This window comes from Chrysoperla carnea, chromosome 4, assembly GCF_905475395.1.
Source record: "Chrysoperla carnea chromosome 4, inChrCarn1.1, whole genome shotgun sequence".
NCBI lineage: Eukaryota > Metazoa > Arthropoda > Insecta > Neuroptera > Chrysopidae > Chrysoperla > Chrysoperla carnea.
Genome location: NC_058340.1, coordinates 5,931,533 through 6,075,711, shown reverse-complemented (window position 1 = coordinate 6,075,711; position 144,179 = coordinate 5,931,533). Strand labels below are relative to the sequence as shown.

The 144,179-nt window shown below is 28.6% G+C and overlaps 3 protein-coding genes across 4 annotated transcripts; 2 read left to right on the top strand and 1 right to left on the bottom strand.

Annotated features, from left to right (window-relative positions):
- Positions 1-5,187: 5,187 nt before the first annotated feature.
- LOC123298373 (protein spaetzle 3-like) lies at positions 5,188-6,974 on the top strand. Its single transcript, XM_044880361.1, has 3 exons — positions 5,188-5,244; positions 5,873-6,190; positions 6,575-6,974. Exons 1-3 carry the CDS (start codon positions 5,239-5,241, stop codon positions 6,941-6,943), a joined length of 693 nt encoding a protein of 230 aa, XP_044736296.1. The 5' UTR covers positions 5,188-5,238; the 3' UTR covers positions 6,944-6,974.
- Positions 6,975-30,919: 23,945 nt separating this feature from the next.
- LOC123297601 (paired box protein Pax-6-like) lies at positions 30,920-141,540 on the top strand. 2 transcript variants are annotated; one of them, XM_044879341.1, is made up of 9 exons: positions 30,920-30,948; positions 37,674-37,931; positions 57,401-57,566; positions 57,658-57,838; positions 81,619-81,904; positions 139,210-139,383; positions 139,908-140,262; positions 140,476-140,783; positions 141,359-141,540. In XM_044879341.1, exons 2-9 carry the CDS (start codon positions 37,910-37,912, stop codon positions 141,445-141,447), a joined length of 1,581 nt encoding a protein of 526 aa, XP_044735276.1. In that variant the 5' UTR covers positions 30,920-30,948; positions 37,674-37,909; the 3' UTR covers positions 141,448-141,540. The 2 variants fall into 2 exon arrangements, with proteins under 2 accessions (XP_044735276.1, XP_044735275.1); XM_044879340.1 differs by having other exon boundaries at positions 139,896-140,262.
- Positions 105,472-107,704, bottom strand: LOC123297602 (putative mediator of RNA polymerase II transcription subunit 21). The gene is made up of 3 exons (XM_044879342.1): positions 107,626-107,704; positions 106,235-106,618; positions 105,472-105,804 (listed from the first exon to the last, which is right to left on the bottom strand). The coding sequence occupies exons 1-3, from the start codon at positions 107,629-107,631 to the stop codon at positions 105,526-105,528; spliced, it is 669 nt and encodes a 222-aa protein (XP_044735277.1). The 5' UTR covers positions 107,632-107,704; the 3' UTR covers positions 105,472-105,525.
- Positions 141,541-144,179: the final 2,639 nt, after the last annotated feature.

Here is a 144,179-nt window from a genome sequence, read left to right as displayed (position 1 = left end):
AATGGTATTTATATGTTACAATTAAAATTTTCTGCTTTATCAAAAAGCTTATATTTTCAAAATTTAAAAAAAATTGTTTATTCAATTAGAAGTTTTGATACATCCAATAAATATAAATTATTGAATACTAAATTAAGACTGTGCTATATTTTTTAATAATTCTCATGCATATCAATATTATCTTTCAAAATTTTATAATATGACATGTTTTACGAAACGAAATTCACTTATGTTTCATCTAAAAATCTGTTATACAACAAGCCATATCAATTTTCTAAATCGTTGTAGGTGGTATAATTTTTTTCAATAATTTATTCTCACGAAGGATCAATATAATATGTAATATACCAACTATATGTATGGATTGCAGAACAGATATACGGGTGATTTTATTCTTTATGTTTTAAAGCTAAGCGGTAGTCATTATAAAGTATAACAAGTCGTGAGGTGGGCCGGGTATGACTCTTGAGGTCTACACGAATTACAAATTTCAAAAAGTAAAAATTTCACTTGCTGCTAAAATATCATGATCGAAGAAGTCTAGACGAAAAGATTAAGCTCCAAAAAACCACTTTACCATAATCTCTCGACCAAGAGGAAAGTTTGGACAAAAAGTGTCTTTTTTCGAAAAAATGTGATATTTCGAAAAATTTTCAAAATTTTTTTGTTAAATAAAAACTTAAGATTTGTGAACTTATTACTTATTACTTCACAGAATATCAACTTTAAAATCGAAGGAAAATTTATAAACAAAAACGACTATTTTCGCTCATTTTTTCAAGTTTTCTCGGCAGCTTCGCAACCAAACTGGATTTGCCAGACGTCAATCGATAAGTTTTTTGAGATCTAGAACATTCCTATTTAATTTTTTTTGCATATTACGTCAACTTTTTTTATCGCAAGAAAACCGATTTTTTTACTTTTGTGAATATTTTTGGTTAATCTTACCTTAACCATTGATAAGCTGTAAACAAAAAAGCTATGTTTCTTGGCTTGTTTTCTTCTGTAAGAAAACCTGCTATTTCTTTTAACTTTCAGTTTTCCTTGATTGGCTGGGTGAGCGTCATTGGTATGTTAACATTAAGGTTGAAATACATTTGGATCGCAGTTTATGAGTTATTAAATATTTATATGTCTAGTATAAAGATCGCCTATATTTATTTATATATATAAGCAAATACAAACACTGCACATATATACACCTATAAATCTGATAGAGATGTATATATGGATCAAAATAATAATGCATGGATAGAAATAACGAGTGGAATGCCTCTCTCTGATGACAACAGGAAATGAGAACCGATCGACACCAGGCTGGTAACGCATCATTCGAGTAACAGCCGGCAAACATAAACTTTCCTCATCATTACTATGAACTGTAAATGGTATTTCATGTACATTGAAAAATATTATATTGGATTACAGTGAAATATCTTTTGTAGCTTTTTTAAGTGTGTAGCTTCAAAATAAAAGTGGATAAATATGTACTTAACTGGTATTTGTCATCGTCTACATACCAGGTGTGTCCCCAAACAGAATACTGGCAAAATTGTGTGTTTAAAACAATATCCAGAGTTGCTTGAAGATAGTACAAGCGCCAAGGAAATTTTAGATTTTAGGTAGAAATTTTGTACCCGATGTTCAACTTTAAAAAATAGGAATCCATCGTTTGAGAAAAAAGAATTGGGAATACTGGTCCAAAGGCAACAGTCACCCAGACTAATAAATATAACCCGTAAACCCGTTACGAATATAAACTTAACATATATACATATAGGTATTATATCTACATATCGTTAGTTTGTTGTTGTTATACTTTAACTCTGTCCTCTGATGATATAGTGTTGTATTATATAGTATGTAGTAATATAGTAACAACGTTTATCTCTCCTAGTGTTACCATGACAACATACCGCCAATCAAGCGGAATTAACTGTGTGCGAAAAGATAACTTTGCATCCAATCAGGTTTTCAAGCTGTCATCATCATCATAGTCATCTCATCTAACTATATATATGTATACGTGTACAAAAATACATGTGTGTACGATAGATATTACATTCCTAGTATCGTATATTATTTTTTTTATTTTTTTATTTTTTTTTTATATAAAATATTATTTTTCATATTATCTCTAAAACATACCACTTTAAACTTTTTGTGTTTTATAGATAAAAATTTAATACCATGAACAAAAATTATCCAAAGAATATTTAACCATTGAATATATTTTTTAAATTGAGCAGTGACAAGAAAACATGAAGATATACAAGGGTGGTAGAAGAAAAAAAAGTTGTGGACTTTTTTTTAGACAATCGTATCAATCATAAATTTTTTTAAACCAGGTGGCCTATAGAATCCAAGAACAATTTTTATCTGTAGAAAATGGTTTTTTGTCAACAGTCCATGTGGTTGGTCATCGAATGAGTTGTTACCATAATGCCAATCATATTATTTGGGTAAATGGTGTGTCTTTCGAATTTTTCAATTTTGCAAGTGATCAAGTTGCTGAAGAAATTTCAATAAAGAAAGAAACGAAACGTTCAGCGAATGATTAAAGATTGATTTTAATTCTTTTTTGTCCATTGCCTTGTGACTTATTCATATTATTATTTTTCTGGGCGTAATTACGTTTTAATACACATAACATTGTTTTAATTTTTAAATGAAAGTAGCCAGATATAATAGAATTTAATATTGTTTAAAATGAAAAGAAAACCATTCCCCCAAAACAATCGGAACCCCCCCCCCTCCTAAATTACGTTCTTATGTTCTATATATACTAGAGAGATGGGGTTTTCACCAACGACCTACGACCTAAAATAAAGTATTTTGTTAATTTGACTTTATTTTTAGTCGTTTGGTGAAAATCAAACCTTTCTAGCATGTATAGAACAGAAAAACGTAATTTTGGAGGGTTTTTCCGATTTTTAGGGAGTCTGTGATGTGGTTAATAAAATTTTTCAATGTTTTCTGTTAACTTGACTTAAATTCAGTTCTATTAGTGAAAATTTCACCTTTATAGCATGTATAGAACTGAAAAACGTAATTTTTGGTGGTTTTTCCAATTTACTAGGTGGGTTGCAATGAAAAAGATGAACTTCGAAGTTTCCCGTAGGTTTTAAGCAATTCTACGACGAAAGCCAAAAATCAACAACCCAAAGTCGATAACATTTTTTGTTCCAAAAAAACGCAGGCTTGATGTTTCTTGGGCTCGCTGGCTTTAAAACCAAGACGGTTTTAGGTAATATTTTAGTTAATTTTTATACTATTGAAATTGAAACTATATTTGTACAATAAAAAACTTTCGATAGTTGTCAACTAAAACATGAATTATTGTTGTCTGTTATAAGCCATTTATTATTTCATATACATAATGAATACAATATGAATGATCAATGAATGCATTTCTCACTCATTAAATTCAAATGTTCATCACGTATCAATATTTTTATTTTTGTGTCTATAAATATCAAATATTAAAACAGATTCTTTGTAAAACGATACTGGTCTGAAATGGGCAATGATTGGTAAAAAAAAGATTCAGTGGAGACGTCACGCTACATCTATATGAAACTATTTACAAAAACTAGCAAAGGCAAGTTTAGACTGGTGGCAGAAATTATTTGTACCTTATTTTCAACATTGATGACGAATTTTAGTACATTATGATTGTAGACAAAAAATAAAAATATAATTTTTCTGTGCAGCAATATCTGTGCTGTCTCTGAGTTGGGTTGAACTAATATGGAATGATTTAACCCGGGCTGGGATTTGTCCATTCCTTTTTTTTGAAAAAGCAATTATTATGTTGTTAGTCGAATAATAAATAATCTGACTAAAATTAGAATCTGTAGTTAGAAATATGTTATACAATTGTAAAATTAACAAAAGTTTTAGTAAATGTTAAACTCGTACAACTTTCGAAACCAAACACAAACTCTCTTTACACACTTCAGTTTAGTTTATATATAGAGGTAAATAAATGTTTATACAATCTTTATCTATCTACGGATTCATTTCAATGTCATGCATTAAAATGTTACATAATAATATCGTAACTATGTGACTTCCAGTTTATGGAAAATGCACAAAATGTTGATTGCTATATTTATGAACTTCTCAAACTGCTGAGAACAGATTATTTTTCTATCTACAGTTAAGATGATGAAAGTGAGAATAAGAAAACACATTTCTGATTAAAAATATGGTTCGTTCCCTCCTTTCTTTTTAAGGAATTGTAAAGATACCTTTTAGCTTAGTAAATTTACCACGAAACAATTATTTGTTTGCTTAGTCACTTAAAAATTATTAAAGATGTACCCAAACCATTGGACCAAGCAGAAACTATTAATTTGTTATGAATTTCTAAGGCTTCGTATTATTATTTTTAATTTTAAAAAATTTCTCGATTAATACTACGGAAATATCAATCATTCTTCATAATAAATTTTAGGGCCTAGTATATCTTCCAAGTTAGTGCGATCCTACTGTTTAATTCCTTCTGATTGTTATTCTTGCAAGATAATAACTGTCCCAAATAAACAAAGTCTTCAATCCACTCTATACTCTTTCCGCCTAGTATTAGATCATCCTTTAAGTTTTTTGTCATTTTTCTGGTTTTGATAAGGTTTATGGATAGCTTAGCCTTTTCGCCTTCTCGTTTTATACCTTCAATCATTGTTTTGAGTTGTGGCATCGTTGTTGATATTAGGGTTACGTCATTGACGAAACTCATATTTGTTAGTGGCAGTCCATTTATTTTTAATCCATATTTTTTGTTTTTATGTGCCTAAGATAAAATTTGGTAATATTGTACCAATATTCGAGAATACTTGTCAATACCTGGCCCTTGCCTGGTTTCACAAGGTAGCCCAGTAAAATTGAATGGTAGTATATCTTCTTGTTCGATTCGAAACTTTTAATTACTTTTCTGAAATGGTATATGGATCTTGCTAATGCGAAATTAATATAAGCATGTGACTTTTGAATTTGTTTAATTTGTATGCTAAAAATTACAATTAATATTTCGTAAGATTATTAAGATCATCTTTAATGGTTAATGAAGGTCTCTGCACAAAATAATATCTTTATCAAAGTAAAAAACCACCCACTACTAATTAAACATTTTGTATAAATACCGACCACTTCTTTATCATTAGCATTAATTACAGTAATCATTAATTAACAATCAATTGTGTGTGTGCATTTTGTCAAAAATTAAACATTATTACAATGAAGGTACAGCAATTCTGATAAATTTATAAATAAGTAATCGACTGAGTGACCGAGTGAGTAAAGGCGTAACCTCCTTTAACCGTTTGACTACTGACAGGGAGGTTGTGGGTTCGAATCCAAGCAGCGGCAGTCTGATCAAATATAATTAATAGGGCACTAAATCGCTTGGAAAATTATAAAAATTGTATATTCGGAAGATTAGAAAATAATGATGTGGGTGGCTTCTGTTTTAGATGGATGTCTGAAAAACGGAAGTTAAAACTCCATTATTATTATAATTAATGCTGCATGAATTTCTACATGCAGAACGTATGACTAAAACTTATGGATTAAACAAAATGGATATTACGCAAGTAAGCCATTGGGAAACGTGCTACTAGTGCCCTAATCGAGTGTTGAATTTCTGAAATGGAGCTTTTGAACTGCTTTGTATTTCTATACTATTAATTTGGCGTACGAACACTATTAAATTCGTAACTCGAAAATTTCGATTGAACTTTCCTTGGTCCAATGGTACATACCCTCAATCATTAATCAAAATCAATAAAATAATAAAAATTTTATGACAATTTGTGTTTTAAGCGACTGGTCTAAAACCAACGGTACAAGTTTAAACCTTTTTTTATTGCAGATAATTTACGGTACTATTATAGCAGCAGTTTTGCTTGCTATTCCTTCAAATGCTGAGCCACCACGACAAAGGCAGAATCAAAGGCAGAATAATTTCTTTCAACGTCAATTAACACCACCAGCTGCATTTACACCTTCTGGATGGCAACCGCAAAGAAATTCTTTTAGTTTTCCATCAGTAGGACAACGACAACAGCAACAGCCACAACCCCAACAACCACCACAAAATTATGGTCCACCACCCACTGCATATGGTCCTCCTTCTCCACAACCCGAAACTACCACAGATAATCAAGATTATACCAATATTAACAGTGAGGTATGGAAAATTTTACTATTGATAATTATTTTCAATAAAAGTAAAAGGATTTATACGTTTTTTAAAATCATCCTTTTATACATCTTTTGTGAAAAATTCATATCGAGTCTCTGTACGGTTTTGGAGAAATTAACTATAAAAGTCAGTGTTTTTACCAAAAAAAATTTTTTAATCTTTAGGCACTGTTCTTAATTTTAGTATGATTTTAAAGCTTGAAACTTGAGGAATATTGATAAAAGTTTTTTATGTAAATAGTAATATATTTTTAAAAGCACTGAAAACTGAAATTGTTCACATTATCAAAGACCAGCCTCCAGCAAACTATGAGCATTTAAAAAAAAAAATAATCCATTTAAATTTTCATATTAATTTTATCTTTTGCAGGTTGAAAGTATTCAAAGTGGTAACAAGAAAAATGAAAAACAAATCGATAGCTCATTATTTAAAAACACTGATCGTGGATTTTACTACGTCTACTTACCAGATGGACGTCTTCAACGAGTGGTTTATATGACTTCAGCCGATTTACAAAATATGGCATACACAGCACGTGTACAATACGAAGATGTTGATCCTGTTGCTGCACCTATTTATTCCGCTGTAAATAGAGTACCAGTATTACCAGGAGAACGACTAATTGTTCAAGAAATAAACAAAGTACCAGTTTTACCAACAGAACGACTAATTGTTCAAGAAATAAATGAAGTACCAGTATTACCAGCAAAACGACTAATTGTTCAAGATATTAAATAAAACACTTGTAAATTCAATCTTATAATTACAAAAATACTAGAATAAATTAATAATGTTTTGCATATGCTAATTTTTCTTTTCTTTCTGAATTACAATTGTATGACCTAATTTCGAAGTAAAAAAGTTCATTCCTACACAATTACTTCAGTAGAAAATAATTGGTTCTTTACCAATTATTTAATTGCTCACTACCTATACATATATCATTATGGTTTATAATTTGATTATTAATAGAAGAAAACAATTCAATATAATAGTACAGAAAGCATATTTATAGCCCTGAAGCCATTTTAAAATAGAATTCAAGTAACTGAACACCAAATTGTTTATGTAAAACATACTTCAGACTACAGAGAATTTTTTTCTGCATTAAATTACAAGAGTTATTTTTTTATTTAAATAGGTTCAATATCACGTACTGAATTTAAATGCACAAAATTCTTACAAAAATAGGCGGGGGAAGTGCCTGTATTTGAAGGAAAACCATTTTGGGCTATTTCTCCATAACTGTGCACTATGGACCAAAATTGGTAACAGTCTTTGTAGATAGTTAAATTTCCTGTCTTTTTTATTAAATATTTTGTTGGTATCACTAACCGTTTATTACTTAAACGACGATTACGATTTACTTATTTTACTATTTTATGACTATTTACTTATTTACGACTATTTACTTACGATTTACTTATACGATTTACTATACGATTTACTTATTTACGACTATTTGACCGATATCTCTTCTAATATTTGTTTCAATAATAAAGTGCCAATAACTTAACTTTTAAATCTGTAAATTTTCTCAAACTTTTACGTTAAACTTTTCTTTCTTCGTTCAATATTACTTTAAAAAATAGGTTTATTATCACGTACTGAATGTGTATACACAAAATCCTTGCCAGTTTGGAGGAGGTAAGTGTTGCCATTTTCAGAAAAACTATTACGGCCTGTAATCCTGTAACCGTGCACTTTAAGCGAAAAATTGCAATAACCTTTTTAAATGTATCCAAAGTTTAAATGTAAAAAAAAATGTAAAAACTATAAAATATTAAATGTAAATAAAATAATAAAAAACTTTTGTTTGAAGCATTTTTTTCGTAAACGTAAAAGTTTAGTGTCCATTTTCTCCAAAACTATAAAACTAGTAGTTGATAGGAAAAACAAAGCAAACAGTGGCATTTAACACTTTCTATACAGGGCATTTCAATAATTACGCCCGTCAATTGTGTGTTTTCACATGTTAAAATATGTCTGTAGTAACACAATCATAATTTTAATTTGAATATTATCCAATCAATTAATATTCCATACATTAAACACCTACATACCATTACAACAAGATTCACTTACACTTATTGTAGGTATAGGTAATGTACATGATATATACGGTGTACATGTCGCAAGTGGATATATACTTTGTCATATTATATGTCTAGACAATTCATGAAACAGTGGAAACACATTTTTATCTAAGAGCCAGTCTAACGAAAGTATTGCTTGTATTTCCATCCGCAGCCATTTTGACGGTACAAATAGATTAATGTTGAACTAAGAACAAAACAAAGCAATGATTTACCTTAGCTTTTCACTTATTTGCAGCCTGTGTTGTGTTATAAATTTTTTTTCCCTAAAAAAATATAAAACCAAAATATTGATATCTTCAGCCAAAATCGGGAAAAACGGCCAAATATATACATTTATATGCTAATTAACAATACCTTGAAACTAGTTCATTTTTTTTTTAAATTTTATAAAAAAAAAAATTGAATGCACATTTTCGATATCTTTAGCCATTTTCAAAACGATCAATTATATACATATTTCTCCTTAATTAATTATCCAATCATTATCATCGAATTTTATGTAAAAAGCTCTGAATTTTGTTACTCGGGGGTTTTTCGGGTCTCTGATTGCTAATATGACGATAAAAAGGAGCCATAGCACATCTGGAGGTCGGTACGCCCTGGTTTCGACGTCGTCTATAGGAATTACTACACGATCTTTGGCAAGTGTAAAATTTAGGCTCCTTCATCTAGTTATATACATCATCGAATATCGTGGAGTACCCATATGTTCTGTATCATCAAGTTGAAGGATTTGTCAAAATTTCTCTTTTTTCTCAGTGTTAAATATTTCATTCATAACTTTGGAAAGGAAAGTTATGGAATAAATTTTATGCAACACCTTTTCTTTTCATTTAAAATTTATAATTAAAACATTTTTTTATAATTTAATACAAATTATCTTCTTATTATTATATTTGGCCGTTTTTTTCGATTTTCGGGGAAAAGGCTGAATATATCAAAATTTTTGATTTTTCATTTTTTTAGGGAAAAAAATTTTCAACTTTTTTTTTTGAAACTATTTTTATAAAGTAGATGGCTTTCGATATATTGGCCAAAAATCGTTTTTTTTTTTATACATAGCGTTAATTAGTAGGGTCTTAAACTAGATGTTGAAACTAAATCCTTTTTTTTTTTTTTGTTTCTTTTTGCTGTCTTTGAATAAATTCTCGCAAAAACATTATTTTGAGCGGGCCATCGATTTTAATTTTACTTTCAAATTTTGTCATGTTATCAAGTCTAGTTTTACATTTGTATGGGTAATATGGCAAATTTGACATCAAGATTATCACCTAAACTTATAAATATTTCTGTGAGGTGCTTGTATGTAAGTTCTGAGCTAAGCGAAAAAGCATTTGTATTATTTTTTTATCTATTTTTATGGAGTTTCGAATGTAGCAGTATATCAAGGTAACCCAAATTCTTCGACTAGCCCTCTAAACGGACATAATATATAAAATAATGATTTATAGACTGGTTTTTAAAATTCTTTATTGAATAAACGAATGTATGAATGAGTTACATAGATAGATCGGTTGATTATCTTCATGATAAATGACCATCGAAATAGCCATTAAAATTGTTGTGTAGTCCTATATACATACTACCAATAAAATGAGCAAACCAAGGCAATAAGTATAAGTAGTATATGATGTACACTACTTTAAATCGAACATACAAACTAGAAGGACGAAAGCTTGTTGAATTTTGCATGCACTAATAGTTTGGATGACAATGCTTGGTAAGTTTTCCCATCGCTTCCACCATATTTGATATATATATTTCTTACAAGCTTTTTTTAGTCTTCAATCAAAAATTTTAATAAAAGAATACTTTTTAAAGGGCAAGCTTTTATTGTACTAAAAAGTAGAAACTCATTTTTTCTATGAGTCAATCATACACGACTAATTGTAAGGCGCTGAATATCAAGAATGAATTGAAAAATAAGTAGGTATGTGGAGTGGATAAAGCTCTCCGATTTATTCTGGATATTTTAAAATGAGCTTTACGAATAGTCTTGAGTTTCTACTTTTTATTACAATAAAAGCTTGTCCCTTTAAAATTATTTTCGATTAAAACTTTTAATAATGTGAATATTCAAAATTTCCTTTCAGGATTAATTTACGAATGAAGTATATTAAGTTAAGGTAGTGCGTATGTAAACTCACTTTTCTGTAAAATAACATTTTAATTAGTTGCTCAAAATAACTATTGAAATAACCGATGAAAATTGCAAAATCAAAAAAACGATATTCGGTATCATATAATTGAAACTGTGAATTGAACACTTCGCTAAAGTATTATTTTCCTACATTACTAAGAGCAGAATGATAGAACATCGAATATCCCAGAAAATGATAGGTTTTAGGAAAATATACATTCCACATACAAGCGTGGGTAAGTAGGTTATGTTCGTAACGCTTTATTACATATATTGTATACAGCACGATTCGATTCTCTAAGTTCCAAAAAATGAAATAATCAGGCTGACATAATTTCGACCAGTATGTTGTGGTTTGTTTTAGGATATTTATAAGATATTAACTAGAAATAATTTGTATTATTTTAGCTTCCTTAGAAGCAAAAAAAGAAGCCTGGGATCAGCAAAAGCAAAAATTGAAATAATTTTTTGCTTTATAAATAATTACTTCTTTACAAATCATGGGTATTAATAAACTAAAAAATTCGTAGCGCATTAGCTGCGTTTGCTAAACGAATTCCCTCAGAGATTGAAAATTTTTCTTAAAATCGATCATAATGTATTTTTAATTTTTGAAGAATTTTTATTTCGAATACTAAGCGTCTAAATAAAAAAATCACAAGATAACTTTTATGTTTAAAATTGGACAAAAAATACAAAAATTTTTATTTTGAAAAAATTCAAAATTTTGTACTTACATGGAGTCTTAGAAAATATTCGTACTGCGACCAGTTTAATCATCCTACCTCATTGCCTCAAAGGAGCTCCAGAAACCCTATAGCTTTAATAAACTCTTCACCTTAAAAATTTCCTGCTCTGCACTTTATTTATTTCACACAGAATTTGTACTTCAATTTCTTCGTCCTCATAACAATTTTGCAGATATCGTTCCCTGTTAGATTGATTTTATATATATGCTTATTGAGTTTACAATGGCCAGAATTTTTTCCAGTTCCAAACAATTCAAAGCTTTTACCATAAAAAGTCGGTAATGAGGTTTTTTGCATTATTTTAGCTATAAATATTTGCGGCTGGACGAAAAATACCGGATCAATAGTGCTTGAACTCAAGTTTTTCATTTCTATAGTTTTTTATTGTGTTTTTTGAGGCCCCATGAAATGGGTCTTGCCAGCCTATTTGTTCCCACCGATTTTTTAGTTTACGAGCACCGAGTCAATAATAGCTATTGGTACTCTAGGCGAGTACTTTGATGGATCGAAACAATAAAGTAGTATATACAATTGCCAGAAAGTGGTTAACGCCACGCGTGAGAGTTATTTTGACTCACGACATGTATCTACAAGCAAATCCAACGTTCTCGATATTATAGCAAAATCAGAAATGCTTTTTTTTCGCACTTTATTATTTATTCCTCGTCTCAGAGAAACTATTTTGTAGAAAAATTATCAAAAATGTTTCATGATATTTCATCCTGTAACAATACAGTAGCCTTTTATTAAGGGTAAATAACTATAAAGTTTGGTATGTGTGTTATTTCACACTATATCTATCGCTATAGTCGTTAAATATATATCACCACATAGTACACTGTACAGACAAGTAGTTTATATACCATGATTTGTAGTATACCGTATATAATAAGTTAGTATGTTTACTATGTAACATATAACACCACGAATACAACATATACACATATAATACAACAATACCAACATATTATCTTTGTTAAAATAACAAACAATACCTACCATTGTCAAGTATCATTGTGATATATGGTGTTACACTTAACTAAGTGTTGAATATAATATACTTGACTTTATATATGTATATATATATAACAAAAACAATTTTATACATATATCTTAATTTTAAAAGTTTTCATGTTACAAATTAATAATAATAACCATTGGTAAAATTAATAATGTGTTTTATTAATATCGTTTTTGGAAATGCATTAACATATTGAACGAAATTAATTTACAAGTGAAATTTACAAAATTCAAAAAATCCCTGACAAATTTTTCAGGTACAAAACCCTAAACTCGCACTTGAAACATATTTAAGAACACTATTCATTCCATTATGTTTTTCCTTAAAGCCTTCTCCAAACTGAGCTGATTTTGAAGATCACCGACTCTTTTTTAGTTCTTTCTGGTACGGAACTCTGAACTCGCACTTGAAACATAGCTAAGAACACTCTTCTATAAATTACCTTTCAAACGAGAGTAAAAATCGTTCGTTTAGGCGCTACGATGTCACAGACAGACAGATAGGCAACAGCCACATACACATAGTGGTTAAACTTATAACACCCCTTTTTTGGTTTGGGGGTTCAAAATAGAAATTTGGCGAAAAATTTGTGTAAATGCTACCCTCGCACGTATTGATTAGCTTCTAAATTTCACATAAGAAACGAAAACCAAAAAAAAAAATTGCCAAAAGTTTTGAAATGTTTTTTTTTTTATCTTTTCAATTGATTTTTCCGACTAAAATAAGAACTATTATTACATGAGCCAGTACCGATAAAATATTTTAAGCTATGGCGATCACATATTTTTGTGTAAAGTTAAAATTTCAACAAAGGGGATGGTTAAAAATCCTTCACTATATCATAAAAATGGTTAAGCTTAGATATATCCAAAAGATAAATCCGGAACGGTTGTTTTAGTATCGGTTTAATCGCACAATGGCACAATTAGTGTTATTAACACTTAATAGAAAATGGAAATGCTAAAATATGGCATGCTTAGAGATTTGATTGTAATAACATTCGTTTTTCTCAAAATTGTGGTTATATATCGGGCTAAAATTTACCATACTTTTTTATGACCATAAGTTACACCTTTTTCCGAATTTCACCTTTTAAGAGGTTACTGCGGTTTTTTAGAGATTTTGGAGTCAACAGGAGGCAAGGTCGATGCAAAAATTTATTTATTTATTTATTCGCTTCAATTCGATCAATTAAAGCACATATATTCAAGAAAACGTCACAAAGAAAACAATGTAGAGATAAGTGTTTCAAAATAGCGTGTCAGAAAAGGTTTACTTTTTTTAAGTTCTTGATTTCTGGAACCAAAAGGGAGGTTTATGTATTTATTTTGAAAATTTTATATATCGACGTTAAACAACGCTTGTAGACATTTGCGAACTTCCAGTTATACTAATAATGGAATGACAGCCTTTTGATTTAGATTTTGAGACATTTTCTACGGTTTCCCAAGCAAAGCATTAATTGAGATCTTAATTTTAAACCATTCGATTTTCCGAAATAACAATAAGAGCAAAAATTACAACACCTGAAACAAATCCCCATTCATAAATAAATTTGAATTGTTATGTTATTAAAAGAGTACTTACAACTACAGAACAAGTATTATTAATGCTTTATGTAATAAAACCGAAAAATATTAAAATACATCTTACTTACCGAGTGAGTATTCTCGAGAGGCGATGCTATTTTTCAAAAAGTGTATATTTTTCAATTAGTTCCAGTAATAATATATGTTAACACATTTTGTTATGCATTCTATACAAATTCAAAGAACTGTATCAAATCGTAATTATAAACCGTAACTTATGTATGTCTTTTTTTTGTTGCTATGCTTTCACAATAGAAAATCTGAATCATTTAATAACTCAATTAATATGTCAAAAATATTATTAATATGACCCTATGTAAGTACATTTATTTATACACAATTGTAAGTTATACAGATATGTTTATATGGGATATTTTATAAAGATCATATATTATTTTATTATGTCTATACTTAGTTTTGTTAAATACATGTTTAATATTTAATTTAATGTTAAATTGCATATTTCAAACAAAAAAAATCTTACACTTTGCTGATTCTTCATCATTTGTCTCATTATACATTAATCGTATATAACAGTATCAAATATTAATCATGTTGATTCTACTTATATAAACAAAAACCATGGTCAAGATGGTTGTGTCGAATTTAGCCCTAAGAAGTCACACAACTAAATTTCTAATAATGTTAATTACATTATTCATAGATAAATTACAGTAAAAGTTTCGTACAACTTTGTTTTGATAAATATTCTAATTTTAAAACCTCATTCTGATTCCTAACTGACAAACATTAGATGAACACTTTAAATTAGAAAGTGGTTCTTCATAAATAAGCAAACATTTTTTATTGGAGACATTTTTTTTGTAAATGGAATAGTTTAGACATTAATTGATAGCAAAATAATAGTTAAGATAGTTATTCGTGTAAATGGTCTTTTTCGAAAAACAAACCACTTTTATAGGATTTATTGCAGAATTTTTTTCGAAGAGTGCCTAGATTTCGCAGAAACAATTATACGAAATAACAATTTTCTTACGAAAACAACTTTGGGTAAAACTTTTCAGTCCGTTTTTGACAAACTGTACCGTTTGCGACAAAATGTTACGAACAAAAAATGTTACTTTTTTTACCAATAACAACTTTCTAATTTAAGTTATCAAACTTCACAAAGTAGAAGAACGTTTCGAAGACGATTTGCAGTCGATATATGAAAATCTTAGTAGAATGTTACCATAAATTCTATTTAATAAGATAAATTTCGAAAAGAATGCATTATGATTTTTATGGGACCGAAACGAACACGTTACCTGTTAAAAGTCAGCCCAACAATCGTTAACACTTTCTTATTATCGATCTTTCGAGCGAATTATATGTTTTTCCGGTGATATTTTTTCACAAATGTTTCCTTGCGATGTGTTGTTCCTAAGGATCTGTAGTACCGACACCAAGGTCAATTAAACAAACGACACTCAGCTACTTTTTTTTTAAAGGAAGAGTGATAAATTCTTATTGTAACAGAAGAAAATGCATGAATAAAAAAAAATTACCTGGATTTTATGTATACAAAGCCTACACACAAAGTCTCTGATACAATATGTATTCGTAGTTTTTTTAGTTACACAGTTAGTATAGTTAGAATAGTATGAGACAACATGGGAATGTTGAAAATCGTGTCGTTTTCCTAGTAGAAATCGCTAAGCTTGACTAGTATCAAGATAGGGATAGTATTGAGTAATCTAGACTTGTAATTAGAGTCACCCAAGCCCCAAAAAATCAAATGAACCTGGTTCTAACGAACTCATCAAGTCTTGGTTGTCAGACTTTTTTTTCCTGTTATGGTAATAGTGGGAAACTTTAGAGAGGAAAGATATCTAAACCTTTTGCTCTCCCTTATATTTTATGTGTTTCCCTATAAATGTTTGTTTGTTTGTTACGCTTTCACGCAAAAACTACCGAATGGATTTCAATGAAATTGTAGAATAATATAGCTCATATATCAGAATAACACGTGAGCTATTATTTATAGAGATATATTTTTTTTAAAATTTTAATTTAAAAAAATTAAATTTAATCTGACATTTTACTGCTCCATCTATGATCATCATTTTGAACCATAAATTAAAGATTTATGTAAAAATTGAAAATGATAAATTAATGTAAATAAATTCATGGCCATCTTTTCTGATATTAGCTGTGTAGAACAATCACTTCGAGTGTTATAGAAGGATGATAAGTGAGATTAAGAGAGCTGGAGGCTATAAAGCGGTGGTTGTTACTTTTAACTCCAGTCGCTTCACTAGGCGGGTATCAAGCTAGTTATTGAATAAATATTTTTCTACAGTCCAGTGCCATGTCATACCAGATCAATATTTTATTTATAAATCAAACAATAATAAAAATATATCAATTCATAAGTGCTTTTAATGATAATAATAATAGTTTAGCTACTTTACTGACTTCAATACATTTATACAAAAATTACTCGTTTTTTTTTTTGTAAAGAGCCTATAGGACTATTGTCAATACGTTTTTGAAGAACATCTTGTATTATTAGGTGAGAGAGGGTCACACAAAAGTGCCGAAGTGTCTATTTGAAAAACATAAATTATGATTTTTAATAAAATATTTCTAGATATTTGTATGTATGTGTAGATATCTATAGAATTTTTCTTTCCTTTTTTTTTTTGTGAATTAACTAAAAGATGTTATAATACAAGTACACTTCTTCATTCATAAAATAAAACTTTTTTTTGAGTATTGTTTGCTATGTTTTTGTTAATAAAATTTATAGATATTTTGTGTAGCAAATATAATTTATTATTAGATGTTGTTGTTATTATTAGACTATTAATCAATAACAAATTTTTTGTTAAGTATATAAAATATACATATAAGTATATACAATTTATATATACAATGCTTGTATTATTAGTATAAAATTTGTATGTACATTTGTCATTTTGGCAATGTCCTCATGTATTCGATTGTTCGAACTATATTATTATTTCAAAAATGATTTAGATGGCAAACAAAATATCTTAAAAAGGGAATTTTTTGTCATATTTGGAGTTTTCGTTAATAAGATAATCTGTTCAACTACAGTTTTTCTGGTTAAGGTGTTTCGATACCAAAACGAAAATGTTACAAAAAAACCAAAATGTGTGGCTATTAATTAGTATTTAATACGCCTTCTGTATAAATTTAAAGTCGATTCTCTGTACGGTTAACGATAAATTCAAGAAGTCGTAATAAATGTTGGTTTTTTAGTCAATAAGTGCCTTTAAACATGTTTTATCATTTACATAAAAAAAACTTATCAATATTTCTCAAGTTTTAAGCTTAAAATCATACCAAAATTAAAATCTGTACATGAAAATGAAAAACTTTTGTTGGTAAAAACGCTGACTTTTATAGTAAATTTCTCTTGAACCGTATAGAGAATCGATATGAATTTTTCACAAAAGACGTATAAAAGGATAATTATTTGATAATTAAAATTTCAAATCGGTGGTATCATTTTCAATTTATGTTATCGAAATACCTTAAAGACGAAATATAACCTTGGAAACGAAAAAAATAAAAATCTGTTCAACCGCTTAGGCGTTACGATGCCTGCCACAGACAGACAGACACACACATAGTGGTCAAACACCTATATTTTTTACATACTTGGAACTTTTTAAGAGCTTGGTACATCTCTTAACATCTCTTGAATTGTCCCAAAAAAATTGCTGTGGTTTATTAATTGCTATGGTTTATTTGGGTGATTAATTATATTTATAGATTAATGTTTCTAACATAATTTTTGATTTAATTCTTCATGCCTCTTTTAAGAACATGATGAAGACTTAATTAAATTTGAAACGTTAATTAACACAAATTTGGTTTCATTCTCAAACACTGTCATTATTTTACAAATTTTACAAAAAATATAATAGAAAAGTGCGTGATTTAGGGAGACCATGAATTCAATGGATTTTATAACCTTTAAATTTCGCGCAATTGGGCTACGAAGCGAACTTATTATATCTTTCTTTTGAAGCACATAATTAGGTTACTTACAACACATTTTTTATATATTAAATAAGTTGAACTCCTTGATTATTATATTTATTTTATATATGTGTGAGAGCCAAGATACATCCCTTGATTTGATGCACTTAATTTAGTACCTAAATGATGTAAACTCAATGTATTGGAAGTTATAATATTATTTATTTACCTACTAATAATACTTATATAACTGCATTAAAGAATTTTATATTTGCATTCAATTGAGGTTAAATTTGTTGTATTTTTATTTTTATTTTTTTATTTGTGTAAACGCATTTTATGTTTGATTTACTCTGTTATTATTGAAAGGCGTTTGTTTATCGTTTGTTGTGTTACCATTCTTAATATTAAGTCATGCAAGCTAATAAAAAATGTTGTTATTTCATTTGACCTAATTTTAATTGAAATCGTTAATGTGTTTTTTATTCTTTTATTTAACACGAAAATATTACATGTATTTAATTTTAGTAGGTATAGAGTTATCAGAATTATCTTTTAAGCAATCTGTAACATTTGTAAATAAGAAGAAATTGGGAATTGTAAGTAAGGAAGAATTGTAAGCAATTGACGTTTAAAGTTATCTTTGGATTATGCTGAAAAACTAATTTTATAAATTTTTTCTTATTAATGCATTTTTATCCCACATAAAAAAACCTCGAATTAAAAAAAGTTTTCTTTATAGTCCGTAGGCCAATATCTCAAAAAATTATCGATTTAACATCACATTTCAGATTTTGTAATTGTTCTTTATGCCCTGTTGTACAATTTCTTGGAAAAGTCTCAATTGGCCAATAGAAGCAGAGATATTCAAGATAACGTCTCCAAGGAATACTATGATGGGATGAAACCGCGCGCAGATCGTTCGCGCGGATCGTCCGGAACCGGAAAACTCCTTTTCTGCATTTTTTACAGAAAATGTTTTTTTTTTTAAATTAGCCATTTGCAAAAATTTATCGAATTCTTTATCGAAATCCGGTAGATTTTGTCAACTATATTATATAATCAATGTTTTTATTTTTGTTATTTTCTAGCTTATGAGAAACTATGTTAGAATTTTTATCTATCTGTTACATTAGATATTATCTTATGATCAAAATCATAATCAAAATAGACTTTGACTAGTACCTACGTGTTAAAACATTTTCGATGCGATAAACCATATTTGTATAAATGATTTTCTATCTATTTGAGTTTTAGACGTGACTCTATGAAATAGATTTTCAATGGACATAGAAAACATATTTTTCATATCATTAAGAATAAATAATTTTACGAATTTATATGTTTTAGGAATAATTTTACGAATTTATATAGGTTTTAAAGTTTAAAGTTTTGGAAATAGGTAAGATATCCTTTTTTCAAAAAAAGAAAAAACGTATTCATTTAAGCTATGTGCTAAAAAAACAAGCCTAAAAAATTCAGCGCTAACATACTTAAGATTTACGTGTAACTGACTAAAATTATGCCTGTTAGGAATTAATCATAAAGTTTGAAGTTTTGAAAAAAAAGGTAAGATAACTTTTTTCAAAAAAAAAGAAAAAACATTTTCATTTAAGGTTTTTGCTAAAAAAGACAAGCCTAAAAAATTCAGCGCTAACATACCTAAGATTTACGTGTAACTGACTAAAATTATGCCTGTTGAATAACACGCGCACGTGTTGATCCAATGGGCGTCCTTATATAAGGTGGAGTTTATCAAGATTTTTAGGTGGAGTTTATATTAAACATTACCCTACAACATCGTGTAAAACAATCTTCCCCTATTTTATGAACGATAAAAAGAGATGCTCTATATTTAGTACGTTTATGATGAAATAAGAACGACATAGTATAACGTAAATCGTTAACAATATTAGCCAGATATTTGTTGTATTTATTTATTTATATTAAATAATATTCAATTTTTATTGTAATAGTTTACTATTTATTCGATTATACACAAAACAGAAGTTGTAATTTTTTTTATTAAATAATAATTTAATAATTTGTTTATTTTGTCAACAAAAAAAAATCATTTTGCAAGCACAGAATAGTAAGCCCGTTGAAAAATCGAAACTATTTTTACTACGCTTTTATGGTGGAAGCTAAATAAAAATTGTTTATCTTTTATTTACGTGAAAAACACGTAAATAAAAGATAACTTTAACTGCATCTGTTTAGTTTAAATCATTAATAATTTTTAACTAGTGCTGTCTTTCAAGAAATTAAACTATTAGACATGTGAGTATACTTACCAATACCAGTCGTTAATCGTACGGTTCGCAGGACAATTATTCCAACTTCATAATCAAATATCACCACTAAGAATCAAGCCATACGTTTTTTTGGACCATATTTCAAGATCCAAGGGCCTACCTCAAAACTTTTATTGCTATTAAGTAAATAGTTAAAAAACGATTTATAGAATATAGCTGTGAACTACCCTCTTTGCTGGGCAACATCCCCACTTGCACCCCTCCCTCCACATTTCCTTGCGTGGGATAACAGTTTTGTAAAGTACACGTCATGCTCTTTTATTTGATACCCCACTTAGGTATATTTGTAAATATTCGATAATTCCTTCCCACTTTCTCGCTACACCTTTCTACCCTCCGAAGGTTAAAAGTAGATAAAAACAATAGATCTTTGAAGCTGGTTGTATATCGTGTCAATATTTGAGCTTAATCGATGCACAACTTTTTTAGTTTTTGAAGCATATCCCTTTCAACCCCTATTTCAACCCCTTACTCTACTATAATATGGATTTATTATACATAAAAACCTTCCTCTTGAATCACTCTATCTATTAAAAAAACCGCATCAAAATCCGTTGCGTAGTTTCAAAGATTTAAGCGTACAAATGGACATAGGGACATAGGGACAGAAAAAGCGACTTTGTTTTATAATGTGTAGTGATGATTATTTAATAAATTAAAAGTTATTCAAGCCCCAAGGGCCGCCTATCTCAAAACTTCTAAACTCTTTTTGATTCCTGCCCTAAATAAATGTGATTTAATGTTGTATCTGCGGCTTGCGTCACCGTAGCGATGTAATATCTAAAGAGAAATTTTCTGTTCGTCGAAATTTTCCAAGGTTATTTATGAGCGATATATGAATTTTTTTTAATAAAATTTTACACTTAATGCATCAACGGCAAAAAATGGTAAAAAATTATTTTTTATTTACAAATATCTTGCTTAGTATAATATAGTTGATATAAAATCGTAAATTAAAGTAAAACACGCGATTAAAGTTAAAGTAAAGTTAAAACTAAGTTTATTTTACAATTTAAGATTTTTTTTTCGTTTAAATCTGATCAGATAAAATAGGACAAGCATCAAATCCCGTTATTTGAATGAAAAACCAAGTGATTATAACAAATTTCAGTTTTTCACAAATAAATAAAGATTACCCTTTTTAATATAATTTACAGGCATAAATTAGAAATATTAAAAGTTAATGAAAATACATATGACTTTATTACAACATTAAATACAACAAAAAAATCAACCCTTGAATAAATGTATGAAACCCAACACTGTGGGCACTTTATTTTCACTCTAACAATAAATATTTAATACTTATAATATCGTATTTCAATCATATTATCTACAAGGTACACCTTACATAGTTATACTTCTACGTTTTGGAAACTAAACGTACAGAGAACCTTGTTGAGAAAAAAAAAAAAAAAAGTGAAAACAAACAATTGACTCAGTAAATTGTTGAAATACCATGAATAGACAGTGTTGATTACTCTATCACATTACACATACATACAAGTCACACATACATAACTGATATTCCCATATAACACATACTATACAATTTGCGCTTAATTTGCGTCTTCACGAGTAAACAGTGATGTTAACGAAAAAATGTTTCAAACAAAAGCTGTTTATTGTTTCATAAGGAACATTTTTTACAATTAAACTTTTGTTCTATCTCTAACGGTTTCAAAGATGGTTCCTACGGACCCAAGACCCAATTGATTTATGTTGCTCATTTACGAACTCGACCTCACTTTTTAAGTCCTGAGTACGCTGTAAAATAATTTTCAGCTTGATATATTTTTGTCGTTTTTGAGTTATCGTGTTCACAGGCGGACGGACGGGCAAACAGACAACCGAAAATGGACTAACTAGGTGATTTTATGAACACCTATACCAAAATTTTGTTCGTAGCATCAATATTTTTAAGCTTTACAAACTTAGGACAAAACTTTATTATACCTTGATATATACTATGTATAAAAAGTATCTAAATACAATTACAAAATACTTTTTCCGAAAAGTATTTCCAATGCAAGTATAAAATACGTATTTTGTATTTGTAGTTTTTAAATACTTTTATTTCAAATAAGTCACATCCCTAAACCCTGAAGAAGATGGTAATATAACTGAAAAAAATGTTGAAAACTGAAAACAAAATAAAAGTTAACAGTGAAATTGGAGCAAAGTATAGGTTTACAATATGGGGAGTAAGTCAAAATATTAAAACTATCAAATTATGAGAAAAAAAAATCGATAGAAACATATCAGCAGCCTATAACTACAACACATACAAGATTCTGTTTGGGATATATGAGATATTATAAATGAAAAGAAATACATATATATCTGTATATCTGGAGGATACAATAATATATATATGTATACCAAATATTCAAGGGTGTTATTCCCTTTTGAATACCACAGCTGATACATTTAATCATATTGGGAAATTGAGTTGGACATGCGGAATGATTGAAAGAATTGTTTGGCATAAATATCAAAATAAATACATATATATAGATAGATAATATTATATGACGAAAACAGGTAAACAATTTTTTTTTGTTTTTATGATTTGGATTTTTTTTTTTTAATTTGACTTTTTATATTGATAATAGAGGTACACATAATATTAAATTACATTTGAAATTTATTTTTATTTTATATCAATGTTTGACAAGTCATTTTTAAAATTCATGTTTTTAAAATAGCGACGTTTTATATTGAAAAATATTTAACTGAAAAGTTGAAAAAATTATAAACTTTTCATTAGAAGTTTCGAGTTAAATTTGAGATAAAATATCCCTAAAAGAGAAAAAATTGAATATTAATTTCAGTTTTATTTTATTAACTGGCTTCAAAATAAAAAAATAAAAAAAGAAGAAGACAGAACGTTTTAAATTCGACACTTATGTATGTAGTTTTATTGACAATATTGCAACATATGAGTGATTTAATATGTGACTGACACTACATTCGACCCAAAATGCGTTTTATTTTGCATTATGCATTTTATTTTGCATGCCATATTATGAATACTATTATGTCAATGGTTTTAGTTTGAGTATATTTTATGGTTGATTCTACATTTATGTGCTAATATACCTTCAGGATTTCCGCTAAGAGATTATTTTTTAATGAACCCCCATTTCGTAATTTCCTAAGGTCTCGAGTTTAATTGTTGTTTACTATGTTACTTACACCCCAAACTCACATGTACTTATTAAATTTTGACGAAACAAAATTTGAATTACACTACACTAAATGCTTGACTTTTGATTTTAACTTGTATCTGGGGCCAAATTACATAAAACAAATTATTGGAAAATGATACTACAAAACAAACGTGACTGACATTACCGTCACTTTGGATTGCAAAATACTTGTGTATTTTGAGTTGTATTTACTTTTTAAAGTATAAAGATGTACTAAAATGATATTTTGTAGTACAATTAATAAGAATCTAAGAGTAGCTAATAAAATTTGAAATAACTAGAATTTTAACGTTATTTTCAATATAAAAACGACAGGTATCGTGGGACACCCGGTAGGAACTATATTCCGATTGTATCTCCGTACATTATAAATGTAGCGCTTATTTCTTTTCTCAGATTTGCTTTGATTTTCTTGCTGGTTTGAATGATTGATTATGCACATGTTCAATTTTGTAAAATTATTTTGTGCTTTTTTCTTTTGTCTATATTTTTTTTAATATTCAGCCCGGCTTGTAGTCGATTTGCTTTTAAAAAAACCCAAATCTAAAAAAAAAAAAAATTTACAACAGGATAAAAATTATTTAACAACAAATAACTTTATTAGTAATTAATTATGAATATCAGTTTTGTGGTACGCAAACTAGTAAGTTAAGTGTAATTAGTTTCTTTTGTTTTTATTTTTTCTCTCTCGATACTGTTTGCATATCTGTGCATTGGTAAATCTGAAAATTTAATGTATTAATTTAAGAAGTCAAATACAAACTTCTGAAAACTCCCAACTCAATTTTTTGAATGAAAAATACATAAAACACATAAATTTTAAATTTTTTTTTGCATATTCTCATTCTTTACATGACAATTTTTTTTAAATTTTGATAACTTTTTATTATGCTGGGAAGTTCTTTGTGTGGACCTCAAGGTTCGCTTCTCACTCTATCCACGACTTGTTTTATTCTCTACGTCTATATTTTAACAGACAAGAAATTTAGTACCCAAGCAATATACATAAAATAAACACCTCAAATATGAACCTCAAAACTCTCTACGTAGGTAAATAACATTTAAAAATATAAAAATAAAACAAAACATTTACATACAATATTTGCATATGATTTAATATAATTTGTATCAACTATATTTTTGTTCAAATAATACACATTTCTTTTGTCAAGACCATATCTTATTGGATTATATTTAATGATGTGTTTTGAGGGGGTTGTTTTTGGAAGAGAAAGAGGGAGGTGTCCATTCGAGTGTGTATAACAGCTGATGTCACTCGTTTACAACATACAAAAAAAAATACCCCTAACTAAGTGATATTTTTTGGTGGGTGCTTGCAGCAAGCAGATATAATATATAAACGTATTATACATTCGAAATGTTGTATAACTAGAACATACAATCTGACAACATGAACATAAAATTCTCTCCCTTTAGTTTCATTAAAATTATCAATATATCTCTTATATGAGCAATCATAACTTTGGTTTACATGTTATACTCTTGCTTCGTTCTACGTTATTCTACGTCAATAGATCAGTTTTTACTTTTATGTAAGTCCGTATTTCTAACAATAGGTTTAAGTCTTGTCATAGTGGATGCCACATAAATCCTGCGAAAAATTAAAATTTGAAGTTCCTCCAACAATTTGAAAATTATTCATTAACTGAATTTCGAAAATAGCCATTCTGACATTTATATGCCTTACGAGAGAAAATGCTCCACATCGACTCTGTAGCTTATTTATTACGCGGCAGAAAGTTAGGGTTCCTAGTCTTCAAAATCTCGAAAAATTTCACTTTTCCAGAAAAACTACGTATGCTAAACATAAAAATTTCAGATTTGTGACACAAATTTTAAGGGATAGTGAAAATCTTTTTATACCATGTATATATGAAATATACATAGTATATTAAGTTTAGTCCCAAGTTTGTAACGCTTAAAATACTGATGCTACGAAAAAAATTTTGGTATAGGTAAATCGATCGGAATTCGATCCGAAATATCGTTTTTTCGAAAATTCGCCAAATCGCCAAATAAATCAAATTCCGAAACAAATAATTTTTTACGATTTTTTTGAATTTTCTAAAGGGTACCCCTTGAAAAAATTGCAAAAAATCGAAACAAATTTATCGTCTCCAATTTCGATAAAACTCTGTATATAAGGTAATTTTGACCCAAAAAATGCAAAAATCGGTTTCATTTAACGATTGGGCGAATAATTCTCGAGATAATACCGGAAATCGATCCGAAATATCGTTTTTTTCGAAAATTACTCGGCCAATCGCCAAATAAACTCGATTTTTGAATTTCTAGGGTCAAAATTACCTTATAAACTGATTTTCATCAAATTCCGAAACAAATAATTTTTTACGATTTTTTCGAATTTTTCTAAGGGGTACCCCTTGAAAAAATTGCAAAAAATCGAAACAAATTTATCGTCTCCAATTTCGATAAAACTCTGTATATAAGGTAATTTTGACCCAAAAAATGCAAAAATCGGTTTCATTTAACGATTGGGCGAATAATTCTCGAGATAATACCGGAAATCGATCCGAAATATCGTTTTTTTTCGAAAATTACTCGGCCAATCGCCAAATAAACTCGATTTTTGAATTTCTTGGGTCAAAATTACCTTATAAACTGATTTTCATCAAATTCCGAAACAAATAATTTTTTACGATTTTTTCGAATTTTTCTAAGGGGTACCCCTTGAAAAAATTGCAAAAAATCGAAACAAATTTATCGTCTCCAATTTCGATAAAACTCTGTATATAAGGTAATTTTGACCCAAAAAATACAAAAATCGGTTTCATTTAACGATTGGGCGAATAATTCTCGAGATAATACCGGAAATCGATCCGAAATATCGTTTTTTTCGAAAATTACTCGGCCAATCGCCAAATAAACTCGATTTTTGAATTTTTTGGGTCAAAATTACCTTATAAACTGAGTTTCATCAAATTCCGAAACAAATAATTTTTTATGATTTTTTCGAACAAATATCGTACGATGAGGAACATAGATAGATCCAATATCAATTTCATTAGCACTAAGCAAAAACAGAACTGTTTTTATACGTTTATGTTATATTTGTATATTATTCTTCCTAACAAAGTTAGCGAAGAGAATATGAGCACATTACTGTGCACGTATTCCATCCACAGTTATACAGACAACAAGCGCTGCATACCTTTAAAATATCATATAAATATTTTATATTAAATTTTAAAGTTTTACCAAGAAAGGGTTCAAAGAGTTAATTGAGTATTGATTTATGTATGTTTCATGTTTCCATAATACTTTCTCATTCTTATTACATATTCTAAATAGTTTTACTTGTGTCAAAACATTATTTATTTAAAATCATATTTAAACATTTTATATAACAATAAAAAACTTTTATACTATAAATAGTGATTTTTTTTAAGCTTTCAAAGAACTTACAACGTTCGTGTGCTATCTCATTGGGTGATTTTTCAGCTGTTTACGAAAATATCATTGTTTCATTTAAAATAATGCCTCGAACATCGACAGTGATTTTCTACAATAATACAATAAGACAAGTTGTTTTTATCACTGGTGAGGAATTCTCACTGCCCGGAAAGAAAAATTAAGTTGGTTTTTGAAAATTTTTAGAAGTACGCAAAGTATGAACGTTTAAAATTCCTAATTAAACAAAGAGGAAGATACAGGTTAGTAACGCCATTGTCCTGTATTGCCATACAGATACATATAAAATTTATATGAAACTTTGTTTTGCTAAAAGAAGATGGACAACAATCTTTGAATGCTTATAACTTCTTCGTTTTTTAATCAATTTTAATTTCACTTTCATATTTTGTTATGGTATCAAGTCTAGTTTTAAATTTTTATGCGTTTTATGCTGCTGATAAAATTTACTATTTTCTCAATATTAATCAAGAAATTCGTAGAATTAAAATAATACGTATTGATCCCTATTCCGTCAATGGTTCATCGGATCGAAAAATTTATATCGATTTTTCGAATTATTTTGACTTCTCAAAGTTATTCCCAATTAATATTTAGTGAATTTTGATACACCTTGTAGGTATAATTTAATTGAATTAAGTAAAGTGAAACTTAATTTAGTTAAGTAAGTATGAAAGGTACTCCATAATCACACTTACTTATTTTCGTGTCGATACAAAAGAACTTAAAATGATGGCAATGGACAAATAGTCGCAGCATGTGGTCTGCTTTAGATAACCCTCAAATACAATTACATCAATTACTTCCACAATGTAAATTTTTGTAGTTTTCAATAATATTAAATCATTCACATAATTTATCAATATTTAGGTAATATTTTGCTCTACTTAAATCAGTCCATCAGTTTCACAATCGATAAGCTAGTACCTATCGCAAATGATTAGAAATATTGCAAACAATCAATTTAAATTTTCTTAATTTTTTTATCTGTAGCTAGAGTGAGAGTTGCTCTAGCAAACTGTTTGCAATGATCCTAGATTTTCCCCACCTAAAGCAGGGTACATCTCAACTACAGTAATTTCTCTAAAATTGTGTTAATAATATGAAAATTTTTTGGGAATATCCAAAAAGAATTACTTTTGTTTTCCTGAAGGAAGCAAGACAATTTGTTGAAGAAATCAATCTCACTAACATAAGTGACCCGCAAAGACTACCGCGTAATATCCTTTCTCTCACTTATCGCTCTCTTTTGTTCAAAACTTCATGGGTTTTAATTTTATGGTTTCTGAAAAACGATTTTATTAGATGAGAAGGGCCAAAATACAAAAAGATAGTCATGTGGGACTTTGACGGAAGTGAAAACTTAAAACTATGGAATAACTGGCCTTTGGAATGCCCTTCGGCCTTTCTTGTGCCTTCAGCAGTCGGCGTGACTGCGCTGGCATATAACTCTACTAAATATCTATTAACAATACCCGAGTAATAATAATTAAACCCTCAATACTATTCAAATAGCTGTGCAGAATTCTAGACAAATATCTATAAAAATATATACATTTGAATAGTAAGATGTAATGTAATAACTAACTATTTATATGCGTTTCCACCTTTTATTTCAAGGGTTTTAATTTTTTGGTGTGGAACCCTCAAAAACATTTTGTAGTGAACCTAATTGAGAATCTTAAACATCTTCGCATTCACTTGAACATACACACAAAATGTTATCAAAATTGGTCCATCCGTTTAGGTCGCTTAGGAGGACTTCAATTACAAGCACGCGATGACGTGAATTCCATAATTTTTGTTATTTTTTTGGCACTTTTGTCCAAAAAGTGCTCAACATGCCAAAAGAAGTTTTCGCTTCAAAAATTGTTTAGAATTGTTCAAAAGATAATATCCAATGAAATAAAATATTTGTTCGAAACTTCTTTTTCAATCACGTATACCTCTAATAACGGCGAAGTTTAGACAAAAATCGAGGGAAAATCGATTGTCCAGAATTCCAGAATTTACCACTTAACAATTAACAATCAAGCATTTAAATAGCAATAAGATAAATTTTTTCGGGATGTTGTCGAGTAAACTTTACACTACAAATAAAATTTTAAACACCTGCTTTTTTCATACACTTTTTGAGAGATAAAAATCGTAGAAATTGCGTTTTTAAAATTTGGCCAATTTTTATTCGAAAACTGAAGGAAAATTATTTTTTAAATAATTTTCCACTAATAAAATCATGCTAAAACCACCTAAATTCAGATCAGTTACAAAAATACGCTAAATAGTTTAAAGGCCACGTAAAACATTCAAATTTAACATATTAAAAATTCATAAATTTTACATATTCAAAATCAAGAGCTTTAGAGAGTCTTTAAAATATTTATTTTAAATAGATGACTCTCCCGTATTTTGCATCTAAAAGATATGGTTTGAGGGGTAAACAGAATCATTTCAAAATGTTTTCAATGATGTAAATGATTTTAAGTTAGGGGGAGCAAAAAAAAGGTAGGATTGTTGTCATAGCCAGCTAGCCTTGAGTTCATTCTGTTCTCCAAAAATTGGTGAGAAAATCACTAGCTTTTTGTGGAACAAAATTTGAGGATCAAGTGGGTATGCATCTTTTTATCAGGACGTATATTTTTCCAAGCAAGCCCAGATATTTGTGTTCAAAATATATTATCTTGTTTTTCCTCACAAATTTACTCGAAATTCTTGAATCGATATTCATAGTCTCAGAAACGAAGCAATGAAGTTCGAAAAATTTGAACAGCAAGTTTCATAAATAATATGCATTTTAAATTAACCGTAAAAATACTAAATTCACAATTCGATTATTAGTGTTGAAATCATTCCAAACTTATTACTCGAAATTTTTTGGGGTCACTGAACACGAATATAGCGTCGGAATTGATCTCCAAGGTACCTGGTGTTCAGGACACATCGGGTATCCTGGGAAACTCAATTGCATATTTTTAATTTCTTGTAAATCAATTTAGGTCAGACAATTTTCTGACGCTATAACGAATCGAATGCCGAAAACCGCATTCAAATGCGACTTGCTTTTCAAATTTTTCGAACTTTGAACGTTTTTACTGTCTTGTTTCTGCGACTATTATCCAAAATTTTAGAATCCATTTCTTAGTAATTTAAATTATTATATATTTTTTGGGAAATTGTTGAGAAAAAAACACTTTCCACTTACCAAAGAAATTTTTAAATTGTGGGTTTTCATAAAAACGAAAAATTTCATATAAAAATATGTAACTGAATTAAAATTGTTTTAAATTATAAATAAAAAGCAGAAAATTAAATAACAGAAGGAAGGTAACAAAGCGAATCATGACTGTGGTGATTTTAAGTTTATGTTAAAAATACTCTTGATAATACAATTCACGCATTATAAGTACAACGTTTCAAATAGCCCCCTAAAACAAACAAAGTTCCTCTATCGTGAATCTTGCGTACTATTCGTTAATATTCTCAATACATTACTGCCCTCTAGAGACTCTTCCAAACGAATGAGCATTACTTATGGACCAGACCCAGAATCAATGGCTTTGTTCTATAAACCCACCTTTATTTTATAAACTCCACCCTACAACCATAATACGATTGGTTGTAAATATGAAACCACCTGATCTCACATGAAATAAAATTCATCTCATAATAAACAGCATCCTTGTTTATAAATAATATAAGGGTTGAACTTGAATAACAACCCCTATAATCGTTTACGGTTTTGGGGTTGGTTTTGTTTAAATATCTTTTACCACCACCACTCGATTCAAATGTACGGTGATATTATTTACGTGTAAAGTGGTCATGTCAGTGTTTCGGATGCTGACTCTTTGATTTCATGGATCATTTCTATATGTGACTTGATCATTCAACGCAAAACTATCACTTAACTAAAACTTTTTAATCATAATCAAATCAGTTACAAAATTTATAATTTTCGCTAATAGATTATAAGCGCGGGATCTCTCATCAATTCTGAGACCATTTATTTATTTTTTTGGTCGTAAAGTGTTTTTTTGTTTTGTTTTTGCTACTTAATGGATAATTCTGTGTAAAAATTTTTGAAGAAAAAAGAAAAACTGTGCAATATTTTTTTTTTTTGAAGTGCTGAAACTTGAGTTTTTTGTGAATTTTTATTTTTGTATTTTTTTTGCGAATTTCTTTTTGTTTTTGAAACATCAATAACATATCAAGTAAGTAAAATTTTTATTAATATTTATAATTTTGATTTTTTCGAATTTTCTACAAGCGCCAAGGCTATTTTAGATTTAGAGTTGAAATTATTTGTACCCTATTTGTTATCATGAATGTAGACGAAAAATAAAAATAAAATTTTTCGATATCTGCCTTGGTTCTCCAAATATCGAAAGCTGAATAAGTAAACAAAATTTTAAATTTTCCATATTTGGAAATTTACTCCAGATAAACACTAATAATAAAATTATTTTTTATTATTTTAATTATTTATTATAATATAGTATGTACTACCAAAAACCTAATTTAGATTCAATTACTCCAGATATTTTATTTTTACTTTTCGTCTTTGTATCTGCGCTACCGTTTACATACATCCTTAATTAGTCGGGCATAACGGTTTTTTTGTTTTTAATAATTTATTAAGGTCTCAACTTTAATTTAAATAGTTTTTTAATTTCCACCGCTTAATTTTGGAGAAATCTATGAAAACATATCATCCATCTACCGTTTTACCATAAAACCACTGTTAAATATGCCTTCTTTTGAAGTCATTTAACTATTTAAATAATCGGAAAACCTCCCTTAAAATTTTCAGAATTGATTTAGTCCAACTTCATATGCAAACAATCAAGCCTTTTATCCAAAATAGTCGTGGCGCTTGTACATCCAAAAAGAATTGGCCGATTTTACTCTTATTAATAAAATATATCGAAGACAATAACGGCAATTGAGCTATGTAATTAACATTTATTAGCGAGAATGGCAAATATACTTTTTCTTTAAGGCTCTACGGCTACTTTATATATAAATACCAATTTTGTGCAAAGATCTACATTTTTAATCAGTATTGAATAGCAAAGTTGATTTATTGAGAGAAATCTAACCTATATTACCGCAGTAAGAAAATCCTAAATCATATTGTATGATCCAAATTATAATATCAAGTTTAATCTCAAGGGTCATTGATGAAAATTTTAAATAGTTCTAATTTCTTTCAATCAAATAACGTTGATTACTTATAGAATAATTATAAACAAAGTATTCTGACGTGCTATAGATATACTTTACTGATATAAATATTCGAAAAATAGTACATACTCATTATTTGATAAATACAAATCTAGGCGCCATTTACAATTTTAAAGTACAGAATACAAGACTACTTTTCATAGACTTTGAAATCAATGGCAAAACCTTGAAAATTGTAAATAATTTTCTTAGGCTATTTTTAAAAATCTGACTAACATTTTAATTTATATATATTTAATGGATATCACTGCAGTGTTCGTATAGCCTGAAAACGCTTTAGGATTAGAAATTAAATTGATTACAAAGAATGGAACTGCTGGGCTTTATTTGGAAAAAATATAACTTTATTCATAAAATTATCAAATAGACAATAAAATTCATAATTTTTATCAAATAATATTTATAAATCACAAGGTTACTTGGAAACAAATTCATGTAAATTCACTTTTTCATTTCAAGTAATTGTTTTAAAGCATAATGGGCTTTAAGTTTTAAAAATTATGGTAGCTAATTATGCCTAATTTATCTGAGGAAATCTATAGTTTCAAATGTGCTTACCACTGACTATTTAATAAAAAAGAAAATAATAATTTTAATTGTAGATAATATAAAATTTAATGTTAAAGAGCGTGGAGTGTTCTATATAAGTTACAGTTAAAATTATTTTGTATATAACAATAAAGATATTTTATTTTTAAACTGTTTCCTTTATAATTTGCTGAGGCTACAATTTTTGAATTTAACTCTGGCATTTTTGTATTGTAATCGGCTCTTGATATATCTGCAAGATATTGAATTGTTAAGACGTTCAGAAGTGGTTTAAATCTGAAATAAAAAATCCCATTATAGTTTCTATTGAAATAGTTACAAGTAAATAAAACTACAAGTCAAGCTTTTAAAAGCGACTGTAAGAATACAAAATAATGTATCTTCTAAAATAATAGACTATATACTTACTATCATCTGCAGACTATTGGCAGAAAATCAGTTTTTCATGGGATAACCGGTAGTTTAGAATAGAACTACGACAACAGGCTCAAACGTGGATTTCAGAAGGCGTTTCAGCCGAACGAAATGTAATTCAATCGTTGCTATACCCCCTATATATGAAGTACATATCAAGGTATACTAATTTTAGTCTCAAGTTTGTAACGCTTAGAAATATTGAGGATGCGAATAAAATTTTAGTATAGGAGCATAAAATTAAACTAATTAGTCTATTTCCAATTGTGCGTCCGTCTGTCCATATGTCCGTTTTATTTTCACTTGTTTTTTAGCCAAGACTTTACCCTGCTTATGACTGCCATATTAACTGCTTGACATTATTACCTAGTGATTTTCTAATAAAAGTTCGACCATATTCACTGCTTGACATTATAACATTATAAGTGATTTTCTAATAAAAGTTCGACTAAAAAATAAATAAATAGCTGCAGGCACTACGGTATATCCGCAATAATTTATTTATCACTGAGGTACAAAAGCCCATAATTATGATTAGTATAAATAATAAAAATTGACATTTCTAAAAACTAAATTAAAAGATTACTTAGGTACTTATATAGTTAGATAAATATACCTAAGGCTATTAACTTTTTACAGTTAAATACTGGTATATATAGTTTTTGAGTAATTGATATACCACTTCAGTTTTAAAGGGGACTTTTAAGAAGAGATTTTCATTTATTTAACTTTTAATGATTAGTGTTAAACACACTTCAAATTGATTTCTTAAAATTGCATTTAATGCTGATATGTTATTCTATCCCATAATTAAAGATTATTATTCAGTTAAATTATATGTAAGTTTATACGGAGTGATTTTTAAAAAGTTACCACCTATTTAAATTATTTACTTAAAAATACCACTTATATAAATTTTTTGCTTGAAAATACGAATCTAATTTTTAACAGATTATTATTCTATATTGAAAAATAAATAAATTTTCCTAAACTAAGTAAGGTGCTTCTAATTAACGAAAAAAGGCGATCTATGTCTAAACATGAAAACGGCATAAAAATGCGATAAAAGAGATGAACAGATACGTGTTTTCAGTTTTTAATTTTCTTGTTCATTTCTTTATAAGACTATTATTAAAAATTTAAAAAAAAATATTTTTTTAAGGGACAAGCATTTATTGTACTAAAAAGTAGAAAATAATTTTTTTTTTAATGAGACAAAATTAATGTAAAAAATTTCAATCAAAATTCGTATTGTTTATTTTTTTACCACTACAGACTCGTTTATGAAAGAATATATAATTAATTAAATTATAAATAGAGAAACAGTAAAATTAAAAAAAAAAATCATGAATTTAAACAAAGGATTTCTAAATTATAATAATGTTTATTTTCTTGAATTTTAGTTTAACTCGTTACCACTCACATTTTAATTATTTTTGTAAGTATCAAATCCGCCGGACAGCCACTTAATAAAGTCTCAATTAATAAATAGCTTATATTTTATATATAAAAGTGGCACCCATTTTCTTCAATTTTTCAAGTCGGGACACTAAACCATTGTTACTCTTCTAAGCTATTAAATTAAAACAAATTTTTCGAAACAAATTTTTTTGATATACCTATTTCTTACAATTTTCTTACAAAGATAGATATTTGACTCCTCCTTGATTTGGTTCGTTAATGAACTTTATAGATATGTTTTAAGGTATAGAATTAAATTCGTAGCGCAGGAGTTGCGTTAGCTAAGCGAATTTCCTTAGATATTGAAAAAATAACAAATTATTCTTAAAATTAAATATTGCATTTTTAATTTTTCAAATATTTTTATTTTGAAAACTAAGCGCCTAGAGAAAAATTGATATGAGTACTTTTTTGCTTCAAAATTTCACAATTTTGTGCTTTTGCTCCAAAAATTCCATTATAAGTACAAAATCAATAGCTCCATTTCCTTCGGAAATTCGCTTATACGCTGTTATAAGCTTAGAAATTGGGGTCTCCATTCGTAGCCCGCATGGTCGACTTTGCTGCTTACTGTGGACGATAGTAGCTTACTTTCGGGTAGCTTAGCTGCTTACTGTCGCGCACAAAGACAAAATTGTATTTCTATCGATAGTATTTCTTAGCGTTACAAACGTCAGACAAAATTTAACACACCCCTCGTTTATATATTTACATATATTCTTACAAAGTATAAAACCAATGTAAGCCTTTAACAAAATATAATTCATCTACAAAGTGGATTAAAACACCCGGTTCCCATAAAGACACATGTATTCGAATTCTGATATATTATAGGTGAGAAATTAGAAGATTTATTTATTGTTCTTAGATAAAGAAAATTATTTCTTATAAAATATTACAAAAATTATTAAAAAAATAGATCAGGCTGAGACGTAAATAAATAAAACTTTTCAGCTTCTACTGTTTTCATATTAAGTTGCGTTCTAATCTTCTTCGTGAGGTCTATTTTTATCGAAGAAAGCTGGTATCTAAGGATATTTGTTTTTAAAGTGGGCATTGATAATATAGTAAGAGAAATGGTTTTGTAATTAAGCTCACATAAAATGATCGAAAACTTCAATCACACATTTACAGTTAATAAGTTGCAAAATGTGGAAAAATGGTGAAACAGCTTTGATTTCAAAAATTCTTGTTTGTACGTGTTTTTAAGACCTTCAGGAACATTCAGCCGCACTAACTTTTACATTTCTATGAAAAATGAGAAAAAAGTTTTCTCACCCCCAAAGCACTCCAAATATTAACTGTAACTTTTTTTTTAATCAAAATTTTTCGTCGGAGTTTCTAAATTTTTATTATGGAGATTAGCAACCACCATCAGTCACTTTTTGACATCAGATTTATGATCATCGACCCCAAAAACCCCTGAGGATAAATTTTTAATTTTTTTTTTTCTCTATCACTTCTAGGGGTAGTTTTAATTGGGATGCAATCACATTCAGTTGCTTTTTGAAAAAAAAAATGCATAATCAGCGTCTCCGAAAACAGTCGAGAGGCAATTTTTTAGGTGAAATTTAAAATTTTCAAAAATTTTTTTTTATCATTGAGACTTTTAAGAGAAATTTAATTGGGTTGACACCATCCTTAGTTGCTTTTTGATCTCAGAGTTATGAACAGCGATTCCAAAAACACCTCAAAAGAGGATTTCCGAGGTGAAATTTTGAATTAAATAAATTTTTTATCTCTGACGCAATGGGGTTGCAACCTAATTCAGTTCCTTTTTAATCTCGAATTCAGCGATCTCAGAAACCTTCGAGCGACAATATCCGAGATGAAATTATGATGAACAAAATTTTTGGAGTGCTTTGAGGGTAGGAAAACTACCCAAATTTTTTCATTTTTCTTAATGCGGAGATTTGTGCAACTTAATGTTGCTGAAGGTCCAAGGAACACGTACAAACAACAATTTTTGAAATCGAAGCTGTTCCAACACTTGTTCGCATTTAATGATATTTTTCGGATTATTTACTGTATTATTTGTACTTAAGTCAGTACCTTCAAAGGATAAATCTTGAATTAAAGAACCAAAAATTATAATTATCCTTTATAAACTTATATAATTCGTAACTAAAATGAAACTGCCTGTATATAAATTATTAATGAAAGTTAAACTCGTAAGATATATCCTATCCAGATAAATTAGAAGAAAACTTTTACACAAATATATAGTCAGTATGTGCTGTATACGTCTATAGAGGAGCTCTACATGCAGCTGGAATGAGAGTTATGATACGTTATATTAGAAGTATATGTATGTGTGTATGTGTGTGTGCTTATAAGGGTGTAAGTGCGTTATTTTATTCCGGAACAAGTTGACGCCGATCCGCTAGTTAATTCCACACGTTGCGACGCCAAACAACGACGTCAAACATTGTCTGCCCCTTCAATACTATTTCATGGAATTGTGTATCATTCTCCTGTATAATACATAACTAAACTATATCTACTTTCTCTTTCTTGTATATTATATTTATATTGTATTCGTGTATCTTACCTACTCTTTAGAAAAATTCCCTAACTAAATATTCTAAGAATTACATAAATATTCCGTTTCGTATATTTTATCACTCACTATATTCTGTGTCTTTGTCAATTTATGTAGACATATTACTGAAATCACTGTAATTGCCCCTTATTTTTGTATGTGTTTTCACACAAAAGTTGTCAATATTATTAATAATATTCACAGCTTTTGTGAATAATAAAATAATTTTTTTCTTTCAAACTGTTTAAGGATGTATGAGCATGACAACAATGTTTGATTTAAAGGCTCAAAATTTGTTTGTAGGTAGTCTTTTACTCAAAGAATATGTGGTTAAAATTTCAGCTTAGGTATCCGTGCAAATTTTTAAGAAAAAAGTCATTAAAAATCGATATAAAATACATTGGCTCTTATGGAGGAATCTCAAAAAACGACATATTTTGGAAGTTTTTGATAATTTTCATTTGGAATGAATGAAAACAAATTTAAAAAAAACTTTTTAATAGAAAGTAAACATATTAGCAATGAATTAGAAAAGAAAAAAACTAAGTGTCCATATAAGGGATGTAAGAGCAGTGTAGATTAAGGGTTGAAATTATTTTTATCTTATTTTCAACTTTGATGATTATATTTAAATTTATCCTCACGAATATGTAAAATGATCCCACTTATTGAACTAAACAATGTGAATATATAATTATTAATTTTATAATTTTGTGTTTGTTTCAGGTGCAAATTGTTTGTGGAAGTGATATCGGCATCGTACATATAATAAATAAATGTGTTAAATTTGATACATAACAAATCAGAGTAAAAATATTACTCTCATTTAGTGCGAATCAGTCAAATAAACAAAAGCAACATCTATTTTAAAATCAAATAGCTTTTAGTTGACCGCCATCATTCTACCGGCGCAGCAATTAGGGGCTGCGGCCGTAGCCCCATGGCCGACTACGCCGCTTACTATGGACGATATGGCGCACAAAGGTATTGTTTAATTTTTAATGCCATTACAAAACAAAATATACGCCGTGCGCACACACTAAATTGTATTTATTTCAGAAACAAAATTTTTAAATAAATTTGTTAAAAGTTTTATTTTGTTTTGTTTTTCTTTATTATTTTATTTTATTTTCGTAGACATTTAGTTAAATATTTTTATAAAACTGGATTCATTGTAAATTGAATGTCCATTACTTGAACATATCAGTGTCATTGTCTTAATAATGTGCAAAGTTTTCAATTATTATCAATTACTCACATTGGTATCAAAACTAATTATAATATTTCCAGTTTTATTCCAATAGCTTTGGGTTTTTTTTTCAATAAGTACATGTACATTTAATTCTAATAGGGTACTTTCGGTGGTGAAAAATTAAATTTGATAAAAATTAAAATTTATGTAGAAATATACTGTAAAAAGTGTGAGTAAAAAAGACTTAAAATTTAATTTAAATTTATGGCAAGAATACCCTCATGTTATATATTTGCTTGTGATTGCTCTATTTTTGTAAAATAATTTTTCCGAAATTGTATTACATATACACTAAATTTTGTTACACTATCTACTCTTTAGATGTATAAAAAAATACATGTACTTAATGAACAAAAATACTTTTATCTAATGATTGCTTAGAAAGAATTTTTGATTTTACATTATGCATGCTTTAAATTTTTATTTTTTAAATAAATTGGTGATCAATTCTCTACTTTCTACCCCATGAATAAAATCTTAGCAGCATCATTGTGTATTAAAAATTGTTTTAAAAAATATTCAAATGATTTTATACTCATAATATATTAGTGTACTATTTTGGTTTCAAATGTAGTTTCAGTTCAAAATAACATTGAAACAAAAAAAAAAGGTAACAAAAAAATAAACAAATCGACGGTAGAATTAATTCATTAATTGAGTTAATAAATATAATCACTTATTTGTTTTCATTAAACTTTAGTTCGATTTTCTATTTTGATTCTCTGTGGAACCATTTTTGCGATAAAATTAAAATTTTGTAATATTAATTGAAAACTAATGAAACATATTGTATCTATATAAATTTTACATTTTGTTTTTAGTTGTAGTTTTCCAAATTTTATGTTGTGAATTAATATTGTAGATAAATTCTGAATCTGTTTTCAACAATTTCTTAAAAGTCTGTCAAATATTTGTTTCACAAAAATCACCATTCTGGTAGATTTTATGCATCATGTTCACATGTATTAACTTTTATGCAGGGTAGAATGGCACGAAACTATCTTATAGTCTATAATAAACAAAAAAGTTCATTTAAACCTATGGTCGAAAATAATTTGTTAGAATAGATACAAATACGCGGTATAAGAAGTTATTGCATAAGTTACTCGTCGGCGTTAATAGTAGGTACTTCCTGTAAGTGAATACCTGGTGTTCAATAGGTAATAATTCAGGGTAACAACCGTAAATTTCTACACTTTTACAAATATGTAGGCGTTTTTTTTACTCCATTTGCAGCCATAGAAAGCGTCTCATAGACAATTTCAGCCTAAACCTTGAAAGCTACAAAGCTGTGGCCACCTATAAATAAATATCTTTATGCTCCAATATTTTAGTACTAAATAGTTTTCGTATAGATATATGTTTATAGAAACTATTTTTAACAGCTACACAGTTAGAAAACTAGACAAAAAAAGTGTTTCACCGACAGTTTTTTTATAGTTTATTTTCTTGAAATATTAATAGTATTCTCAATGTATCCATGATTTTGTGGTTGTGGTGCTCTCACTTCATGCGGGAGGTCTGGTCGAAACCCATCTATGCTAATAAATTTTTTTAAATAACTATTGATTCTGGTTTTTGTTAACTTCTGATTACTGTTCCTAGATGGCTTTTGATTTAAAATTTAAAAATCATCTTTTTAATTTTTTTGATTTTTGTTTATAGTAAAATTATTCTGATTTTTGGTAATTTACCGAAATATATTGAATATTGAAAAGGTAGCAAAGATTGATAAACGAAAACATGAAAGAAAAATTATGAAATGCAATTTTATTACCATTCCTTTATTGTGCTTGCTATTTAATAATACATAACGAAAGGGGCATAGATTCTACCTGGTGTCCTACGAAACCTCTCGTTGTTGTTTAATTTTTGCTTAAAAACGCGCATCTAAAATAGTTCCATGCTATTCTGAAACACTCATATATAAATGTGAATACCGTAGTTTTAAAGAGAAACTTTTCTTGATATTTTGAAATTAGTGGCAGTTTTATTCAAATAAAATACATAACTAAGCAAGAGTTTTTAGAATTTTTTCTGTTTGCTTTGCCAAACAAAAAGACTAAACGATGATGGTTCTCTAATGTTTAAATTTGTCCTAAACACAATATCGTAAGATGTGATAACGTGTAGCAGCTTATATATAAATTCAATAATGTTTTTAAAACAAAAAAAATAGCTTAACCTAAATAAGTTGTTGTAAGTTCATTGCTTTATAAGTTATAATTTTGGGTAAGGAATTTATGAGAGCTGTTTACCATTTTTATGATAAGTATATTGAATAAAAGTATTATCTATATATAAGGTACAACCTACTAAGAACCATGAAAGACTTTTAAAAGAATGTATTCTCATGTTGGTTATTGTTAACTTCTAAAATATAATAACAATATATATATTATATAATATAATAGTATTTGATATAAATGTTATATAACCAACAAAGCAAAATGGTATTCCTTTTTTATACAAACACTATGCCGCGTTTTTGTAAATCTCATAAAGATACAAAAACAATTTTGTTACATATACAATACATGTATGTGTTTTGTTTCGTATGTGTTTTACGATAAAATCGATAAAATAAACTTTGTTTTTTTGGATGCAATATCATAAATAATATATTTTTTATATTTAATAAGAAAGAAAAAAAAAAAGAATAAGTACTGGACTGCCTCAAAAGGATCTTGTAATAACTAATATTTATGAAATATTTAATTTTATGTTCAGTTGTTTAAAATACAGGCCGAAAATAATACGCTTAGAAATTTTTGTGCAGTCTTAGTGTATCACTAGCATGTGGTAATAATCAACGTAGCAAAAAACTTGATTTTTAGATATTTATGTCAAAAATCTGCAAAAATTTTAGAATATTTTTATGACTATATTTTTAAAGTAATTTTTTATGTCCTTCCTTATAATAAGGAAGCTTATTATAAGCTTCCCAGACAGTTTAAAACCTTTTTTTACACTGCGCTTATTATTATTCTAATAATTCAAAAATAAATCTAGAAGTGTCGTGGGACACCCGGTTGGAACTATAGTCCTTTCGTACATTGGTTCATTATAAATGTAGCGCTTACTTTTTTTATTTACAAGATATTTTGCTGAAAATTTAAGGTATTAATTTAAGAAGTCAAATACTTGTTTGAAAGAATTTAATTTGAAAGCTGCTTTTAGTTTTTACTGTATGAAAAAATTGTATTAGTTTAAAAGACATATTTCTGATTTAGTAGTCAACCCAATATATGAGAACATTACGTTTGGTTTGATTAGGATAATTTATTTTGAAATAACACAAAAAATTGTACTTACTGTAAATTATCTCTATTTTCTTTAACTTCTGATAACTTTCACAATTCAATTTTTTTTAAATGATTTTGACAAAAAGTACATAAATATAAAATGATTTTTGCATTTTCTCAAAATTCATGGCAAACTGAATAGATTGAAAAAGTTTTAGTTTCCTATACATAACATAGATGTCGATTTTTAGATGTGTCTGTTGCAGGTTTTTTTGGCTTTAACTCCCAACCAGCAAACAAATATTGTGCGATAAGGAATATAGTTCCAAAAATCGTTTTCAAATCATTTGAAGATGGCTATGATTTTTCCTATGATTAAGTATTATAAAAAGTATAATTTTAATTTGCCAGACAGAAATTAGGATGCTTCACTAGAACGAATCCTGCGTTAATTAACGAAATCGCTCTGAGGTTCAAGTCGTACCTCATTTTTAATTTTCTACCTAGTGTTGCTAACTCTCAATATTCAAGCCCGCTAAACAGACGATAGAAAACTACTAAAAAACGATAAGACAGCAGTGTTACAAGAACATTTTTCGATTTTTATCAACAAAACTTTCAATAATGAGCATAAATAGTATTAAAATATTAAATTATTTTAAACTAAAAACCACTAAAAAATTATTATAATAAATAAGTTATAGGACATTATTAAAAAAATTAGTATTATGCATGTTCTTATACTTTTTTCTTTTTTTATTTAAAATAAAAATTTTCTTAAAAGTTTCAAAATAATTATTTAATATAGTAAACAAACAGAAAAGTAACTTTTCAGAAAATAGATTTTCTAAAAGTATCCTGCATAATTTATGGAAATGATTGTTTCAAACAAGTTTTGTTTGAAAGTGTTTTACCAAAGAATTTTCTTAAAAAATGTTTTTAGTATAAAAATAAAGAAATCGATACTATTTATACAAAACTTGTTGTTACACATTTTACTAATACTTTTTAATAAGAATTCCGAATCAAACAGCACACATTTGTTTTATAATTATAATACAGACTGCTTTTAAAGAGTTTTTTCCCATGTTTAATTAAATACACAAAACCAAATGATTGCAAACTTCCATCGACGAAGGACCTTCGTGGAATACATGATAAAACAGTTTAGCGGGCCTTATATGGCCAAGATAACACCTTTCAAGCATGACCTTCTCGAATAATTGATTTCCTAACAAAAAATATATTTTAACGCATTTATTTTGTCTAATACTCATGCCATTTTCACAAATCTAGTTTGCGGAGTTTTTCTATGGCAAGGTAGATTTTGATTAATATAGTTCGATAAAACCTCAAAAAAAGTCTGTTTCTCAAAGAAAATTTTGATATCTTTGATTATTTTTATAACTAGGTGGTTGTAGATAATGATAACGTGGAAAAAATGTTTACCAAGGATCAAAAAAAGAAAAAAGTCTGGTATCTATAAATAAGGCGTACGTCCTTAATTTTGAAAAATGTGGCCACTTGATTACAATCGCTTAGAACATGTAAGGTGTCCGTCTGGAAAATTACCAAGTATTGAACTATTTGCCTTGGTGCTCGAGGACTCCATATACAGTCCGGCATCATAATTAATTTGTAAGTGGTCGAATGTTGATATTAAACCCATAGAACCTAAATTAGTGGACCTTTGCGTTTAGAACATTTACTTCTGAAAATTAGTTTGCATCGGTGGAATTTCTAAAATTTTCGGTTAACAACTCTGATTTATGCTTATTTAATTATAAAGAACCGCTAGTTTACATGAAAATTTCTTTTTAACAATAATTAACCGGAATTTATTTTAATACGAAATAAATGAAAATTTAAGTAGGTAAAAAAATCTAACATAATAAGCAATTTCTTATTGACAGAAATCAAATTTTATGTCTTTTTCTTTTTCACTAATACAAAACATTGGCTTGGCAGTTAGAAATCAAAGTTGTAGGATACTTAAAAATTACAAATAATAAAATTTTTAATTTATTTAAAAACTTTTCAAAATTTAAGATCTTTATATTTAAATATCGATCCTGTATAGAAAGATCGAAATGAACCTGATAAAAGTTTTATAATTTTCAAAAAAAAAATAATTTTTTACTTCGAATTAATTTTTTTCTAAATCATATCAAACATTTATGAAAATTATTTGACTATAAAATAAATATTACTACAATATTTTGTGGAATATATTAAGATTACAATTTTATGAAAATGTTTTATGCTATACAGAAAAAAATACATCAATTTTGTATTTTGTATGATTATTTTTACCTTTTTAAGGATTCCGTATTAAAAATGTTAAATATAATTTAGCATTCATTTCATTTAAGTGTAGTATCTCTCATTTATTTTAAATCAAATCTACATAACTCCCAAATCAATATAATTTATTTTATTTTTGTTGTATCACATTTTTATAATATTGATTTTAAAGTTGAATAATAAGTATAGTCTTCATAATAGAGTGGAAAACGACCTAGGAACCGAACCAGCATCATGATATGTCGCACTTGATCGATTTATACTATTTAAGACAAATATACAGGATGTATACTATTTAGGTTTATTTATTTTTTGTTGGTTAAGTTTACAGTGGACATCTTACTTCTGGAAACTAACTCTTCTAATATTTCTTACGGGCTTTAACTATTTTTAAATGGATTCATTTGTGTCGACTTTCCCAAAATTAGAAAGAATTTAAAAGTATTGTTAGAGGCTATTAATAAGTAAAGATCCTAATAAGGCATGTTTTCGACAGGAAAAAGCCTTTTATGTGCATTGTAAAAGTTTTTCAGTTGTAACATTTGAATTTATCCAATTTTGGCACCAAATATGGTTGAATACGTCATGGAAATTTGGAAAAATAGTAGCCTGGGGCTTAGATACATTTTGGTACATTTAAAATACTTTCAAGTGTGGATATTCAAGCTGTCATATAGAATAATTATTAATTATATTCAATTCTGGATCTCATACTTTAGAAGATCTCATATCTTCTATTATATCTTGAAAGTTGTAGTCATTTTAAAATCCTTTTCATTATCTTATTTCTGAGTCTTACTTAATAGGATATTTGATGAATTCTTGCCACTGAAAGAAAACGATTGCCAGAGTTTTGGCGGGAATCAGCTTATTGCATGTTGAATAGTAGTTCACATTATTTCACATCAATATAAAAATTAACATATATAACGACATCTATTAATACTAAACCAAACTATTATCAAAGTTATAATCCAATGCACACAGTGGCCTTAATGAATACTAAAATACTAAAAGAAACCAAATTGTGATAATTAATGTGTAGTATAAACCCATGTCTTTTCCCATGGTCTCATTTATTTATACAGGGCGTTCTGTTATTGACTGCAGATCGTTATCCTGCAGAATAAGCTCATAAAGACGAAGGAAAAAGTTATTTACTACTTTTGGATCCGAGGCCTACTTTGCGAGATAATTAACAAAAGAAATTAATATATATTTAGCGAATCACAGTTCAATAACATTTTGAATGAAACCAATAAAACACTACTTAAAGAGAGGATGTGTTTTATCTTAGTGGAAGGCGTCTCTAAATGCAAAATTATTACAAAAAAAATTCTATTTGGCTACTTTTGTTATTATAAAAACTAACCCATTAAAACCTACACTACGTTTCTTGGTAAATTAAGTGTTGTACGCAACTAATCGTGCGAATATCACATACGTTAGGCATATATTTGGCAAGACGGGCAATTGTCCGTTTTGATAAATATATGCTGAGATACACATACACCGAGACAAACCAAAGTATGTAACACTTTATTCCCCCCTGCTCCGTACCTATATTATTATTTCTTATTAAAAAAATCAATCCTTTTTTCCAAAATTGCCCTGGCACTCGTACATTCTGAAAAAAAAGCTCTCACTATATTTTGCTAAATAACAAAGCACACTCTGTATATAAAAATGTATGTCGTATAGATTTAATGCTCTTTATAGGTACAGTATAAACATTTAGGTATAAAATATATGTTGAGATGGAAAAAAGGATGAAAATACAGCACAATAGACATTTAAACGATCCTATCTACATATATTATTATACATATATATATATATATATATATATATATATATATATATATATATATATATATATATATATATAAATAACATACATATAAAGGTATATATAAAGATATTTCTGTTGAAAAATATGAAAAAGATTACAAATGTTTTAAGAACGCGTACTGACTGCCATCTGCAGAAAGAACATACCTATCTATCTATCTATATGAAATATATATAAATACAAAAGAGTAAGTGAGATGGAGAAATTTATAGAACCAAAAAGTAACCAAGTAAAAAGCACCAAGCAGTACGAAGTTATTATTGTTAAGGATATATATATACGGTACCTATTTGTATATATATGCGAAGGGAAGAAGTATATGAACTTTCCCTCTTCTTCAATATATACAAAAATTCTTTTTATTTTTGTTTGAAGAGTGGAAATTTTACAGTCGAATTGGCACGCGATGCGACGGGAGGTAGGTCTGATTCGATCAATGTTGACGAGTCTGGGCCACCAGCATCAACATCTCATCCTATAACATTCATACTACTTTACTATCTTTAATATTATATGTATAAGTATAATATTTTGTATGGAAAAAAATTTTTTTTTTTGTATGTACATTAATATATCTACTTTCATCTATTTCTTTAATATTAAAAACAAAAAAAAAGAAGAGGGACTTATGTTAAAAGATTTTTTTTTAATATTTATTTTATATTAAAAATTAAATTATTGATTTTAAGTAATAAATTTATTAAAATGTATAGGGGATCTGTTCACATGAACGAAATATTCTTTGTCTAGTCAAATAGAAATCATTTTTTAAATAATTAAAATACTTGAAGACTCGGTTATGCTTCACTGTTGCTATATTTGAGAAAAAATGCCATCTTAAGGTGAAGTAACATTTTGAATATATTTAAAAAATTTATTATCCTTCAAGTATGTTATCCCGAATGTAGTGGACCAAAATTATTGCTATGAATTCAATGCCAAAAATTACAATTTATCTTTTATACTGCCCATAATTGGCATAAATTAGTGCAGACTTCTCATGCCAATCCATTATCGAACCCAATGTTCGATTCTTATCATTGTAATTCTCTTCAACTTGAAAATTGGTGGTGGCTTTGTATATAATTGATTCAGATAATTTAGCTGGACCCTTAGGTAAGACTTATTTATGACACGGGGTTCGTTGTGATACCAATGAAACGTTTAGATTTGTTTAAGAACAGCAAGAATGTTTTGACATTAACAGACTTCAGATCGGACAGATCGTCAAACAAAGACTTATCCAAATGAGTTAATATTTCAAGGCAAGGTACGCGTGCTCAAGATTTAAAGTTCGTAAATGAACAACATAGGTCAATTGAGACTTGGATTCATAGGACCCATCTTGGCAACCGTTAGGGATAGAACAGAAGTTTAAATGTAAAAGGCGTTTCTTATAAAAAAATAAACAACTTTTGTTTTCCATTTTCCATTTTTTAAGCAATAGTTAATATGTTTCTAAGCAAATTAATTTTTTTTTGTAAAAAGTAGGTATGTCTGATAAACTTCGTTGAACAGATGTCCATAAATTGTATCTCTTTCACCCTGTTTGTTTCATATTATTTTATTATTTGTTAATGGCCTGTGCGAGTTATTTAAGGACAAATAAATCTAGTTTTCTATATATGCTGGGTGTACAAAAATTCAATTTCGTCATAAAAATATGTGTTCCATGACAAATTCATTTGGAATGAAAATCCTTGCCGATAGATCGAACTTATGGAAAGAGTTAACTAAGGCCGAAAAAAGGGTGTTCAGGAAAAATTTACCCAGAAGCAGGGGTACCCAGTACACAATTTCGTGTTAATTATCGAGACCTTAGCCGATTAGCGAAAAGGAGTTTAAGGAATATTTTATATTCAAAATTATGTGAGTTAAAATCAGCCCTACGATAATAATTGCAGCAAAATTAGTATAATTATGCAACTACTGTGTGATAGGTTTTTTTTTAAAAATAATTTGATGATTATTTTGGAAACCTAAACCCTACAAATCATTTTCTTGTTTATTCACTTATAGAACATAATTTTTACAATGTGTATATAATTCTAAATATTCCGTTATTTTACATAAATATGTGTATTTATAAAAATTTATTGAATTCCAAAATATATTTTTATACAATAGTCATGTCTGTTATACAATAGTGTTATAGAAAACATGATGTCGTTCGTTTATATTTGTCATCACATAAGTACTTGTGACATAAATCTTGTTTGTGGTCAAAATACTTTAAATACAACACACATACAATAATGTACCAATGTTGTTCTGGATTTATACATATAAGGGACCTTTGAAAAACTTTTTTGTACTCTAGCTAGTATATTTTCAATTATACATATAATAAAAATGTATAACAACTATTTTAAAATAAAATATACCACCTGCAAATGTGTATTAGGTATCGTCTTTTTCTATTTCTAACATATATTTATCCATTATAATATAAAACTGTCATACTCAATATTTTTTTTAATGTATTCTACAGTGTCTTCATTATTATTTGTCAAAAGACTGATCGATGATTTTTCTATAATTTTTTTTCAAAATCATTATATCAAACTTTTATACGAAATTGTTCAAAAATTTTAATTGGGTAGATGACTAATATCGAATTGGACACATTATCCATATAAATGTAAAAGAACCTTTGATATCATAATAAAATTTGAAAGTTAAATTAAAATTGATTAAAAAACGAAAAGGCAATAAGTATTTAAAGATTAAGGCCAACCTCTTTCTTGCAAAACAGAGTTTTATATATAATCTCTAAGGGACAATTTTCCAAGAAATGTTTGGTACTTAACGCTAGAAATATTAAGTATGTTGTATTGACCCAAAGCATACATAGTATACAACAAAACGTAACTTTTCTAATTCACTTTATACATCCTACACTTGGTATTTCTTAGCCGCATGCACATAGGGTGAAAGATTATTGTTCTATATTGCCTTTTTCCATTTTTGATAAATATGGTGGGAGCGCAAATAAGTACATTTGAATAGTCAGATGTAATGTAATATATAATTTATATGCGTTTCCACCATTTATTTCATGGGGTTTAATTTTTTGGTGCGTAGCCCTCAAAAACATTTTGTAGTGGATCAAATTGTGAATGTAAACCATCCTCGCATCCACTTGATCACGAAAAAAATTTTTAGAGTTCAATTACAAATACAAAAACATGCGATGACAGTGACGGTGACGGTGACGCGAATTCCATGATTTTTGTTCCCTCAAAAAGTGTTCAGCGTGCCAAAACAAGTTTTTACCTCAAAATTTAGTCACCATCGCCATTATTAGGATGCTTTGAAACTAACCACTTTGGTGTTCGTTAGTTATATTGAGTTGCTGAATGAAGAAAGACCTAAATTTGATCGAAACAGAACTTCTTACGAAATGGGCAGTTTAATACATTGTTCTTTTAGCCCTAAAAAAAAAGTACCTATACATACGAGTTAATCTACATTGCCCCTTTGTGCACTTTCATTTCAATTTGGACTATCAATATTATAAAACAGAGAATATACACAGTATTTTAAATGAAGTATTTGTACTTTAAAATCCATTCAAATTTGGACAAAAGAAGCTATTTTGTAAATTGGTGAGTAACCAAATAAAAATGAATGACAAACGTATAAATAATGTTTGACATTATTATTAAATGACTTTAACAATTGAATTTTACAATATACAATCCGAATTCGAATATTTTGTCGGTGCTGGACTAGCCGAATAAAAAAGGTTCCAATAATTCAAAAATGTATTCATTTAGTTTTCATCAATCATCAAATAATTATTATAAATCAAATACTGATTACCTAAATAATTCTTAATTATTTCAATATCACAGCGTATTGTTTTACAAGCTTTAACTTTTTTGCTTCGTAGGGCAGTTCAAAATTAAAACAGAAAAATAGAAAAATGGGAGAAGCACTGAAATTAAGGTAGTACGAGTAACAAGGCAATTTTAGATTTAGGGGTATAATTATTTGTACCCTATTTTCAACTTTGATGATGAATTTTGTTATAACTTCATGAGTGTAGACGAAAAATAAGGATAAAATTTTTCGCTATCTGCCTTGGCTTTCGAAATATTGAAAGCTAAATAATTAAACAAAATTTTTAATTTTCGATATTTTGAAAATTACATTATATCGAAAAATTGTATTCGTAGTTTTCGTCTTATTTCGTCAAGATATAACATAATTAACCATCAAAATTAAAAATATACATTTTCTTTAGTTTATGCCCTCACTACCGTGCTCAAACATCCTTAATTATTCGGGCTTTTTTATTTTCAATAATTTATTAAAGATTTAACTTTAATTTAAATAGTTTGCTTTGTTTAATTTCCACCAACTAGTTTTGGAGAAATCTATGAAAACTTATCATCCATCAACCGTTTTCCCATAAGACCAATGTTCAATATGCTTACTTTTGAAGTCATTTACTTATTTAAATAATCGGGCACCCCCCCCCCGCCTAAAACTTTAAAAATTGATTAAGACTTAGTCCAACTTCATTTTAAAAAAATCAAGTCTTTTAGAAACTTTTCAAATCTAGAACTCGAATAGCCTGTTCGCGTCCTGGTTCGTCCCGGTTCGAGTGTATTTTTTTCAATTCTCTTTAATTAAGATTACTAGACAAGATATTTGTCAATTTAGTTTACACTGTATATGTATCATATTAAAAATATTAATGATAATCGAAGAGATCGTTATGTAAATATATATCGTATGCATGATTAAAAGTAAACAACAAAAGCATAAAGTAAGATATAAAGTTATATTCAGATTGAATAAAAATAAATCAATTAATTAAATAAATATAATTAACTTGAAACATTCCATTCATTAACAGAGTTAATCATAAACATTCACACTCATAAAAATAACATAAATACTATAAACATATAAATATAATACTAATATATTTGAATGAAGTCATCATAACTCATAAAAGTCATTATTACAATTATTATTATTGTCATATAAATATTTCTTCACATAACTTACAACAAATAAACAACACTAAATAATATCTATATAGCATGAGGAGTATTGTAAATAGTTTCCTTGTTGGTCTATAGTTCTGTACATACTTCTGTTCTATCCCTATTTAAGTTGGTTCCTGTTCTATGATTATACCCCACATCTACTCCTCAACAAACACTTCCATTCCATGTTAAATTGTAGTATATACATATGTGTTGTAAGTATATATTCCGTATAAAATAGTAATACTATAGTAATATATTACCCTATAAATACACAGTATTGTGATCGTAAAATCAGCAGAACGTATACAGTAAAGGGGCAGCAAAATCTAAAGATAAGCACTTTAAACCAGGAATAGGGTTTTAGGATTTTTCGATAAACAAAACTTCAGGAGTAATCACTTCAGGTGAAAATTTTCACTGCACGTGGCAGTAAAGTGAAGTTGGTTTTTGAAAATCTTTAGAAGTACGCAAAATATGAACGTTTAAAATTCCTAATTAAATAAAGAGGAAGATATAGGTTAGTGACGACATTGTCCGATATCACCATATAGATACATATAATGTATCTTTGTTTTGCTAAAAGGAGATGGGCAACAACCATTGAATGTTATTAACTTCTTCGTTATTTTATCAATTTTAAAATTTCACTTTCAAATTTCGTCATGATTTCAAGTCTAATGTTAAATTTTTATGAGTAATATGGCAAATTCGACATCAAGCAACTTCCGAATTGGGTTGTTGAATAAAAAAATAAAAATAAATTTTTATATTATTTGAATTCTTAACATAATATAGAACTTCGCCAAGGTAATTGTTAAAAAAGTTATGTATAATAAAATAAAAGTTAATTACATTGAATAAAATTTAAAAAAGAATTCACAGATTACAAACGTTCTTTTGACATACTATGCTATGTTCGTGACGTATTAATGCTAAAAAAAACAAAATCCAAAGGTATTTATACATTTTGATGTATAACTAAATAATACATAAATAATTAAAATTATTACGTCACAGCGATGTTTTACGAGAACTTTTCTTCGGGCGTTTTCGTCTTTTGAAAAGTTGTCTAAAACTGTATTTAACTCCCCAACCGAAAAAAGGGGTATTATAAGTTTGACCGCTCGATATGTGTCTGTTTGTCTGGCGCTCGATGTGTGTCTTTTTTGGTTTCGTTTCAAATTTAATGGGGAGTGTTCTTAGCTGTGTTTCAAGTGCGAGTTAAGGGTTCCGTACCCGAAAAATTTCTCGGTGGTTTTTTAAATTTTGTAAATTTCACTTAAGTTAAGTTTAATAATTACAAAAAAGTTTACGTTCTAGGTCTTAGGTTTCAGAAAAATGCTAGAAAATACTGGTAGTAAATCGGTTTTTATAATATTAGCCGAGAAATTTTGAAAATTAATAACGATAATTAGGCCTTAAATCATTAACGATGATCTAGATTGAAATACTTTAGAGGACTTAGAATTCCAGTCTCTATAAGCTGGTCGGTTTTCTATTGTTTACTATTTTTAAACTCTCTTTATCGTAATAATTAGCATACTAACACCATTTCAATTTCAATTTAGAATGACTAGATATTGCCTATAAATTTAATAAATTGTATAAATACATTTATTTATTAATATAATTAGTTAAAGTTTATTGAAATAGAATTGACAGACATAAAATTATTCATTATTATTCAATTAAATCACACTTGAATAAAAATCTGATACTTGATTACAGAATAAAGAAAATATAAGTAAACAATATGCAAATAAAATACCTAAACTAATAGAATTTTTTACTTACTAAAAATAATACAGGTATAATGTATACAAAAACAATAATAAAATATATGATTATTAAAATGAATAGTTTTCATTAAGGTAGAATAAATTTTATATAATAATGCGTAGATTAAAATAATAATAAACAATAGATACATTATAATATGATTATGATTAGTATTAGATATGACAGTTTATCTAGGAGAGTTATCTGGCATTTTAGATAAATAAATGTTCATATGTGTGTGTAGTAATATGTTTATGTATTTGTATCTACACCTATACCTAACTCTAATATTATAACAAGCGAAGCAAACAAACCGTTGAAAATTTTATTTAAGAATGTTCGAGCACAAAGGCTAGCTTTTTTCTATAAAGTTCGACTAAGTCTAGTTTTAGAGGAGTTACCCGAATTCAAAACTAGGCATATTTAACATTGGTTTTATGGTAAAACGGTAGATGGATGATATGTTTTCATAGATTTCCCTAAAACTAGTAGTTTTGGGGAGTTACCATTTACATTAAAAACTTTTATCAATATTGTCAAGTTTTAAGCTTTAAAATCTTACCAAAATCAGAACTGTGCATAAAAATGAAAAAACATTTCTCGGTAAAAACACTAACTATGATTGTTAATTTCTCCAAAACCGTACAGATAATCGATATGAATTTTTCACAAAACAATGATTAATTAATAAATAAAATCTCAGGTCTTTGGTATCATTTTCAATTTATGGTATCAAAATATCTTAAAGAGTCGAAATGAAAATAACAAAAATTTAAAATTTTATTTATCAATAAATCACCCTTGTAGAAGTTTTTTGTGAAAAATTCTAGAATATATGGTTAATTATGTTGAAATAAGTTTTAATTTTAACTTCTTAGAAATGCCGCATTTTTTATAGTTTCGAATGCTTGCAACTCCCAAGTAAAAAGTTTCATTTTTCTTTTTGGTACAAAATCGATATTTTAAAAAACTAGTCCAAAATTCAACTTCTCATAGAAAATCCTTTTTTCAAAAACTTTAAACTTGCATAATCCAACCGATTTGGTGTAAATCACAAGGTTATTTATTATTCGATGTTTTTTTTTACCATCTGAAAATTTCTTAAAACATGTGTGTTTTAGCGAAACTTACGATTTTTTCTTTGTCTCAAGTCAACATAATACGCCCTACTCAGAATTGAAATATCAAAAAATGAAGGCTAAAAATATCTGCTGTTTTTTTGCAAAATTGTTTATAAGGACTCGAGTAGAATGTATCCTTGCAGAACAAATCTCTCAGCATGTGTCTATTATATAAAGAGAAGTACACACAATACATCGGACACACAACGACATGATATATATGTGATATTCATTTTATTTTATGCAACAGTGATTATGTGTTATAATGTAAAATGTTTTTGCACATTAAAAACATACTATGAACAAATATCATATTTTAAACTATTTAAATTATTAATATTAATATGTTTATAATATAATAAAATGATAAAATAATAAATTATATTATAACCTAACACTCCTAGTTCAAACTCGTTGAAAAATTATGCCAATCACTCACTGTCTTTTAATCTAAATATATGTTTTTACGAATATATTTCGCACGAAATAATTTGATGAATAAAAAACTTGAGGCTGTCTAAAGCTGCATACACATATTCTATTCAGAGTTACTAGATTTACAACTTTGACCCTATCTATTCAGAAGTTTAGAGTTATCAACCCAGTTTATTAGTCCAGTTTACTGAAACCGCTGAAAAACCAGCCAATAGGAATTTTAGTTTGCAATTTTTTTTCTATTTTTTTTTTTTATTTTTTAAAGTAAATCTCTTATCATTTTACAAAAGAAAAATACAATAGTTTTACATACATAGTTTTCTCAGTCTTGAACAAGACTAAGGCTTAGGAAAACTTCGATCCACGATTCATTCCGCTGTAAAGTCAAATAAAAATTTTGTTTATTCATAGCAATTTAATTTACAAAACCTCTTATGATTTTGCCAAAGAAAAATGCTATCCACAGGTTTTTTTACTCTAAAGCTAGACTATCGCCTAGAAAAATTTCGGTACTCGCTTTTCCACTGCCAAGTTCAGATTTGATGGTGATTATATTTTTTATATAATGTTATTTATCTTAAAAAACCTATAAATTTACTAGATTTTGACATTTAATTGTTCTGTGAATATGAATATGTTCTAAAACCTCACAGCGTAGAAAGCAAGAAACATTAAATTATTATTACTTAAATCATAGCTAGCGTAGCTTTAACAACAACTTGGCTATTCGAAACTTTGTTTTTCAAGGAAAGATTTAACGTGGAAAGCGTGAGTAGACATGTGGCTGATTTATTTCAAAAATCGATTTATATTTCAAAAATTTGCTTATCAATAGAGTGGCAATGAAAATTACTACAGATAATTGCATAATATTATAACTGGTCATCAATATTTGCATTCTCTCATTTAATTTTGTCTCTAATTTAACCTCTGTATTTTGTATTTTTATAAAAAAAACAATTTTCATATTTTCATGTAGAAACCGAACAGGAAAACTGTATAAACTTTAGTTTTAATTTTGTGAAAATGCAAAAAAAATATATATATATGTAAAATGGGATTTAATGTTTTTTTTTTTTTTTTTTAATGAATTTGCATGTTATGTAATTAGTTTTGCAAACGTTAATTAGTTAATTAGTGATACCTGATAATTTTAAAATTATATAAATCAGTTTGATAATTTGGTAGACTTAAGCACAAAAACTACAGTATGTTTCATTTATCAATTAGTATTGCAAATAATATTTATTAAAAATCGTATAAATAATTTTAAAAATAATGCTTTCGGGTTGTTGAATTAAATTTACATTTAAAAATCGTGATTTTCAAATTTTAAGAATATTAAAATTAAAGTTTGATGAACCATACTCGAGGTTAATCGTGTAACTGAATAAAATTGGACTTAAAAAATTAAATAAATTATTAAAAAAGCTACCGAATCGATACATTTCCGCTAGTGTTTTTTTTAAACATTTACTAAAATAAGCCCTATTAGCCCCATTAGCTCAGCTGGTTAAGGCATAGCAATTCTGTCCCCGGTATGCTTAGGGTAGCGGGCTCGATTCCCGCCGTCACAACAAAATATAATAGTTGTGATGGGCTTATTTAGTACATGGTATATGTATGAAGGAGGTGCACTCAGCCTCTGAAATTGAGGAGCTGATAAAGGAAATTATCAGCGGAAAGGTGGTAAAACACATTATATGGTATCACAATGGGCTCTATAAAATAAGTCGAATTATTCCCACAAAATTGTTGACGGTGTAGGTTGTACGTCATTTTGCAAATTTCCCTTGAATTATTAATCACATTACATATGCAATAATTAGTAATTATTAACGAATCGTAGGTACTCTTTGATCAAATGGTTTTGATTACCAATTAAAATTATATTTCAAAATCAAAAGGATTATTTATAGTATTTATTGTAGTGATGTATAATTTTAAATTAGTTTTAAATATACCATGATAATTTTTTTTTCAGCAAATATAATTATTACTATTTTTAAATTAATTTTATATAATTTTTTGAAATTATAATATATTAATGATTTTGAATTGATCTTTGTAAATTAATTCATATTCTCAAAAAGACATTGACTGAATTAACAAAATTATTTCAAAAAATAATATAAATTAATTGGTAAGTATATTTAAAAAAATTTTGTAATTTTAAGACTAATTATGTGAAGAAAACATTCAGCAGAAAGTAAGTCGCACCAGTCACCTCGGTAAAGGTGGGATGAACCATGGGGTTGCCCATTTTAACTGTTACTCATTAAAAATATATCATCATTATTAGATTCATGATATTATGACTAAAACAGGTATGTGTAATGATGAGCAAATAAATTAAGGTTTTATGAATTACTACATTTTAAATTCTACTCTCTACTAGACGGTTAAAAATTTGTTTGCGACTTAAATTATATTCCTATGTATGCTAAGATCTTTAAAACTACGGATTTTGATGCAGTTTTTTCTAATAGATAGAGTGGTTGAAATAGGGTTTGAAAGGGATGTCCTTCAAAAACTTAAAAATATGTACATCGATAAAGCTCAAATATTGACAAGATATACAACCAGCTTCAAGGATTGTATTTATCTATTTTTAACCTTCGGGTAGTGGAAAAGTGGAACGAGAAATTGGGAATGAATAATCGATTATTTTAATATATACCCAAGTGGGGTATCAAATAAAAAAACAATATTGTCCAGCAAAGCCGGTAGTTCACAGCTAGTTTTAGTATAAATATAAGTAGCTGTGTGTTCATACAATTAGCTAAAGAAAAACAGATATCGAGCTAAAATTTACAGCATTTTCAAGACGTTACTTTGAAGACACACTAATATACAATTGAAGCAAAAAACCCGTTTTCAATAAAGCTTCTTGAAATGGGATCCAATAAGCAGCCTTGAGGATGCGTCTTAGCTGTGACTGAAAAATGTTTATTTCATACTCATACTTGTTTTAGTTTCATCGTGTCAAAGAACAAAAATTAGTTATATTTTGAAAAGAGTAACATTAAAATAAGTTCTATTTTACGTGATCGCATGTTTCACCCCACGTCTAGCGAGGGCCGGAGTTGACAACTTCAGTCTTAGCTTGTTCTTCACACCGCTTTGAAAATAAAGCACAGTAAAACTACAGCCAAACATAAAATAAATAGACATTCATTTCTTTCGTTCCTTTTTTATTCGAATTTTGATTTTCAATGTAGTCCCTAATTTTTATTTTACTTACTTTAAGATCAAGTAAATTCCATAATGTTGATGTGAACTTAAAAAATCATGGAACAAACTGGAATGATCTTGATTGAATCCCAATGTAGTGTTATGAATTCCTTGGTTTGTCTCTTGTCTAGTAAGATAGCTATTGTGTTTTGTTTTGGCAATCGAATTTTGCTCGTATTGTGACAGAACTGTGGTTTGACTGTGTACTTGGTTACTCAACGACAGGTCACAGCGGTGTGAACCAGCTAGGGGGGGTGTTCGTCAGCGGCCGACCCTTGCCAGATTCCACCCGGCAGAAAATCGTTGAATTGGCACATTCGGGCGCCCGTCCATGTGATATATCCCGTATACTCCAGGTCTCCAATGGCTGTGTATCCAAAATTTTAGGAAGGTAAGATATTAATTATATTTTTCCCGAATATTTTTATTATAACAGAAAAAAGTTAATATTTAACAAATATTTTTTTTTTTTATAATGATAGATATTATGAAACTGGTTCAATAAGGCCACGTGCAATTGGTGGTTCCAAACCACGTGTAGCAACTGCTGAAGTAGTCAGCAAAATATCTACATACAAAAGAGAATGTCCGTCCATATTCGCGTGGGAAATTCGTGATCGATTGCTTCAAGAAGGAGTATGCAGTAATGATAATATTCCAAGTGTAAGTTTTATTATTTACTTTAATTTTTCTATAATTTTTTTAAGTTTAGTTACAGCATATACCAAATAAACTAATTATTTTTACTTTTGACACCGCGATTAAATATTTTTCGAAAAATACCCACTTTTATTACTAACATTCGGTAGAAACATTGATTTTCGATTAGTTTATACCCAAATATAATCAATCAAAATTAAATATTACTTATGAAATTTTCTAATGTATTTTCTAGAGTTTTTGTTTTTTTTGTTTTCGAGAATGTTTCACGAGATGTCTAATTGAAACTACCTGCAAATTTTCAACTCCCTATCTTTTATAGTTTTGGTGAAAATGGTCACCAAAGTTTTATCTTAATTTGTGCCCCCACGAGTAAACAGTGATGTTTACGAAAAAATGTTTGAAATAAAACTTGTTAATTTTTTTATATGGAATAACTTTTATATTTTACCATTTTTCGATCTCTAATGGTATACAAGATGGGCCCTTTACATTTGATTGAATGAGCAAAAAATGCACCATTTTAAAATTGCAATATCTCGGTTAATTTTGAAGCTAGAAAGTCTAAAAAAAATGTGCACAATTACTTAAGCTCAGAACTTTCTTTATAATTTGATAAATAATTTTTATTTTTTGTAATTTGTAAAAATATGACTAAAACCCCCAAAAAGAGGGTTAGGCCCCTCCCCTAATAAACAGCAACCTAATAAACAGCTGAGGAAAATTTCAAAGATGCAAGACTTTGTTCATGATTTTTATTTAATTTTGTTGTGCTAACAAGAAAAAAACACACTGTACCTACATTGGATGTATTTCTAAATACTGATAAGCATCATTAATTTTCTTTTGGTTAAATCTTTACCAAAGAAAAAAAGATATGTTTTATCTAAGACTCATGTTTTCTAATATATATTTGTTCTACTTTTTCTAACATTGTTTTCTTAGAGACTGTCCAAAGAATTTTAATTAAACAACACCGTCCGTATTTCTAAATCCATTGTGATTTATGTAATCCCATATGTGTATAAAGAAAAATTGAACATAACCAGCTGCTGTGGTACTAAATTATTCAAAGGGAATATTACTTGGGAATAAAGAAGCTAACTGTAAAAGAGCTTTGCACGGACAGTTTAATTCTCAGTTTAGACTTACCTTTAGGATAAATGATTCTAACCATGTTGTTTCGAAAGAAAATAAATTCTTCAATCACTTGGTATTGGTCTTTCCTGGAATTTTTCAGCCAAACTAGTCTATAAAGCGTTTTCAAAAGGAGCAACCTCATTCACCAATACAATGTCAGAGTAGCTGAAACAATATTCTTATTGGATCCATTAAATGAATCTTTTTTGGTGAGAGATTATTTTATGTAATCAGATAATCGTGTACAAAAGTATAATATCTGTTTATAAAACAACAAAATAATAAGTAACACTTATAAATAGATGCTATTCTTGTGATATACTTAACATAAAATAATCTCCCAACAAGTAAAAAAGTATTTTTAAATGAATCCCATAAGAATAATGTTTCGGCTACTTTGGCATTGTATAGGTAAATGTGGCTATTCCGTTTAAAAATACTCCCTGAAATATAGCTGTGCTGAAAAACCCTGTATAATAAGGAGCGTAATTGATACCAGAGGTAAAAAGAACAAGTAGGTATATAGAGGTGTCAAAATTTGTTAGTTTGAGAGTTTCGAGAACGGTACCATGCAGGAATCTTTAATTTCATCTTTTGGTGTCTTTGGAGAAAGGGTTCCACAGTGCTAAGGCTATTTGCAGGAATAATTTTTGGTTTTTTTATTGTACCCTGTCGACTTATGTTGCTCTCGAACTGTTCTTTCAGATCGAAATTTTTAAGTAATATTTATAAAATCCATACTTAAAAAGTGATTTTATTTTATGTATTTCATAAAAGAAAAAAGATTTATGAAAATATCTCCATTAAGAAAAATTGTTTACGAAAGACGAGTCTATGAAAATAAAAATATGCTTAAAGTAATATTTAGAGAAAAACATAACACAAAAGATAATTTAATATACATTTTCAAATTGAATTATGATTTGCATAAAAAAATTTTTTGTATTCTAGAGAGTGTATTCTATATATGTTACATGAAAAAAAAAACAATTTTTATTCAAGTCTCATTATTGTAGGACTTTTCTCTATTAAACAATATGAGATATTAGAGCGTCATTCAACCGTAGAAGATGAAAATGAAACCTGTTTGTGCAATTTATACAATATGTATGTATATGGTATATATAAAGACTGATTCAAATCTCTTTTTAATACCATGTATATATGAAAGGTATACTAAGTTTAGTCCCAAGTTTGTAACGTCTAAAAATATTGATGCTACGAACAAAATTTTGGTATAGGTGTTCATAGAATCATTTCATTATTCCATTATCGGCTGTCCATCTGTCCGTCTGTGAACACGATAACTCAAAAACGAAAAATGATATCAAGCTGAGGACTCAAGACGTAAAAATTGAGGTCGAGTTCATAAATGAGCAACATTGGAACTTGGGTCCGTAGGACCCACCTTGTAAACCGTTAGAGATAGAACACAAGTTTAAGTGTAAAAAATGTTCCTTATCAAAAATAAACAACTTTACTCACGAGGGCACACACTAAATGAAAATTTTATATTATGTATTAATATGGGATTATCTGTTAAGTATTTGTGACCTGTATCGGTATATGTGTAATGTGACAATCCATATTGTCTATACATGGTAATTAAACAATTAACTCAGTCAATTGATTGTTTTCACTTGTTTTAATTTGATTTCAACCATTTTACATACTTTGTCTGTCCATTCCTTGTTAGTTTGCGGTTTCTCTTTTTTGAAAAATTATTTTGTAATCTAAAGGTAAGAATTTATAATATTCTGCACCAGCTCAAAGCCAATTTATCCAAAATTCAACTATCTCTAAGAATTTCTTATTGCTTTCAAGATTGGATGCAAAATAGGATCGAAACCTGGACATAAATATTTTATTTGTGTATATTTCCCGTGTAATTACTAAAAAAACTGTTCCAAGAAAGTTTTGATGATGATTTCTCAAAAAATTGCTCATTTAATTCCAAAAAAATAGTAGTTATTCTTTCAAATCACTTTGAAAGAAATATCCACGACTTGTATGTCTTGCACGCTGTTTAAAATTTCGCAACCAATGATATTGTAAAGACTTTAATGGTGATGTCAGTATGGAAATACTGAAATATCCTCCATTTGATGTCAGTACTAGAAGTTATTGCAACGATTGGATTTTGTGAAAGATGGCATAACTCTTAAATCAACAGTTGCCGATCTGCAAGAAGTATAAAATATAATGCAAGCGCATAATGGAAATTATGCAGGCCTGGCTCTAGGAATATAGGAATACAAAACATATTTTTCCTTCAGATCTACAAATTTTTCACTCTTATAACTTATAAATCAAACTATAGCATAAATGATTTATATTTTATAGTGGGTAGTATAATTCGCGCATAAATATATATATATATATATATATGTATATATATATATATATATAATCGAGGTTGGTATAATATTATCTATATAGGCATAAAACGGTTTCGTTGAAAACATGTAAATTTCCATAGCAACTATAATATGATCGTAGAGGAGAACTCTCTCTCTTGTTATATATATTATTATATTCACGTTATAACTTGACTTTCATTCGATATACTTTAAGTCGATTGTGTTCGGATTATCAAATAATATTTATCTACCTGTACTTATTTACAAATTGATCATTTTAATTTACTATTATTAATTTACTATAGTTTATAGGTATCTATATTTAATTAATATTATAGTTTAATATCATTTTAGAAAATTGTTAATCGCTATGAATTGATTGATTCATTATTAACAATGGAAGGAATTCTAAAATTATATTCATACAAAATAGGGGATTGGACTAAAACTTTTTATTACTTCAGATTAAGAATTCTCACTTCACGCATAGAAAGATGAAGTTGGTTTGTAAAAATCATTAATAGTATACAAGATATGAACGTTTAAAATTCCTAACTAAAGAAATAGGAAGATACCCACTAGTGACGTCATACGTGGGTATCACCAGTGATGTCACTATATGTCGACTGGCAGACTATATGTTTGTAAAGTATAGAATTAAGTAATATATTTTTTTCGAAAAATTGTCAGTAAAAATTTGGTTATTGAATGTCTGATACTGAATAAGCCAAGAGAAATAAGTCAACTAATGATTTCTTGTTTATTTACTATTTTGTGTATATCTTACGATTAGATGTTTGCAGTCACTGCTATCTTTAACGAAAAAAGAATCGAGAGGTGTCGTTGGACACCTGGTAGAAACTATGTTGCTATCGTATCTTCGTATATAATGAATGTAGCGCTTACTTTTTTGCTCAGATTTGTTTTGATTTTTTTGCTGGTTTGAATGATTGATTAAGCATATGTTCAATTTTGTAAAAACATTTTGTGCTTTTCAAATATTCAGTGTGACTTTCCAGCTCATTTGCTTTATAAATAAAAAACAAAAAATTAAAAAAAAAAAAATTAAAAATATACAACAAGATAAAAATTATTTGAAATTACAAATAACAGTGTAATTACTTTTTTGTAAATGGTTTTTTTTTTCTCTCACGATACTGTTTGCATATCTGTGCATTAGTAATTTTGAAATTTGAAGTATTAATTTAAGAAGTCAAATACTTGTTTTATTGTTTAAAGAATTAAATATTTTAGCTATTTTAACTCTATGAATTAATTGTAATATAAGTTTAAAAAAGAGAAACTCTTGATTTAGTATTATTATGACATAACATAAAATTTACTTGTCCTAACTTTAAATTATCTCTATTACATTTAATTTTTGATAACTCACAACTCACACTTTTGAATGAAAAGCATAAACTTTAGACAAAAAATATAAATTGACATATTTTATTGAATATTATTTTCAAAATATTTGCCAAATTAATGGCAAGCTAAATCGATTAAAATAGTTTTAGTTCCCTAGGTACACATTGCCAGATTTTGGTTTCGTTGTAAACTGTTGCACATTTTTGGGGTTCACCTCCCACCCAGTAAACAAATTATAACGTGCGATAAGGAACATAGTTCCAAAAAAGCCGAGGGGAAATTCAAATATATTCAGAATCACCCATTTGTTTTCTAATTTTGGCCATTTTTTGTTGGAGTTTTTTCTATCTGCATAAATCTTTAAATTACACTAGCTGTGAACTACCCGCTTTGCTGGGCAACATCCCCATTTGCACCCTTCCCTCCACATTTCCTAGCGTTGGATAACAGTTTTGTAATATACACGTCATGCTCTTTTATTTGATACCCCACTTATCAAATAAAAGTAATATATTTGTAAATATTCGATAATTCCTTCCCACTTTCTCGCTACACCTTTCTACCCTCCGAAGGTTAAAAGTAGATAAAAACAATAGATCTTTGAAGCTAGTTGTATATCGTGTCAATATTTGAGCTTAATCGATGCACAACTTTTTTATTTTTTGAAGCATATCCCTTTCAACCCATATTTCAACCCCTTACTCTACTATAATATGGATGTATTATACATAAAAACCTTCCTCTTGAATCACTCTATCTATTAAAAAAACCTGCATCAAAATCCGTTGCGTATTTTCAAAGATTTAAGCATACAAAGGGACATAGGGACATAGACACATAGGAACATAGGGACATAAGGACAGAGAAAGCGACTTTGTTTTATACTATGTATTGATTTACCTACAGAAGTAACAGTAACAGTAACATGTTACCGTTTAATTCACTCAACATATTTACAAAAATTACCTTTTTTGTAAATATCTATCTACTTTATTAAAAATATCATTTAAATTGATTTACTTCTTTTTCCTAATATTCATTTCTTGTTTTTTAATTTATAATTTTTTTTAAACAATGTATAGTGAAGATATACAAATAGTTAAATATGAACGCTACAGACTATATACCAGTTATACTTAAAATATTTGCTTGGATTATTTCAATGTATATGTGCAGTACACCACATATTTTCATACAGATTTTTATTTAGGTTTCTCTCATAAACGAAATACATTATGAAATGGATTTTTCCCCTGTTCTAAATACTTAAAATTAAAATCAGAATTCTTGCATACGGGAACCATGCTCACATTTAATATACGAAGTGAACTAGATTCGTACTTCAATTTAAGACTCGAAGTGTTGTCATGACAATCGAAAATTGCAGATAATTTGTAAAATAAATTACGATTTTTCCTGACGCACAATGTACATTACGTTTCTTTTACGAATTGATACACATTACGTTCCTTTTTATGACTATTGTCTTTGAAGAGCCCTGTTTTATCTCCAATTTGGTGTGGCTTTCAAAGCTGTATGTTTTTTCGTAAATCATACAATTTTAGTTCTATCGTATCTTTACAAGAAACGAATATCTACGTTACATACAAAACACAAAGATACAACTATTTAAGTCTATTTTACTTGGCTCCAAAAATAAAATACATCATTTTTCTAGTGAATTTTATGTTCTTTAAAATGACCTTGCCTATTTTCGAAGATATTTGCTATGCGGTAGATTTTTATCTAATGAGGGCTTAGAGATAAAATTACACAGGTGCAATATTTTCAGTTCTTAGCGCCTTAATCCTTTGTTTAATTCTAACCTGGCTTCCATTTCAATTTTCGTTCCCAATTCCATTCGAACGAAGTTGCAGTAAATTAAAGATTGAAAGAATACTCCAACATAAGATCTGATCGACTCACTTCTGGCATCGTAGTTCCTAAACAAATGTACCGATTTTGAATTTTTGTTGTTGTTTGAAAGGTAATAGGATCGATTTTGTTCTTAGCCTCACATCTTTTCTAGTTGTTATTGGGTTCGAAGTCTAACAACACTCTCGATACAATTACCTTTCAAAAAAAATAAAAATAAAATACGGTTCCGTCTAGGAGCTACGATGCCACAGACAGACACACAGATGCACAAATACACACGGCACGTAAAACTTAAAACACCCCTCATTTAGTCAGGGGTTAATCAAAAGTCCGAAACAAGAAGAGTGATAGAAAGCAACATTTTATATGCATAAAAGAGTTATTCTTAACTCGTAGTAAAGTCATTAGTAACACTTAAAATAATTAATTTTACCATGAAATATTTCGATTACAAAAATTCTATTTCGCCTATTATACAAATTTTGCTGAGTCATAAAAAAGTATTAAAAACGAAAAATTTTCTTATTTCTATTGCAATAACACTGTAAAATGGAAACTAATTTCTTATCAAACCTACATTTTAAATCAATACATGCAAATATATACCATAAGCTGCGGTAAGTAAAGGCTTTGTCATCCAGATCAATAACTTTATGATTCAATATATAATTGTAAACATTTGCATTTTAGAGGTTATGCCAAGAGAACAAACTTTTTTTTGTTTTGGTGCCAAGAACACAATTATATCATAATCAAGGGCACTGTCGACGGAAGTGAAAACTTCGAACTTTGGATTAACGTTCCTGGAGCCTTCAGTAGTGGAGTTCGCTTCACTCGCATATAGATTTAATAAGTACATATTCACAATACCCGAATAATAAGAAGTAATACCTCAATACTATTCAAATAGATAAATATGGTGGGAGCGCAAATAAGTACAATTGAATATTAAGATGTAATGTAATTTATAATTTATATGCGTTTCCACCATTTATTTCATGGGTTTTAACTTTTTTTGGTGCAGAACTCTCAAAAACATTTTGACTGAATTGTGAATCAGAACCATCCTAGCATCCACTTGAACACTTACAAAATTGCATTACAATCGGTCTATCCGTTTAGGAAGAATTGAATTACAAACACCGATGGCGTAAGTTCCATGATTTTTGTTCACCCAAAAAGTTCTCAACATGCCAAAAAAAGTTTTCACTTTAGAAATTGTTTAGAATTGTTCGAAAGATAATATCCAATGAAATAAAATATTTGATCGAAACTACGCAATCAACAATCGTTAATTTCGACAATATCCAATTTTCATCAAAATCAAGTTTTTTTTTTTTCAATCACGCATACCTCTAATAACGGTGAATAAAATATCAAAAGACAAAAAGTGCTGAAACAGTCCAAAATAAAAGGTCCTTGGATTGAAACTTCATGATTTTTAAGGAGAGTTCTATTTTTCAAACGTCTAGGCGAGCTCACACGTCCTCAATCAATATGATCCTGTTATTCCCTCTCATAAGAACATTTTGCGCCGAGTTCCATAAAAAACAATACAAAAACCGTACAGAGAAAAAATTTTCACTTCAAAAATTAAGTTAAAGGGTTGAGTACGAAAAATTGACTCAGCTATAATATATAGATATCCCAAAACCTCTAGAAATAATAATATTTTCGAATAAATTTTTCGAGATGAATGGAAGAAGTTTGTATCAGAAAATACGTATATATATTTTTAAATTGGTTATTGTGGTAAAGCTTCAAGGGTTGTTGGTGTATATTATAATATGCTTGGTAGTCGCTTGCTTGTGCTTACTATGTTACTGGTTTAGCTTAGAGTATATACAGACATTTGTATATATTATATAATATATACATATACATACAAGCGTTTTATATGGGGGAGAGATATGGTGGTGATGTTTTAAACTGAATCAACACGCTTGAATGGTTCACGCTGCTCCAATCAATGCCGGAGATTCAGTAAATGCACTCCCACACGGTCGATCGAACACACTAACACTCTTCAACTATGATATTATTTATTATAAAAAAAAAATGCGTTCGTTATAATGCTGATATTATATTTTAAAATTATCAACTATTTATTTTCATACTATTTTTGATAATAAATTTGTATTTCTTCGTACGTGTTTCCGGTACGAGTAATTGTGGAATGCTGGAAATTTCATAAAACAATCTTGTTTGCATATCTGTGTTAATAGATGACAATGTATCTGAGAAATGTTTTCAACAAATCTGTATATATAAAAATAAATTGCTGTGCGTTAGTTTCGCTAAAACTCAAAAACGGCTGGACCGATTTTCAAAATTTTTTGTTTGTTTTGTTCGCTATAGTTCAGGGATGGTTTAGGAAAAAAAGATGGATTATGAGTTTTCATGTGACATGATTTTTACATATCGACATTTTTTACTTCTTTTTTCAGATTTAAATTTGACCGCGAAACTTTTTTTTATGAGGTTATATTCATCGTTTATAATTTATGCCATTTGTAACATAGAGATATTGAGTTATCTAGGCCTATGTCTTTAGGCTTCTATGTTTTATAGTCAAGAAAAACGAATTATTAAGCTATTTTCATATTCTATGTAATAGACCTTTTCATTTTGAAAATTGATTACCTTTTGTTTCGGACAGTTTCTTAAAAAACTATTGTAATAAAATGAATAACAAATATCTTGGGTCTTTGTCCAACTTATTACTGTGTGTCCGAAACAGTAATGAATAGTAATTGAAATGAAAAGGACAATTTCGGAATAATTAGATTCAATGCGGAATAATTTCAGAGACTGAACGGAATGAAAATGTTGGCTCTACAGTCAGATTCATAAAATATCTCGAAAATTACTCATTTAATGGTCAAATAAACACGATTTTTGTAATTTTTGGGTCAAAATTACCTTATAAACTTAGTTTTATCGAAATCGGAAACAAAAACTTTTTTTACACTTTTTGCAATTTGTAAAAATCGAAAAAATCATAAAAAATTCAAAGAAACACAATTTTTGTAATTTTTGGTTGGGTTGGGTTGGGTTAGGTTGGGTTAGGTTGGGTTAGGTTGGGTTAGGTTGGGTTAGGTTGGGTTAGGCTGGGTTAGGTTGGGTTAGGTTGGGTTGGGTTGGGTTGGGTTGGGTTGGGTTGGGTTGGGTTGGGTTGAGTGTGGGTGTGGGTGTGGGTGTGGGTGTGGGTGTGGGTGTGGGTGTGGGTGTGGGTGTGGGTGTGGGTGTGGGTGTGGGTGTGGGTGTTAGTGTGGGTGTGGGTGTGGGTGAGGGTGTGGGTGTGGGTGTGGGTTTTTTTTCAATTTTATTGATCTGTATATATAAAAATAAATTGCTGTGCGTTAGTCTCGCTAAAACTCAAAAACGGCTGGACCGATTTTCAAAATTTTTTTTTTGTTTTGTTCGCCATAGTTCAGGGATGGTTTAGAAAAACCATCAGATCAGAACCAAAAATAAACAGAGCTGATATTAGAGTCATCGTAGAGTTACTCACAGGGCATGATAACCTGAACAAGTTCCAACATCAGAGCTACAATGCCACAATCAGAAACACAGATCCATAGTTTATGACTCTTTTTATTCGCGGTTAATAAGAATCCACTTTCATTTGTGCAACTGTGCGACTACATTCGAGATCTGAGAGTAAGAAGAGTATTCTTAAATGTACGATAACTGTTATGCACGACTATGTACATATGTTTCTTTTTTATTTTCGGAGTAATTCTATTCTAAGTTGTTCTATATTTAAACACAACTTAACAATTGTTGCTCTTTTAAATTCTAACATTAAAATTACTATAAAAAAAGAGAACGCAAACAAAACATTAAAATAATAAACACTAAATTATGCCAACACAACATTATCAGTGTAGAGGGGGGTAAAAACAAAAGTTATTTGCAATGATATGGAGAGAAGCATATAAAAAATGAAACAAGAAAAAAAAAACTCAACAATTCCACATTGTCACACTGTGAAAATATATTCAATAACACCATTTCGAGTCAGAAAAACCATTCCAACTTCACGTAATGCATAATGCATAACTATTATCCTACATCCATATATCCATACAAATATAGTTAGTTATACAGATGTGTATATAAATACCAAGTTTATAAAAAGTTTGTTGTACTAAACTTTCCTATGTTATACTAAATATGTTAATCTCTTTTATTTAATATCGGAAAACGCGATGTAAAGCTACTTTGTTTGGTAATAATGTATATAATTGTTATTTATATGCAATATACAACCTGAATAACAATTTTCAGCTTTAATAATTTCATTTAAATACCACGACAATCATGACTGAATCTTATTTATTTATTATACATACATTAGGGCTGACTGACCAGCTCTGTTCTAACATTTAACTGAATGACTGTCATAACTGTTATTTATGTCCAATATACAATATGTATAACAATCTTCAGCTTTATTAAATTCATTTAAATACCAGGGCAACCATAGCCGTTTCGATAGAATATATCTGACCCCTGTTCTATCATTCGGTTGACTGACCGCAGTATGTGTTACAACTATTATAACCAATCCTCAAATAATCAGCTTTAGTATATTAAAATAATTTTTTGTATGAATTGGAGCCTTTCTTGGTGGAATATTTTAACAAATTCGAGTAACTTTTTTTGGGCTGGCTCTTGATCTATAAGTAACTCAACAACTTATTCTTATAAATATGGTGGAAGCGCAATGAAAAACAACGAATATAGTTTTATTTACTTAAATTAATCGCTTTTTAATTTCAATTTCAAAAGAAAATCACCAAATACTTGTAAAATAATCAACTAGTGTTATTTCCTTCACATTATTTATAATATGGCTTCTCATTACAGATTATTAACAAGTTATTATGCTTGTAACTTACTTTTCAAAATCTTTGTATTTGCAAATATATATTTCTACTTCATAATGTCAATTCAATTCAAACTGGTTTAGGCCTTGGTACGGTAATTTACACCAAACAATATTCTCTTCTTATTTCAACATATAGTATTTATATATTTTCTATCTTTTGTTTTTAAATATATAGTTGTTCTCTCTCAAATTTATATACGGCTGGGTTCGTTCAAATCTGTCGAACACCATTACTAAAAATACAGGACAACAATATTTCGTTACGTAAAAAATATCATCATTTTAGTTTTAAACGTTTGATATGAAGCCGACATGACTAAAAGAGTATTAGCTAGTTAATCTAACTTGATTCAAAATTCTCGTTAATTCAGCATCACCATATCCCAATCATTGATTCAGTTTGAAGAGCCTCAGCAAAAATAGAAGGTTGGAAGATTAAAATATAAGTTTTCACCAAAAATGGAAGATTGGTCTGGCAACACTTTTTGATCGCTTCATCCCTACTAAATAATTAATTTTATAATTTATTAAATAGTTGAGAAATTACTAAGGGCGGCCACCAAAAATCTGTAAAGCATTTTTGAACTGATTCTAGATTAGATTTTTAAATAAATATGATACTCACTCAAACTGGATAACATCGAAAATTTGAGCAATTCAGGAAATAATAGGGGGAATTCTGACTGAAGAAGGTCAGCATTCAACTTCGCAAGATCTGTGATTTATTTATAAGCATTTATCCTTTGCGGAAAATTAAAGAATAAAATTCTTTGAAAAAGATTCTGGGTATCTGTAAATAATTATTAAACTTGAAGTAGTACTTTTAATTTTAGTAGAACTGTGTTTAAGGAAATTATTTTAATTGAAAAACAAATTTTTTGAATTGGAATAATACTGCCAAAAATACTTTTTTCAAATCGAATAACCTCAAGTTCCGTACTTACACTTATTGGAAGTGACATAAAAAAATATGTATTATTAATTGCTTAAATAATACATTCACATTGGACTTGGACATTATTTCCATCGCTTATGGAAATCGCTTATATTATTTATTACACATTGAAAACAAGACATTTATTACACATTGAAGGCAAGAAAATGCTCACCAAAAGCGGAATTAGTCGAAAAAATTTACGAATAACAAACAAGTTGCAAGTTGTTAAATTTAATAGTGAAAAGCTACGCTTGCCTTTATTAATTTTCTAAAACTTGTAAATCACAGTGTAAAATGGTGCAGCTGAATTGTGTGTCGCCTAACAGATTTTGTATTGCATATTACATAATATTATAATAATAACAGTCATCATTAGACATCCAACAATATTTTATTCAGCTATATATGGTAAAAAAGGGTGCATATATGATTTTGCTCATTCTTTTCTATGTATTACAATTGTTTATTCTGGTAAGGAAGGCGTCAAACCTAACTTAAAATCAACGAAAAAGATATTTATTTGTCTTTGATTGTGTTTGTCGATAAATATGTGATTTACATACTAAAAATATTTCCAATCTGAATTCGATTTATGTTATGTATATATAGGCAGGTTCATATATATGGGGCCATCAAGATACTATCAAACTCAATCAGAAAGTTCATTCCCGGCCACTACTCCGTGAACCATTTGGATGGGTTTAACAACAGTAGGAGTGCTTTGATGTCTTTGGACTTTAGGTTTGAGAGGTCACCAAACCTGTCATGGCAAGAGGCTTGCTCAAGTAAGTCCATCTTCTCATGGCAAGAGCTGGGCAGTGACAGAGGAGGTGAGGCATTGTCTCCTCCTTCTCCCCACTGTGACAATTCCTGCAATAGTCGTGATACAGTGTCAGACCCAGGCGTTCAGTGTGTCTGTCACAATCAGTGTCCTGTAATAGCTGCAACAACTTTGCTAATAGAGGCCCTTGGAAGGATATATATCCTTAGAGGATATAAGATCTTTCGAGCGCCTACGATTTTACTCGGACCATATGTGTCTTGTAGTACCACAAGTGCGTTCCTTCCTTCATTTAAGATTGGCCTTTTTTAAGGTATCCTCTTTAAGGAGTAGCTTGCAGTTCACGAACGGAACTCCCGAATGGTCTATTGATGCTTATGTTCGGCAGCATTGTGCCTTTTCTAGCAAGCTCGTCGACTTCACAATTTCCTGGAATGTCTTTGTGTCCTCAGGTACTTGCATTTTCATTTGTTCCACCAGCTCATTTAAGGACGTACGGCAGTCCTGCGCTACTTTTGAACCTATTGACTTATATGCTCGAAATTTTTATCTATGGTGTTTAATTTAAAATGAAAAGATTTTGAAGAGCTGTAGATATCAAAATATGTCATCAGATATTATTCGTAATTTGTTCCAGAAAAAATATTAAAAACTTTTTTTTCAATTAAACTGTACCATGTGACAGACATTCATGTGGAGTTAGTTATACGAAAATATACGAATTGGAATTCTCAATAAGATAGAAATACAGATAGATATATGTACTTATTTATACGTGAAATGATTACTTATTACATGGAAAATAAAATGAATGAAAAAGGTATTCATAAAATATTTTAAACTCAATTTAATCGTATAATGTTTTTTGAATAAATTACTACTATACTAGTTAGTACTCTGTATATATGTTCTACGTTTGTATAAATTTTGAGTTAAAAGGTTTTATTTATATTTACATAGGATATGTACCAAGACCGACCTACATTATTATTATTTTGTACTAAATTAATTGGTGGTGTCAAGTGGAAACAATTGATTTTCATTTAATTATATATGTAAATAACATAAAATATATTGATGATTTAGTTTAATTACTGTAGGTTTATCTAATTACCTCAAAGATTTGATTGTCATCGATTCATTTTCAAAAAATTATGAACTAGAAAGAAAGTATATATTCATGTATAGAGTAAACTAAAAATAAACTACAGACAGTGATGGATTTAGGCCTAGGCCCGTGAGGCCCGGGCCTAGGGCGACCGAATTTGAAGGGCGGCAAAATTTATGAAATGCCAAAATTTTAGAGTCACAAAAAAGTAAAAACAATCAATTATAAAAATTGGTTCAGAATAGTTTTTATAAAAAATTTTCGATAGAAAATATTATAATCCAATTCATTAATCTACTTCTCAATCTGTGTGGGTAATATGTTAATTTTTTAATCGATCAATGATATTCTTTATCGAGTAATGTTCTTTACTTTCTATTCCTTTAGTGAGATTAATCTCACGTGTATGAAGCATTTTGAAATTATTTAATCCAAAAAATGACTTCTCAATTTGTTTTTAGTGTGAAATAAAAATACCGAAGATTTGTATGTACCTGATTAAAAAAAAAAAAAGTTTGGAGACAAAGAAAAAAGTATTGAATGAATATTCACGGAATCTTCGAGATGTTTATCCGAATGTGGACATTGCTCTCCGTATTTTTTTAGGAAGATCTTTTTTTCCTCTTAAAAGGGTTAAAACCTATTTACGCGCAAGCATGGGCCAAGAAAGACTTAATGCACTTGCATTACTGTCTATTGAAGCCCAACTAGTCGAAGAAATTAATTACGACGGCATAATTGACGTTTTTGCACGGTCAAATGAAAATTTTCAGGTAGTTTTTTGTGAAAGATTCTCTAAAAACGGAAAAAAATTTTAGAAAACACTTTCGAGAATTTTCGAAGTCATCGAAAACCAAAACAAATGCCGACAAAAAGGCCCCCATAATTGTATTGGTTTTTTAACTTTTCCAATTTATTTAAAATATTACAAGAAATGCCACTCAACACATGCTATGCAAAGTATTTCAACAATTCTCTCCATGTTAATGCACCGAACTTAATAATTAAGTCAAATTTAATTTTTAAGTTTATATTAATTTTTAAGGAGCACCCTCAAAGCAAAATTTGCACCTATCCTAAATCCATCCTTGACAATGGCTGGTAGAACCGAATATAATATATTTTTTTTTAATACAACCCTCTATAGAAATACCATGTAATTATATTTAATATAAAATTTAATATACAATGCTCGTGCAAGTGATTTTATACACCTACTAATGAACCATTTTTCAGTAAAAAATGAAACCATGAACATATATTAAAAAATATTACACAATTTTTTTTTTTATTATTGTGTGAAATAAATTTCTTTTTTTTTAGTCTAAATAATAAAAAAAATAGTGTTGTGTACTCTTTTTCTGTAATAAATATGTAATATAATACAACAAAATAATCCATCTATATAACTGGTTTTCTTTATAATATTATTCTCATTTTATTTTTCCACATAATAAAGCTGTTTAGACACGTGACTCCAATATTATGGATAAAAATTGATGAATCGATTTGTTGCGCTTGTGTGATTATACACGTCTATCGTTCGCTGTTTGGTATATATGTGATATACACTACTAACTAGTTAGTCCGTGTGACCTATTATAATACTTTTTTATTTTTTATTATGTCATTTAAACGTTCTATTTATTATATAAAAAAAGTGAAAATACTAAAAAGAACCTCAATTAAATTTTTTATCACTTCATACAGAACGAAATAGGTAATAAATTAGACACTGTTAAAATTTTTTTTAATACCATAAATTTATAATATTATACATATCCTAAACTTTTGTATAAATAACTTCAACTCTTTACAATCAATTTGAAAACCTTGAATTTTAACTTGAAAAATAATTTAATCTTATAGAGATAGTATTTGCAGTTAAAGGTGTGCGAGCGCCAGGGCAATTCTAACTAAAAGTTTTGATTCTTTTTTTATATAAAATTGCAAGTCTAAATCAAATTTTAGGGGAAGTTCCCCGATTATTTAAATAAATACTATATGACGTCAAAAGTAGGTATATTTAATGTTGGTCTTATGGGAAAACGATAGATGAATGATATGTTTTCATAGATTTCTCCAAAACTATTTGATGGAAAATTTAAAAAAAAAAAACTATTTTAATTAAAGTTAAAACTTTAATAAATTATTGAAAAAAAAGCCGTTGTGCCGTACTAATTAAGGATGTATGAGCAAGAGATAGTGGGGACATTTAAAAAATATTTATAATCAATTTTGATGATGAATTATGTTACAACTTGACAAAGTAAGACGAAAAGTATGAATAAAATTTTTCGATATCTGGAATAATTTTCACAATCCTTACCATTATTTCAAGTGATAGAAAGGTGATAAGCGAGAGCAAACTTTATCAATCTTTACTTTTAAACCCATCGATGCGGCTGGGTATCACTCTAGTTTATTTATAAAATTCTTTTATATAAAAATGTGTTTCATAAAATAAATTTCAATTTTGACCTATACTAATAAAAAGATAAAAAGGCTCTTTTTTTATAAATCGAATCACATGTTTTTTACTCAATTCAAATAATATTATTAAACACTTGAAAAAGAAATCCTTTATAATCTTGATAACACAATATAATGAAAAGTATCCTACTTATTGACAGAAATAATACGTTATTAATACCTACATAAAAACACAACTTGATACAGAAACAGAAAGATAACTATCATAAAAATAAATATAAAAAATTTGTTATATATCGTTCAAATATGGATGACTGAATATATTTAATAATAATTTTTTTTGAAATATATTTATTAATACAAAGTATTTATTTTATATATTATTTGATAACTTAAATTATATCGTATATCTCTCCCCCTCAATATAATATAATATTCAAAAATTCATATAATAATGAGATCGGCACCGATAACGATTCAAGTATTTTAAATAAAGATTAATATATTAAATTTGTTGAGATTATATCAAATGTATATAACGCTACAACGGCGTCGTTAAGCGTCCGTCAGACACGTGCCACGTGCGCCAGCTTATTTCACTCTCTTTACATAAATGATCATATATGGAAGAGAATATCGTACCAGGGATCATAAAACTTTGGAAATAGTCTCTCTATAGCACTATTATTTCTACATAGTATGCATCTTTAAAGAATTCAATATTGAGAATATACACATAATAAAAATCTTATGCAAGAGTTTAATAACTATGTTCCTTATCGCATGTTATCGTTCTTATAATTGTTTACGAGTTGGGAGATAAAACAAAAAAAAATTGTTACAAAAAAATCCTACACCAAAAACCGACCATTTTCACGTAGATCATCTAGAAAACTAAAACTTTTTCAATCGATTCAGCTTGTCAAAATTTGTCAAAATGTTATGCTTTTACATTAAATAATGAGCTGTGAAAGTGAATTATCATAAGTTAAAGATAACAGAGATAATTTAAAGTAAGTACAAGGAAATTTTATGTTTTGTCATAATAAATGTCCTGATCAAACCAATTGTAATGTACACACATATTGGGTTGACTACTAAATCAGAAGAATTTTGCTATTACAATTAATTCATACAGTTAAAAGAGTTATAAAATTAAATGTTTAAAAGAATAAAACAAGTATTTTTGACTAAAATTAATAACTCAAATTTTCAAAAAAAGGCTACATTTATAAAGTAGGAAGGTACGAAAGGAACATATTTCTTACTGGGTGTTCCATGACATCTCTCGACCTTAGAGCTCTGATTGGCGAAATAACCTCTAGGTCTAAAACGTACGATCGAATACGCCTTAATTTATTTGTGATTGATTCACTTCTTGGATCGTCCAGCAACAGCTTTAACTGGTTTCTTGACTGACTCAAGGTCAATAGGAGTACGTCTGTGCGTGATAACATCCAAAAGTAGACAAAGTAATTGTAACATTAACAACCCATCTTTATATAATCATGCTGACAAGTGATTCAGTGTTTAAGCAGAATCAGACTTAAAACACAAAACACTGTAGTTAAATTTATTTCTATTTCATTTGAAAACAAAAATTCATGTACAAGAAGTTTTTTGATTACTTGCGTTCCGATGGGTAAACTTTTTTTCCGAATAAGTACTGCCTAATAGATAGCAATAACTATGGGATATTCTAATATGAACTGCAAAGTGATTCTCTTCCTAAGGTACAACACTATTCCCTATAATATATATTGTATACCATTATTAAAGAAGAGTGTATAATATTATGTCGAAATATTTAGAATCCCTTTTCCGATATTTATTTTATAAGATCGTTTTTGTTTTGTAAAGTTCCGCTGTTTAATTCATTTTTACTATTTAAACATTGTGTTATAAGAGTGTGTTTGTATGTTCGTATGAGATATGTCAATTTATATATTTAATTTTAAGCTTGTTATTGTGATTAACAATATTGTAACAATGTCTCTTTTTTATTAAAATAATTAATAGGTTGGCTGATAAGTCCCCGGTCTGACACATAAATGGCGTCGCTAGTATTAAATGCATATTATTTTTATATAGTACCAACCTTCAAATGATTCGTGTCAAAATTTGACGTCTGTAAGTCAATTAGTTTGTGAGATAGAGCGTCTTTTGTGAAGCAACTTTTGTTATTGTGAAAAAAATGGAAAAAAAGGAATTTCGTGTTTTGATAAAATACTGTTTTCTGAAGGGAAAAAATACAGTGGAAGCAAAAACTTGGCTTGATAATGAGTTTCCGGACTCTGTATTTTTTCCCTTCAGAAAACAGTATTTTATCAAAACACGAAATTCCATTTTTTTCACAATAACAAAAGTTGCTTCACAAAAGACGCTCTATCTCACAAACTAATTGACTTACAGACGTCAAATTTTGACACGAATCATTTGAAGGTTGGTACTATATAAAAATAATATGCATTTAATACTAGCGACGCCATTTATGTGTCAGACCGGGGACTTATCAGTGTTAAGATATTTTATTCATTAATGGCAATTACACTGAGTTAAAAAAATGAGAAAGGATATTGTTAATTTATTTGGAACTTACACCCGATTTCAATGTTTGATTACTGCTTGAAATTCTACTAAGAGATCAGTTGGCTATTCCGATACAATATGTAAATGTTTCAATAAAATTTTTTTTAAGCCACAATAATTAAATGAATTCAAACAAGGGAAAAGAAACAATTGACTGAATTAATTGTTGAAATACCATGTATAGTCAGTGTTGATTTTTTTATCACATAACACTTGAAAAATGTATAGACAGTGTTGATGCGCAATCGTTTGTTTTTCTGACGTCACGTAAATAACAAAAGATATTCACTTTTAAATAGACACACACACAACTGATATTCCTATATTAATACATACTATAAAATTTGCACCTAATTAACGCCCTCGTGGGTAAACAGTGATGTTTACAAAAAAATGTTTCAAACAAAAGTTTTTTATTTTTTTATAAAGAACATTTAAACTTTTGTTCTATCTCTAACGGTTTACAAGATGGGTTCTACGGACCCAAGACCCAATTGACCTATGATGCTCATTTACGAACTTGACCTCACTTTTTACGTCCTGAGGACGCTGTAAAAATTTCAGCTCGATATCTTTTTTCGTTTTTGAGTTATCGTGTCCACAGACGGACGGACGGACGGACAACCGGAAATGGACTAATTAGGTGATTTTATGAACAGCTATGACAAAATTTTTTTCCTAGCATCATTATTTTTAAGCGTTACAAACTCTGGACTAAACTTAATATACTATGTATATTTCATATATGCATGGTATAAAATGGTGAAAGCGCAAATAAATACATTTGAATAGTAATATGTAATGTTATATATCATTTATATGCTTTTCCACCATTTATTTTGTAGATTTATTTATTTATTTTGTGGAGAAGCCCGTACTATGATGTCACGTCCGTATAAAAATTTTAATTTCCGTTTAAGAAATTTTTAAATGCCCTCACTGAATTTGTACTTTTATTAATTAACTTTAAGTGATTAAAAAGATATTAATTACTAAAATAATGGTTTAGTTTAAATGTCCAGTCAATAAAGTTACGGAAGAAAAATATTTGAACCTTTAAATTTCATGAATATTCCGTATTGCTCAGAATATACCCATAATAAAAGATGTTAATAAATAAACGATTTATTTGAAACTTTAATTAACATTGCAATTCAGTTAAACATAGGAATGTTTGAAACGTATGAAATACTAATATTTAATGAAATTGTTTGAGGTTGGTTTTTATCGATTACAACACTTTCTCTATTCAAACATTCTATCAATCATTATTAATCTTTAATTGAAAATAATTATTCGTTAACAACTTTTTTGTAAAATTTTTATTTTTAATGCTCACGACATTTAAATACAGGAAATGTCAAATTATTGTCAACTTAATGTCTTTTTGAATAGATTACGTATGTTAGGTATTTCTATTTATAAAAGTGGATCTTTTGTACTTTATAAACGGTTTTAAGCTATAGTAGTTAATTATTTAATGCTTTTTTTTAAAACATAAACATTTATAATGTTATGCGAATACATTTTAAAAGCATAATCTGAAAAACAAAATTCGAAGCCGTATAAGCTAAATTATCAATTACTTCATGCTTGCAATTGCGTAGAAATTGTAAGAAGGCATGATTAACTGGGTTGTCGTTTAACTGTTTACAGAGAATAATTTCGAAACAAAGCGTCATTTTATCATTCATTACACGAATTTCATAATGTGAGAGGATAAAAAAGGATAGGGCTAATATTAGCGTTGGGTACCTCAAATATGGCACCAACCACACAAGCTGCCACTTATAAGTCTTAATTATTATAAATAATTTAATTATCAATGATTTCAGCTCCATAATCTTAATATAATTTCCCTTTTTTTTGCTCATGTCATTCTTAATTCTATTTTGAGTCTCTCGGCAAATTTTCTTCCTTTAAAGACTATTTCAATTTGCATTACCGAGAGAGACTTAATTTGCTATTTTGTGAAATTCCGTAATTCGATTCTGAAGAAATAAAACTTGAGATTTTGCTTTTACTACTTTTTATACCCTGTATATATGTAATATATATCAAGGTATACTAAGTTTAGTCCGAACTTGGGACTAAACTTAAAAATATTGATGCTACGAACAAAATTTTGGTATAGGTGTTCATAAAATGACCTTATTACTCCTTTTGCGTTTTTCTGTCTGTCTGGAAGCTCGATAACTCAAAAATGAAAAGAAATATCACACTGAAATTTTCAGTACAAGTTCATAAATAAGCAACAAAGGGTATTTGGATATTAAGTCCGTAAGATCCATCTTATAAACCGTTCGAATTCCCATTCTCAAGCACTAAGTTATTAATAATTGTGCATAAAACTTTCCAAAATACGAGATAATTCACTGACAACCGTTTGACTTTGATGTGTGTAGATAGCATTTAAATATACCAACGCTTAATTAAGATACAATAGCAATGCATCTAAAAATCGATTCATATCGAAATTCATTCTCCTTTGCTCCGTTTTTTCTTACATCATAATAGTTAACTTATGTATATGTACTTATAATATAATAAAGAAAGAAATATATTTTCGAAAACAATAATAAAATTTATATAATATAAAAGAACTGAATATAAAGAATATAAAACCCATAAACTAAATTCATTCTTACATTCTTGTTGTTCCAACGAAATCTATAAATATATAAGAATCGAAACGACATATCGTACAACTTTCAAAATATTATAGGCAATAAGTTAAATGCAAAAAGCAATTGAAAGCATTTTATTTTCGGTGTGCTGTCAAATACACTTAAAGAAGTTAGTAAAATTATTATTTTTTTTATTTATCGTTTTTTATTTTATCCGTACAACTACTACAATCACAAACGTTAAAAAATATTATTTCAAAAGATCGAGAGCGACATACACAAAAAAAATAAAAAGATGTTAGCACAGACCCAGAGGAACGAGCGAGTGTTGTTATTGTTGTGTAGTAAGGAGTACAGAAGAGGGGTTGTTTTATGAATTAAATGCCATATATATATAAGTAAAGTCGTCTAGAGTGCATACTTCCAATAGTGAGTAGCTATGGGCGCACGGCAGGCGTTCATTGTAACTGGTTATACCCCCCGTATTCTGCATGCTGCTGATGAGAATTCGATATTAGTCTTATTGAAAGAAATTTATTAATATGTAATTACAACAACTTACTGAATTTATTTTAAAATTTTGTAAAGATTATTTGCTATTTTTTATTTTGGAACATAACCCTCTATCAGGATCAAAATCTCTCTTCAAAAAATATCTAAAAGCTGTTTGAAAAATTAATTGAATTATTTTAAATATCAATGAGAATATATTAACAGATAAAATCATTTAAAGAATTTGTAAGGGAAAACGCTTTCGAACGCGTACATTTTTGAAAAAATCTGTTGAGCTTCATAAATTTCCATTGCAGGCTTAGTATAGAAATGGTAAAATTCATTCCATCCCTCAGAAAACGTTGTTTGGAGTTTTGAACGTGAAGAAGAGAAAACCGATAATTATAAAATACACCAACCTCCGTCTGAAAATAAACCTAATAAAATTTAAGAAATAATAAAATAAGAAGAAGAAAAAGATTTATCAGCCTTTCTATTCTAAGAACAAAAATCAAAGAAAGAAAAGAAACTGAATCGGCTAAAATAGTACCTTAAAGACTAAGCTATAACTCTTATCAGATATATATTATAATCGAGAAAGTTATGGATGGATGGATGTTTGTTACTCTTTCACGCAAAAACTACCGAACGGATTTGGATGAAATTTGGCACAGACATTTTTTGATCCCGATAAAATGTATGGTTCCCGTGGGATATTTTTATTTTTTCATAGTGCAAAGGATTGACATGATTTTTTGCATATTTGGGGTCAGAAAATGAAATAGGCGAATTTTTATCCCGGGAAAAATCACGGTTCTTATTTAATGGGATTCGTAATAATTCGTAAAATAGATTTTAACGCAGTTCTCCCAAGAAGGCTTGATTAATTTGCACAGAAACGATAAAAACTCTCAAAATCTCGTTTAATCGCGTGTACCACCGCAGGGGCGTAGCTAGTCTAATATAAGCCCTTCGATGGTAATTACTTCGTAAATGCTTATATTATATGGCTAAAATTACAACATGGCTTTGTTCATTACAAAGACAACAAATGCCAAATTGACTAAAAAGACAAATTAAATTAGTATTTATTGAGTAACACACTTTATTTGTAGCATTTTTCTGAAAAAATTGTAATAATTGTTAATTTTAAAATTTATTTTCTTACAGGTTTCGTCAATAAATCGAGTTTTAAGAAATTTAGCAGCACAAAAAGAACAACAAACACAGCAATCAGGCTCATCACCAATATCTTCATCGCCTCATGGTGCTGATTCAGTATACGATAAATTACGAATATTGAACGGACAAACAACAGCCGGTTGGCCAACACGTCCAAATCCATGGTCATCATATCCATCATCGGCCGGTAGTCCGTTTCCCTTACAACCAATAAGTCCTGGACCTAATCCAGTTGGTTGTACTATTTTACCAGACGACATGCATTCAAAAAAAGGTAAGTGAAATCATTTTTGTATATTTTATCTTCTCTCAAATTATTTATACTAAAAATTTTCTTATTAATATATCTCTATATTGGTTATATATAATTTTATGGACGAAGATTAAGAAAGACTTCTCTTTTGTTAATAAAGTTGAAGGTTTTAGTGTCAATGGTAATCACTAATTAAAACTAAATTCTGTTTTTCGAAATTCCATCTCTTAAGTCAGTCCAAATCTCATTGAAGACTTTTCAAACTCCTTTTTGTACTTAGATCAGCACTTTTTATTTTTATTCCAATTGTACGAATCGAATAAATAAAATAAATTGTGTTGACTCATTGATTGACATACTTTTTACTTAGTATGGTATGAATTCTGTTGGATACTATAAGGGGTATAGTTGGAAGCAGTTGATTAACGTAAATCTGAGAAATGAGTCATCTATTTATTCTTGAAGCTCCATAACATTTTACTATTACTACTATATTTAAAACTACGTAATGGATTTTGATGCAATTTTTTATAGATAGACTGATTCAAAGAAGGTTTTTATGTATAATACAAGCATAATATAGTAGAGACACTTATAATTTTAGAGGGTTCTAATGTGATGTCGTAAATAAACACATTTTTGCATATAAAGACATTCTGAAGTATACTTAGTATCAGCATTGCACCCGTATGAAGCCGGGTCAGGTCGCTTGTCCATTATAAAAACGTGAAATTCAATTAGTACCTATCTTTGATATAAAAGTCAAATATCGAAAAATATTTTTGATCCCTCGAGCCGCATGTTAAAATTAACTGTTAATTGAATCTCGCTATGATACTTTACCTAAAAGTAAATATCCACATTTATCTGTGAAATGCACTTTTGTAGCTATTATATTTTAAGGTAGTACAAGCATCAAGGCAAATTTTAGATTTAGGGTTGAAATTTATTTGTACCTTATTTGCGACTTTAATGATGCATTTTTTTATAAAATTTGTTTTCAATAAATTATTAAGGTTTTAACTTTAATTTAAATAGTTTTTTAAATTTCGCATCTCCTAGTTTTGGAGAAATATATGAAAACATATCATCCATCTGCCGTTTAACAATAAGACCAATGTTAAATATGCCTACTTTTGGAGTCACATTTATTTAAATAATCCAACTTCATGTTAAAAAAAAGCTTTTTATTTAAAATTGCCTTGGTGCTCGTACATCCTTAACGTATTATTACAGCATTTTTAATACAATATATAATTGAATATATAAATGAAATAAATAACTAACAAATTTACAAATTACATAAAATTTATTTTTAAAAATAATCAAAATTATAACAAAGATACCTACATCACATCACAGAGCATGAGAAACATTTTGAATAATAATAATATATGAATGTTATGAAAAAGCAACCACATATAATATAATTATTAAATTGTATAAATTTATATAATCAAACATCCTGAAGGCAATAAAAATAAACAAGTGTTTTTGGTTAACCAATTTAACGAATCTGTCATTTGCATCCCCCGGATAATGGTTGTAGATTATTTCTATTTATGTATATAAATGTTGTTTCTGAAAACTAACTCTAAAACAGTAAACACCGAACAACAGCCAACAGTAACATTTACAAGTGCTACCAACATTTAATAAGCTTACATACGTATGTATGTATGTGTGTGTGTGTGTGTTATTTTGTTTTCAATGTTACAAACCTTTAACAAACAAAATACCGTCGACATATGTTTTGTCAGTGGTGGTTGTTATTATACAAACAAAATGAATTCGATACATTGTAACAACAATTATTAAATAACCCGAAGGCTTTTCTATGTACCAAACATAGACACAGGGTTCGTATATAGCAAACAGTAGTATAACTCGAAAGATATACCTATTTTACCGTTCTCATTGAATATTATCATCAATTATATACATAGTGTTCTATAAATGTCTGCACAACTTTCGCTTCCTGAATAAGCTAACAAAACAATAGAAGAAAATGGTCTTTACTTAATTTGGATCGGAGCCATTAATTAACTTACTTTATAATAATAAAAAATATATTCATCAAAATAAAATTCATCGAATAAAACACTACTTAAACTGAGGATGTGTTTTATCATAGTGTGGAGAAGTGACCTAAATGTAAAATTACTACAAAAAGAACACTATTTGGCTACTTAGGTATTATTATAAAAACTAACCAAGTTTTATTACTCTCCCTTTCTTTGTAAATTAACTTTTGTACGCAACCTATCTTGCGCATATTACTTACCTTAAGCATGTATTTCATCGAAACGGTTCGTGTACTCACGGACAAACTATGTAGGGTGTATTGAAATTGTAAGTTGATATAATGTATTTTGTTTTAGACTTTTTTTTTGTTGTAATTTCGCATTCAGGTAACTCCTTCACACTATGATAAAACACATCCTTTGTTTAAGAAGTGCTTTATTGGATGAATTTTATTTTTATGAATGTATTTTTAATTAATTGATTAATATAAGAGTAGATTAATTATCTCGTAAATTAAGCCTCAGATTAAAATTTGGTAAAGAACATTTTCTTCTTGTTTTTCTCAGCTTATTCAACTAGCGAAAGATCTGCAAACAAATATAGAACACTCTGTATATGATACCCATTCTTTGTCGACCACACCAACAAGATATTGTGGTTTTGAGGGATAAATTTATATATAATTCGTTTATTTACGTTAAATTTTAACCATTTATCTAAATGTCTGTCTATGGTTAATTTTCACCATTATATATATATTATATAACCTATGTATAGTAGATTGTTTTTGTGGAAATTTAAAATAGATATTATATTGGTACCTATATATAACTTATTATACCCTTTTTAAACTTTGAATGTAAATAATTGAAATTAATGTAGGTATTCAAACATTTATCTTTGATCTGAACATATATACAGTGTATCATATTAATATTGAAAAGATTATTATGAAGAAAACTCTAGCAAATAAAAGACAAGCTGTATTAATACCACAAAACCTGTTTCACTTGTGCTTTTCGGCATGTTAACCAGTTTGCAGTATTTGTTCAAAAACATTTTTATGTGATTTATTGAATTAAGTGTGAATGAGAAGGCTTGTACATTTTTTTGGCACTTTCAGATTGGCCTTGGTTTTAAATATTGCAAGTCTATATTCGACTACCTTTTACACACTTCCTCTGGGATATCCCTCATGAGCTTATCTATGTAGGATCCAGGAGCTTTAGTTTTAAAATTCTAAAGTCAGTAAAAATTTTTACTAATTTTTACTGACTTTAGAATTTTAAAGATGAATGCATAATATTTGAATATAATTTTAAATCGACTTCAAAAAAAGTGTTTCCGTGCTACAAAAACGGCTACAAAAAGAAGTAAGTCTCGTATCCAGACATTATCCAGATCAAAAAACACTTATTTGGATCGCGACCACAGTCTATTTTTACATTTAAATTGCTTATTATATGCATAAAAGAGTTGATACTCCCAGAAGTTATTTCGAAGCTAGGGCGCCGATTGCCTTTATTGTCCTTTATCCGGTGTGGAAACTAACAAAAAGTCTGCTTAAAATAAACGACAGATCAATAATATAAAAGTTGTGCTTTTTATCAATAGATATTTTATAAAAATGAAAATAATGAAACAGCAATTACACGAGAGTTTATTATGTTCACGACCCCACTAGTACTTGCTTGCTTTATTCGTTTGTATTTTAAAAATCTTCTAATTAGGCTTTACCTTTAAAGAGTTAAACGATCCTTAATCTATTATCGTGGAAGTATAATGGGACTGTGTACTCAAACAGGCCGGTCATCAAAACTTATCAAAAGTTGGTATGATTGAAAAGATCCTTCGATATGTCTTATGCAAATAGGAATAAACTTTAAGGTTATAGCCTTGATTTTTTATTAAGTTTTAAATGTAACAATGTTTTATATAAAGCTCAATTAATGTTTGTAAGCATTTTATGCTATCGGTAAGCCCTTATCTTTTTCTCGAAGTAACTAATAAACTTGGCCGAAAGATCATTATTTTTGACTTACTTCTAAAATAATTTTTAAAATATCAATTTTGGAAAAAAAAGGCCATGAAAGAACTATTTTTGCAAAGAAATTTTGATAAGAACTGATGTCTCTCGGTTTGAGAATTTTTTGTTACTACCTAATAAAAATTCATATGTTTTTCTTTAACTACCAGCGATTCCACGTTATTAATTCCCTACCCAACTAAGAAAAGTTAGTTTTTAGCTTGTAATAAAAAAAAATAAACCAAAATAAAATCATATAGTCAGTCTCTGGTGCAGGTATTAACACAAATAAACCGACATAAAGTTGAATACATACCACCTACCTAACATACATACAAGAATGAAAACAAAAAGTGTATTATCAACAAAAAAAAGTGTTAAAAAAGACAACAACAATTGACTACCGACTGGCATTGGTACAATCAGTTAGTAGTAGATACCTTAGATACTAGAAATGTTGTGTGTAATACAGTAGAGAAGAGATATTATCATCTCCTCTAAAAACGTATTGAATAAAATGCATGTGAATGGTTTTATATATGTACATAAGTAAAAGACAGCGGGTGTCGCGTGAGGGCGGTACACGAGGACAAAGACACCACAGGGGATGTGAGATCAATATCTCGCACATCTATAAAAAAAAAGGACGATGGTGAAAATAAGAACACTAACACCTACCACTACACTCCAACAATCTAATATAGGATGAATATTAAATATTAAAATTATATTCGACCGAAAAACAAAATCGATATAAATATTCAGCCAAACAAATTTGTTACCAACTTACCAAAAGAAACTAAGCAGCAAAGTCCTAATCAGTTTTCTGATCCTATGTACCATGAAGGTTATAAAGAAGGAGAACGATCGCTATGTACTAAAGCATTAGCGCACCTGTCCCTGAAAATTTGTAGAATTTATAGTTCATTTTCAGCCACCAGCCGCGCTGTCGTCGGTAAGTAGTATATTAGCGCACAACAGCCCGCATTTAATGATACAACTTAGCAATCCCAGCGCCTCACTTATTTTTTCAAAATATTGGGACAATGTTTTTTATTGCGATCGTTCTCCTTCTTTATAACCTTTATGCTATGTACCAATAAACACGATAAATAAATTCACTGCACGAATAAGTCCTCTATTTTACGATCATCAGTGGATATTATAAATTTTCGGAAGGAACAACTATGGCTTCATGTTAGATCGCAAGCCCAGCTAGCGTAATTAAAACTTAAATGTAGTGATGAGCGAGACCAAGACCAAGATCAAACCAAGATTGTATTCGACAATCTTTGTTTAGCGAATTTAGTGTAATAGGTTTAGCACCTATATTTCTTGTACGTCTTGTTTGATCTTATGTATAAGAGCAAGATCAAAGTACCACACCAATTACGCTAGGCAGAAGTAGTTAAAAAGAACCGAAACCAATGTGGAAGGCAAAGAGCAAAGTTCAAGCCTAAGTGTGTAAAATAACGACAGTGAAATTAGTCTTGTTTTGGTCTTGGTGCACATTGCTACTTAAATGTCGGTAAGTGTAATAAGAAAGCTTTTCTAAAACAATTATTTACTTGTAATTTCAATATCTAGCATAGTATTGTAAAAAAGCGATCATTGGCGGTAATTTTACTATACAGTAGAACCTTAATTATTGAAATCTCACGGTGAGGTGTAAGAAAATTTGTATTGACTATTTGGGTTATCAACCTTTCAATTAGCTAGGTAGCTTTGGTCGTAGATGTATAGCATAAATCGCAAAATCATAAAAAATCATTTCCGGTGAGTTGATGTAATTTTACTTTCATCATTACATACATTTCTATTTTAAGTGATAGGTATAAAAGTAAAATTGTAAAATATTTGTCACAAACAAAGTCGCAGAAAATAAATTTCCAGGCTGTCATTAAAAGCTCTCAAAATATACACAGCAGTAAAGTATTTTTGGCTGTCGACCTTTGCGGCATCTCGTGTTTTATTTTGTAAAACAGTGGTTAGAAACATCACTGTCACATTTTACAAGTGGGATTAAATCATGATTCAATAAAATGATTAAAAAACGATCGAATTGAAAGTGTTGTGTTGTTAATTGTGAAAACACACTCAATAATAACCCAGAACTCTTCCATAATATTCTTGAATGATTTTAAATGGAGAAAAAAAAGTAACGTTTCCAACCATAAAATAAACCACGAGTTGGCGGAATACTTTACTAGCGTATACCGGAAGATAAAAATTGGTTTTCACTTTAAGTATATGATATAATAAATATGAAATTTTTTTGTATATTTTAATATCGGATGCAATAATTAATTACTTAATCAGTTTAATTTAAGTTTAAGTTAGCTTAAGTTATTAGTTTGGCTGCACTTTATTTCTACTTCGCCGCCCTTCCTACTAAGCGCTTGAATAAATACTATCTCTATTTCACAATTATTAACGTTACTTTCATGTCTCAAGTGTTCAAGATACAATACAGGCTCCAAAGTGTTCAGAGTATTTTAGAAAATTCAATTACTGAGAAGCCAAGTCCAATATAATTTTGTTTTAAAGTTAGAGTGACCTTATCTCTGTGTAAAACTGACCACTGTGGAATACTGAAATTTTCTTTTAAAGTTAGAGTGACCACAATCCATTATATTACCCAACGATGCCTAGACTGACCACTGTGGAATACTGACAAAAAAAAAGAAATAGTATCTTTTATTTTAATTTCGAATCAGAGCTTCTTTCACTTTGATTAAACAAAAAATATATATAAATATTTTAAAAACTGGCTAAAAAAATTTTTTAGGTCAACTGAGAATAAAACATACTACAAAACCATTTCGTTAATCACTCGAAAAAATAATAAATGAATATTGTATTTCTATAAATAGAAAAAAAGAACATGTTAAATTCACAACAATACGTTTATAAAAGAAGTCACATTAAAGATGAATTGAAATGCTATACTATAAGTATTATTCATTGTATAGGTATATGACGGATTGAACTTTTCATTTTTATATATCGCGACGATGATGATTACACAAAATAAAGAAAAAAAAAAATCGTTGCGATAGCAAAGAATCACCATCACCAGTGAGGAATATAAACTGTCAGTCAGCTAGCGTACTATCTGTGTAAATGTGATGAAGATGATTATTATGATGACGATGTAGCCCATTATACCGATTGTCTATCTGTCAGCATGTTATAGTCTGTCTATCACTATGTCTGTTTGTCAATTTGTCTGTTCTCACTTATTTGCTAGCTCTAACTTGCTTGGCTTGTTCATTGGTTTTCTCTTCGTTTGTGTATTGTTAGTACGCATCATAACAACTACTACAACTACTGTTCTTCTTCTTCTTCTAGTCTGAACTGTCGACTTTTTCACAAACATTTACTTCGAAAATAATAAGTGAACGAAAAATGCACACAACCATTTTCTATTGTGATATGACATTGCTTTTTATGCTTTTTTTATGTTTTTATTTTTATTTTTTTGTTATTAAACGTAATATGAAGGGATATCAATCAACATTTATTATTCTTCGAAGATATTCTTACAAAATCAGAAAAATACTCCTTAATTACATGAATAACCATAAAAACATTGTTACTGAAATAAGAACCCTTCTGGAATATTCAAAACAAAACTATAGAGTCTTTTTTTAGTAGGTATTTTAAAATAGTAAATTGAGTAACACTTTAAGAATATATATTCAAAATTTCAAAAAGTACATTGTTACTTCTCGCCACTTATAATGGGAAAATTGCTCAGATGTGCGGCCGACGTGGTAACTGTGTGCTCGTAGAATCGAACAGGAATCTCCGCCCGATAGGAATTTTCATATACTCATTTGCACAAAAAATGCATCAGATTACATACAATATTATATGTAGAAAGTGCATTTTTTATGCAATGCATACATATACCAAATGATCGGGCCATCGGATCAATCCATCGGTATATTCTCAGGCTATTAGAAAAGACTTGGCAACCCTGCAACGTCAGGAAGATCATAATGATTCCAAGTGTACCGAGCACGGCCAGTATTTGCCTGTTTTGTTTAACACCAGTCAAAGGTTAAAAGTGCCAAATTGCTCAGCTAGGTAGAACGTACCACCTTGCAAAATTGCTTTCTGCCGTCATAACAAATCTTGGATAGTGCTTGGAGGAATGCACGAGTGGAAGTAAATGGGGTACTGAAATAGTCAAGAAAATGGAGGTACCACAATGGTCCTTATGGCATAAGTTTGTCCCGCGATAACTTAGACAGTCACTATAACTTAACCAACGTCACTACAACTTAACCTTCTTTAGTTTATTATTCAAATACCTATTTCTTGAAATCTGTTCAGTCGAAAAAAGTTCCAAACGAAAGTTCTTTATCGTATTGCTGTATTTAAAGTTATTTAAGAATTTTCTTCATTATTTTTATAACACCTATACAAATTATAACTTAAACGATTTTGGTCCTTCAAGCCGGATTTATAAAAACACAATTTCAAAACTTGAGTTTTTCGCTGTTTTTATTAATTTGGATTAATATTTTTTTACAATTATTATACATTCTGTTATATTTTATCACCCTAACATGTTGTATACTATAGGTATATATTATATAATTGGTATTAAATAAGGGAATGATTTATTTATTTAACATCATATATGTTATAACAAACACACTATGTGTTGTATGTTTGTATGGTTTTAATTCCTAATATGAATGTTGTACCTATTATTATCATACATATAATATACGGATAACAAATATACTTCTCCATGTAATAACAAGTATATTGTTATAGTACTAAAACATGTAAACACCATGTAATATAAACGGTCAACTATTTATTATAACACAATAATATGTAGTAATATTACAGTAAAACGTTACAATAGTTCCTAAGAACTATTCCAATACAAATTTAGTTACAACGGAATGCTGTACCCGCATGTTTTATCTTTGTCTCAAATAAGTAAATAATTCAACTCAATGGAACATTTTCCTGAAATTTGCAACCATTGTTCAGTAGGTAAGCGCTAGTGATAAATATTTGTAGTTTTTTAATTCCAACACAACCAAATTTTTAGACTTATTCACTTGAAATTCGCGGTATGCCTAGGGTAACGGGTTCGATTCCCGCCGTCACAACAAAAATTAATTTAATTAATGGCTGTGATGGGTTGGTGTAGTGCATGGTATATGCATGAAGGAGGTGCAATCAGCCTCTGAAAATAATTGAGTAGTTGATAAAAGAAATTTTCAGCGGAAAAGGTGGTATAACACATATATAGTTTCACAATGGGCTCTATAGTCTAACTGTATTCTTCGTGTACAGCCAATAAAATCTAACGTCACCTCATTATATTGGCAATTGTATGGATTGCATTTAAGACTTACATTGAAAATTTAATATTATTGTCTCAATACAAATTTAAATAAATAATTATGATAATTTACATTTGAAATGTAAAGAATTGTAAATTAGTCATAACAGCCTCCTTTAACGCCAAAATTTTTCACTGGAAGCGTTGGCATCGATTTTATTGTCCCTACCATGACTACGCACACAACGAATAAACAGAATTAGAATTCAATAATGATATTATATAAACATTCTTATAAAGACGTTTAACTTTACATTCTACAGGTTGTCCTTTTAATTATAAAGTCTCCTCCTGTTAGAATATTACTACATACAATGAATAGACAGACTAATGAACTCAATAAACGTATTCTACGTACATATATAAATATTTATTTGAACCCTAAGTTAAACTACGTAGTACATTAGAAAATAATAACACAATCAATTGTTTTTAAAATTAATAACATGCTAAAAACAAGTGAAAACAAACAATTGACTGAGTTAATTGTAGAAATATCATGCATAGTCAGTGTTGATTTCTTTATCACACAACACATACAAACATGTGACACATACATAACTGATAATGAAGTATAGTACATATTATAAAATTTCCGCCTAGTTAGCTCACGGGTAAACAGTGATGTTTACGAAAAAATGTTTGAAACAAAAGTTGTTTAATTTTTGATAAGGAACATTTTTTATATTTAAACTTTTGTTCTATCTCTAACGGTTTACAAGATGGGTCCTACTGACCCAAGACCCAATTGACCTATGATGCTCATTTACGAACTCGACTTCACTTTTTACGTCCTGAGTACACTGTAAAAATTTCAGCTCGATATCTTTTTTTGTTTTTGAGTTATCGTGTCCACAGACGGACGGACGGACGGACAACCGGAAATGGACTAATTAGGTGATTATATTTTTAAGCATTACAAACTTGGGACTAAACTTAATATACTATGTATATTTCATATATACATGGTATAAAAATATACATATAAATCTATTTTTTAATTATTAAAATTCATCCTTTAAAATTGAATAGAATATACAGATAGGAACTATATTAATACCATACTTATAAATGTATTAGTTTTGAAAATAATACATATAAATCCATTCTTATAAAATTTCTATTAAAGCCCCTTTAATATATTATTCCTTAAGTACTCCTTCAAAATCCGGTTAAATACCTTTATACAATTATTTAATACAGTAAGTTCAATTTCATTTTTTGTATATATAATATGCATTCACAAAAGGATTCTTTTAATTTATAAAACTTCAAGTTTTTTGGAGAAGGATATAATGTGTTTAAAAAAAATATATATCACCAAGGTTTTTAATCTTAAATAGGTTACATTCAAATGTTTTACGATTTCCGTAATTTTAAGATTTTTCAAAAGATGTTCTAAAGTGACAAAAAATGTGAATTCTTTGAAAACAGACTGAAATCCTTGCTATAAAATCCCCGTTGTTAGTGGAACGGAATTCGTAGAAATCCAACACGGTGAACAAAATTTCAAATGTCATTTGAAACTGAACGATGAGGTTAGAGTTATTCAAATTTTTTTCAATTTTTCAATTTTATTAGCCCCTGAACCAAAAATAACTCACCCCTTATAAGTTTGACCGCTATGTGTGTGTGTGTCTGTCTATCTGCGGCATCGTAGCGCCTAAACGGATGAACCGATTTTTATTTTTTTGTTTCGTTTCAAAGGTAATTTAATGGGGACTGTTCTTAGATATGTTTCAAGTGCGAGTTTAGGGTTCCGCCTGTTCCGTTTCTTTCACTCAATGGAATAAGAAATCCAAATCAAAGAACAGCCGTTTTTTCGAATAGAAGCAACCGTAAAGAAGATCTGTCGTACAGAGTACAATAGTACTAGCAGTAAGAGTGGCTCTGTCGAAAACAAATATATAAAAAGAAATATTTTTCAATTTTATTCCAAACGATTTAAAATGGCCTAGATGTTTACCAGATTTCTTTTAAATTTCCCGCCACATGTTGTTTTCTTTATATTTGAAAAAAAAAGTATATGTCTCTAGACTAAAACCCTCCCCTTAATAAAAATAAGATTATAAAATTAATCGAAGCCATAAACTGTGCAATTTTTCGAGAAGTTTTGGACAAAGGGCAAATATACAAAGTAAAAGCCGCCCATCTGAGAAGAAATCATTTAAATAACAAATGAAGTTTTTCAAAAGAAACTTTGTGGAACTAAAATTTGAATCAAAAAACCCATAAAAAATAAGTTTAGTGAGATCAAAAACGATATCCCTATAATATTTTTCAATTATTAAATGCAATATTTTAGATACATGTTATTCTAAGAATGATTCTATTTCTCAAAAAACTTTGCTGTGTCAGTTTTTTTTCTTGATAAAAAATAAAAAATGAATAAACGATATGCTTACTTTACGTAACTTTGAAAATGAATTTTCTCTACTTTTGAATTGAAATATCTTTAATATTATTTTCAATATTTTACTAAACCAATCATCGTATGAAATGACATTTGTGTTATAAAAATAAATATTAACAAAAACTTTATTAAATATTTTTTTTATAGGTTTGTTTTGATTCTTCCGCTTAATATTTCTTATAAATTTTTAATTAAATGTAATCATTTCTTTGTTTTTATTGTAGTGCAAAAAAGTGGCCAATAAATATACAAATTGGAATAAGAAATTTTCGCGTGTTATTCAAATAAACCTTTAAACATGAACCAGCAACTTTTAACATTATTCGCCCTCTCTTAGTTGGTCGAATACAAAAAATGTGTCCCAAATTCGAAAATTTTAAGTTATTCACTCCAAAATTGAATCTCAAGGGTTTTTAGGATCACTAATTACAAATTTCTGTTCCAATTCAAAATGTTTTTGAGGTCGTTCTGTTTCAAAATGATTTTGGGGTCGCTGTTTCAGTTCAAATCATGATTTTATTTAGCCAGTACTATTGACTCGTATGAGAGCACGCAGATTTTACCATTTATTAAATCAATAATATTACTTCAATAATACTGACCGTGTTAAATTAGTCTAAACCTGGAAAAATCTTTCCTGGTAAACGGAAAATAAAGACATGTAGCATAGAGGGAAGAGGAGAATTGGACAAAGCATAAATAATTTATTATAATTCGATATATTTTTCTAAGTTACGCCAAAAGTAGACGCCTAGCTGTAAGCTATAGGATTGGAAATAAGTATTGGTGTTTGATATTATAAATTCGATAACAGTACGCCGAAAGAAGGTAGGGACAAATCTACCTTCAATTAGAATTTTCTGGAACGAAGATCGAAAATCTTGATCTGATCTTCAAAAATTATAAACGTAATCAATAACTTGCTGCCTTTTTATACAAGAATAACTACTGAATTTAAAACATATTTGAACCCATTCAAATTTTTATAAATACCTATAAAGTGCACATGCAGAAAAAATCTAAAAAAAATTATTAAAACATGCAAGCACATACATAGCCTTTTAATTATTCGATTGTCATACTGTGCTTCGTTGTTTGTAAAATTATTGTTCTTTCGTTACAACAGCAGGATACAAAACAACAGTAATAACAATCAGGAGTAGGAAAAAAATTAATTCCAAGGTCTTCTTTAAATAACAACATATGGATTGAAATATATATAGATTATTGCACTCACTCAAAAATGGTTTTTGTTAAAGTTAATGATGAAATTGATAAAAATCTTGCACAGTTGGGCGTTGGGAAAAATGATTTTATAAATTATACATACAGAAATTTGCTGTCGAAGTGATTTTTTTATATTGATAAATAAATATCAAAGGGTAAATTTAAAAAAAACAAACCCTTACCGTTTTAATATTAAAACCTTTTTACCAAATTTTAAGGTAGGCTTATTACCAAGGACTTTATAATTTAAATACATGTTGAATTTTTGTGTAAAATCTTCCCAAGGAAAATTGTCCCTGCTTACAGTACTGTTTTTCCTCAACACCATTTTCTTGAGGATTTAAATATAAAATAACTATCGATAAAAACGTTAATAGTACGTTATGATATTGTACCATGGGTCACAACCTAAGGTAGTGTCATTTAATAACTCGGAGTAAATGAGACTTTTTCCAACTTGCACTTCGCTTTTCTGTTCTTGCAAACCCACTTAAGATAAGAATACAATTTTAAAATTTGAGGTATATGTATCACCATATATATTGTTAGGTAAAGTTGATTCAAGGTAAATGACTTATATTCAAGGTAAATGGCGTATTTTAAACTTTATTTAAAACAATATGCAATATGTAAATAGTCTTTTTGTAAAACAAAACCACATTGGTCGCTATTCTGCAGCCTACCGTCATTCTCATAAAATATCTTCAATTTTAAGCTTATGGTAAAGGTAAATGCATTAAACTTAATGAGACATATAAAAAGGCTGTATCTACAGCACTTTCAGAACTGAAAAAAGATCGATGTGTCGTGGGACACCCGGTAGGAACTATATTACTTTCGTACCGTGATAAATTCTAATGTAGCGCTTACTTTTTTTTCCAGATATTTTTCTGAAAATTTAAGATATTAACTTAGAAGTCAAATTACTTGTTTGATTCTTTATGGAAAGGAACTTCTGATTTTGTAATAACCTCATATGTTATTACATTACGTTTGGTTTGATCAGGATATTTATTAAGACATAACATAAAAACTGCATTGTACTTACCGTAAATTACCTCTGTTTTCTTCTGATAACTTTCACACTTTTTCAAGTCAATTTATTAAAATAAAAAAACATAAAATTATGACAAAAAATAAAAATTGAGTTATGAAAAGATTTTTGAATTTTATCAAAATTCATGACAAGTGGAATCGATTGAAAAAGTTTTAGTTTCCTAGCTATTCTAAATGTCGGTTTTTGGCGTCTGTTGCAGGTTTTTTTTTGTTAACTCCCAATCAGTAAACTAACATCGTGTGACAAGGAACATAGTTCCAATAAAATTGAATTTTCGTGTTTTCGGAAAAGCTACACTGATTACGAACAGTTTTTATTATTTATACATAAAATCAATGAGTAAAAGTAATATAAAAGATAATTGTAATCAGTAGTCTTGTAAAATAATTCATCAATAAAATTAATATAAAGACATTTTTAAATCTTGTTTTAATCAAACAATAAACAACCACACATATAATTAATAAATTTATAATTAATCTTTATATTTAGATACTGTAAAGGTAATTTGTAGAAAATAACATGAATTTAATATGACCAAAAAAAAATAAACATTGATATAAAAAAACAAGAAACAACTGAATATCAAATAACATAGAAACATTTTAGAAAATACATATAACTAGTTTTGATGAATTTATGATTTTATCACAAAAAGATATATTATTTATGTTGCTGGGAGGTCCAATGTGTCTATAAAATGTATCTTTATCTGGATATATGTATTAAGTCATTAGAACAACTTGTCATTAATGGTAAAACCAAAAGGTATAGGTTGTCTTATATAATTCTGTCATAAAGTAAATAAACCAAACCTCCAATGTTTGTTATAACAACATTGTATAGGTATTATATATGTATAATCAAGCCGCATTGCATATACAGAGGCATACCATTCGATTCCAGTCCTATGTATGTATGTCTATGTAGTAAATAAACTCTTGTAATAATATGAGATAGTGACAATTCAGTATTAACGCATTGAGACATGTGAATTGACCTGGAATTAACCACAATCGCATACCTATCTCCCACATAGGTGTATTATATTATATATATACATTTTACATATATACATGCTTACTATATAAAGCTATGGTTTTTCATTTTATTTTTGGAATTTTTTTTTAAATGCCACGTATAGGTAAAATTTTCTTGCAAAACATTCATTTCGTCTTAGAATATATCATATTATATCTTTAGTAATATTATTTGTATAATATCTTTACAATGGTTTCGCAGCAAAGTGATAAATTATATACATTACTGATTTGTAAAAGAAATTTATATTTTGGAGATCCAACATGGTAAGGACACGTCTACTTAAAAGACATTCTTCTTTATCCGCGTAATTTATAGAAGCCCTCCAACAATCTTATACTTACGAAAATTTAGTCTGAAAAGCTCACATTGATTCACAACGATCCACTTAAACTACACCTTGGTAATTCCGTTATATCTTAAGTATTTACGCTTACTTATCACATTCTAAATTTATACATATAAGGTAATTTAATTACTAAACTAGTTTGCCACGACAGGGAATTGAAGCAGTACATGTGCATGCTATAAGTTAGAAATCTAATCTCTAATGGTCATTCTCTTTACTACCATAGCAGCAAAAACATATGATTCACGGTGTTGTTAAAGGCTTGGGAAAGTTTTGGCAAACTAAGAATTAATTTATTAGCCTTGATCAAGACATTAAAGGCTTGGGAAAGTTTTGGCAAACTACAAATTAATTTATTAACCTTGGTCAAGATTGGAGAAAGAGCTGGTAAACCAAGACTAGGTTCATTAGACAATGGTTGAGGCTTAAACTTGATTCACGGTGTTGGTAAAGGCTTGGGAAAGTTTTAGCAAACTAGGAATTAATTTATTAGCCTTCGTCAAGACTTGAGAAAGTGCTGGTAAACCAAGACTTGGTTCATTAGATAATGGTTGAGGCTTGAACAAGAACTGGAATAACAAGGTTGAATTGCACAATGCTACCCAAACTCGATTCCATAGTCAAGTAGGCATAGACATTTATTACTTTGATTTGACGAGAACTGTCATTGGTAAAAACTTATTAGGAGCCGGCTAAGTGGCCGAGTTACTTAGACTGGAAGGTTGCGAGCTCGAATTCAGGACGTATTTTTAAAAGAAAGCTAAAAATTTCAATGAGTCAATCAATTAATCTACCAAGTTTCTTCTTCGTAAATTTTTAAAATATTAAAAAAATTTATTTGGTTGCCGCTACTTATCTACAAATATTTGCAATGCGATAACCTTCGACTACGATTAAATTCTTCTTAAACATGATTTCAGGCGTAGATTAAATAGATAAATATTAAGAAACCCTAGTAATTTACAACAAAATTGTTTAAATGTATGAATGGACGGTTTAATAAAAAATAGCCCTCTATTTTACGGGTTGATTTTTTTAAGATTTAAGCCTGCTCAGGACCACCATATTGACTGCTTAACGTTATTAGTGATTTTTACAATAAAATATAGAACTTTTTTTAAATAGGTAAACAGTTTCCCATTTTCTAATGTAAAACTCGCGAGAGTATTAAAGTAAACTGCAGATCGGTGTGGTATCTGATACCTTCCACTTGTGAAAGCGTACTAAGACCTATTATTCAAATTTTCTTCAAATGAAAAATTGAAACGTTAGTGAAAATATTTATATATATATATATATAATATAATAGCATTATATTATATTCTATGAATATATAACATACAATATACATATAATATTTAATGAAATCATTCATGTATGTTTTGAATTTGAGTTGTGTTAGAATTAGCAACACAACCAGCATGTGTTATTTTGTGGTTAAAATTAACATATTATATTAAATATACGTACATTCATATATATATAATGTTACTATACTTGTATCTATCTATGTTATGTACATATTATATTTATATTATTTGAATTTATTATTATTATTAATAATATTTAAATTATTAACTAGACAGAGTAAACCCGGACAATTGATACACACCAACAAAATTTATTATACTTACTCGGTAGATTTCAATGTAAAGATCCCTGCAAATTTCGATATTTTCAAAGACACGATGAACCCTTAAAGTGATGCTACCCTTCAAACAGAAAATTTCGTATTCAAAAACTAAAAAAAAAATTGGAAGTTTCATTTGTTATACCTTGTAATGCTGCATTTCTGCATTTTTGTTTTGGAATGTTTCGGCTCATAATCAGTTTTTGAAAAAAAAACCACACTGTCCAAAATTACATAAAAAACTGCAATTTAAAAAAGCGAGAAAAAGTTAAAATGCGATGATTTTTTTATGATCATAAGGTACATTTTTTTCCAGAATTTCAACTCAATTCCTTCATTTTCCGAAAATTTATCGGAGAAAGTTGAAAATATGAGGCTACTGCGGTTTTCTTGAGATTTTAAGGCAATTTTGCTTTGCTCAGGGTTCGATAGTAAAATCAAGGTTGATATTTTTTAAAAAGAATTAATTTTTTGGTTCGTCCTACTTAATCCGATCAATAGAAGCAAAGATATTCAAGAAAACGTCACTAAAGAAAACAATATAGAAACTAATTGTGCAGAAAGCCGTACGGATCGCTCCGGAGCCGTAAAACTCCTTTCCTGTATTTTCTTAGAACGAAAGAAATCAATCTAAAATAAATTAGCCTTCTCCCAAAATTTTCCGATTTACCCAACTAATTCCAATATACACTTCCACTTTTGACACCTTGTATGTTGGTACATTGTTTATTGTGTTAAATCATTTATTTCTTCTTGTTGAAATTAAAAATATTCAATTTTTTAAAGCAAAAAAAGAAAGATTGTTTCTGATTAATTAATAAACCACTTGTATTTATTATTATATGATAACCTTAAATTATTCACGCAAAAAGGTGTTTAATTTTTTGCTTTGGTTTTCAAGAACAATACACAATGTATTTTATTTACTCATTCTTATAATAAAAATTGCATACTATGGGAAATTTTTTAAGAAATATATTATCTAAATATGCATCTTACAAGTTACTGATAAAGAAAAAAATGTATAAAAACTGCAAGTAAAGGGTATTACCCGTTCAAGGCCAAAATAGTTTACTTACAAGTTAAAATAAAATAAAGAATAATCTTATATATTATTACTCTAGCAAGTTTTTTCCGTCCTCCCCTTATCTTCTTTGTTCCTTTATCAAATTCCATGATTCACTCCTCATTTTCAAGCTTATTATGTTTATTATGTCTAGGTTTGATGAAAAATATACTCACAGTCTAAAAATGTACCGCTTAGGAAAAAACACGCTAGACAAGTTAGTTTGAAAAAAAAATTATCTAAATATAATAATAAATGTAAATAATAAGTTTATTAGGCAAACATGTTAGTTTTTACAGATGCTCTCTAATATTCTAGACTTATAATTACTATTTTTAATAGATGTTCTCCTAATTTAAGAACTTGATTTTTTTCACCGCTTTTCTACGAAATTTGTTGTTTGTTGTTTTTAGCCACGGGTACAGGATAGCCGTGGGTTACGGTAACTACGACTTGGAATTCCCCACAAGTCAAGCTAGTATTTTTAATGTTAATGAATCTGGCGACTTTATTAGAAAGACAATTTCTTTGAGCTATTAATGTTTGAATATGATTTTGGTAATATTCAACGTCTCTGGTTTATCGACATGGACAAGTGTCTTTAAAGATAAAAATCTAATATCTGATTTTCAAGGGGTACCCCTTAGAAAAAAATTGAAAAATTGAGATTTTTTTTTGGGTTTCCAATTTCGATAAAACTCAGTATATAAGGCAATTTTGACCCAAAAAATTCAAAAATCGGGTTCATTTGAAGATTAGAGGTCGCATTGTCTGAGAAAGTGTCATTTCATTGTGAATTTTGGACGATATCTCCGAAACTATGCATCCAATAATCAAATTAACCCGATTTTTTAATTTTTTGGGTCGAAATTACCTTATATACTGAGTTTTGTCGAAATTGGAGACAATAAAATTTTTTCGATTTTTTGTGATTTTTTCAAGGGGTACCCCTTAGAAAAAAATTGAAAAATCGAGAATTTTTTTTGGGTTTCCAATTTCGATAAAACTCAGTATATAAGGCAATTTTGACCCAAAAAATTCAAAAATTGGGTTCATTTGACGATTAGAGGTTGCAGTATCTGAAAAAGTGGCATTTCATTGGGAATTTTGGACGATATCTCCGAAACTATCCATCCAATAATCAAATTAACCCGATTTTTGAATTTTTTGGGTCGAAATTACCTTATATACTGAGTTTTGTCGAAATTGGAGACAATAAAATTTTTTCGATTTTTTGTGATTTTTTCAAGGGGTACCCCTTAGAAAAAAATTGAAAAATCGAGAATTTTTTTTGGGTTTCCAATTTCGATAAAACTCAGTATATAAGGCAATTTTGACCCAAAAAATTCAAAAATCGGGTTCATTTGACGATTAGAGGTTGCAGTATCTGAAAAAGTGGCATTTCATTGGGAATTTTGGACGATATCTCCGAAACTATCCATCCAATAATCAAATTAACCCGATTTTTGAATTTTTTGGGTCGAAATTACCTTATATACTGAGTTTTGTCGAAATTGGAGACAATAAAATTTTTTCGATTTTTTGTGATTTTTTCAAGGGGTACCCCTTAGAAAAAAATTGAAAAATCGAGAATTTTTTTTGGGTTTCCAATTTCGATAAAACTCAGTATATAAGGCAATTTTGACCCAAAAAATTCAAAAATCGGGTTCATTTGAAGATTAGAGGTCGCATTGTCTGAGAAAGTGGTATTTCATTAGGAATTTTGGACGATATCTCCGAAACTATGCATCCAATAATCAAATTAACCCGATTTTTGTATTTTTTGGGTCAAAATTACCTTATATAATGAGTTTTGTCGAAATTGGAGACAATGAAATGTTTTCGATTTTTTGTGATTTTCTTAAAAATCGAAAAATTTGAGAATTCTTTTTTGTTTCTCATTTCGATAAAACTCAGTATATAAGGTAATTTTGAACCAAAAAATTCAAAAGTCGGGTTCATTTCCGCATCCAGGCAATAAAAATAAATTTTCATATTATTTTATTTATTTTTAAAAGATCATACCAGTTATTTACAGACAAAATTGCGAACGGAGCCGCAGGTAAAAGCTAGTTAATATTCTTAATAAGACACTTTACTAAAAATTTCCCGTTCTGAATGCATCCATTTTCAGTTCTTTACTTTTTTAATACTAGCTATTTCCGAAGAAAACTTATTGGCTTAAAAAAGTTGCAAAAGTATTCCAACAGAAATCGAGGTGAAGATTATTTTCTACAAATTTTGCCATGCTCGACGATTGATGAAAATCTCAATTAATAATTTTATGCCTTTACATTTGATGCATCGTTTGTGGTTATAATTTTTATTAACAATAAAAAGTTTGGCATCAATGTGTAGTGCAAATAAATATATTTTCTACTTGGCAGATCACTAAGATTTACTTACCAGTGATTTGGATAAAAGCTCGCTTTTAAAAAATATTTTTGCAAGAGTCATTTATAAATTTTTATGAAACTTTTTTTTTCGTAAGCTACTAAGTATGGTTAAAAAATATCGCATAATCTAGAAGTAGACATATAATGAAACATATAAATACATAAATGGAACTTAATATAATAAGAGAATGTGAAAAGAAAAATAATAATTTCATAAACTTTGTTATAATCAAATTTCAAGTTTAATACACATTAGTTAACAAGGTTTTATAGTAGATAAATTATAGCCGTATTTTAGAGTTTAATATCGAATAATATATGTATTGAAGTTACAACCCGTTGATAATATTATGTGATTCAATCATTATCTTTAGAAAAATACCTTTTTGTGTCTAGCCGATCGATACGAAACTAAATACGTGTGTTTCTGAAATTGTGTCATGCAACGAATAGCAATATTTTTCAATATCGACTGCTTCATTCACTGCAAATATATTCATGCAATGATTTGGAGCCAAGTTCTTATTTTATGGTTCTGTTGTTTTTTAAAGTTCTTTGCTAGTTAATCTATCCCATTTGCAAGTAACACAAAGCTTCCCAAATAATAACATATTCGGAAAGAGAAACAGCTTCATCTTTTTAAATAGGCTTCCTTCGGAGAATAAAAAACAGAGAAAAGGGTTTTTCCCGGTTGCGCAACGATCCACACTACCTTTTGCTGGCGGTTTTGGGACAATTTATCTATACATTGTTTTGTTTGGTGACGTTTTCATGAATATCTCTGCTTCTATTGATCGGATTGAGGCGAATCAAAAAAAAGAATTGCTTGTTATAAATTTCTACAAGTTCGCCCTTTCCTATCGAACTCTGAACTAAGTAAAAATAACCTCAAAATCTCAAGAAAACCGCAGTAACCTTTTATTTTCAACTTTCTCTGTATATATTTTTGAAAAATGTAGGGATTGAGTTGCAATTTTGTAAAAAGATGCAACTTATAATCATAAAAACAACAGTTCGTACAGTTCAGGTAAATCGGATCAGATCGGATTTTAATTTTTTTTTAAATTGCATATTCCTATTCATATTCCTAGGTTAGGTTAGGTTAGGTTAGGTTAGGTTAGGTTATATTGGCTGTCCACGAAGGACACACTCAAGCTATAGAGCCCAATGTGATACCATATATGTCTTTTACCACCTTTCCGCTGATAATTTCATTTATTCCTCAATGCATTTACCATGCACTACACCAGCCCATCACAACTATTAATTAAATTAATTTTTTTTTTGGACGACGGGAATCGACCCCCTGCCCTGAGCATACCGCGGACGAATTGATTACGCCTTAACCAACTGAGCTAATAGAGCGACATTCATATTCCTAAATATGAACTAATATATCGAATTTTTCGTCTGGACAATGAACAGAAGAGTAAGAACATATAATATAATTATATATATCGAAACATAGTATACGCAATGAAACGAGAAAATGCCGCGTGCTCAAAACATATACCACAAAATGAATTCCAGAAATTTAATATCCTGAATGCTTATACATATATGAATTTGTTTGTACATACATTTCATGTATTGTTATATTATTATTATAGAGGAAGAGAAGATATTATATATTTAACTATAACGTTAACTATATATAGATAGGCACTACATAAAACCAAAGCTGAAGATAAAATTCCATTTCAAAACTATTTAGGCACTCACTATAAACATATATGCATGCGTATATATCTATACTACAAGAAGTTATATATACTTTTTATTTATAAATGCATAATTTTCAACCAGGGGTGTAGCGTCAATTTATAAGGCCCTGGGTTAATATACTCAGGGACCTGCTTATTTACTCAATTTATTGCCATTTTGTCAAAAAACTGTTTTCTATAGTAATGTAGGATTGCGGTATAGAAAAAAATCGGAGATTGAAAAATTAAAACATTTTTCTTAAAATCGACTATAGGATTATAAATTTTTCAAGAATTTTTATTTCGCAAACTGAGCGTCTAGAGAAAAAATCAGTCCTTTTTGCTTAAAACTGATAAAAGAGTACAAAAATATTTTTTAATTTGAAAAAATTCAAAATTTTGTATTTGTAGCGCAACAAAAGCAATAGCTCCATTTCCTTGAGAAATTCCCGTAAAGGAGAAATAAATATTTTATTTTGCTAGCGTGTCTAACGGATCCTATCTTCTTAGTGTGTCCCACCCCAAGACAGCCACTCTAACCTAACCTAACCTAGCATGTCTACTTAAGTTGGCTTTATATGAAAAACTTTTTAATTATAGGGCTTATGAAAAAAGTTTTTCATTGAAAAAAACTTCGTTTCCAATCTTACAAGTATTTTAATAGCTATTATTATTGGTACCTTATTTTCAACTCTGATGATGAATTTTATTATAACTTCATGAATATAGACGAAAAATAAAATGTGCCTTGATTTTCGAAATATCGAAAGCTAAATAATTAAATATAATTTTCAATTTTCGATATTTTGAGAATTATTTTATTCTTACTTTCCGTCTTATATTATCAAGTTATAACATAATTCACTATCAAGATGGAAAATATAAATTTTTTTAAATTCGTGTCCCCATTAACGTGCTCATACACCCTTAATTAGTCCGACACAACTTCTTTTAATTGTCACCGACTATTTTTTGAGAAATCTATGAAAACATATCATTTATCCACCGTTTTACCAAGATGTTAAATATACCTACTTTTGAAGTCATTTATTTATTTAAATAATCGGGCAACCTTCCCGAAAATTTTCAAAATTGTTTAAGACTTAATGCAACTTCATATAAATACCTTAATATAAATAACATCATTTGAATAAAAATCAATCCTTCTATCTAAAATTACCTTGGCGCTTGTACATCCTTAATACGATGTTTTTTACGCTATACTTTAGAATGAGAATAAAAACATAAACAATTAATTTATTTAGATTATTTATTTTCAATAGTATTTACAATATCTGAATAAGTATAAAAAAAATATCAAAAGAAATTGGCAAATTATTGGACTATCAATCTTTGTGGCGCTGCAACAAGTGGAGCTACTGGTGCGCCATTTACAGCGGCGGCTGAATAAATTGGTGCTGATACGGGATCAACGTCTTCATATCGTACACGGGCTGTATATGCCATATTTTGTAAATCTGCAGATGTGGTATACACAACACGTTGAAGGCGACCATCGGGAAGGTAGACATAATAGAATCCTCGGTCTGTATTCTTAAAAACAGATTCAACTTGTTTTGCATTTTTCAATTTTTCACTTTTGATATTTTCCGCCTGCAAAAAAAATTATATTAGATTTTTCAGTAATTTAACAGAGTTAATCATCATAAACTTTGGCCTAAAACACTTAAGTTTTCCAAAAACATTGAATAATAACATATTCTTCACTTAATGCGAACACATTCAAGTGATAACTGAGGGTTAAATATCGACTGCTATGTCGGTTTTGAAGCAATTTTCGGCCCCAGAGAAATTTTGACGCAGTGATGATACAGAAGTTCAAAATGCTGTCGAGAGGCTTGTGATTTGACGCTGTTCAGGCACAATCATCCCTATTTGGTATCCGCAAAGCATTAAAAAAAGAACGAGAGGTGTCGTGGGACACCCGGTCGGAAATATAGTCCTTTCGTAATTTACAAGAAGAATTTAATTTGAAAGAGTTTACTTTGCTAGTATCTTGAACCAATATTTTGGACATATTTACCTGTGGTTCTAGTGTTGTTAATTCTTCATTACTATCGGTTGTTGTTCTTGCTTGACGTGGATCTACTTGATTAGGTTGTTGGGGTGGTGGTCCATATTGATTATCTGGTTGAGCAGCAGGTGGACCATATTGATTATCTGGTGGTGGTGGGGGACCATATTGGTCTTCTGGCTGTTGTTGTTGTTGACGAGCAGGTAATGTAAATGCTGCTCCTTGTGGACGCCAACCAGATGGTGCATATGGAGCTTCATTCGGTTGTTGTTCTTGACGTTGGAATCCAAAGTTTTGTCTTTGATTAAATCGTTGATTATTAAAGAATTGTCTTGGTGCTTCCGCTGATGTCATTACAATTATCAACTCCAAAGCAAATAGTCCCAAAATAACCTATAAAATCATATCAGGCAATCAACAAATCAATCAACAAAATCAATTATTGAAAAAGAAAATCAATTAACAAAAATTCATCATTTATTGAAAAGGAATTTGGTGTTGCAAATTTTTACAAAATTTTCTCTTTATATAGAAATAAACTATTTTTAAAGTTTTCCAAAAAAAAAAAACTTGGTGCAAATAATTTGTAAAAATCGTTCATAAACTTTTGTAACAAAAAACGAAAAGTTTGAAAGTTTTTGATAGAAAGTAAACCGTCCATATAAGAGATATAAGAGCAGGGTTGAAATTATTTTTATCTTATCTCAAAGATCAAATTTTTCGATGTCTGCGTTGGTTTTCGATATATCGAAAACTACATATATTTAAGCAAAATTTTCAATTTTAACTTTGATGATGAATTTTGTTATAACTTCGAGACGAAAAATAAAAATACAATTTTTCTATATCTGCCTTAGTTTTTGAAATATCGAAAACTGAATATTTATCAAAATTTCCAATTTTTGATATTTTGAAAATTGCGCCAGATATCGAAGACTCTTACTTTTCGTCTTATATCGTCAAGATACTACATAATTCACCTTCAAATTTCAGATCAGATTATATCTCCTTCACAGAGGTCGTATTTCGATTCTAAACGATAATTTGAAAGCTCTGATATGCAACTACTAATCTTTATCTAATTTTTTTTAATGATTTTCACGAATATTAACACATCAATTAACCGTATCGAAAGTAGTATTAATTGGTCAAATTTTACTTATCGTTATGTAGTTTTCGTTTCGAAAACATAATAGATTTAGCACAATTTTTACTGGATAGATCATAGATAAGTTTTTGTTTCGCAAATTAGTAGATTATTTTACTTTAATGAATCGTTAAATTAAAAAAGCTAGATATTATCCACTGCCTGTACCAAACAATGTATTGTTTTTCACAAAATAAATCCAAAACTTTAAAACAATTAATTTCTTAGATCCTTAGCGATTAGAATATCCTACCTTCATTTTAGATTTAGATTATAATCACAAACACACAATAATTAGTTATTATAATTAAATTATATTGATTTGATGATAGATAAACTAAAACTGATATCAATCGAATAATTCACTAGGGTATTTATACAAAAATTAATTATAATTCAACATTCATAGAATCACAACACAAACAAAATATAATATGTGAAATTTCATTAAAATAATTGAAGACGCCATGTTTATACAATTATTGTTGCATGTATAATATCTCTAAGCATGAGACATTATATTTTAACACCTCTATATGTATAGTCTTCGACATCAGTTTAAGCTTAAGGTATTTCGATACCAAAACATTAAAAAGATCCAAAATAATTGAATTTTGTCCATTATGGATGTCCATGTCGATTCTTTGAACGGTTTAGGTGAAATTAACTACCAAAGTCAGTGTTTTTAGCAAAAACAGGTTTTTCATTTTCATGCATAGTTCTTAATTTTGGTATGAATATTGATAAAAGTTGTTTATGTAAATAGTAAAACATTTTTAAAAGCACTTATTGACTAAAACACCACCATATGTAAAAAGAGCCGTTTTCAATAATTAATTTCTCGTAAACCGTACAGAAAATTAAATTCTCATATAAAATGGTCATTAATTGACACACAAAATTTCGATATCGAAACACCTTAACTAATATCAATGAGGGTAACAATAATCCTGCAAAGTTATCTTTGAATAAATTAATATTATTATCAGTATCAACATCATTATGAAGACTAAAACGGTCTTTGATTTAAAAATATTTACAGATTAAGTCCATCTCATGCTAACACATGTAATCTGGCAGCCAGCCCTGCCTGCAGAATGGTGTGTGTATCAATAAGTAATCTCCTATATTTTTAGTTAAGCACCGTATATGATCATCTTCGAAATAATTATGGGAGAGACTGGCTACACTCATGACAAAAAGATAAGTATTTTTTGAGCTTTAGAAAGATAACTATTATCAAGCTTTTAATGCTGAACAAACTATCTTTATGCAAGACACAATGTCGATGCCTCAACGGCTTCTAAATGATTGAATTAAACTTTTCATTCATTGAAATTTGTGAAATTTTTTTAGCATCTAGCATTGTTCAATGTTCAGAAATGTTAAGCTATATCAGTAACTATTAATGCTGCATCGTGGTTTTATATCGTGATTATTAATTACGAAAATACGTAATGCTTAATGTTTTATTGGAACTATGCACAGAGGTCGCTTGATGGGAATTAAGCATCTTTTTTTATTTATATTTCTGTTCAATAAAATTCAATTGAGTAATATTCCGTGAATATTACGATAAGCCATATACGTTTATGTTCAATAGTGTTTAGCAGTGACATTGAACATTTGCATTTAATTTAAGAATTAAAAATAAATAAATCGACCTTTTATCTTCACTGCATTTTGGAACCTCTTTTATTTATGAAAACTTCTTATAGCCTCGACGTATAACCTTATGAAATAACACAACATAGAAATCAGCAAGTAAAAACTATGTTTTTTACAAATCTAGTTAAATTTTAGTCGAAATTATTCATTAGAAATTCCAGACTTAAATAAAATATGTTCCCATATTCCACAATTATTAAACAATTTGGATGTATTCGCGTGTTATTTAACACGCGTAATAAAAATCACTTGTAAAAAACTACAAGTTAAAAAACAGCAACTTAAGAAACAGAAAATATCTTATTAGGCTTTATTTGATTTAGTATATGGTCTAGGAATAGTTGACTAATGAAAGTATATTGAGTATATGAAAAAACTATTGGGCCCATCAACTTAAACCTTTGTGGATCATAGTAAAAATAGCTAAAACTAGTCCTCAAATGTCCAGAATCTGTCACAAAAATAAATTATTTTATTTGATTACTATTTTTATATCAACTTTTATCCAAAAAAATCGTGTTCTTGTGATGACATTACTTAGGTGCCAACAAAATTTTGCTTAATATTTTTGTTTCTGACTGCTGAAATCAATGCTACAGTGGGACCCGATTCGCACTCCATTTTACAGATATCATCCTCATTGATTTCTAAACATGTGTTTTTTGCCGAAAGTTAAAAATCTTTTTGTTATACTCTTTAATACACATGCATAATATATTTAATACTTTTTGTTTTTCTCAAAAAAAAATCCAAAAAAACGTCGATATTTTGTCTAAAAGACTGAAATGATTCCTTAATTCGTGTGCTTCTTACTAACGTTTGATGAAAATCCAATTTTACAGGAAAAAATCATCAGTTACTTTATAAGTAGGGTTTTGAAAATATATTTCCTAGGTAAGGACAAAACTTATTATTAAACTACTCAAGATGCTCAATGATAAAATTAGCCTTATCTATTCCTATATCTATGTCAATTTTAATAAGACGACTGTATAAATGACAAAAATAATAAATCAAAAATTTCCCACAAAAAGGACATAAATGTCAATTTTTATAGTAAATTTTATCCAAAAAAGGATAATAAAAAAAAATAAGTGCACAAATCAAAGTAAAATGTTTTTGAATATGTAATATGATAAATGTCTTTTATATGCTAATGTTTACAAATGTGTTGTTGGATCAATGACTTGACGAAATCATCACATCATCACACTGTTGAGTTGAATAATGTGTTGAGTTGAGTGAGTGACAAACACAAACAAACAGCAAACAGAATAGCGTAGCGTAACGTCATAAAATAGTATGACGCGACGTGCGTCCCATACAAATGTTCATAAAATACCATATTACCTATCTACTCAATATAAATAATGGTTTTATTATTACATATTATCAAATATTCAACCCATTCGAAAAAAAGCTATCTTCATTCTTCACCCAATAATTTAAATATTTGATTCAAGTCCTAAGTAAAATTTTGATGATTATTCCAAAAAATCTTTAAAATTTGTTTAAACCGGCGTCATTTTGGCGGACAGGCAGAACATAGTCTTTGTGGTCGGGTATACTTTACTCATGAACATTAAAACAATTTCATCAATCAATCAATTTTATGTCAATATAATTATAAATTTTATCAAAGATAATAAATGAGATCTCAAGGATATTTCGCAATAAATTTTGATTTTTGCTCCAATTTGCAACGATTAACATAAGCAATGAGAGTAATTACGATTAGCTAATTCATACTGATAGTGACTACCTGGTATGCGAAATACGTATTCATATAATACGTATAAAAATTGATCTAGGAAATTGGGGCAAAAATCGAAATTTATGTCAATATTAGTTTAGGTAAATACATAGTTTTATGCATTATTTATGAAAATTAAACATTTATTAATTATGAAATAAGATTATATTCATCAAAAATTGAAAAAAACTAAACTGTTCAAATATTATATGTCCATTGTGCCCGAGTATAACTTACCGACACGGTATTCATGGACTTAGAACCTGCAAACTCCACTTTATCAGCCGACAGTAAAACGTTAGCTTTCGTAGGAATTGCGACTTAAAAATATGTGATTATTGTATTTAATCGAAAAAAAACACGCTAACCACAGAAAAATGCTAAAAATTTTCCAGGGCAATAGAGGTCGTTCGCCCGTATCCATGACTTTGACCTTCAATTATTGATAAACTTTAAAGCGTATTTTCTTTCGATTAAATGACATATTTTTAAGTCCGAAAGCTTACGTTTTTCGAAAAAATATTTTTAATTTTCTAATTTAAAGTGTTATATTTGTTATCTTGTAGAATCTAAATTGGCTATTAAAGAAGCCTAAAGAACTAAGTCCAATCTTATGTTAGAACATGATGTCTATTATCAGACACTACAACTTTTGTTTAAATTATTTTTTGATTAGTTAACTGCAAAACGAGATATTAAAATGTGTATAGATTAAAATAGCCAACCCTGTAAATGTAATATACATCAACATATACTAGTTTAGTTCCAAATTTGTAACGCTTAGAAATATTGATGATACAAACAAAGTTATGGTATAGGTGTTCATAAAATCTAATAATCTCCGTCCGTGAACACCTTATTAAAACGAAAAGAGATATCAAGCTGAAATTTTCCTAGTGTACTCACTACCTAAAAAGTGTTGAGTTCGTAAATGAACAGCATAGGTCAATTGGATTTTGGATCCGTAGCACCCATCTTGTAAACCGTTAGAGATAAAACAAAGTTGAAATATTGTGAAAAATGTTCCTTATAAAAAAGTAATAAAATTTTGTTAGAAACAATTTTTTTCGTAAACACCATTTTGTTACCCGTGAGGTTGCAAATTGGGGCAAAACTTTAGTGTTCTCTTTCTCCAAAACTATAAAGGACAGGTACCTTAAAATCTTATGACAGATTTTCGATAGCCCAAAACAAATTGTGTTTGATATTTTTCTGATATATTAAAAATTGGTTGTTTTCATTTATTCAAAATTTAGAACTTACCAAGCTTTGTTATTTTCACCGTGTCTCCAATCACGTATCTAGTCTCCCCCGATATGTTTTTAACCTTTCATAAAAACTTATCATTAGGAAGATTTATTTTAATTTAACTTTTTTAATTTTCTAATTGGATAAGCCATATATGATTTATATATTTTTATTAATCATTTGACTTTCAAAGTGTCTTTTAATTACCAATTGAATTTGATGTTCTACTAATCTAATTATTATACTCATTGAAATTTAACAAAAGAAATTTCAATGTCGTTCGTATTCTTTTCACTTATGGTAAATTTCTTTAAATAAAATACATTTAAGTATTATGTAATCGATAATATTTCTATAATTGACCAAGATATTCGAAAAATGATTAGAATATTAAGGCATATGTATCTATTTGTTTTATTTTTATTACTTATTGTTTAAGAATATTTAGTAATAATCAATTTATTGATATTATAAGTAATACTATTTTTAATTGTTCTTACGTAATGTAACAATTTTATGAAGGTTAGCTAGACGCGTTCGTTAGTCAGTTTATAGTACTTACACTGTTTTGTGGTTTTTTTTTTTATTTGTTATGAAATCAATTGACACTGATTACGTGAAATAAATTATATATTTGTTTAAATTATATTAATCATTTTAAACAATACACTATTATCAAAGTACGTGTGACTAGGCTTTGTACGTGTGTAAGTAATTTTCTTTACAGTTTACTATTATAAAACTGTTATAATCACGCAAAAAAATGATTCAAGTCAAACTGGCCCTCGGCCTGGGTGAAGCCTTCAGCACTGTAGCTAGCTGCGCTCGTATATAGCTCTAATAAATACCTATTCACAATACCTGAATAATAATAAATAATACCTCAATACGATTCAAATAGCTGTTCACAATTCTAGATAAATATGGCGGAAGCGCAAATAAATACATTTGGATAGTAAGATGTAATGTAACATATTATTTATATGCGTTTCCACAATTTATTTCATGAGTTTTAATGTTTTTGTTCGGAAACCTCAAAAACATTTTGTAGTGGACCGAATTGTGAATCTAAATCATCGTCGCATTCACTTGAACACACACACAAAATTTCATCAAAATCGGTGTAACCGTTTAGGGGGAGTTCAATTACAAACACACGCGATGACGTTGACGGTGACGATGACGCGAGTTCCATGATTTTTGTTCACACAAAAAGTGTTTAACATGCTAAAACAAGTTTCCACTTTTAAAACTTTATTTGCGGATTTTTTATAAAATTGACTTTTTCAAATTTTGTTAGATTTACGACACTGAGCTAAATAAATCTATACAAAATATCCACACTAATTTGGGAGCGAATTGAGCTCTGAAGACCATGATCGAAGGACTACTTGTGGTCCAAAAGTAACAGATAAAGCCAGCATTAAAAAAAAGCTTGCAGAAAAGGCTAGGGGAAGGATATTATGTGATATTAGATTTTGTTTAAAAGTTGGTATTGACCAGTAATGGCAACGGGTAGCGGCTACAAAAATATAACACTGTTACGAGAGTGCTTTCATTGTCAACTATTGATTTTCAGTTTTTGTAACTTATCTTTAACTTTGGAAAACAAATTTATGGGCACAAATAAATTTTTCCCCTGATTTCACTATAAAAGCTTCTCTTATAATCCGTTACAGTTCTTCGCTTTGAAAGAATCTTCTTCTTCAATCTCGGTCAACTTTTAAACATAATAGTGGCTGCTGATAAGATAGCGTAATGAGAACTTATACTCATTGATAGCAAGAAGGCCATAAATCCATAAGCTTGGCTTTCCCGACTTTTGGGGTCCTAATCCCTATTCAGAACTACTTATTGATTAACTGCTAAATGATTAGTCCTAACCAATGATACAATTCATTTAATAAGACTTTACATCTGAAAACAGGCCAGAATATAAGATATAAAAAAGATCGAAAAGTGTGCGAGGTATTTCTAGAATATGCATTATATATTTATTCGAATGTTCTTCGAAAGAAAATAAAATTCTCAGAATACGTCTGGTTGTATACTTTGACGATTTTATCTGAATCTGACATTTGGTCTATTTGGAAATATATACGGATTTTAACCCAATATCATAACGATCTGGAGAAAAAACAATATATTTTCCCCAGAAGCGCTGCCTAGATCTTATAACGAGAATATTTACTGATCTGGATTATTATTTAGGATATCTTGAATTGAAAGAAGGACGGCTACAATATTATGCGGTTCATGTAAAAATTATTTAAGGTTTCAAATTGACCTTAAGTTCTGTATGTCCTCCCAAGTAAACTTTATTAAACTGAAGTTAATTTGCATCATTTAATTAATCAAACAATCATTTTTTGTCACTTCAAACAATTTTATGGACGTTTATATTTCTTACAAATTTTATTTTATAAAAGCTAAACTGTAAAATAAAATTTACTCATCTAAGAAAAAATCTAATAGAATACTAATTTCATTTAATAGAGCCGCTAGAACAATATAATAGGATTAATTTTTATTAAAACAATTGTGTATCTATATTCAAAATCAAATTAAATAAAAAGAAACAATATAAAAAAATATATATATATTTATTTTTTTTGTCTGAATACGCAAAATAATATACGTTCGTACAATATTAATAAAATTTTATTTATAATAATTTAACATAATATTAATAAATTGGTAAATTATTCACAATAAAATAAATACAAAAAAATACTGTAACCATTAATAACATAATTTAACATTACATTACAGTTCGTTAAATTCAAAAAAATAAAAACGAATAAAAACTGTTCAAAAATAAAAAGAACTAAAACAAATAACATTTATATAAAAAAAAAGATTCTTTGTAAACAAAATAACTGTTTTAAACATACATAGACGACGAACATGCCATGCTTTTATATAATATAGAAACAGACACAGACGAGGCGAGTAAAAGATTTTTAAAAAAATACTTAATGAAAATAACAAATAATAAACACTACCACTCGCTCTCTAAACCAAAGAGAGTGAAAAGAGATGTATGAAAAAAAAATTGTAGAAAATTGGGGCGTTTTACTGCAAATATATTTTCATTCTATATATACACAGTCAGTGCAAATAATACATGCTAAGTATTTAAATATACATACATATAAGTACATACAAATTCAAAAAATATGTTCACATTTGATTTTCCACGGCAAGTGTCAAATATATACCAACTGTTTTTGTACCATCTAGGCATATACATGTCTGTAGTATGACTGAATACATCCGTTTAGTAATGCATCTAAGCGAGATGTATTATATACATATATTGTAAGGCTACAGATACGATACACAAGACTTTTCAAGACTTTTGTTGTGTGCATGCAGAGAGTGGGAGTTTTGTTGCATACAAATATTATTAATTATCTAAAAAACTTCCACTCTCCAAGCGTCTCCCAACTAATGTTAAATATATGTATATAATACATCTCGCTTAGATGCATTACTAAACGGATGTATTCAGTCATACTACAGACATGTATATGCCTAGATGGTACAAAAATAGTTGGTATACTGAAAGTTGCAAGTAGTTGGAAGACAAGTGAAATTTACAAAATTTAAAAAAAAAAAAACAACTCTGAAAATTTTCGGGAACGGAATCCTAAACCTGCACTTGAAACGTATCTAAGAACACTTTCCATTAAATTATTTTTGTCCTTAGAGCCTTCTCCAAACTGAAACGATTTTAAGGATCATCGCCTATTTTTCTTCAAACTAGAACTTGCAAGCATAGCTAAGAAGACTCCCCATTAAATTACCTTTCAAACGAAACAAAGAAAAATCAAAATCGGTTCATCTGTTTAGGCACTACGATGCCACAGATAAGACACACATAGACAGATAGACAAATAGCGGTCAAAATTATAACACCCCGTTTTTTGGTTCCGGGGTTAAAAATTACACACTTTTTCATATGATTGTCTGTATTTTTTGTAAAAAGAAAATATCTGCCTTTTTGTACGGTTTTAAATTTTTAAAAGTTATTAGCCCCAAAACTATCAATAAATAATAATGGAGTTTAACCTCCGTTCTTCAAACATATGTCTATAACAGAGGCGATTTATAACAGAGGTTATTTATTTGAACTCCATCTGAGTACATAAAATAAAATTTTTATGTTATGGGTGAAGTCAGTTACTTCATCCATTCTTATCGAAGCGACGGCAGTATGAGCAATTTATTGCCCCATTAGTTATAATCGATCAGACTGCCTGGATTCGAACCAGCAACCTTCCAGTCTAAGTAGTTTCTCAGGTGTCAAATATCATTATTAAGGCATGACTTACTGGTGCAAATGTTTCTGTTTGTTAATAAACAATAAATTGTTAATTCAATGAAACGCTCAGTGTTAAAGTTAACTTCCAAAATTAATCAATAGGCAACTTGAATTACGTATACGTTATACATGTATAATATAACTTTCGATTATTTGACAAACACGTCATACAAGTTGCCTATTTACTCATTTTTTAAATGAAATCTAACATTAATCGTTTCATTGAATTAAAAATTTTTTGTTTATTAACAAATAGAAACATTTTTACCACTAACTCAATCGTTACTAATGATATTTGACACCTAAGAAACACATTCCACGGGGTTTTAGCAAAATGTGATCGGTTTCTTTCATTTTCCTTGATGAGCCGATTTTTGTCTTTTACTGTACTACATTTCAATTATACTAGGGAAGCCTACGCTTTTCCTTTGTTTTGAAATGAAAATTTAATCTATCTCGCCGCAAACTTTATGGAAATCTGCACGGAATTTACAAATTTATTGTTTTACTTTTGTATTCTTAAAAAATCGTTATATTATTATAATATGTCGATATACTCATCTAAGAAGAATGAAAATTATCGAAATAGTATAGAATTCCTGTTGGAAAGAATCCTAACCAGTTATTTGAGTGGATGTTCCGCCTCATTTTTTGCCTAAGACGTGGTCTTTATTTTTATCAGAAAATTAGAAATTATGAATGAATATTTAACTTCAACTAAAATGTATAAAACTGTACTCTGAACGTATAACACGCAAAATAATATGTATTATCAAATGTGTTGTAAGTTGTTGGGTTTTTCAATGGAGTGATGTTGTTAAAGGGTGACTTGGGAAACGGGAACGACGTACGAAGAATTGATGATCATAAACTGTACTGTATATATATGCTCCCCAAACTGATTTTAATGAGATTTCAACTAGCGGTACTAAACAGACTCAAGGGGGTTAATTTTACCCTATCATTATTATTATACTATTTGTTGTAAATTGTATATAGTACTTATTTTTAAGGTATTTTATTCTGTAGATGTTTGGATTATTATTTGTTAATATGTATTTTATAAACAACAATTTTCTCTAAGGAAGACGTAAATACTGAAAAAAATAAAGCTTTTAAAATGTTTTTTTTTTTGTGTTTTTTAAATGTTTCTTTATTGTTTAAATTATTACTTTTGTTATTACTTGTTCTTAATGGTAATATTACTAATTTTATTGCGTTTGTCCATAACATGATCTCAGTCATGAAGAGCCACATTATTAACGACTATAAAAAAGTAACATTTTCACGCAACCCATTATGTGGGATATGGGTTGGGCATTTTCTAACAAATGAAAACTTTGTCTTCTTAAGATTGTGAAATTTTTATTAACAAGTGAAAACAAACAATTAACTGAGTAAATTATTGAAATACTACGTATAGACAGTGTTGATGATTGTTTGTCTTTTTACGTCATATAAGTAAAGAAAAATATCCACTCTTAGATAGCCACACACACATAATTGATATTCCCATATAATACATACTATAAAATTTGCAGATAATTTACTACATCACAGGTAAATATTTGACCATTTGACCTATATGGATCATTTACGAACTTGACCTCACTTTTTACGTCCTTAGAGCGCTATAAAAATTTCAGTTTAATGTCTTTTTCCGTTTTTGAGCTATCGTGTTGACAGACAGACGGACAACCGGAAATGAACTGCTTAGGTGATTTTATGAACATTTCTACCAAAATTTTGTTCGTAGCATCAATATTTTTAAGCGTTACAAACTTGGAACTACAAATTGCAAAGGTAAACTTAGTTTACCTTGATATATATTACATATACACATTGTATAATAATAGTAAAATAATAGTCTGCAGCCAAAGAGTGGCAATAGTGCGGAAAAGGGCATTATTTTTGAATGTATGAATGGTTTATAGAGCCAAATTTTATATTAAAAGTTATAGTGACACCAAAGTTTAGTTTGGATGACAATGCATTTTTGGTAAGCATGGCCTGATTTTCCTATCGCTTCCACCATATTTGATAAACATGCCTTTTCTTGGTTTGTAAATTAAAAATTGAAACAAAAAATTCTGTTTTAAAGACATGCTTTTATTGTTTTAAAAAGTAGAAAGTAATTTTGTAGGAGTCACTTATACATGACCATTTGTAAAAGCTTGCGGCGCTCAATACAAAATATCAACAATGATTTGGTGAACCTCAAGCATTTACGAATAGTCATGTATGAGTGACTTCTACAAAATTATTTTCTACTTTTTAGTACAATAAAAGCATGTTCTTAAAGTATGTTTCATTTAAATTTTTATTTTATTTACATTATGTTATCGAAATAATCATTTGGAAACTTTTTGAATAATCACCTGTATAATAATAGCACCTTTTCTGACCAAAGATAGCTTTTTCAAAAGAGCGTAGAGAAATACAATCTCACATCTTTTCATCGTTCTCTAGATTTCTGGAAAAAAATTTGCATTTCGTATAAAATATCACATGACCCTTTAAAAATGTTTCTCAGTACAAAACTAATCAATCTTCACGGCAAAGTTGGGAATTGGAAATAACATTTGCACCTCAGCATTTTTTTCGTGTGATTACACGGTACGAAAGGTTAGTTGGTACAGGTTGGAGGAGGTTTATTTGAAATTCCAATATTCTTAATATTATAAACTTAATTTATAAATTGAATATTATCTCTTTAAAAGAAATTAGGAAATAAAAAAATTAATTTTATTATTATAATATACACAAAAAATTAAATATACCGTAAAAAAGGGGCATTATGAAATAAATTTAATTATAGATTAAGTATATAAACCCAATTTCGAAACATCTTTAAGCCGGAAACAAATATATATCATACGCATCCAGTAGCAAATATCTAATAAGTATTAAAAATTCTGTAAATGGAAAAAAAGTTTTTTAAAGCATATGTCAGTTAGTAATAACTAGTATTGTTATTAATTATAAAAATTAGTTGACCAAAAAAAGTAAAAATAAATATATTATTCTAAACATATTTGTTACCAGTTAAAGAGAGTTGTTTGAAAGAAATCTTTCTTTATTATTTACTAAATTTTTGAATAATTCCGACAAAGGACTAATAAGTATTGATCTGTCTAATCTTATTGAATTATTAGTTTAGTGAAATGTACTTTTTACAAGTTTGTATGTATTCTTAAAATTATTTGGATCATTGCATAGCCGTAGGACGAAAAAAAAAGTAAATAATAAAATTTTATTTCTATTTTTCCAAAACCTGTGTTAATGTATCAGGTAGCTGAAAGAATGGAGTAGACTCGTTAGAATATTAATACAATAATAAAAAATAATTTTAGCACTTACACAAGTTAAGAGCACATGATTTTTCAAAACCATTTAGTGAAAAATTTAATAGAATTAGAAGGTTGAAATAAATAATCACACAAATTCTTAACAAACTGAGCGTGAGTTGCAAATATCTGTTGTTCGCAATCATGATCAATTTATAAAATCGCATTTTTGGTAAATAGATCAATTAATAAAGACAGTTCTTTAACTTGACAATAAATACTTATTTGTTAAATAAATTGATCTTTATGCAACTCGATTTCGTAAAGTCACAGTTTTAATCTAGTCATTTTTCTGAACAGAATTTTATACGCTTTAATTATATCAATTTGTTCATTTATTATTTTTTTTTTTTTAATTAAATTGTTAGTGATGGTTTTCTTGAAAGGCACCTTTAAGTAAGTCGATTTTTATTACCTTCTTTAGACTCAATTTTACATAGGCCAAAATCATCAAAAGTCATTATAAAACAAGTGAAAACAAACAATTGACAGAGTTAATTGTTGAAATACCATGTATAGACAGCGTTGATAACTCTATCACATTTCAGATATACCTGTGTCCTACGGACACAAGACCCAATTGGCTTTTGTTACTCATTTACGAACTCGCTATAAAAGTACGCTATAAAAATTTCAGCTTGATATCTTTTTTCGTTTTTCACTTATCGACTTGATAGACGGGCGGACAACCGAAAATGCACTAGTTAGAAGGTTTTACGAACATCTATACCAAAATTTTTAAACTTATGACTAAACTTAATATACCTTTGTATATTTCATATATACATAGTATAAAAATCTTAAAGCTATATAGGGATAAATATAATATAAAATTTAGTATAGTTAGATATACAAACAATAGACATATTAACTATGATAAGTAAACTATAGTAATGTTATTTGTTAAGTTTAAACACTCATTTGAATCAATTACAGTTTGTGTTATAAGCAGTACGTTGCACGTACGTATAGTGGTGCGGTGGTGATTGCAATAAGTCTCTAGGGTGTACTTTATAGTACTAATAACTATGACTATATGTACACCAACATGTAACACAACTCTATATACTTAAGGATGTATGAGCATGACAACAATGTTTGATTTAAAGGCTCAAAATTTGTTTGTAGGTAGTCTTTTACTCAAAGAATATGTGGTTAAAATTTCAGCTTAGGTATTCGTGCAAATTTTTAAGAAAAAAGTCATTAAAAATCGATATAAAATACATTGGCTCTTATGGAGGAATCTCAAAAAACGACATATTTTGGAAGTTTTTGATAATTTTCATTTGGAATGAATGAAAACAAATTTAAAAAAAAAACTTTTTAATAGAAAGTAAACATATTAGCAATGAATTAGAAAAGAAAAAAACTAAGTGTCACCGTCCATATAAGGGATGTAAGAGCAGGGTAGATTAAGGGTTGAAATTATTTTTATCTTATTTTCAACTTTGATGATGAATTTTGTTATAACTTCATGAATGTAGACGAAAAATAAGAATAAAATTTTTCGATATGTGTCTTGGTTTTCGAAATATCGAAAGCTAAATAATTAAACAAAATTTTCAATTTTCGATATTTTGAAAATTAAGCCAGATATCGAAAAATTTTATTCTTTTAAATCTAAAAACTTTTCGTCTTATATCGTCAAGTAATAATATAAATTTATCATCAAAATTGAAAAGATCTATTTTTAAATTTGTGCCTCCACTACCATGCTCATACATCCTTAATGTATCTTTTCATTTACATTATGTGTATTTTCCTATTTATGAAAATCTATGGAACAAAATTCTTAAGAAATTATTATGAAGAAGAGAGAAATATTAAGGATCAAAATGTTTATGTGTTTTTTCAAATATACCATGTGGATTTCTGTTGGTATCATTATTATTTCTACACACTCTTCAACATGCAGTCTTTGCATACAATTGATATTGGAACTATTTTCCTTCGCACGATATTTTTTTGCTGATTGTGGAGTTAAAAACCAAAAAGAAACACCAAAAACCGACATCTAGGTTTCCTAGGAAACTAAAACTTTTTCCATCGATTCAAGTTGCCATTAATTTTCAGAAAATACAAAAATCTTTTTAATATTTATCTAACAAGTATTTGACTAAAATTAATATCCTAAATTTTCTGAAAAATATTTTGTAAATAAAAAAAGTAAGCGCTACATTTATAATGTACGAAGCTACGAAAAGAATTTAGTTCCTTCCGGGTGTCTTGATTGTTCTTTTACAAAATTGTTTAAGTACACTCCTACATATCTCGCAAAAGAATCAAAAAGCAAAAGAATCAACGAAAGTCTAAATTCTTGTATAAAATTTAAATTTCTATTTTTTTCGATAGAAGCAAACTTTGTTTCACTAACAAAGAAACAAGTATTTTATTAAAACAAAAAAAAAATGTTTACTTTAGCTTTTGTAATACACAAATATTTCTGTAACTTATAAAGAGCTTTGTATATATTAAACAAACTAATAACTTTCACAATCAGCTGTTGATGGTGCGTCTTTTTCAATAAGGGGAATACAAATTAAACGATACGACCGCTATTAAATTATGTGATATATCGAAATATTGTTTATAGGATGGTTCTAAATTGACCGTATTTCAAAATCAAATTTCTTTTCTTTATAATAACGGTGGTGCTACGTTGCTTCTAAGACTGGCGAATAACTTGAAAATTCAATGCAACGTACCCTACTTTGTCGACGGTTAAAGCGATGGGTTTTAAAGAAAATATATTAATGATGTGAAAACTTCTATAAACGCGTTAGACGATATGTAATATATGTATAATAAATAATATTTGGAACGCTAAAATCTTATGGTTTCGCGTCAGCAACATGCCATGAAAATAGCTACAGATCTAACATAGTAACCTAGGATACTATAACTTTTTTCAATCGAAAAAACGACACCTATGTAATAATAATTAACACTAATTGGTTCTGATTCTTGATAACTTATGATTACTGTTCATAGATGGCATTTGATCTAAAATTTGAAAAACATTATGATTTGTTTATATTTTTGTAATTATTATTAGGTATAATAGTTTTCTATAAACTTGTTAATTATTTAAACTTAAAAATTATGAAAATTTAATTATTCACACTATAATTAACTAAAAATTTGAAAAAACACAGTTATTCCAAAGTTTTAACTTCCGTCAACAAGCCTCATGACTGACTATTAGTTATTAAAAACAAAATAATTTTAAATTTACCTGTAAGTTTGCTTTATCGTCCTGCTGAAATTCGATTAATTGCCTTAGCCATCACGCTGTGACTTTCAATATTTCCTTTCAATAATTACGTTATTCGAAGCTTTTTTAAGCTTTTATATTTTATCAATAATTCTTTTGTCAATGAACTACTATGGAACGTAAAACTATACCTTGATCGCAAATTCAGTCATTTTTACAAGACAGCATTTTATGGCACTGCTTTTAATAAAAAAGGGCTATTATTTCTTATTCACCAATATTGCTGTAGGTAGTTATTTTTTTGATCGAATTTTTGCAAAACATTCACCAATAAGTTTAGGAAAAAATCAATGTACAAAGCAAATTTGACTTGGCAGTCTGTAAAGTCCCTTGCCGTTTTATGGCATATTCCTTTTATCTATAGAACAACAGTTAACATTTTCTGTAGAGTTTTTATTTTATCTGTATGTGTACAATAAAGCAGTGGCACAGGAGCGGAGTATTTATTATACAAATTTGTGTGTAGCAGAGCCCTTCTTTTGTTCTGATATAGAAATAGATTCATTTGAGTGTTAATAATTTGCTTTGGCGCTCTCTGACGACCCTCTAGCTACACACACACACACACACACACACACACACACACACACACACAATGTTGCTGTTTTTAGATACAATGTTGCCCTTCAAATCATAATATTTTATATAAATTCATATATTTTCTGTTTATACCTAAAATATACAGTCGAATTTTTACAACAGTCATAATTTTAGGAGTTGTTGGGTATTTGTTACATACTGAAACCCGTTGAAAAAACAATTCCTTGCGTGCAGAAAGCTATTTAATGCCGACGAAAATTTTTGATCGTAAAACCTACCACTTTATAAAACATCTGATATCGAGATTTACTCCCTCCCAACTGACAACAAATGGGTACGAAACCCTTTTTAAAAAAAATGTAATCTACTGAAGAAAATGTGTTACTCGATTAAAATAGATCATCTTTATATTCCGGAAAAACGCAAACAATTTCATTAGCCTATTTAGAGCAAATTAAATTTTAAAACAAATTTCCTATTAAAAACAAATTGAAAGCATCAAATTAAAAGGATATTGCTAACAGAAGCATTAACAAAGTTTGAAGTAAATTAAATTTTGAGTTAAAAATTATTTCTTATTTTTTTAATTATCAAAACAATGTTTACGGATTTATGTAGGAGGAAAATTATTACTTAAGAAAAATGATTATAAACGCGATCTTTATAATAAAAAAGGTAGGTACTATTAGTTAAATATCACGTAGAAAATTAACACGTCAATTTATTCTTTAAATATAGTAGTACATCATGTTCGAACAACAACTAAATTAGGTTACAAAAATTCAATTGTTCATTATGGATACAGCAAAGCGTTTAAACATAACATCCGTAAAAAAAATGATGAGTATTGATACATTTCATGCATATTTATTGTATGATTTATATGTATTGTTATGTATTTAAATCTGGGTTTTAGTCAACACATACATAAATATAAAAATACCATTATGAGCTATGTGTACATAATATGTGATACAGGGCACAGGAAAAGAACATACTAAATCACTTTTCTTTTTCTTTTTTTTTTAACTGAAAATGTCATTTTATAATCCAAAAGTAGAATGCAACAACGAAATAATTTTTTGTGGCAACAATCGTAGTCACGAATAAATTGGGCTTTAAAATTTCTTATGCAGTGCAATAACATGCTAAGGCCAAGCCATACAGGCGATATAGTATATACATGCTGTCCCATGGTTTTATACTACTATAATATACATTATTAAATAGAGAAATATTCGCGTCTTAATTTTAACAATTTAAAATTAAGGCCTTACAATAAAATTATCTTGAATTAATTTTCAGTTTTTCGTTAAAGGATGTTCAAAGATTATTCACAAATTTTATTCAGCCCTAAAAATGGCCGTTTTGGAGTTTTTTTAACATTAAGCACAATTTGAAAATAACCAGCTTTACTTAAAAACTACGACTTAAAAGCTTTCGTATGCTCTTCTTTATTTTTTATCTGTATTTTATGGACATAGCATGTTTTGACTAATGCTTTATTATGCAACAAGAGATACAAAATACATTTAAAGTGAAAACATGAAAAAGTATAGAGGATCGGACTAAATTTTTTTTATCACTTCAGATGAATAATTCTCACTTCTCGAATAGAAAAGTGAAGTTTAAAAATCTTTACTGGTATGCAAGATATGAACATTTAAAATTCTTATTTAAACAAAGAGAAAGATCCCCACTAGTCGCGTCATACATACGTGGATATCGCGATAAAGATTACATATAAAACTTTGCTAAAAGGAAAGAATGCAATCTTTGATTGCTATAACTTCTTCGTTTTTAATTAATTTTAATGTCACTTTCAAATTTTGTCATGATCTCAAGTCTAGTTTAAACATTTTAATGGATAATATGGCCAATTCGAAATCAGGATTTTCCCCTATTGTGGAAATGGCTCTACATTATGTCTATAAGCCACCAACTGGGATAAAAATACAGACGAAAAGTATGTTATTATAAATTCGATTTTTAGAAAGCCAATTTTTATTTATGCTTCTACGGAACCCTAATATATGCACATATTATTAATGATGTACGTTTAGTTATAGAAAATGTGCATACTTATTACAGGGTGACAAAGTACTCACGATCAAGCAGTTCAATGGACCACCTTTTTTTTTCAATTACAACACACAATCTGTGTTTTCGCTCGAATGAACTTTCAGAAAAAAAAAAAACGGCATTTTGTGTAATAGTTAATGCAGTCAGTATACGAGGGGTTTTAAAAAAGAGGACACATGTTTTATTAGGAACATACAACATATATTATAAAAATACATGGATAAAATAGTTCGGCGTGGCATCGGATTGGGTAGTAATCTTATAGTTATTTATATATATTTTTTTATATATATTTTTTTCATTATTTATAATTTTTTTCGTGTAGGTATAATTTTATTTGACAGTTAACCATCTTTGTTTTCATCGAATGTTATTGACATATGAATAGAAGTTACTACGCTAACTATGGCACGCCGTTTTGCTTTTAAAACCTCAAGTTTTTTTTTTCAAATTTAAACCACGAATTATGTAATTCAATACTCATAATTTTAATTCACAGAAAGCTGGTTTCTATAAGGAACTTACGAGTTAAAATTATCAATATTCCAAGCTTGAATTTAAATTATCAATTTTGATAATTTTAATAAGGTATTCTACTATGTTTGAAAATGTACTTCAGAATGTTGATTTTCATAATAAGAAGAAACAAAAAAAATATATTTCGGCAAAATAAACACGTTTTCGTACTATAAAATTTAATTTAAATTTTAAACCTTTATAATTCTCGCAAAAACGTTGTCAACCATTTTGGTGACGTAATATTGGTAAAAATAACAGTCGTGTGTGTAATTATTATATGTATAAATAAAGTTGATGGTAACATTACCGATAATTATTATGAAAGCCATCAACAAATTAGTAATTAATATATAGATTAAAAATAGCGACTTTTAATTTTCATAAAATAAAACAATAATGTGCTTTTATGACTCAAAATCAGATTAAAGTATATTTCTATATAAATTTTAATTTTTTTTTTTCAGCGCCATTTATTTTTGAAGCCAAGCAAGAATGAAATTTGAAACTCAAATAATTTAATATTAGAGTACTACATAGCTCGTATAATGCTACAGTTAATTACAACTAACAATTTAGTTAAGGTTTATGGTTTTTATATTTATAACTGCACTCGGGAAAAAAGTTTTATTATTGAATTATGATGAAAATTTTTATTATGATTTCAGACCATTGAACTATTTTCTTTAACTTTATTTGAAAATAAATTACATGCGAATAATCCACAAAAGTAGGCATAAAAAAAACAACTTGAAATTCAGACAATATTTGAAACTTAAAAACATTAAAAAAGCGCACTGTAAAAAGGTTCGTGTTTGGCATATTATTTTTGATACATTAATCGCATGCAAGCTTTCATTTTTATTAAACATTTTTGATTTACTATCATAAAAAGACTGTTTTGTTTCAAATTTAGAGAGTCAAAATAGATGACCCATCTTTATATTTAATCATGAAAAGACCCCACAATACTAGATAGGAAAATGGATTTCTGTGAAACTTTTTCTAACCCATCCTAAAAACATGGATCATTCTCATTAATAGTTCTCACGACCACAAAAATTTTAGCGAGTATTTTTCGAGGTACGGGAAATCAAAGCTACGAAATTATAGTTTTAGTACTTGACTTGGAAAATGGATTTCAGTAAAAATTTTTCAAACCGTCCCCAAAATATTCTTTGGATCGTTCTAATCAAAACTTCCCACGGTCACAAAATTTTTTCTAGAGTAGTTTTCGTGCATGACAAATTTCTTTTCATTTGGATAAATACTTTTCGAGGTATTGCTGCATGTAAATTAGTTAATGTAGAAACCTACATTTAGTGACCAAAATAATGTCTTAAGGCTTGTCAATTTTAAAATTGATTCCACGCTCAAGTCTTCTATCATTGATTTAAAATTTATCTACTGAATTACTGACAAATTTTTAATATAGATTATTCATAAAACATATATTTAATAATTAGGATTTGAAATATTAGGAATTGGCTTTCAAATATTAATCAATATATTTATAAGCAGATAATTTCACATATGAACTTTTAAGACTTAAACTTTATGTTTAAATATTAATGTTTTAATAAAAATCTATTCATTAAAGCAATAGTTATTATTTGCCTTTATCCTTTTAAAACCTTGTTCGTTTCGTACTAATTTTTTAATTTACACATTTCTGTAGAAAAAAACACAATAATTATAAAATAAACATGTAAAAATAAAAAAAATAAAACTTATATGTTCAGTGATGTAATAAAACTTTATATTTAAAAAAAAAATACCTACTTGAAGTAATTTGTTCCACTTTATGTTCGTTATTTGTTGCTCATATAAATGTTTTCATTTAATAAATAATATAGTAACTTTATAGTTTTTTTGATCATATAATTGAAGTGTTGAAGGGTTCAAATATCGTTCAAATAGCATACAATTATTTTATTTTTCAATAAATTTAATAAGAGGGTATAAATTACAATCACCCTATGTGTGTGTATGTATATAAATGTAACATACGCGCGCATACGCATATTATTTGTTACATAATATATACTTATGTACATATTTATATATTATTTATTATTAAATATGAAATATGAAACCGATTTTAACAACTAAATTATATTTATTGAAAGTATTATGTATTGTATATAATACATAACAAGCGTTTATTTATATTACAGGTTGATTTATTTACTTAAATTATTTTAAATGCTTCTATTTAGTTTTTTACAACATTAAGGATGTACAAGCGTCAGGACAATTTTGGATAAAAAGCTTGAATTTTTTTAAATATGTTGTTGGTTACTAAATCTAAGAGCCTAAATGGCCGAGCGGTCTAAGGCGCTAGTTTTAGAACGTTGGACTGTTTAGACTTAGGTTGCGGGTTCGAATCCAGGCAGCGGCAGTGTCAACAATTTAAAATTAAAAATGGAAGTGCAGAATTGATCACATTGTCGTCGCCTGGATTAGAACGAAGTAACCGACTCCACCCACATCAAAAATGTAATTGTAAATATGTTTGTAATGGAATAAATAAAGATTAACAAATAATGATGTGGGTGGCCTCTGTGATTAGGCATGCGTCACAAAAACGGAGGTTAAACCCCCATTATTATTATTACTAAATCTAAATCAATTATGAAAATTTTAGAGTAGGTTGCCCGATTTAAATAAATAAATGGCTTCAAAAGTAGGGATATTTAATATTGATCTTATGGGAAAACAGTAGATGGATGATTTATTTGCATAGATTTCTAAAAAGCTAATCAGTGGAAATTAAAAAAAAAATATTTAAATTATAGTTAAAACCTTTATAAATTATTGAAAACATATAAAAACAAATTTTCGATCTCTTGACAATTACTTACTCTTTGTCATTTGTTAATGATAATGTAAATTGCCTTCTTTTACTATAAACGCTACGCATAAAAAAAGATAGTCAGTCAATGGAACTGTCGACAGAATTAAAAACTTAAAACTTTAGAACAACGGTCCTTCGGCCTGGCTGGAACCTTCGTCAGTGGAGCTCGCATATAGCTCTAATAAATACCTATTAACAATTCCTGAATAATGATAAATAATACCCCAATACTATTCAAAAAGCTATTCTCAAATCTAGATAAATATGGTGGGAGCGCAAATAAATACATTTGAATAATAAGATCTAACGTAATATGTCATTTATATGCGTTTCCACCATTTATTTCATGGGTTTAATTTTTTGTTGCGGAACCCTCAAAAACATTTTGTAGTGGGTCGAATTGTAAATCTAAACCATCCACTTGAACACACACACACAAAATTTCATTAAAATCGATTCATCCACCTAGGAGGAGTTCAATTACAAACAATGATGACGCGAGTTCCATGATTTCTGTTCACCTAAAAAGTTCTTAACGTGCCAAAAGAAGTTTTCACTTCAAAATTTTAAACAAAGAAAATTAAACTCGAATTTCTCAATCGATTTTCTTCGAATCCTATAAATTTCGCATAAAATTAACTTAAAATGGACTAAAACAAGTTGGGTTAAATAAAAATTGTATAACATTCAATTAACTGAATTAAATCATCTTGTATAAAAAAAACTATGTAACAATAACCGTAAACACTTTTAAACATACAATAATTTTTTTTTAACTGATAGTTATTAACATTTATACTAAATACACATATTAATAATGTACACTTGAGTGAATATATTATGTGCTTCTAACAGTAAGTAATATTCACAATACTGTACTAATGTACCTGAAAAACATATATAGGGACATATATCAAACCAAAATTTTCAACTAATTATTAGATGAATTTCATGTACTTAATAAATATTAAGGGGATATTGTATTTCAATGTGTACACTTATTTGACATAATGTTTAGTTTAGAGAGAGAGTAGTCAATGACTTTTTACAAGCAATAAATTTTTAAATAAATATGTAGGTATTGTAAGGATTTCTTTTTTTTGTAATTCAGACATAAACAAATTTATTTTAAACAATATATTTTTATAATGGCTTTTTATTTGCATTTATTCATGAATACTATTCGTGCGTTTTGACTTAACGTTAGTATTATTTTGAAAAGCTGCAAAAACGATGAATGCAAACACGAGTGTACTTCAAAATTTTATAAAATATGTAAAATCTGGTAAATAAGTACGACAATCCTTTATAAATAATGATACACCATATTTTTATGATAATACTAGCTGTGAACTACCCGCTTTGCTGGGCAACATCCCCACTTGCACCCTCCCTCCACATTTCCTTGCGTGGGATAACAGTTTTGTAATGTACACGTCATGCTCTTTTATTTGATACCCCACTTAGGTATATTTGTAAATATTCGATAATTCCTTCCCACTTTCTCGCTACACCTTTCTACCCTCCGAAGGTTAAAAGTAGATAAAAATAATAGATCTTTGAAGCTGGTTGTATATCGTGTCAATATTTGAGCTTAATCGATGCACAACTTTTTTAATTTTTGAAGCATATCCCTTTCAACCTCTATTTCAACCCCTTACTCTACTATAATATGGATGTATTATATATAAAAACCTTCCTCTTGAATCACTCTATCTATTAAAAAAACTGCATCAAAATCCGTTGCGTAGTTTCAAAGATTTAAGCGTACAAAGAGACATAGGGACATAGGGACAGAAAAAGCGACTTTGTTTTATAATATGTAGTGATGATATGTTTGAAAATGTACTTCAAATGTTAAAAAAATATATTTCGGTAAAATAAACAAGCTTTCTTGTCATAAAACTAAATTAAATTTTAAACCTTTATTTATTCTAAACGCTGTCAGCCATTTTAATGACGTAATATTGGTAAAAACAACAGTAATGAATGTAATTATTATATGTATAAAGTTGATGGTAACAGTGTCTACAATTACCTACTATGAAAACAATCAACAAATTAGTAATTAATGCATATTATTCTTGCGTATATAATGCACTACCGAAAGTATACTCTTTTAGTTATGTCGAAAGAAACAATTTCTTTGCAGTCTTGTTAATCAAAATTGATAAATGATCAAATAACACAATTTTTATCCTACTACCTTTCTTCCCCTTCAAAATAGGTCCAATTATATGCAGCACAAGTCATAATTTTTTCCATACTTGGAAACATGTTTTATAGGCACTTAAAAGAGAATCCTCTTAAAAAAAATTGATTTCTTCGACTAAAAAGTTTCACAACAAATTCACAAATATAAAACATACTTTCGATTATTTTTTGGCCACAATAAGTAACAATTTGCTATAATTCGTGTTTATCAAATTTTATTTGTTTTTTAATCAAACTGAAACACTCAAATAGTATTCTTTATAGGCTGTTCATTTTGCCAAAACCAATTCATGGAGAGTTAAATGACAATTATAAAAGCATCACTTCGACTTTTGGACAATGTTTTTTTTTTTCTATATTTACTGAGCATTTGCTATTACTTTAATTTTTATACCATTATTTTTAACGATACGCAAATCGTCGTTTGTAACACAAAGTTTAAGTAAAACTGTGCTCATATTAGACATCATAATTAAGGATGCATGACAACAATGTTTGATTTAAAGGCTCAAAATTTGTTTGTAAGTAGTCTTTTACTCAAAAAATATGTGGTTAAAATTTCAGCTGAGGTATCCGTGCAAATTTTTAAGAAAAAAGTCATTAAAAATCGATATAAAATACATTGGCTCTTATGGAGGAATCTCAAAAAACGACATATTTTAGAAGTTTTTGATAATTTTCATTTGGAATGAATGAAAACAAATTTTAAAAAAATTTTTTAATAGAAAGTAAACATATTAGCAATGAATTAGAAAAGAAAAAAACTAAGTGTCATCGTCCATATAAGGTACCGTCTATGTAAGAGCAGGGTAGATTAAGGGTTGAAATTATTTTTATCTTATTTTCAACTTTGATGATGAATTTTGTTATAACTTCATGAATGTAGACGAAAAATAAGAATAAAATTTTTCGATATGTGTCTTGGTTTTCGAAATATCAAAAGCTAAATAATTAAACAAAATTTTCAATTTTCGATATTTTGAAAATTAAGCCAGATATCGAAAAATTGTATTCTTACTTTTCGTCTTATATCGTCAAGTAATAATATAAATTTATCATCAAAATTGAAAATATCTATTTTTCAATTTGTGCCCCCACTACCATGCTCATCCTTAAATTAAAATAATTGTACAGCTTTTTTAAAGCTTCATGACTTCGCTGGATTTTTCGTTTTAACGTTAATAGTCTGAATTAAATCAAAGTTTTTTCAAAAGTTAAAATTGGTTTTCATATTTGAAATAAGACAGTAGGTTAAAATACAACGATATACCAAAGCAACTATATCTGTTTCGAGAAAATTTTATCACGAAATATGCATACTTGGTGTTGTAGAACTTGATGTCGGAACAAAGTAATTCGTGTCGAAACAACGGATACTAAAGAAATATCAAATATCTACTTCTATAATAATAAGAATATCTATTATATTATCTGTAGTAGGTACCTAATAGTAAATTGTATAACTATGTAAATCACAGAAGTGAAAACTATATAATATACAGGGTGTCTGTTGTAGTTGTGTTTGTTTCAAACTCTTAATGCTAAAAATGGGTATGTCGATATCACTACATAGTATAAAACAAAGTCGCTTTCTCTGTTCCTATGTTCCTATGTCCCTTTGTATGCTTAAATCTTTGAAACTACGTAACGGATTTTGATGCGGTTTTTTTAATAGATAGAGTGATTCAAGAGGAAGGTTTATATGTATAATAACATCCATTAAATAGTGGAGAAGTACTGCTATTTTTGAGGTTAATAGTTAAAAATGTAAAAAGTAAATAAGTAAAAATGTAGTGTATGAATTTAGATATTCCAAAGATGGCAGGAAATCTTCATGGTATAGGGAAAGGGGGATTGTTTTACTCCAAATTTAACGCGTGCGGACCACGGGCAGTAATGAATAAATCAAAACTACTGGATCGATTTTAATCACATAGGCTATATATTTTATACCCGTGCGAAGCCAGAGCGGGCCGCTATGTTTTTATATACAACGTTCACAGTTTTTCTGTAGTGTATTTAGTATCAGCATTGCACCCGTGCGAAGCTGGGGCGGGTCGCTAGTTATTTTATATAGGCCAAAAAAACCTACATGAAAATTAAGTTTATTATTAATCCCACTGACGTAAAATATGGGGATTTTAGATTTCAAACCTTCCGTATTTCTGCATCCATAGAGGTAAAGGATTGAAAGTATCGAATTTAGGTTGCTATTTTGTTGAAAATGACTCCAATAATTGAAATTGTAAGTTGTAGTGCACCAGTGCACAGTTTCCTGAATCTAAATTCAACACTTTCAATTCTTTACCATCATGGCCATAAAAATATGTGAAATTTGAAATATGAAAAACCCAAGTTCTACGCCAAAGAATGATAAACTTAATTTTTAAGTGGGTTTATTTATCCTATAAAATATACCCACCCAATTTTAGCAAAATAGAATTTAAGTTACAAAATACGATTTTAAAATTGGCTCCCAAACGAAACAAATTGGTATCAAGGCAAGTTTGGCTAAATCATCTTACATTGGGCTGTGTTTTGGTAGAGCGTTATACAGAACTTTTAAAGACACCATGTATGTATCTACTACAAATTAGTAAGATACAAGTAAGTTAGGTAACGGTTGTTTTGCTGTACCGTGGCCAAAACAATATTTATGATGAAAACTATTAATGTATATAACCTAACTCGTCACCAATGATGATGACATCACCTATACTCTCATGTAAACTCCACCAAATACTTACAACTGACAAATACAGTAGAACTTCTATCAAAACTTTGCTAAATATACTTTTTCCGCAAATCTAGAACGAATAATTACTAGTAATTGTTAATTTGGCGTGTTTTTTTACTTTTAATTCGTAATAGTAATAATATAAATCCGTAATAATAATATAAATCCTTTTAGTTTCTATAAAAATACATCGAGCTATAAGCTTTAGAGCAAAAAAAAGGTTTTTATTTAAGGCTATTTCTCTTGAAGGATGAAATTTTTATAATTTTACAACTTAAAACAAATAGCTTAAGTAAATATGGTGGAAGCGCAAATAAATGTATAATTCTTGTAATACAACGCTTCATAAATTTCATTAATAAGGTTGTTTCCTTTCTAAAATATTGTAAAAACAAGTGAAAACAAACAATTGACTGAGTTAATTGTTGAAATACCATGCATAGTCAGTGTTGATTTATTTATCACATTACACATACAAACATGTGACACATACATAACTGATAATCAAGTATAGTACATATTATAAAATTTCCGCCTAATCGACGCCCTCACGGGTAAACAGCGATGTTTACGAAAAAATGTTTTAAACAAAACTTGTTTAATTTTTGATAAGGAACATTTTTTACATTTAAACTTTTGTTGTATCTCTAACGGTTTACAAGACTTACAAGACCCAATTGACCTATGCTCATTTACGAACTTGACCTCACTTTTTACGTCCTGAGTACGGACGTAAAGTCCACAGACGGACGGACGGACGGACAACCGGAAATGGACTAATTAGGTGATTTTATGAACACCTATGACAAAATTTTTTTTCCTAGCATCATTATTTTTAAACATTACAAACTTGGGACTAAACTTAATATACTATGTATATTTCATATATACATGGTATAAAAACCGCATTTGTAAATTTTACTTGTATTACATAAACATATAGATAAGTTTAGCAAATAGTAATGATTTAAATTTTCGACTTTTCGAAGTTCTACTGTAAACATACGAATTTAAAGAGACATACACAATTATTATTATACATACACCAACCAACATACATACATATAGAATATAGAATATAATATATATAATGTAGTACATACCTACAAGCTCCACTACACTGGAAACGAATGTGTTGTCCTCACACCGATGCCGGTCCTTATCGCCAGTTTCCGCCTGAATGCGTTTAGTAAAACGGAGAGATGCCGAGAGCGTGATTCACGACTACACATCATTCTCATACCATCCAATAATAATAATATCTAACTGCACAATGTTGAAAATACACACACACACACACACACATACAACTGAACACAGAACGTAGAGGACATAACGTAGTACTACGTACACATATAATACCTCAACATCCTCAGCATATACAGCATAGTAGCATCGTTATTATATCATCAGTAGCGTCAAAAAATAAAATTCTACCATCTTGCAAAAAAAAAAAAAAAAAAAAATACAGAAAAGCGTACGAAAAAATCATGAGACACTAGATATTGAAGAATTATGGTACTTTAAAAATGTGTTAAAAATTGTTACCTTTGCAAATATACTGGTCATTCCCGAATAGTGAACTTGGATTAATTTTTTGTTACCACAAATTCAAATGTAAATGAAAGAATAATACATCTAAAATATATTTAAGTAACTTTTTTTTAATTAATAATAAAAAAAAGTTATATTTTCTAATAAAAAATACGGTAGTGACGTATTTACATCCGTTGTGTCTGTGAGGCGTTGAGGCGTTTAGTTTGTTTCTATGGAAAATTAAGTTATAATATAGTGAAAGCAAATTTAGAAACAAACCATTTATCATTCTACATGTTATTTTATAATTTCTCCGTGCATTGGCGTTGCTAAAACGATGTATTAACGTCACTGGCGTTTGAATTTATAGTTTAAAAAAACCATTTTCTTTTGAAAAATTACATGAAAATCAATTTTTTTCTTAAGTTTTAATTTAATTTTTCTCAGTAATTTTTAGTAAACTTTCGAAAAATAAAATTAAATTAAAAAACATGCAACTTCTCTATTAGCCGTAAATTATAAAACTAAAAGAAGACGTGCATTGTCCAGACAAAACCCCGGGAGTGGATGAAAACTTCAACCACTCTTGCTCAAAATTAATTCCTTAGGTATTTTACAAAAAAATCTTGAACAGTATCTCTTTTGTAATACATAGTGCCGAATACTTATCGTATTCCAAAAATTATTCCAGGTAAATAGATTCTGTCACGTCTTCCGAAAATCTCGTCGTCTTATCCGAAAATCTTATCGTCTAAACTTTGCTCTATAAGGAACTTTTGGCCGCTGATTATGAATCCGATGTCCGATTACACGGATTCTGTCACATGTTTCAAAAATCGTGCCAGTTTTAGTCAAAATTTTCATTTTTATAACATAAAAGCGGCAAATTAAGTGTTCAAAAATGACACGATTTTCGGAAACGTCATAGAATCCGTGTAATTCATCACTTTTCCTATGAATCCCGGCTTATTAGTTGTACTATAAGTACTCATAATGTTTTTTTTTATCTTATTAAGGTTTTTTTTTAACTCTTCTGAAATAAGATTGAAATTGAGATTATAAACTAGATACCCTTGGCGGTGATACTAGACATCTTAAATTGCGTTAACATTCACTCATAAAATGTTAAATGCTACTACATCTTTACAAGCTCAACTTCACTACCAAAATTTAAGACTTTTTTAAACATAAAAATCTAAATTTCTATTACAGATATAGAAATCATATCATGAAAATTTTATAAATAAACGAATGAAATAAAATATTTTTCTTAAAATTATTATTTTATTCAAAAATAAAAGTATTAGGTATAGATATAGGTAATAGAACATTACTGCATACCGTCACTGCTATGTTTAGTTATTTATCGATATCGTTTTCTTAACGTCCCTAGTATAAGTACGACACCTCGACAATGTTGTATTTCGTTGTTAGAGACTCTTCTTCTTCTTGGTCTTCCTTATCGCTTATATTAACTAACTATGTAGGTATAGGAAGAACTCTCATATATACATTCAAAAATATATATTTTATATATGTTCAAGTTGAATTTATATATATATATATATATAGATATAGGGAGTTAGTAGTTCTTAACCTTCTATAAGAAAGTTTTTGGATTCTATTCAAAATCGAAAAAAATTTTATTTTTATTACGATAAATTTAGGACTTGGAAAAGAAAGCTTAGGCGAAGGGAGAAACACATTTAAAATTTCTGGGCTAATAAGATTTGTAAAATGGCAATATCTACCTATTATAATAAATATTTGCATGATATTTATAAAGAAACCCCACTAATACCAATAGGGGATGATCCTGATGTATAATTGGTCATATTACCCATAAAAATGTAAAACTAGACTTGATACCAAGGCAAAATCTAAAAGTGAAATTAAAATTGATTAAAAAACGAAAAAGTTATGAGCAATCAAAGATTGCATTCAAAGGTTGTACATTTCCTTTTAGAAAAACTAAGTTGTATATGTAATCTCTATGGCGATACCCACGTATGACGTCCTTAATTAGTCCTCTTTGTTTAATAGGAATTTTAAACGTTCATATCTAGCATACTAGTAAAAATTTTCTGGAGATCATACCAATAAATTCGGAGATTTAGCGTTTTTTGTTTTGTGTTAATTGTGGGGTCCTTTCGCCTTCAATGTTAGTTAAAAATATTTGATTACAAGGAAAAATAATTTTTATATAATAGTTTAAGTCTTTATCTAGCGTACAATGAAGTTTCGATCATACTTTACCCTGTAAATTTTTGTGCCAATTTTTTCAAAAATGTTAACATTTGTTGACAGTCTTACGAGAAAGTAAAACCTTACCAACTATTCTCGAATTATAGAATTATACTACCAGTTGCATAAAATATATAAGTTATCGTGAAATTTATTGAGAAATAAATAATAAACTGAAAAAAAGGTATTAGCAGGAAAATTTGTTCTTAAGGCAGCAAGTAAATACTTTGAATGAGGGCCACTTGGTAGCCTCGAATAGGTTTCTTGAACAAACATGAGAGCGAGAAAAATTCAGACTTGTTTTTGGTTGTGAACTTTATTATTTTCTTACCATTTCACGAGATGAAGCTCAGAGCTCAGTTTGCAATTTTTCTTTTGGGACTATTCTTTTTTTTCTTTGGGACTCTCAAGCTGTAAAGTAATCTTTCAAGACTTATTGGACGAGATTTTAAATTTTCTTTAAGTCTTATATTTACAAAGACACGATGGTTTAAATTTTTTAAACCGATTTATACCGGTAAAAAGTGAAATATTCGGAATCAGAAAGCTATTGGTAAGACCTGTAAAATTAATATCCAAATCTTGTTACTTCTGCTACGAAACTGAACTTAGAACGTTCTTCGTATATAAAACACACGGACGAATGTACATTTAAAACGATGAACATAAAACACACAGACATTTTCTTACACATCTATACCGAACTTTCTCAACAACTTCGCACTAGGTACACGGTGTAGATATCTCTATGCTTTTAGTGTGTGTGTGTGCAACAACAGTAAGTATAACAACAAAAGATAACAACTCACAATTTCCACAGTGATGAATAAATTAAAAATCATACTTTGCAGTAAAATGACAGTTTTTTTAATAAAAATATCTCGTAGACACAGAAGTTTTTTTAAATTTTTGAAAATGAAGAAAAAGGTTTGTGAATAATAATAGGTTGGGTGTACTTCTTTCTGCCAACCATTTTCATATCAAAATTGATAAAAGCAGTGAGTTAGAGCGCCAAAAATATTGAGCACTATTTTCTAACTATTTCGCTTTTTAAGTACAGGGCCCGATTGAGGATGTACGAGCGCCAGGGAAATTTTAGTTGGACTAAGTCAAAATCAATTCTGAAAATTTTAGGGAGGACTGAATAATTACTATTATACAATTAAAAAAATAGAAAGCCATACAAATATTTTACCTGTGTAAAACAATCCTTGCCATTATTTCGAGTGTTATAGGAAGGGGATAAGCGAGAGCAATCTTTATCAATCTTTACTTTTAAACCCAGCAAAGCGGGTGGGTATCACTCTAGTATTTTATATTGTAAATGATGTAAACTAAATTCTATATTGAACGCTGTAATATGTTTACAACAAATGCAATTTCATTCCAAAGAATAATATTTAAAAAAGGAAAATAAAAATTTGAAAATATTCTAATTTTCTTTACATAAATTCATATTTCTACATCATATTAATGAGTATTCTTCAATTTCAGTTACAGATTTGGACGCGGGTGTTCATTCAGATGAAACAAATTCAGGCGATAATTCAAATGCAGGTTCCAGTGCGGGAGCTCCAGAAGATGATCAAGCTCGTTTACGTCTCAAAAGAAAATTGCAAAGAAATCGGACGTCCTTTACAAATGAACAAATAGATAGTTTAGAAAAAGGTAATTTTTATTTCTTAGTTGTTAATATTTTGTAGCTTCATACCATTTACTATTCAATAATATAATTAATGTTTACAAAATTTGTCGCCAAATTAGGGAGTAACATCTCTCATGATAAACTGATAATGACAACATTGTAATTGAAATCCGTATTTATAATAGAAAAATTGATCTAGTCGTTGAGGAAAATTTGAAATTTTATTTCCAATACATAGAGTAGTAGAGAACTCATTTCTATGATAATTTTATATTTATATATGGTGGACTTAAAAACTCGTCGGAAAATACGAAAAATAACAATCTCGATTTCCATATATTCGACACTCAAATCACGATTAAAACATCGAATTATTCTTTTCCAAATTTACATTTATCAATCCTCAAAAAAAGGCAAATAAAATTTCTTTATACAATTTCTAAAATTCAAGTTTTGAATTTTTTGTAAATGGACTGAAGCTTTTAATACAAAATAAACACTATTTACGATAAAATTGATGAAAAGTAATAATTAGATTTAATTTCAGAATTTGAACGTACTCATTATCCAGATGTATTCGCACGTGAACGTTTAGCTGCAAAAATTGGTTTACCTGAGGCACGTATCCAAGTGTGGTTTTCCAATCGACGTGCAAAATGGCGACGTGAAGAAAAATTACGTAATCAACGACGTGGTTCAAATTCAAATAATAACAATAATAATAATAATAACAATAATGTACCGAATACGGTACCTGGTTCAATTCAGAATACTGGTCTTATTGAACATCATCCACCACCTCCAAGTGTTTCACCGCCACGTTTACAATTGAATGGTGGCTTTTCAAATACCAGCATGTATTCATCGATACCGCCACCAATGTCCATGACGGATTCGTATAGGTATGTATTTTGTTACAATTACTAAATATGGTCAGTTTAGTTTTGGGTTTTGTACCTACTTTTCCTAAAAATTAATAGGGGTATTAGCGTAGCGAGAGGGGGCAGGAGGGTGTATCATGCCCCGGGCACTACTCACAAAGCACTACTCACTGAATAATTTTATAATTTTACTCACAAATATCCCGAGTGTTATAATTTGTAATTTTTTTTCAGTTCCATGACATCAATGTCATCATTCGGACATCCACATCCTGGTTCAACGTCTGGTTTAATGCCAGGTGGTGCAGTAGGACTTGGTACAGGTATGTCATCTAGTCCTGGTGCGTGCCTTCAACAGCGTGACAATCCAGCAGTAAGTGGTGGAATGGGTGGTGTAACTAGTGGATATTCTTGTATGACACGTCCACCAACATACGATCATCTAGGGCTTGGCTATGGTACACGACCTTCACCATGTAGTCCGACGCAACCATATCAGATGAATGGACATCAATATAATACAAATGGATCGTCTTCAACAGGTAAGCAAAACTGATGATTTCCTCTACTCTTTAAAAAATTATTAAAAATTTGCAACTTCGAAATACTTACCTGATTTCTACTGATTAAATTATGAACTCACGAGTTGGGTATAACCATTACTTACAACGTATAATAAAATGCGAAAATGAAATGAATTTCGACTAATTGCCGACGGAGTTGTAAATGGTATAAAACAGGTTAACTTAAGATTTAAAAAAAAATAATTCGACTTGCAATGAAAGTTATTGGATTTTTACACCTTCACACACACCTTCATCTGACTATAAACAGATTTTGTTTTCGAATTTCGCCGTATTTATTAGTTTTACTGTTTTTATATTAAAAATAGCTTTCTAATTTATAATTTTCCTTTTCTCTAAAATTGCCAGGTTAGAGCATACGTTAATTTTGAAACGACCTTACAAATCAAAACAAAATTAACAATTTTTTAAAGTACCCCCCTTCAAGTAGAACAACTTCTCACAAAAACCATTATTTTGGCGTTCCTATAAAAACGCTTGTTAAAAAAACTTAATATTTATCAAAATATTTTCATATTTTTCTTTATTTACAGGACTCATCTCACCTGGTGTTTCAGTACCTATAGCTGTTCCAGGACAACCTTCTGATATGGCTTCACAGTACTGGCCCCGTATACAGTGACCTTGGTGGGCGTAAATAGCCCAATAACCATAAACATTTGTATTATTATAATTATGTCGTACACAACAATTTTCACATACCAAAAAATTCATCCAAAACAATGAATAGTTTAATATCAATTATTATAATTAATTAATATTTTTAATTAAAACATAGGTGGTATATATGTATTATATTTATTAATTTTAAAAGATTTTTATTCACAATAATTTTAAACAAAATGAAGACAACAAACATTTACGTGTAATTTTATTTGATCGTGACATCACTGTTTTTTTTTTTTAAATTCGATGCAAATTTTTATTTTAAGCCTTATCTATGAAGCATTTATTGCTCATCCAATAAAAAATAGTTCGAAAACATAATGGACAAATTTTCAACCTTTGTCCAAGTCTAACAAAAAAAATTTTATGATCCGCTATCTTTGTGTGCGGGGGTAGAAGATATGAGAAAAGTTCACCTTTCTATTTTAAGCGTTATTAAATAAATTATTTCTGTTTAAAAGTTGATTTAACGGTATTTCAAAAATTCAAATTGAAAGAAGAAAATAGATTTTTGAAAAACACTCTCAGCTTTCAAATGATGATAGAAAAATTTCTTAGCATCATTTCAGAAGATTATCATCATATGTTTAATTTTACGTATGTATCCATTAAATTTTGGTGAATAAATCATCCAGAAAAACTAACACAAGAATGCGAATAAGCAACTAAGTCCTTGTGTAAGCTTTCAAAGTTCATACAAAATTAAGAGGTAGATTTTCTCATCCTTTCAACTCTCGACACAAAGCTTTAGAAGATGGTATAAAATTGTTATAGTCTTTAATTATAAACTAGGAAGCTTTCGAATGCTTCGTAATTGACTCTGATCGCAATTGATTTTCTCGAAGTTACACCTGTTTATATTTTCGGACAAATTTGAATATTTCTAAATGGTCCGTTTCTTTTTTATGGGCAGTGTAGTTTTAGTAAATAGAATTCTACCCCCCCCCCAAAATTTCTACTTTTCTCTTGGATGACTATGTGTTATAACTTCAATGAAACAAATTTAAATCATCTGAAAAAAGAAGAAAACTCCTGCGGGGGGCAGACCGCTTATATATTTTAGGTATCGTAAGTACGGAACCTTAAAATTGACCACGGGTAATTTAGTTTGTAATTTTAAACTTAAAGCGTCCATCTATATGCAACGAAAAGGAAACCTACTTCCAAACTCAACAAATCTCGTTACAAACCATTCACTCAGAGTTGTACGTGCGAAAATCATTCAGACTTGTCACAACACGTTCGATTGGCAATAAATTCTTCGTAGATATATGGTTTGATTCTAATTTAAAATAATTATTACAAAACACTACTAAAATAAGATTGAAAAAATTAAGAAGAAAAATTGTAAAGATTGTTTGTTAAAAAATATGTTTCAATTTGAATTATACCAATATTACTTAAAATTATTTTCTCATGTTTGTGCAAATAAAACTAGAAATACTTAACTACTTCATTAATAAATTTTATACTTTTTTGGGTACTTTTTAATTTCATTATTCTCAGCAAAGTCTCAGTAGAAAGATTATGTGACAAAAGTTATTTTAAAACATAGTAATCAACGAAAAGGTTAAACAAAACAAATTTATAAACTTTACCTTTATTCATCCGTTGTTATTACGGACTACAAGTACTCGAAAAAATAGAATATTTCAAAGTCAAAGAATATTTCAATTTGTCACGAAAAACTTCTGGTAGTTGTATAAACAAAATTTGTAAAAAAACGTTGTCGATAATAGAAATTTTGAAAACTTCAAATAGAAATTTTTTATATGATCAAGTACAAATAAAACACATACGAGTGTTTATAATTACCATTATCAATTTTCTTCCCCCAATATCAGGCTGAATACATTGAGCTTTGTGGTTCTTAACGATTCTCAAACCCAAAATTTCCTTGAAAATGCTTTAATTAATGTATTCGTTGTAAAATACTTTCATAATTGGTTACCCAAACAATTAAATCACAAAAAAAACTTTGCTCATTCAATTCTCTCATCTCAATTGAAAATCTAAGTGAGTTAAATTTTGTAAAACTTTTTATTCATTCTAGGGGTTGGTGCGTAATATTCCTTCCTAATAAAAATTTTTGTAGGCAGAAAATATTAATATTTAAAAATATGTTATTTACAACGATTTCAAATTATAAACAAGACAAAATCTTGAAAGTATAACTTTTGAATAATAAATAATTCACGGTTATTCGGAAAGTCATTTTGCCATGCGATTTCCAGTTCTTTAATATAAAACTACCATACTAAGCGTAAACTGGGTTTCAGCCGGCGTTGAATAAATAGATGGGTTTTTACTTAACAATATTGTTCAAATGGGTGAATGAATTGTCTAATGAAAAATTTACTCATCGAAAGTTTAAAATATCAATCTAAAAGTCGTGTTAACACATTGTCTTCACTATGGCATTTTGATTTGCATTTTCGGACCCATTACAAGAACTTTTCTATAATTATTAAATTACATGAAGACACGACACATATTCAATATTTCAATATTTAATAATTTAATACAAAGTATAATTAAAACTTTCTTCTGATTTTAATGCATAAAAGTACGTATATAATTGTGCAATATAATTATTATACCATGTATATATGAAATATACATAGTATATTAAGTTTAGTCCCAAGTTTGTAACGCTTAGAAATAATGATGCTAGGAAAAAAATTTTGT

Coding starts and splice junctions, on each gene's coding strand:
- LOC123298373 (XM_044880361.1), top strand. Junction 6,191..6,574: donor ATACCAATATTAACAGTGAG/GTATGGAAAATT, acceptor TATCTTTTGCAG/GTTGAAAGTATTCAAAGTGG.
- LOC123297601 (XM_044879340.1), top strand. CDS start 37,910: ATGGACGATATGGCGCACAAAG. Junction 57,567..57,657: donor GTATCCAAAATTTTAGGAAG/GTAAGATATTAA, acceptor TTATAATGATAG/ATATTATGAAACTGGTTCAA. Junction 81,905..139,209: donor CGACATGCATTCAAAAAAAG/GTAAGTGAAATC, acceptor CTTCAATTTCAG/TTACAGATTTGGACGCGGGT.
- LOC123297602 (XM_044879342.1), bottom strand. Junction 105,805..106,234: donor TAACAACACTAGAACCACAG/GTAAATATGTCC, acceptor TTTTTTTTGCAG/GCGGAAAATATCAAAAGTGA.